The sequence below is a fragment of the Miscanthus floridulus genome, chromosome 9 (assembly GCF_019320115.1).
Source record: "Miscanthus floridulus cultivar M001 chromosome 9, ASM1932011v1, whole genome shotgun sequence".
NCBI lineage: Eukaryota > Viridiplantae > Streptophyta > Magnoliopsida > Poales > Poaceae > Miscanthus > Miscanthus floridulus.
In genome coordinates this window covers 50,253,480-50,397,658 of record NC_089588.1, presented here as the reverse complement: position 1 = coordinate 50,397,658, position 144,179 = coordinate 50,253,480, and the positions used below count along the sequence as shown (strand labels likewise).

The 144,179-nt window shown below is 44.0% G+C and overlaps 2 protein-coding genes, 1 non-coding gene and 3 pseudogenes across 5 annotated transcripts; 2 read left to right on the top strand and 4 right to left on the bottom strand.

Annotated features, from left to right (window-relative positions):
- Positions 1-9,173: 9,173 nt before the first annotated feature.
- Positions 9,174-9,280, bottom strand: LOC136484444 (small nucleolar RNA R71). The gene has a single exon (XR_010765964.1). It is a non-coding gene; the product is annotated as a small nucleolar RNA R71 (small nucleolar RNA).
- A 19,393-nt stretch (positions 9,281-28,673) lies between these two features.
- LOC136479856 (uncharacterized) lies at positions 28,674-92,682 on the bottom strand (annotated as a pseudogene).
- Positions 50,625-52,922, top strand: LOC136483853 (uncharacterized; annotated as a pseudogene).
- Positions 92,683-98,006: 5,324 nt separating the features above from the next.
- On the top strand, positions 98,007-99,493 carry LOC136481898 (pentatricopeptide repeat-containing protein At4g21065-like; annotated as a pseudogene).
- Positions 99,494-99,642: 149 nt separating this feature from the next.
- On the bottom strand, positions 99,643-104,376 carry LOC136481899 (uncharacterized). Of its 3 annotated transcripts, XM_066479180.1 has the most exons (10): positions 104,274-104,376; positions 103,950-104,201; positions 102,016-102,125; positions 101,526-101,594; positions 100,772-100,887; positions 100,618-100,672; positions 100,414-100,534; positions 100,280-100,327; positions 100,086-100,180; positions 99,644-99,997 (listed from the first exon to the last, which is right to left on the bottom strand). In XM_066479180.1, exons 2-10 carry the CDS (start codon positions 104,080-104,082, stop codon positions 99,899-99,901), a joined length of 846 nt encoding a protein of 281 aa, XP_066335277.1. In that variant the 5' UTR covers positions 104,083-104,201; positions 104,274-104,376; the 3' UTR covers positions 99,644-99,898. The 3 variants fall into 3 exon arrangements, with proteins under 3 accessions (XP_066335278.1, XP_066335277.1, XP_066335279.1); XM_066479181.1 differs by having other exon boundaries at positions 99,643-99,997; positions 103,950-104,350; XM_066479182.1 differs by lacking the exons at positions 103,950-104,201; positions 104,274-104,376 and adding an exon at positions 102,296-102,421.
- A 10,348-nt stretch (positions 104,377-114,724) lies between these two features.
- Positions 114,725-123,055, bottom strand: LOC136481897 (protein LOWER TEMPERATURE 1-like). The gene is made up of 6 exons (XM_066479179.1): positions 122,870-123,055; positions 122,714-122,759; positions 120,647-120,770; positions 116,106-116,185; positions 115,599-115,699; positions 114,725-114,959 (listed from the first exon to the last, which is right to left on the bottom strand). Exons 1-6 carry the CDS (start codon positions 123,038-123,040, stop codon positions 114,921-114,923), a joined length of 561 nt encoding a protein of 186 aa, XP_066335276.1. The 5' UTR covers positions 123,041-123,055; the 3' UTR covers positions 114,725-114,920.
- Positions 123,056-144,179: the final 21,124 nt, after the last annotated feature.

The following is a 144,179-nucleotide window of genomic DNA, read 5'->3' as shown; positions in this document are numbered from 1 at the left end:
TTCACCTCTTAGTCTGGAGTTGAGTAGTGAGTCTGGTTTGAGGAATGTAATCCATCTTAGCTACTTTTTGGATTTTGATCAAATGGTCTTAATTGGATTAAATTGGCTTCCTACAGTATGGCTCGTGCCAAGATGACGCCCCGTAAGTCCACCAGACCCAAAGGAGTTCCTCGTCACCAACTTGCCCCTAGAAATGATGGTGCTAGCAGTAGCAGTACTAGGCCTGATCCCCAGGTAGAGATACTGAGGGTTTCTATAGAGTTAGCACAATCTACTAGAGATAGGGCTTTGGATGTTATGCAAATAGGAGAATTACAGGGTCAATTGAGGCATCTCACCACCGTGCATAGGAACTACGAACGTATGTTGGTTCGTACGGTGGAGGGAAGAAATGAAGCTTGGCAGAGGGAAAATGTAGCTAGAGCTAGAACTCATGAGCTAGAATTCTATGTAGAAGATTTAGAAGAACATAATACTTATCTACATGAGGAAGTTCATAGGCTTAGCAATCTACTAAATCCGAATCATGAGCCTCAAGCTGATGCCATGGACCCCGGTGTCATCCTTGCCGATGATGACGAATCGAAAGAGGAAGAAGAAGATCCTGAAGAATTAGTAATGATTGATGAAAGTGATGAAGAAGGCGGTAATAATTCCGGAATGGATACCGAGCCTGAAGTTTGAGGAAATTGAGGAAAAGAGTAGAGTTGTATAATAGTAGCTCTAGTTAAGTTATGTAGTTCTATTTTCATACTCGTGGGTTTGTTTGTACATTAGTAAACTCTATGTAATGTGTCTAGAGTAAGCTTTGGTACAATTCAATAAAGGCTTGTGAATATAGTTTGGTTTGTTATGAGCAGATGCGTCGTACGTGGGGTTCGTATATTCCTGGAACTTCACAAGATGAGGACGGAATTCCAGATCTGCCACCAGTTCCAACAAATTTAGCTGAAGTTATAACCGCACTTGTCAATGTGACGGCTGAAAATTCTCGTTTGCTTTATGAGATGTCTCAGAGTAATCAGAATCAGATGTACAGAAACCGTGGACGCCACCATAATAGACAGGAGGCTACATATGTCGATTTCACAGACACAAGACCCCCGGTGTTCACCAAGGCAGATGAACCATTGGAGGCTAATGACTGGCTTCGAACCATGGAGCAGAAATTTGACCTTATTCCATGCACGGAGTATCAGAAACCTGTGTTTGCCGCCCAGCAACTTAGAGGAGCAGCAAGTGCTTGGTGGGCAAACTTAGTGGCTATGCAACCAGCTGGCATTCCAATAACTTAGGCTGAGTTCCGTGCTGCCTTCAAAGCCCATTATATCCCTGAAGGAGTAATGGCTATGAAGCTAGATGAATTCCTTGCTTTGAAGCAAGGAGATCAAACTATGATGCAGTATGTGGGAAGATTTAATCATCTATCCCAATATGCATCCGAACATGTCAATACTGATGCCAAGAAGAAGAGGTGGTTTATGAGAGGCTTGAATACCAAGTTGCACACTATGATGACCACTTGTACCAATGTCACTTACCATGAGGCCGTAAATATTGCAATTGCCTTAGAGTCAAAATATCGGCAGCATAAGGAGCTCAAAAAGAAAAAGAGTGTGCCATCTGGATCTTTTGGGGGAAATCAGAAGAGGCAGAGGGTGATTTATCATCCAGTACATCATAATCGTCCTCCTTATCGTCCGCCGCAGTTCCAAGCTGGGCAACAGTCAAATGTCCGTCCTGCTATCACCTAACCGAATTCATAGTCAACCAATGCTCCTGGTGGCAATGCTCCAACATTCTAGGGTCACAACTATCCATGTTATAATTATGGAAGGACTGGTCATTTCTCCAGGGAATGTCCATATCCTAGGCAAGCTAATCAAAATTATCAGAAGATCCCTGCCAATCAACAACAGGGTTAGGCACCAAACAAGAACCCCAATCAGAATGTTCAGAAGGGCAAAGATGAGAGGAAAACAGGACGGGTGTTCTATATTCAAGCTGGAGAAATTCCGGAAGGAGAGCTGGTGATGATGGGTATGTTTCCTGTTGCCAATCACCCTGCAGTTATACTTTTTGATTCTGGCGCATTGCATTCATTCATCAATAGAACATTTGTCATGAAGTATGAAATTTCAATTGGGGCAACAAAGGAAAGTTTCTTTATACAGTCACCCGGGAGACGTCTGTGTACTAAGGAAATGGTATACCAGGTACCCGTAAACCTGGGTGGGCATATTTTTTCCACTACCATGATTATCCTTAAGGATCAGGATATAGGTGTAATCTTGGGAATAAATTGGATGTATCAGCATAAGGCTGTTATAGATGCTTTGAATAGGACATTAAGGGTGAGTTTGCCTGATAGTACTTCTCAACTTCTTATCCAACTTCCAACCCTAAGAAGATCAGTGGGCAAGATTTATGCAACTGCGGTCAAAGAGATTAGAGATATTCCGGTAGTGTGTGAATTTCCGGATGTGTTTCCTGAAGATTTACCCGGTCTACCACCTGATAGGGATGTACAGTTTAACATAGAGCTGCAACCTGGAACAACTTTGATTTCTCAGAGAGCTTATAGGATGCCACCTAAGGAATTGGCCGAGTTGAAGACTCAGTTACAAGAATTGATTGAGAAAGGGTTTATCCAACCTAGTTCCTCACCTTGGGGATGTCCGGCAATTTTTGTGAAAAAGAAAGATGAGACCCTAAGGTTATGTGTTGACTATCGTCCATTGAATGAAGTGACCATCAAGAATAAGTATCCACTACCTCGGATAGATTTGCTTTTTGATCAATTGGCCGGAGCCAAAGTTTTCTCCAAGATAGATTTGAGATCAGGATATCACAAAATCAAGATAAAGCCTGAAGATATATTCCCAAAACGGCATTTACCACAAGATATGGATTATATGAATACTTGGTAATGTCTTTTGGTTTGACAAATGCTCCAGCTCATTTCATGCATCTAATGAACTTAGTATTCATGCCTGAGCTAGACAAGTTTGTAGTGGTGTTTATTGATGACATTTTAGTATATTCCAAGAATAAGAAAGAACATGCGGAACATCTCAGAATTGTTCTGACCCGCTTGAGAGAACATCAACTATATGCCAAGTTCAGCAAGTGTGATTTTGGCTTAAGGAAGTGCAATTTCTTGGACATGTCTTGTCAGCCGAAGGAGTTGTAGTTGATCCAGCAAAGTGAAAGATGTGCTTGATTGGAAACCACCAGCCACAGTTCATCAAGTTCGGAGTTTTCTAGGATTGGCGGGGTATTACCATCGGTTTATTCCAGATTTCTCAAAAATATCAAAGTCCATAACTGAATTGTTAAAGAACCAAGTTAAGTTTGTCTGGTCATCAGATTGTGAGGAGGCTTTCCAGACTTTGAAAAGGCTGTTGACTACTGCACCAGTCTTAGCTCAACCTAATATTGAGAAGCCGTTTGATGTTTATTGTGATGCTTCAGGTATTGGTATTGGATGTGTGTTGATGCAAGAAGGCTGAGTCATTGCCTATGCATCCAGGCAACTAAAGCAACATGAAGAACACTATCCGACTCATGATCTGGAGTTAGCAGTTGTGGTTCATGCTCTAAAGATTTGGCGGCATTACCTGCTTGGTAATACGTGTCATATGTATATAGACCACAAGAGCCTAAAGTATATCTTCACTCAGTCAGAGTTGAACATGCGACAAAGAAGATGGTTAGAACTGATTAAGGATTATGATTTGGAAGTACATTATCACCCTGGTAAAGCAAATGTAGTTGCAGATGCCCTCAGTCGCAAAAGTTATTGCAATTGTCTAACAGTGAGAACAATGGGTTTGAATTTATGTCAAGAAATGGAAAAGTTGAATGTAGAAGTAATTCAACAAGGAAGTTTGACCAACATAATTGTTGAAGCCACTATTTGAGATCAAGTTATTGCTGCTCAGAAGGAAAACAAGGGTATAGCCCATATCAAGGAAAGAGTCAAGAATGGAAAGGCAGAATGCTTTAGCATAGATGATGAAGATGTGTTATGGTTCAAGGATCACCTGGTGGTACCAAAAGTTCCTGAGTTGCGGCAGTCAATTCTAGATGAGGCACATGCTACTAGGTTATCAATCCATCCGGGAAGTAACAAGATGTACCATGACTTGAAGCAAAGATTCTAGTGGACTAAAATGAAAATAGAGATTGCTAGATATATAGCAAAGTGTGATACTTGTCAAAAGGTGAAAGCTATACATTTGAGGTCTACTGGTGAGTTACAACCATTACCTATTCCATCTTGGAAGTGGGAAGATATAAGTATGGACTTTATTGTTGGTCTACCCAAGACATCAAAGGGATTTGACTCAGTATGGGTTATTGTAGATCGACTCATAAAGTTAGCGCATTTTCTTCTAGTCAAGACAATATATCCTATGATTCAATATGCCAAAATATACTTAGCAAGAATCATTAGTCTCCATGGAGTACCCAAGACCATTGTGTCAGATAGGGGTACACAGTTTGTCTCCAACTTTTGGAAACAATTGCATTCTTCGTTGGGTACCAAACTTCTATACAGTACAGCTTATCATCCGCAGACTGATGGACAAACTGAAAGAGTTAATCAAGTACTTGAAGATATGTTACGGTGTTGTGTTCTTAACTATTCCAATAAGTGGGATGAATGCTTACCTTTGGTTGAGTTCTCATACAACAATAGTTATTAGGAAAGCATTAGAATGGCTCCATTTGAAGCACTCTATGGTCGTAGATGCAGAACATCATTGAGTTGGTCTAAACCTAGAGAAAGAAGATTCTTTGGGGTTGACCTTATGAAAGAAACAAAAGACAAGGTTAGGCAAATACAGAATAATTTGAAGATAGCTCAGTCCCGCCAAAAGAGTTATGCGGATAGAAGGCGGAGACCATTGGTATTTACCAAAGGAGATTTTGTATATCTAAAAGTATCACCAATGAAGGGAGTCACCCGTTTTGGTGTTAAAGGAAAGTTGGCACCTCGATATATTGGACCATATCAAATTTTGGAAAGGTATGGAAAAGTGGCATATCGCTTGAAGTTACCTGAACATCTTGCAGCTGTGCATGATGTGTTCCATGTTTCCCAATTGAAGAAGTGTCTCCGAGTGCCTGAATAGAATGTTGAAGTTGAAGGAGTGGAACTAGAACCGGATTTAACTTATTCCGAATATCCTATCCGAGTGTTAGATCAGAAAGATCGTGTTACTCGAAGACGGACAATCAAGTTCTATAAAATACAATGGAATCAACATTCAGAAGAGAAAGCTACTTGGGAATCAGAAGATTACTTGTTTGAAAAGTTTCCAGAGTTTCTAGCGTCAATATAAAATAGAGTAATGTTAGTTGAGTTAGGTTGTATTTTGTAAAAGGAACCTCAGCTGTTTTATGGATAGATTTTGTAAGTGTTCTCACGACACATTTCCTTTTCCATTACTTACTCTATGGCTTTGAATCTCGGGGCGAGATTTCTTTTAGGGGGAAGGATTGTAACACCTCGGGTGTTTAAATATTAAAATCTGACATGTCATCATATGCATTGCAAAGCATTTGGCATTTGGTGAAAACTTTGAGATGCATATACTAAAACAAGTTTATATTTCTGTGATATGTGTTGCATTGTATTGTTTGACTCAAGTTCAAAGTTTGTTTGGGTTTTGAATTTTTCGAGAAAACCCCACTTTTCAACATTTAAATCCTACCCTGAAAATCCATTTCAAAATCTAAGCATATTTTGGGGTTGAGCCCAAAAGAAAAAGTGTAGATCTTGACAAGTTATACAAAGTTTATTTTTGGAGTTTTTCAAGTTGTTTAGAAAAATTTTGAGTAATTCAAAAAGGCGTAATTCGTTAAATTTCCCTATTCAAATTCAAAAGTTCATTTCAAAATCTAGACCGAATTAGGAGATGGTTATAAAAGCAAAGTTGTAGAACTTTTGATTTTGAACAACTTTTGTTTTTGGAGATTTTTTGAGTTGTTATGAAAATTTGAGAGTAATTTGTGAATTTTGGCGAATGGCAAACTTGTAAATATTGTGAACAGTGTTCACCGCCGAAGCTACATAGCCGGCGACCGTCTTCGGCGTTCCAGGCGCGCGCGTGGCGGCCTTGGCTTCGTGCTGGTGCGGGAAAGGCATCGCCGTGGCTTCTCCTTGCTTCCTTGGCCGCCCTATAAAGCACCGACGCCGTCGTCGTTGTTCTTCCTTTGCCCTCTGATTTTCCCGACGTTGCTGATCATCTCCGGTGAGCCCTCATCGTCGAACCAGTGCCTCTGCCATTGCAGCAAAGCATCCATTAGCTCCGCCTTATCCTTATGCGCTCAGCCAACCATCAATTCAGCTTAATTTCGCTGGGAACCGCCACTCGTCGTGTTTCTTCTCCACGGCCGATAGCCCCGCCGTCGAGCCCGCGTCGCCGTGGCCAGCGCGCTACGGTGAGTCTCTGCTCTTGCCGAGTCTTGCTTTGGCTTCGCCGCAATGATGTAGTGCTTTGTGACCCATTGATTTCTCATTTTGACCACCACAGCTACCGGAGCATTGCCGTCGTCGAAGATCGCTCCGCCGTGACCGCTGTCAACGTCGACCCGTATCATCGTAGCTTATCCGGTCTCGTTCTTTGCTCCAACATGTTCGTGGTGAGCTACTGGACCTTCCCATGCCCTCTGTTTCCCTGTTTTCGGCTTCGTTTCGCTGGCGTTGTGTCACCATGCCACCGCAGCCGCCATGGCCGGCGTAGTGCTCGGTCCAGGCAGTAATTGGTCGCGTTTGTGCCACAAACTGGAGCGCCGTGATGTAGTGATCATGTTAGTGCATTCGCCGTCGCCGTTGATCTCGCCGTCGTCGAGATATCGCCGGTCAGCGCCATCATCGCCGTAGTCAAAGCGGGAGGAAGGGGATGACAGGTGGGGTCACCATGTCAGTGACTGTGTAGTTCAAAAATGGATTTTTCTATTTTCATATTTGAATGAATAGTGTCTATTTTTGTTATTTTTTGTGTAGATTTATTTAGAGCTCCAAAAATTATGAAAATTTTTGTGTGACTTCTCTGTGATGTAAAGTATTTAAGAAAAATATGAAATAATGTTTTTTAGTACTTTTTGAATGTGATAAAAATTGCTCAATTTATTAATAAATGGATTTCCATGATTTTTCTAGGCTTATTTACTTGTCCAAAAATTATGAAATTTGTTTTGCCACTTAGTTATCATGTAATGAACATTTACTAAAATTTTGAGCTCAATTATAATAAGTTGATTTATTTCATAATTTTGAATTAAATAATTAATTCATAAAAGCAAATAGTAACCTTTAATGATTTAGGTTTTGTTTGAAATTTTGGATTGAGTGATGACCTTGGGTCATTTGTTGATAATGATCCTTGGCAGTTGATGTATGTGTTATGAAAAAGATTTAGTTTGTTTGACTTGCAACTGTACCGCGAAAGAAAGTTGTATTCAAATTGTTAATTTTTGTATCCATCATCGAGCATCATATTTCGTATTCCGCATCATGTTAAACATGGCATTGTTATTACATGTAGTGAACGAAGGTGAACACGTGGTAGTTAATCAAGTTATTGAGGAGGTTAATCCGTCTGTTGAGGTTGGATCGAATACTTGTGTGACGTCGCAGGAATCAGACTTTTCCGTCAACGAAGGCAAGCCCCGGATGCATACAACCCTACCTTGTGTTTTACAAATTAATTTTGCTTTTGCTTTTCGTTACTGCATTAAGTGATTAGGAGTTAAGTAAGAACCTAATTGGTGCATTACCACCCTTGTTATTCTATATTTACCATATTACCAGTTTTAAACTCGTATATGCCTAGTTTTGCTTAGCTATGCGTAGAACGATGAAAGTCGGGTGACTACCTGCCATCTGCAAGTTTTAAACGGAACATTGGTTAACTATGTTAGCATGTGATATGGGAATGTAGAGTAATAAATCTAGACCGGGCGGACTCGGTGTGTGTGAGCCACAAGACATGGAGGCCTTGTGAGCAGGTTCTTTCTGCCTGTGTCGATTAAGGCATGTCCGTTGTTGAATTGCATGAGGTGAGAATTTGTAGTACTAACCACATACTCCGGTAAGCCTGAACTTGGCAATTCTATTACGAGAATGGCTACTCGCGCACTGGGAGTGGAGAGATGGCGGGAATAGCGTGTACCCACGTGGCCATGGGCTGGAATGGTGGAGTACTGTATTCTCGGGTGGCGTGGACCCGTTCTTGTTTTAGAGGATCCAAGGGTAGGTTGGTATATGTAGGTCGGGGACCTGCATATGTCATGTGGTCTAGAATCCCTAGCTGGGTTGTTTAATCGGTTCGAATCGTCATTGCTCCTTGATTATGGAGATTCAACTCACTGTTCATCATCGTAGTATTAATAACCAAAACTTGAATAAAATTTGTGAAGGTGTTGGATATGAAGTTTCATGATCTCAGTGTGGATCGTGTCAGCTTTGTATAAAATTCTTAAGAAGTTTTCTTTATAAAGAATGTTGTTAAAAGAGCTTTTATGTAAAAGAACTTTGATCATTGTTAAAGCCATACCTTGAATCCCTGAGCCTGCATTCCTAGTTATCAGTTAATATTTCGGATAAGTCTTGTTGAGTACTTTTGTACTTAGGGTTCGTTGACCCCTTGTTGCGGGTGAGCCTCATGAGCAGATCTGTTTTGGATCATGCTGCATGACTATCGTTCGTTCTGACCATGAGAAGTAAATGTGTGATCCTTGGGCAGGATGGTTATTTTGTGTGTTATGTATATATTAATTATGCCACTCCACTACTACTATGGTTTGTAATAATTATCGAACTTAGTTTGTAAGGTTTGAATCAACTGGTCTGTAAACTATGTTATTGTAAGACTTCCGTTGTTTTTACTCTGGTTTTGATAAAAGAATAAATGTTGTAATACTGCAATGACTCTGTAACGTGATCCTGCTCGGAAATCATGGATGATTCGGGGTTCCCTGAGGACACCCGACAGTCTTTTTAAGTTCATGGAAACATATGCATAGATGTCAAAGGTCATCGGACAGTGACAGGTGCATGTGGGCCCTATAACTTAGGAGGTTCTGCCACAAGAAATATCACATGGGATAACTACTCCACTGCCTTCCTAGCAAAGTTCTTTCCCACAGGTAAGACCAATGCTCTACGTGGGAGAATTTCGAGTTTTCAACAACAACATGATGAATCTATCATAGAGACATGGGAACACTTCCAAGATTATATTTTAGAATATCCTCATCATGGGACGGAGAACATGGATGCTACTGCTGGAGGTGCTTTCCAATCACTCATAATCCTAGGTGTAACAGCTCTCGTAGAGAAGATGGCCTCCAACCAAGGTTTGAATAAAGAACGTCTTTAGACCCACAAGAGATGCAGAGGTATGCATCAACTCAAGGAGGTAGACATGCTGTCTGCCACGATGGACCTGCTCATGAAGAAGCTCGAAGATCGAGCTAATGAGAAGCAAGAAGTCATGCACATTCATGATTCTCGCACGACATGTGAAGAATGTGGAAACACTGGGCATTCAGGGAACAACTACCCTGAAATCCATGAGGATGTGAACTTCATCAACAATAACTACTTCTATCCTCAATAGAATCAAGGATGGAATCAGCAACACAGGCCGAACTACCAAGGTAACTATCAAGGTAATAATAATTTCAATAATCAACCACCCTTGAGAGAGTTAATTTCTGGCCAAGCTAAAATAATGGAGGGCTTATCTAGAAAGTTAGCTTCTAATGATAGAATCCTAGAAAATATAAATAATAGAATGGATAGCTTCTCCTCTGCCATTAAAAACTAGCATAGCTTTAATAAAATCATAGAATCACAAATAGCTCAGCTGGCGGCTGCTGTTTCTCCAACCAACAAAGATAAGATTCTAGGACAACCGAAAGATTTAGAAACTACAAATCTTGTCAATATTCACAATGCAGTATACTACTGCATACAACCATCATCTAGAGAATGGATAGATTATTCATTGTCTAAAAAGAAGGGCGATTCAGGAAGACCTGTCATCCCCATCGCCATTGTACCTCGCATCTTCCAAGAAGCTATTTGTGACTTCGGTGCAAGTGTCAACATTATGCCTAAGGTAATATATGATAAAATTAATTTAGATACTTTATTGTACACAAACATGTGTCTATAGCTTGTAGATCAGCCACTCTGCTACCCCAAGGAAATTCTTGAAGACACCATTGTTCAAGTGGGACAATCATACATACCCACAGACTTTGTGGTTTTGGAAATATGTGGAGATGTAAGGGCACCCATTATCTTGGGCCGACCTTTCCTAAGCACCGCAAAAGTCATCATCTACGCGGACAGTGCCAAGATCTGCTTCACAATCAAGGATAAAAAGGAGAAGTTTTCTTTCAAGAATCGTATTCTACAATCTCATAGACATCCACAAATGTCGTACCTACCCGAAGAAACAATAGTGACCAAGAAGAAAAACAATCGGAGAATAAGGAAGAACAAGGCCAGGTAGTCACCAAAAGAATCAGTCAACATGATCAACATGCTCCAATCGACCACCTCCTTGCTCCACCATACCTTACCAAGAAGGAAGATCTAGGCGTACCCACGATCGAGTGCACCATTGGACAAATAATCTTCCACAACACCTTTTGTGACATTCGATCGGGTGTTAATATAACGTCCAAGGTAACGTATGAATACTTATTCGGTGATGAACCTTTGTTCCCAACATATATGCAATTGTAGATGGCAGACAATCAATTCGATTTTTGGAGGGAATATCAAAAGATGTCATAGTGACAATACATGATCACTATGCCCTACCGACTTCATGGTTCTGGACATGGGAGAAGAAGAAGACAATACACCCATCATCCTTGGAAGACCGGTCCTCAACACGACCAACGCTATCATCTACGTCGGATCTAGACAAGTCCACTTCCAATTCCCTAGAGAAAAGGTACACTGTTATTTTAATAGTTACACCACTTATGAGCAGCCAAAGAAGACCCACTCCAGGAGGAGGCGCCGATCATCGCAATGTCGGAAGAATCAATGCCCAAGGAATGGATGGGAAGAAGATGAAGAAGTTGTGAAAGATGAACCTACTCCGCCTAAATCAAGTCCACAAACCAAGCAAGTATGGAAAGAAAAGGTGACATCATCAGAGTCACCATCGCAAGAGGTGTTACCATCAAGGTCTCCATCTCTGGGACAGACAGATGCACCAAAGAATAAACAAGACTGGAGAAAAGTCAAGTTCGGAGGACTTAAAAATCCAAACCCTCACCGGGAAGTAACATCGGTAGTTATCCATATTTAATTTTCTGCATTGCATGAATTATTTTTTTACTTTAACATATTTCCTTTTCTACACTTGCATTACATTTAGAAAAGAAAATAAAAATTTCATGGTTGCTTTATAAATTCTAAGCCCCAAGTGAATAATTCTACAGTGTATAAAAAACCTCAAGAATATTTACCATGATGGCATAAAAATAAAAAAATACCATGCATACATTATATTTGGAAAATTCAAAAATACTAGATAGACATCCTGCTAAAGTCTGTCAATTCAAAAATCTTTCTAAAACCTCAAGAATGACTAATCTCTGAACGGTTGACCACTAACCCCTTATCTTAATCCGTTCCATGAGTTTTGGTGTTCTTGTTGGTATTTTGCAGGATGATGCATAAAGATCAAGAGCAAGTTCACTCAGTCGTTTTCATCTTGTTCCACTCCTAGACGAGAAGGACATCCGCTAGCAAAATCTGCTCTGAGAAGGATTACCCAACTTCAACATCCGACCACAACAACAACTAGCTTGGGGGAAGGGCATCGCCCGTGTATCTAGCTAAGTATTTCTTTCCATTTAATAAGTGTTCTTTATTAGCTAAAAAAGAAGCATAACAAACTAAAAAAATAAAAAATTATCTTTATAGTAGTTTTTTATTAGTAAAGTGTGATCTTAGAAATAAAACAAAATAAAAAGTATGTGTGTCTAGGTTGATTTTGTTTTAAGAGCTGAATAAATAAAAGGACTCTAAAGATAATCTCTTATAATGGAAATGATGAATAGTTGCTTTGTTGTAATTTCTTTCAAGTACCTAGTTTTCAGCCTTGAATTCTCTCGAGTTTTGGATAAGATTGCTTTAATATAACAATTTACTCTAAAATTGAAACTCGTGGGTAGCATATGCTTGATCTAAGTCTAGATAATTATCGGATATGATATGAAAAGGTCTGAGCTGCTATTTATCTTGTTCCAAGTGATACTAAAGTTCTGGAGATTTATCTTTTGAAAAACATAAAAATGTTACATGATGAGCTCCTATATGACAAAGCTTGAATTCCTACCAAAGCCTTATATGATATTTAGACTAGTAAAACTTCTACATATATGCTTCTTGTTTTGCATTGAGTTTAGTCAAGCTTTGTTGACCCTTATGAGAGGTTTGTCATGCTCTTAAAATGAAGATCGCGTACACACCACCCACATATGCACTACTCCTACACTGGGGGTAGGCACAAAAACATGCCATTCTATCTAGATCCACCCAAAAATGTTTTACTTCACTAGGAGAGAACACCAAAAATATGTTTGATAGGATATCCACCAAATAAATGCTAAAAGTTCCTATTGCTATCTCTCCAAAGTTTTGTTATAGAAAAGAAGCATTGGGCTACGCAAAAGTTATTCAAGAAAAAAAAGAGTTGAGAAAAAATGGACAAGTGTTCGAGATATTTAAAACAATAGGTACTCAGAAGCCCACCTAAAAAAGGGAGAAAAGAAAAAAAAGAGATGAATAAGATAGCCAATGTTCTCTTCCAAAGTTGTTTCTAAATTCCAACCGAGAGATATGTTTTCAAGGAGCATAGTAGAATTAGGTTAGCCACCATATATATTCACCATACATATCAATACATATGCACACCACATATATCCACCATATATATTCACCATACATATCTATAACCATGCACATCTTGATTTGATTGTATGACTTAACTCTTTTTGGATCTGAGGTTTGACTTTACAATATATGTATTACAAGTATGCTCTTTCATACTATTTCCACTCCTATGAGCTCCACATAAGCCTTAGCTGTAGGAAGAGAAAGGCATAACATCATCATTGCCTTGGTGAGAATCCACAAATACCACATATATTGAGAGACTTGAGAGTGTCATACAATACAAGCTCTGAGTTTTATTTTGAAAATCTATAAAAACTCTAAAATAATCATTGAGCAAAGAACTTGAGACATAGTGCTTCACTTGATCGTTCTATCTTTCAATTGCTTAAGACACAAGTGAAGGCTAAGAAGCTCCATGGTTGAAGGTAATACGGGTAAGTTTTAAAGTCAGATTAGTTTGTTCTAATCTAGAGGAGAATTCTTGTTTGAATGCATGTGTACTTTTGAGGAGTGAAAACATCGAAGCAACTCCTGATCCATTGCTGAGTTTAGCATTGCTCAGTGACGAGCAAAGGTTAAGCTTGGCGGAGTTTGTTGACGGTAGTTAACAACTATTATAAACCATCAATATAACATGTATAAGGGCATGAATATATTCACCAACATAGGTTTAGGGGTTTCAACTAACAAATTCCATGACTTTTGGTGAATCTATATTTTCTATAGGATTTATCCAGAAAACCAGCAAGGTGGACCTAGATGTCAGAATTAGTAGCGCTTAATCATCGCATAAACAGCTCTAGAAGGTTCCAAAGGACACCACACCGAAGCAGAGGGCGAGGGGCCGCTAGGTAGGACTTGCAGGCCGGCTGGTCTAGGGCCCCACCTATTAGCCTTCATCTTGTTATGTCAGTTCTCCACCACCTCCTAGATTGCATCTACGCCGTTTATTCAAGTCAATTTTATCCGAGGGCTCAGGATTGATGCTCCGTCCTATATATATCAGCCCCTGCCACCCCATATCATCAAGAGAATTAAACCCTAATCATACTCGGAGCTCCACCATATTCTAGGGCATAGCTAGCTAGGCTAGGTTTAGAGGGAGGCATGGTATAGTCTTTGTACCCCCTCTTTTTTGTATCTCTTATTACTTTTATATGTTTGCTACAATTGTTATGACATTGTTCTTCATATTAATCATGTTCCTAGTTATCATGTTTATCGTTTACTTATTATATGCTTAGTATAGCTAGATTATCATTATATTCAAACATAAGTTCATATAGCGCTCACTCTAATGTACACGGGTGTTCACGGTAGTTAACATTCATCACAAACCGTTAATATAACTTACATAAATAACTGAAATGAATCACCAACATAGACTTAGGGGTTTTAATTGATAAATTCCATGAATTTTGGTAAATCTATGTTTCCAGTAGGATTTAATCAGAAAACCACCAAGGAGGACCCTACAATGGTATAATATCTGCGCTCTTGTGGATTACTCTGTGTGCATTAATTTATAACAACAATGGGGTGAGTGGTCGACATTGTATATGCATGGTGCTTATATGTTGTTTACCTGCACATGCACCCTATATTCCAGGCCATGTGGTAGATCGTGGATGTCACACTCCCATTGAGTCCTTTGTAGTCCACTCCCTGAATATAGGGCAAGTAGGATCCAGTTATGAAGGAAGACAAGCTCTGTTCTTAATCGTCCTTAGTAATATCCCTTATGTGTAGATATGAAGTTGATCTTAGCCATGACTACTAGGTGTAATTGCATTAATCAACATATGCTTTGACTTGTAATTAAGAATAACTTAGGAATTATTCCTCTAATATTCTACTTAGCCATGCTAATACCATAGAAAGGAGTACTCTGAGTGATCAATGATTAGTTATTATTTATCATTCATATATATTTATCTCTTAACTTACCCCTATTGTGAGTAGAAGTTAGTTATGGTTAATCTCTCCATCATACATATGAGTTATCAAACTATTCCAACTGCCCGTTCTTCCCTATGGTAAAAATATAAATAACAATACCTGAAATACTCCTGGGTAAAGTGCTATAATGGTATATTATCTGTGCGCTTGCAGATTCTTTTTATTTATATATATTCTTTCTAGTCACATGCAATATTAAAGTACTTCTTAGTGTCATTCTAGAAGTGGCACAAGGTAGTACCAACAAGCATTTCTGGCACCATCGCAAGGGATGACAACTTAGTAAAAGATGCTAAGGAATGTCAACAACATAGGGTGACTACTTAAAACAAGTGACACGTTAATAAATACCAACATCCATCTAGATCCACCCAAAAATATTTTACTCCTACACTGGGGGTGAACACAAAAATATGTTTGATAGGTTTTCCATCTATTGAATAAATGCTCCAAGTTGTTGCTGCTATCTCTCAAAAGTTTTATACAGAGAAGAGGCATGGGCTATGCAAAAGTTATTCATAAAAAAAGAAAAGTTGAGAAAAATGGACAAATATCTGAGATATCTAAAACAATGGGTACTTAGATGCTCGCCTAAAAAAAGAGAGAGAAAAAGAGATGAATAAGATAGCCCATGTTTTCTTGTAAATATTTTTAAGTTTCAAAAGAGATAAGTTTTCAAGGAGCATAGTAGAATTAGGTTAGCCACCATATATATATCCAACAAATATTCCACACACATGCACATCTTGATTTGATTGTATGACTCAACTCTCTTTGAAACCAAGGATTGACTTTACAATATATGCATTGCAAGTATGCTCTTTCATGCTATTTCCACTCCTATAAGCTCCACATAAGCTTTAGTTGTAGGAAAGGGAAGGCATAATATCATTTTTGCCTTCATGAGGATCCACAAATACCACATATATTAAGAGACTTGAGAGTGTCATACAATGGAAACTCTGAGATTTATTTTGAAAACTTAAAAAAAACTCTAGAATAATGGTTGAACAAAGAACTTGAGACATAGTGCTTGACTTTATCATTCTGTCTTTCTATTGCTCAAGTCCCAAGTGAAGGCTGAGAAGCTCTATGGTTGGTTTGAAAGTCAGATCAATTTATTCTAATCTAGAGGAGAATTTTTGTTTGAACGCATGTGTACTTTTGAGGAGTGAAAACATCGTAGCAACTCCTGATCCATTGCTAAGTTTGGCATTGCTCAGGGACGAGCAAAGGTTAAGCTTGGGGAGTTTGTTGATGGTAGTTAACACCCATCATAAACCATCAAGAAAGCCTATATAAATGCATGAAAATGATCACCAACATAGGTTTAGAGGTTTAAACTGATAAATTCCATGAGTTTTGGTGAATCTATGTTTTCAGCAGGGTTTATTTAGAAAACCGTCAAGGTGGACCCAATCATCAGAATTAATTATAATTATCCACAATGAAAATAACTCTAGAAGAATCTGGAAGGCACTAGAAGGCATCCCACCAAAGAGCTTAGCTCAGTACTCGAGTGGGTTAAGTGGTTGACATTCTGTAAGCGTGGTTCTTAAATATTGTTTACCTGCGGATGCACCCTACATTCTGGGCCATGTGGTAGATCACGAGTGTGACACTCTCGTTGAGTCCTTTGTAGTCCACTCCCCATTGGTAGGACAAGTAGAACCTAGTTGCGAAGGGAATCAAGCTCTATTCTTGATCTTCCTTAGTAATGTTCCTTATGCCTAGATGCAGAGTTAATTATGCTATAAATGAAAGTATTTATACTAGGGTGTACAAAAGACTTAGTAAATAAGAAATGACTTAGGAATCTTTTCTCTTAATTAATCTCTTGCCTAGCCATACTATATTTATGAATATCTATTTCTATCTCTAGATTATTATCAATACCTTACACTTATCATTTATTTATCATTTGGCTTACCCCTGTTAGAGCACATGTTTAGTTGATGGTTCCATCATAAGTATACATGTTTATCAAGATCTCTAGCCACCGCTCCTCCCTATGGTAAAATATAAATAACAATACCTGGTATACTCTCGGGTAAAATGCTACAATGGTATATTATCTGTGTGCTTGCGGATTACTTCAACATATATAATCTTTACTGAATTTACAAGTGTTATTATAAGTACCAATAAACATTTCTGGCATCATTGCTAGGGATGAAAACTTAGTAAAAGTGATGTTAAGAAATGTCAACACAAGGGGGCCTTGACAAATTTCAAGGCGTACATCCATGGTGCTACGTGTGCCGCCACCGGGCATGCCCTGGTGGTTGTCTGCTCTCTATACCCGGCGGTGAAGCTGGAGATTGTTGACACCAGCTTCACCAACAGGATGAATGCTAATGATGCCGACAAGCTCGCGGAGGAGGCGACGGAGTCAGCCTTGAAGCTCGTTGAAGACCTAGACCTGTTCAGCGAGAAGGAGCAACAGAACCACAACAACTAGGAGAAAATTTGTTGTAAACTTTACCTTTTTGCTGAGCAGGCATGTACAAAAACATTATGCTTTTGTGTTCTATGTCATGTCACCAGTCCTAACTAGCCTATACTGCATAGTGTAGAGTGGCCGGCACCCGTTTACACATAAGAGTACAAGTGTCGCTGAGGAGCCACCGCTGACTGTCCATAATGCAGATCGTGGCTCATGCACATGTAGGAATGAAGTTGAGGATAGGGCTACCTCTAGATAACGTGAGTAAGAATGTGGCTGGTCGATGAGTTGATGGAGAATATCTTTAATATATTATGCATGGAGAATTGGCGGAGTATCTTAAGGATGGAGAAATAAGTGGAGTATCGTGGAGAAATTAATTGTGGAGAACTGACTAGAGAAATAATAATTGGAGAAACATGGCGAAAACTTAGAGAACATAATTAGCAAAAATGGCAAAAACTTTATTGAATCATCATATGTGGAGAGGTACATATCTTTATTCGGACTGATTCATGGATAGAAATGCCTAAGGAGCTCGATGTGCCAGGAGTTGGGGATGTCCACCCCTTCCGAGTCACACAGGCGGTAACGCCCTGGTCGGATGACTTCTTTGATGATGTAGGGACCCTCTCAAAGAAACAAAAGCTTGTGCATACCATCGGTCTTCTATTTCTTGTGGAATACTAGGTCGCCGACCACAAAGGATCGCTCCTGGATATTGTGGTTGTAGTACCTCCGCGAGCCTTCTAAATACTTGGCCGTGTGAACACACATAACCAGGCGCTCTTCTTCTAGTTGATCAACATCTTCTTGCTAGGCCAGAGCCCACTTTTCTTTGTCAAAATTTTCCACCCTAGGTGCTCGAAAGGCAATATTGGCCAGTAGAATAGCCTTCGAGCCATAAACCAGGCAATAAGGTGAGACATCGGTGTTACAGTTGGTCTGGGTCCAAAGTCCCTAGACTAGAGCCGGCAATTCTTGAGCCATCTGTCCGAATGCTTCTCCACCTTTTCATACAATCTCTTTTTGAGGGCATCTAATATCATGTCGTTTGCCCGTTCGACCTAGCTATTGGCTCTAGGGTGGGCGACTGAGACGTATTTGATGGAGATGCATCGATCTTCACAGAAATCCTAGAAGTCATTCCTAGTGAAGGTAGATCCCAAGTCGATGATAATGCTGTTCAACAGGCTAAACTGATGTATAATGTCATCAAACAGCTCGGCTGCCTTCTTTATAGTGGCTGTGACGAGGGGCTTATTCTTGATCCACATGGAGAACTTGTCATTGGTGATGTAAACTTATCTAAAGCCTCCTAGAGCTACCTTAAAAGGCCCAATCATGTTCAGTCCCCAGCATTAGAAAGGCCAAGAGGCGGGGATGGTCTGAAGGGCTTGCACTGGAACATGGATTTGTTTAGCAAAGAATTGGCAACCCTCACACCACTGAATGAGAGCTTCCACATCTGCTACGGCGGATGGCCAATAGAACCTAGCTCAGAAAGCCTTGCCGGCAAGGTTTCTAGAGGCAATATGGTTCCCACATGAACCAGCATGTATCTCAATCAACAAATTTTCTCCTTCTTCCTGGGAGATGCATTTTTGCAGCAACTCTTCATTATCATTCTTGCGCATCAGCTTCCCATCCACCAGGACGTAGTTCTTGCTACAACGAATAAGGCATTCCATCTCAGTCTCTTAGTGGTCGGCACCGTGGCGGTGGTGAGATATCTGATGAACTGATCCCTCCGGTTAGTGCTAGGTGTGTGAACTATCATGACTAACTACTCAACTGGCGGTGTTTCCACAACATCCTAACCTAGCTTAATAGAAGGTGTCATTAGGTCTTGGATGAAAACTCCCGCTAGAACTTTGGCCCATGTCGATCCTAGCTTAGATAGATGATTGGCTGCCTAGTTCGCATCCCGAACATCGTGATGGAACTTGATGCCATAGAACTTGCCTTCAAGTTTCCTTATTTTGGCATAGTACACGTCCATCTTCTTGCTGGTGCAAGAGCAGTCTTTATTGACTTGGTTGATGACTAGGGTGAAGTCACCATATACCATGAGGCGCATGATGCCGAGCTCTGCGGTGATGTGGAGACCGTGGAGCGTCGCCTCGTACTCAGCGACATTATTGGAGGCCATGAAGTGAATCTATAAGACATAGTGAAGCTCATCCCTAGAAGGAGTAAGAAATAACATGCCTGCCCTAGCACCTTCAATATTAAGAGTACCATCGAAGTACATCTTCTAGTTTTCGAGGCGATCAGCTGGGATAGGCTCTTGAATTTTGGTCCACTCGGCGATAAAATGTGCAAGCACCTACAACTTGATAGTAGGTCAACTTCTGAACTCAATGGAGTGTGTGCCAAGCTCGAGCCATTTAATGATGCAGCCATTGGCTTCCTTGTTGCAAAGAATATCACCAAGTGGAAACTTAGTGATCATAGCTATCTTGTAAGTTTCAAAATAACGGCGGAGCTTGCGGGATGTAATCAGGACCGCATACAATAACTTCTGGACTTGAGATACTAAGTCTTAGACTCGTTCAAGACTTCACTGATGAAATAAATAGGTCACTGGACATTGTATGCGTGCCCAACCTCCTCACGCTCAATGAAAATAGTTGTACTAACAACCTAAGAGGTTGCCGCAATGTATATCAATAAAGTCTCACTGGATTGTGGCGCAGTCATGATTGGGGGAGAAGTCAGGAATAGCTTGAGCTCAGTGAAGGCTTATCGGCTTCCACCTTCCACTCGAAGCATTCATTAGCTTTGAGTAGCTTAAAGAAGGGGAGACCTTTCTTGCCCAATCTTGATATGAAGCGACTTAAAGCCGCCATACACCCCATAAGCTTCTGGACATCTTTTACATAGGTCAGCTGCTTCATATTGGTGATGGCTGAGTCTTTCTCGGGATTTGCCTTGATGCCTCGGGCATTGAGGATGTAGCCCAAGAGGATACCAGATGGAACACCGAATATGCACTTAGTGGGATTTAGTTTCCACCAGAATTTTTTGAGGGCTTTGAATGTTTCCTTGAGGTCAGCAATGAGGTTATTGGCAGTCTTAGACTTAACCTACACATCATTAATGTAGGCCTCAACATTGTGCCTTAGTTGCTTAGCAAGGTAGCATTGAATGGCTCTCTGATATGTTGCACTAGCATTTTTTAGTCCTAAAGACATGGTGGTGTAACAGTAAGCACTGAACGGTGTGATGAATGACGTCTTAATCTAGTCTTCCCCCTTTAAGGAGATTTGATGATAACCAGAATAACAATCGAGAAATGAAAGGAGTTCACAACCGATGGTAGAATCTACAACCTTGTCTATACAAGGTAGATCGAAGGGGTCCTTAGGGCAGTGTTTCTGGAGATCGGTGTAATCAACACACATTCTCCATTCTTTATTCTTCTTTTGAACGAGGACTAGGTTTGCCAGCCACTCATGATGATATACCTCATTGGTAAATCCAACTGCTAAAAGCCGATTTAATTCTACCCTAATAGCCTCCTTCTTGTCCTACACAAATCATCAGAGCTTCTGCTTGATCGGCTTGGCGGTCAGTGAGACATGTAAGGAGTGCTTGATCAACTCCCTTGGTACCCCAGGCATGTCTGCATGTTTTCATGCAAACACGTCTGCATTGGCACGCAGGAAGCTGATGAGCATGCCTTCCTATTTGGGGTCTAGATGGGCCCCGATCTTGATGGTCTTGCTTGGGTCGCTGAGGCCAAGGCACACCTCCTTGGTTTCCTTGGCCTTGGTAGCTTCTTCGTGCTCCTCGAGAGTCGAGATTTCCTACGTAGCTTTAGGCACCTTCTTGGAATCAGTGAGATAGGCCTCCATGCATGCGGAGAGGTCAATTGCCTCGGCGAGCATGAGGCTTTCCCTCTCATAGGCATAGGCAATGATGAGGTTGGCGAGCAAGGTAAGGACTCCTCCAGGCACTGGCATCTTGAGCACTAGGTATGAATAATGCAGTATGGCCATGAACATAGTGAGAGCTAGTTGGCCAAGGATGGCATGGTAGGCGGTGTCAAAGTCAGCCACCAGAAAGTTGACGTACTCAGTACAGAACATCTCCACGGTGCTGAACTAGACTGGTAGCATGATCTCGCCTAAGGGCTAGGATGCCCTGCCTGGTACAATCCCAAAGAATGGAGAGTCGATGGGCATGAGGTCTTCCTTGGAGAGGCCCAACTCAGCTAAGGCGCTGGCGAAGAGGATGTTCAGGGTGCTCCCTCCATCGATGAGGACCTTCCTAAAATGCACCTTCCAAATGATGGTGTCTAGCACAAGCAGGAAGCGTCTAGAGTAAGGAATCTTCGCCCACTGGTTGGCCCAGCTGAAGGTGATGGGTTGCTTCGACTAGGGGAGGTATCTAGGGTTGGCGATGGTGTTGTTGCCCTTGATGGCTAAGACCTGCCGAGCGGTGAGCTTCTAGTCGCGCCTATTCTTTGAGGTTGCTCGTCCTCTGAAGATTGTGTGGATGGTCTTGCTGGGGTCTTGGAAAGCATTGCCCGCATCACTGGGGGGCTTGCAACCCTTCCCACCATCGTCATCATGGTCATCCCGCTTCTTGTTCTGCTCATCACGAAAGGCCTTGGCTAAGCTAATGCACTCCTTCATAGTATACTTCATGCCCTTATAGATCAGACACAGGTCATCGAGGAGCTTTACATATTATGCGCTGTAGCTGCGCTTAGTGCGAGGCTGCTCGATGGAGGCGATGAAATTTTCTGGTTGGCGATGTTGGAACTACCTACCTTTGAGCTCTCCTATCCATTGCGACGGTCGTGGCCATCATAGCGGCGTTCGCGGTCATCGTAGCAGTGGTCACGGTCGTCATTGCGCCATTCTTTGTGGTGGTCATCATTATGATGCGCTGGGCAATCCGGCTGAGGGACCCAGGTGATATCATCTTTGTGGCACTGGTCGGCCTCCTTAGCATCATCATACCAGTTAGCCATTTAGAACATCTCACCGATCATCACTGGTGGCTTCCTGTTGAACTTCCTATGGAGCTCGTCGTGGTGATACAACCCACGAATGAAGGTGGAGATAACATCATATTCGAGGATGTGAGGGATGCAATTCCTCACTTCTAAGAAACGCCTGATGTAGCTCCAAAGGAGTTCACCCATCTTTTGATATGCTCTCACCAGGTCATGCTTTGTACCTAGTCGCTTGCATGTAGCCATGTAGTTCCCAATGAACATTCTCTTGAGATCATCCCAAGATCTAATGGTGTCTGACCCTAAACTCGTGAGCTAGTTCATTGCGGTGGGCTTAAGCATGACTGGCAAATAATTTGCCATCACATTGGTGTCTACTCCACCAGTTCACATAGCAATGGCGTAACTAGTGAGCCACTATTCGGGGTTGGCTTGGCCATCATACTATTTGACCCTAGAGATCTTGAAACTGGCGGGCCACTGGACAGCCTGCAACCTTGCCGTGAAAGCTTGTGGGCCATCGATATCACCGACGATAGTAGTGTTGCCAGCAACTGGTTGAGCGATGTTGCCGGTGACTCATTGAGCGATGATGCCAATGGTAGGCTGAGCGGTGTTGCCTACGGTAGGTGCGGCGGCATTACCAAAGTTGGCCGGCTCAATCGGCTGAAGAGTGGCTTCAGGGTTTCCCCATTTGGCATTGTACTCCTATCAGCGAGAAATCTCTTCTTCATGGCATGAGTTGCACTACCTCTTGATGCAACAACAAACATCATGGAGGTTGTTGAGATGCCTATGAACATTGCCAGCAGGTTGGGTGACCTCCTGGTTGGCGTTAGGGTTGGCATACTATGGCAGTTGGTTGGGATTGATGAGGAGATTGCCTCTTGACCCCCTTTGGAGATAGGGCCACTGCCTTGAAAATAGCTTCCTCCTCGATGATTGGAATGGTCCCGCTACAGACCAAAAAATTGGTTTGACACTGTGGAGAAAGATGGAGCTTGATTTACGTGAAATTCGTTGACTTGGACCACCGCTGCTTTAAGCATCGCTGTGGCCTTGGCAATTTCTGGCATCTATTGGATCCGGGCTAGCTCATTCATGGCCACAGCAAGGTTGGCGCTCGGTGTTGGTTGGACATCGTGTCCGTCAACTTGGAAGAACTCTTCAGCAAGATTGCAAGCGACATGGTGACCTCCTTGCTAATCGGTTGCACCACCGCCGCTGGCTGTGGCGGCGGTAGCATTTGCATCTTCTGTTCGGCGTCTGGCATGGTTAGCATTCCTTCCCTCCCAAGTGGCATGCTGGGAGTTGGTCTCACTATCCCAGGTGATGCTGTCATAGCTAATCATGAAGAGATCCCCGAGGAAATGTCGGGGGATGATGGAGGTGTTGATGACGGTCTCAGTGATGGTTTTGGCGACGGTCTTGGTGGAGCCTTCTAATTCTGCACCTAGATCTTCCTCTAAGGTGGGGAGTAGGGAATCTTTGCCAAGATGACAAATCTACACCTTATTGATGGTTGGTGCAAATTGATCGGCCTTTGGTAGATCCGGTTCGGTGAGCGGGAAGATGCGACCAATCTGGTCGGCGTAACGATCTCGCATGGCCTCCTAATAAATAGTGGCCGCATTGACTAGCCCAAAAGGGTGGGCCACCATGGCATTCTCAGCTAGAGCTTTTCGATCAGCCTTAGGCAGATCAGATCTAGAGAGTGGTCGACGCTGTACTATACGCCCTTTTGGAGTCACCGTGATGGTTAGACCTGCATCTTGCCACCTTGGATATTGTGGCCAAGCAGAGTGCTTAGCGCTCACCGCCCGGAGGTGTTGGAGCAGTGGAAACTCATCATCCTAGGGAGACTGATCTAAGACCAACTCCGTGAGTGACAAGCACTCGATTAAGCCCTTGTTGACCCGATCTATAGATGCGAGCTTTCAGCAAGGAAGGTGACCCCAGAACAGGTTCTGGGATTGGATTTGCTAACACAGGTGGTGGTATGATCGACGCAGGATTACCCTGCATTGGCTCGATGATCTCCCCGTCACCGTTGGCATTGATGACCCAGGAGACGGATCCAACCTAAAGGATTGGTCGGGCTTAGGGGAGAATAGAGAGCTTGGAAGACACACCATCTGGTTCGCCATGGGATCAGCACGCACACCCCTACCTAGCATGCCAACTATCGACAAAATATCATTGGTAGTCCACCAAGAGGTATGCCCACGATGGTAGATTGTACGAAGGGGTGCACATGAATAGGAATGAGATGGCAAATAGAAACACGAGTTTAGATAGGTTCAGGCCATCAGCACGACATAAAACCCTAGTCTTGTGTCCTATTCATTTGTAGTGGCTATCGTAATGATTGAATGTGTTTTGAGGGGGTCCCATACCTGCCTTATATAACCTGGGGGTAAAGTTACATACCTATTAGGTCTAAGTTTAATCGGGTAAGAGATAATCTTTACAAGGAATCTAACATTTAGCATATCCTAGGAGATCCTATGCTATCTTCAGGATATCGCCAGGGTGCCTTGCGGCGTGTGCCGAGCAGTGACATGAGCCACAAGTCTTCATCATGTGGGCTGGACCGTTCCATGTGGTGCGGCCCATGTCTTGCGCCGTGGGTACCCGAGGTTGGACCCCCACAATGGTGTATCAGTTGGAATGCCAAGGGAACACCCAAAGGACAAACCATCCCCTATTTATAAGCCTCCCAAAAAAACTAGCTATTGTGCTATTCTGATTCTGCTATTTTTGGGGTCACCAAAAATCTCTGGTGACCCCCGTAGAAGCAGCACTAGAGGATCCTGTATGAAGATCCAATAGTTGAAATTTCATTTGAAGATCTACCCTTGGCCGCTTTCTCTAGTGTGGCTATTGAGGGCACCACCAGGCAATTTTAGTGGCTCCTTAGAGCCTCGATCTCAGTCAACTAGCCATTGGAGATTCCAACAGCTATAAGTGTTAAGCTCTAGTGTTCTCCTGTAAGGGTCACCGGATAAATTCGGTGAGCCCTCGATCCTCTCGGGTGGCTACAACATGAGTTCTAGGGTGGTCACTAGAAAACTCTGATGGCCACCCATTGGAACTCTAGTGCCTAAGTTCAAATATCCCATGCACGAATTCTCATGCCAGTTCTTCCAGTGAACCACCCCAATTTCGGTGGCAATACCCTAGGTCAGTTTAAACCTATTTGTTCATGCTATATTCCCGTGACCTCCCTAGTGGGGGCACCGAACATTTTCGATTAGTGTAAATGTGCAATGAAGCTATACTATGTCCCATTTCTCATGAACTTTTCAAATTCGATAATGATTCTATTAGGATGTCCATCCTCAACTCGTGTCTGGCCATGGCCACTCCTTATCCCATCCCGTGACCCCCCTCCCATCCCCCGCGCCCACTCGCTGCCTCTCCGCCCACCCGCTCCCCCGCGCCCACTCGCTACCGCTCCGCCGCCTGCTCTTCGGGCCTACTAGCGCCCCTAGGATGGATGTCGTGCCCGTGCGCTCGCCCACGCTCCCTCCCTCCCTCCCTCACCCCTTCGCGACCTCCATTGCGGCTCCCCAGCGACCCTGCTCCCCCTCCCCCCACTGGAGACGAGGACGACGGCGATGACTCTGATGATGTAGGTCGGTCTTTCTCTAGATCTGAGCCCTCCTCCTCCTCCTCTGGATCTGAGCTCTGGGTCCTATTCCATCCTTCCTCCAGCGAGCTTGAAGGTGATGGGCCAGGGGCTGGAGCAGCCTGCACCTCGAACCCATCCCCTTTGCTGTTTTGTACGCCTTTTTAGTGTTTCTCCATGTTGTGATTTTTTGGACATTACAACAGATGATTTTTTGAATGTTGCAATAGGGTGATTTATGTGTTGCAGAAAGGGAATTCTAATGTTTGGATTGTTGCAGTAGGGGATATTAATTGTTGAAATTATCTTTTTCAAATGTTGCAGCAATAAAAGGTGATTATTGAGTTGTTTCCATTTCCATGTTTCATGGTTGATTTTGCGATGTTGCATTACATAATTTTTGAATGTTGCAGTATATAATTTTGGATGTTGTAGTACATAATTTTTTATGTTGCACTACATGGTTTTGCGATGTTGTAGTTTTTATATTCCGATGTTGCACAACATAGTTTACATATTTTTTTGCGATGTTGCACTTTTGAAGTGTTTCATGCTCTTGGGACAGGGGCACGGTGGGGAACGCACACAGGGGTGTGGTGGACGCAATTCTATTCTGATCCTATTCTATTCGCGTTTGCGGGGTGGGCGGGTTGGGGAACGGGAGCAGCGTTCGGACGCATCTCGCACGCCGGACGTCAGGGTGCTAGGAATTATGTTTCAAATTTGCTAACTCCAATGTGTATTCCAATATGAACACATTCACCTTAGGCACTGAGTTAGCTTTTCAAAAACATTTTTAAAGCATTTTCACTTGCTTCTTCACAACGTCACTAGGTCCAATGCATATGCAAAGTTAGTTCAAACCTAGTGTCACTAGATAGCCGTTTTCGCTTTAGAGTTCCCCTGATATTCACGACTACTAGCGGTTTCATTATGGGGCAACTCATGATCTTCATATTGATCTATTGTCCACCTCTGCATCTATTCTTTCTTAGCTAAATGGGTGGAAGATCCATCTAATTTGGTTATATCATGGACTCAAAAAATGGATCTGAATGTGACTAAAATGCACGATCTTCATAGGTATCATCTAAAAGGTGGAATAGAGATTTTTGAGCCATTTACTACAAGAGAATGGTTTCTTTACTTTGATAAATGGATTCTATATCAAACTAGAGCTATAGCATTAAAGAAGAAAATACATTCGACCGGTGAAATAAAACCCATAGCTTATACCTTCATCTCCGGGCTTATTTTCATCTCCCTCTTCTTCTCTAAGTGTGAGCTTTGCTCCATATGACTTGATCAACACATCTACCATCTCCTAGCCTTACTCACCATCTTCACCTAGACCCTAGCTCAATCACAACTCATTGAGAGTATTAGTCCACTAGATGTTACTCAATTACCAAAACAAACTCGGTCCTCGTCGCGCACTCAACGGCAATGCCATCCCCTCGCTCACCGCTCCTCCAAACACCATCGCCGAGACACCCATTGCTTTAGGTCTTTCTTTCTTTCTAAGCTTGAAGGATATAAGAGGTTCCCCAAGCTCCAACCCAAACCCTAACCTCGTGGGCGCACATTATTTTTTTCCTCGACACCGACATGTCTCTCCTCCACTCCTGTGTGGACGAATGTCTGCATGTTGCTACTGTTGGTGGCACACATGTATAAAGTAAAGATTTTGCTGTGCTAGTGCGGCCTCCTATATCGTGGAGCAACTTTAAAAGACTCTCTATATCCTTTCTTATTACTAAAAATAGAGATTTTGATGAAAAAATACCCTCCAACAACTTCTTCATTTGGTTATCTAAATATAGCTATCTTTTATTCTGAATTTCTCGCTAGCCAAAGATAGAAATCGAGAATGACTCTTTAGAGTGCATGCAAGATATAGAAAAACTGTTGGACAGTAAAAAAATATATAAAACGATTTTTTATGTAAATAGTTCTGCAAATGATGATTGAGGGAGTGAATTTTAGAAAGACTCTTAGGAGATGCTCTTAGAGTCCAACAATGTGGATGGCTAGGCGTGGCCGTGTACCAATGGCAGAGGAGACAAGCACGCGGCTCAGCCGTAGCGAATCAAAGCCCAATCCCGGCCACCATCTTCATCACCGATCGACATCAAAACTGAATCCCAGCCACCATCTTCATCACCGATCGATGACCTCGCCGACCTCCTCCGCTCCTCGTCCACTGAGATTGTGCTCCGATCACCTCCACACGGTGAGGCCCCTTTTCCTTGTGCCTACAAATGTGTGATTGGGCTTAGATGACGTGCTTGTTCATGAGCTGTTACACTAAATTGTTCTAATTTTAATCAGTTTTCAGCGGTGAAAAATTCGTTAAGATGTCACTGCTGAAAACTGACTACTCATACTATAAATTCATCCAGTTTGAAGGATTTTTCTTTCTCGAAGATGAAAACTGATGAATCCATTTTGGATCAATTCTCAGACAAATTTGGTCAAAGATTGAAACATTTTCGAATACATTGTTAAGATTGAGCTGATTTGTGCCTCATTTGACCCATCAACCAGCTCGCCACGTTGGCCGTGTCAACGGCTGATATAGTTGACACATTTGTATAGTGTAAAAAATCCATCAAACACCCAGACTAGTACTCCACTCATTGACTCATAAAGAATCTATATGCTGTATTCACGCATATCTGATCATCACAACAGCACTGTTTCCAGCAACACAAGCACATGTTCAACGACAATATATGCATTTTCTACCTGAAAGCGTCTTCCTGGAAACAGAATAGTTCGAGTTGGATCAATATATCAGGCGATTACTGTAACAGCAATGTGAAGTAGTTTCTTGAAACCATTAAATAAAATAAAATAAAATAAATATACAAAAGGATAATCCATGCTAAGTGATAACAACCTGAGTGACAACTGACAACTGGGAATTCTCTAACTGAACCTCCCAGATCGTGCACATGCATCTTTCTGCAGTTAATATCTGTTGGTATTTGACATTGCTTGACATGTTATAGAGCATGGGAAGACTAACGATTTTGTTGCCTCAAAGTCTTCAACAGCAATGAGTCTCAAACTCTCAATAAATTATATTTTATGATGTAACACAAACATATATTCACAAAGAAAGCATCAGCTGACAATATCTGCAGCTTCCTAACTGCTTGCTACAGGTTTGTTAACCCAGAAGTTTGCATGATTATTAAACGATAAGAATGATTTTTTAAATTACCAAACTAAACATCAATTTTCACATTAAGATGTTTTGGCTTTTTTCTGTTGTTCAACAATTTCCTCAACTTAGAAACAGAAACCAATATAAAAACTTAGAAAAATAGGCTCAAGATTACCATTGAACATGAGCTATGCTTTGTGCAAGGAGGGAACCATATCCAGTACATGTATTGCATGTCACCAAGCCACGTGATCCACATGCTATACAAGGTAACATTCCTTTACCATTGCACATTCCACATCTGTGACAAAAATGTATAAAAAAAGGGTGTACCCAATGCAGAGAGCTCTGGCTCTGTGTGAGGTCTGGGGAAGGGTGTCAGTGGCAAGCCTTACCCTCGCCTGTGCAATGCGAGAAGACCGCGACTCGAACCCAGGACCTTCCAGTCACAGCGGTAAGACTCTACCACTTGCACCAAGCCCGCCCTTCTGACAAAAATGTATATAGAAGCATAATGAACTTATGTGACAAGTAATATGGGTTTATGTACTATGCTGAGATAAAATAAGCATAATAACAAATTTTAGTTCATCGTAAGAACATCTAATCCAATATCAGGTTATTTTTTGTATTATACTCAATATGGATGACCAAATACAGATAAGTTAGCACCCTTCAATAAATTATTGAAACAATGACATGTCGATCAAAACAAAAAAGCAACAATACCACATTAATAAATTCAATCTTTTATAAGCTTAAATAAAACAAAAGGACACAAACACTGCATTTATGATACATGCAGACACTAAATGGGCTTCGTCAAGGGATCTATATTCAAGGACTTGAGGTGAACTACAAACTTGTCATGGGTCCAAACAGGCCTGGTAGTGGTGGGCCCAATGGGCCACAGCCAACCTAGGCCAAGCCGAGTGCACATGGGGGGTGTCGGCCTCCCTTTGGATGGCTAGCACCAACTCCCAAGGAGGAGTGCACATCCAATTAGACTTTGAACAAGATACAAAAGAATAAACTTAGATTAGAAAAGATAGAGCTTGTTTAGAAAAAAGGAGAGTCCAAATCTATAAGGATTCTACACTAGTTTGCTTAGGGAACAAGTCATATGGAGTATAAATATAGGGGACACGTGATCATGTGGATCAAGCAAGAAATAGAGGATTATTATTCCTCAAGCTCGATGGCATCCTAGCACCCATGCGCCTGCCCTCTAACCTGCTCCTACGCTGCATGAGCCCTAGGTCACTGGCCTCCCCTTGTGCACGGGAGCACAGGCCGCTCATCACATTCCTATCCTCCATCCTCCTAACTCCTTAGGCCTTGTTTAGATTGAAACTTTTTTCAACTTGATAAATAGTACCACTTTTGTCTTATTTGGCAAATATTGTCCAATCGTGGACCAACTAGGCTCAAAAGATTCATCTCGTGATTTCCAACTAAACTGTGTAATTAGTTATTTTTTTACCTATATTTAATACTCCATGCAAGCGACTAAAAATTGATGTGATGAAGAGAGAGTGAAAAAACTTAGAACTTTGATGGGATCTAAACAAGGCCTTACCCAACAATCTACACATCCTACCACCTACCAATATAGACCTATCACATCTAGTATCCTCAGAAGACCTATCACATCTCGTATCCTCAGACCAGGTATCCATGGACGGTAACAACACAACCGACCTATCACATCTAGTATCCTCAGAAGACCTATCACATCTCGTATCCTCAGACCAGGTATCCATGGACGGTAACAACACAACCGCTTTGAATGCCGCCGACATTAAGGCACTACTTGAGAAAACTCATCATCGACTCCAACAAATACTTCAATGAGCTTCAAAGCTGCTAGGACAATGTCGACACGCGTCTCGTCTCCATCGTGCAAGGCGGCACTAAGTCCACCAAAGACGCTGCCGCTTCTGCGGCCAAGGAGTGCGAACGCGCCACCAAGGTCCGAGGATCTCGAGCCTGGCAAAGAGCGTTACGGAAGACTTCGACCTTGCCTTCTTCTAGGAGAAGGCAAACAACTCATCATCTTCTGGCCTCCCAAATATAACCCAGGAGGTGACAAACAATCTGTTCGCCACGCCACCACCAACGAATAAGGCATCTGGGTCGGACTTCCTGGTGCTACAGCCACGCTGCCACAGGCTAACCTTCCCCACCTACGACAGCAAGGATAAGTCGCTGCAGTCTCTTAACCGCTGTGAGAAATTCTTTAGGGGACAATGGATCTCCGAAAACAAAAAGGTATGGTACATGTGCCTAGCTCAGGACAAGGTGATCTATCACTGGGGCAACTTCGCTTGTGGTGTTAACGAGCACTTCGGTCCCCCAACGCGGCGCAACCCCCTCGGCAAGCTAGCAGTGTTGTGCAAGATAAGCCCATTGATGACTACACTGAGAGCTTCCTCGCATACGTGGCACGTGCGGGACCCCTCAGCGAGCTTGTAGTCAACATCTACACAGCAGGACTGATGGAACTGCTGAAGATGGACGTTGAGCTACAGAACCCTAAGGACAAAGAGACATCCATGTCCCTCGCTAGAGCATATGAGCGACACGGTTGGTTATGGCTGACTGTCACAGGTGACACAGCGGAACACTGAGCAGGAGAACATCGGTGGAGGCGTCTTCCTAATAGCTTGGCATATTTTCATTATTTACGTTTTTACTCAGTGTCTGTAACGTGGGCCCAGGGCCAGAGTCTTTCCGGCATACATATGCCTAGACATTGTAAGCGAACATCTTATCGAACAAGTAAAGTAAAACCAAAGTTCAAAAAAGCGCTAAGCGCTAAGCGAGCGGTGACCCGCCGCTTAGAGCTTAAGCGGGCTTAAGCGTACAAAGCGTCGCTTAAGCGTTTTGTACTGTAGCAAAGCAGATTCATGTAATAGGCTATGAACTTGAGAAGTATAAATAAAAACATACCTTATTTGATCTTATTCCTAGACTTGTAGAGCTGAGCAATTGTTGGACTTGTACAGGTACAGCTACAGATGAAAGCGGGAACGGAAAATTCCCGTACTGACCGACACCGAATACCGGAATTCCTGACCGGATATCATTTTCTCGGGAAAAAAATGGATTCGGGAAGAAATCCGGGAAAATTCGGCGAATCCGGGATCGAAATCGGTTAGAGTGATTTTCCGACCGAATTAGCGGATCCCGTATTTGTTCAGGAAAACTCCCGCGGGAAATTCCCATTTTTAAGGCCTCCCAAGTCTCAAGTCTGCAAACGGCCCAACCCACCCCGCTGGCCCGCCCAAACCCCACGCCGCGTGGCCCACTCATCCGTCGTCCAGGCAAACGGTCTGCTTTATAGCTCACATGCGCACCCACCGGTGATTCACTTGGCGAGGTGGGACTAAATGCACCAGCTAGCGGCTGGCCTCTGTGCATCAGAAGAGAGGAGGCAAGGAGCTGACGAGTCATGCATGCGGCCCATCATTCCATGCTTGGCCCAGGAATTCACGCATGGAGCAGCAAGGTTTGGCCCTTTGTTCATTTTTCTTTTCCATTTTCTTTTTTTGGTAGTTCTGTAGTTTTATTTGCATAAATATTCTGACGAGCTCACTGTTTGCTATTGTTTGCATATGGATTATGCATGGTTGCTATTGTTGCATTGAGCTCACTGTTTCAAGTGGTTACATATATCGATGTTTATGTTTTGTATGACCGCTTCCCGATCATAATCGACATGTTCCCGTTCGAAATATTCTGTTCCCGATATCCCATAATACTGGATTTGTTTTCCTGTCCGGCCTTCCCGTTCCCGTTCCCATTGCCGGCCAAAAAATATAGGAGCGGGAATGGTTAAGACATTTTCCCGACCATTTTCATCCCTAGGTACAGGTCAACAATTGTTGGTTTCATGTTGTAATGTTCCTAACAGTCACAGATATGGAAAACATCAAATGTTGATTAGGTTCATAAAACAAAAAATATACCTCATGATTAAATATTTATAAACAGATAAGGCAAATGGTAATGGCAAGAACACTACTACTTAGTTCATAAGAACATAACATTGCATCTGAAGTTCATAAACCATAGTTTCAGGTCCTACTTAGTTCCAAATTAAAAGATACATCATTGCAACCCACTCATGAGCATGACAGTACAACACAACTGATAAATTGATAAGGGAAGGGAGAACTAGAGTGGAGAATGGAGAAGCAGAGGAGAGAGGAGCAGATAGTGAAGAAGTCAAGCAGAGGCAGAGGAGCTCACCTTGCCGAGCATGGGGAAGAGAATCGAGAGGACGACACCGGGAGATGGGGGTGGCTCGAGCTCGACCTTGGGGAAGAGACGTCGGACATGGGGAAGGGACCGAAGAGCTCGACCTCCTCCAGCAGTGGCTCGAATCAGCAGTCGGCGAGCGTCGAGCGTCGGTCTGGCGTCGGCGGGCGTCCCGCGTCGGTCTGTGGGCGCCGGTCGGCGGACGGCGGTGGGAAGTCTCTTCTGCTTTTATCCCCTCCTCTCTCGTGCCCTAAATCGGGTTCTGCACGGCGCGCGCCCGATTGGAACTTTCGCACGACGCGCGCATGCATCTCCCGTGTTGCTTTCCCACACTGCCTTTCTTGCCCAATCGCTGGCTCGCTGAGCGGACGTGGAGCAGGGCTTCCACGGCGCCTTTCTCTACCTTAGCAGCTTCCGTGCATGTCTGCGTCTGCTGAAGCACCGGCGCCGCTTAGGGGCCGCTTATGGCCCGAAGCAAAGTGGCAGCCTCCTGTGTAGCGCTTAAGCAGCCGCTTAATACCGCTTTTCGGAACTTTGAGTAAAACACGAACACGCTAAGGCAGGGGCTTTCCTCGTCGGTGTCTTCTCCCTCGATCTGTGCCTCTCGTAGTGCTCACATCAATGGCTTGACATCGGCGGCCACGGGTGTTACAGTGGTATCAAAGACGGTCTATCCTCGGCCACATTTCTCAATTTCGCTCAACTTCGATCATCGATTCGTAATTCTGTTCGGCGGGTTGATCTCAATCCTGCATCCTTGCGGTGTGGGCTAGAGGTCCCGTAGGTCCTTCCTTTGGTTGAATCGGGTCAGCTAGCGGCGTCAGATTCGTCTATCCCAAGATCCACCAACTTACCATCCACCTACCCCACCTCCACCATAGCTACCTGGATCCGGTGCAGTTCCTGCACTACATCAGTGTGGTGGCACTGCAACGGGTTCTCTTCGTTAACAATCGACTTCAAGTAGGCGCAATCACCAGCAGCTCGTCGGCAATTCCATCCTCTAAGGCACGATTCTCGACTGGAGGACTACATCAACAAATTTGGTTCGGTGGAGTGAATCGTTTATGAGAATTTTTCAAACCTCACACTCAATTTCATTCTAGCATGCTTGAATCAGTGGTGAGGGTTGCAAGGCAATTGTTCTCATGTAAAATTCTGTAGCAAACTGGTTCAATTGCGGTGCGGTGGCGTTCGGAAGGGGAAGTATCCATCGACTTGGGTTGCGGGGCACTTGTTCCCATGTAAAATTCCTCGATCGAGCCTCACTTCTAGGCTGCGGTGATTAGTTGTGTGGAGCAGACAATAGGGGAGGTGTGATCTAAACCTGTTGCTTCACCAGTTTCAGTCACGGCTCCGTCTAAGGCTTCCAATCCTAAACCATCGAAGCAGGCACAAAATTCTATTGGATCAGATGACTAAGAGCATTGATGATGACCAGTCCAAATGGGACCAGGTGATGGACCATTTTGATCTCTTGTTCAATCGTATGATTGATATGGGTATTGTCCAGTAGGAGATGAAAACTCAAATTGAGTTGAACGCCGCTAAAGTTGACAAATGCTATGTAGATCAATAGTTCATTGCTCAGCAAGTCAGAGCTAATGGGCAAGCAGTGGTTCAACTGACATTGCGGCAATTTGAAGAGGAGAACAGATCTATCAGTCATAGTTCATCTTCCCTAGTGTACGAAGATGAAGAAGAACATTTCCAGAACATGTTTGCCAAGGACAAGGGGATTAAGAAACCTGAGCATTCCAAGTCTCACATGTCCAAAATTGAGCCTGACAAGGGAGAAGGGGTACCTCATCATGCTCTACCTAAAATGCTCTTTCCCAAGTTTGATGGCAGTCATCCAAAGATATGGATGGTCCAAAATTGATGCAATTATTTTTCTATCTATAATGTGCCTGAGAGACTTTGGGTGTCTTCTGCCACAATGCATCTAGAGGGCAATGATGCCAAGTGGTACCAGGCCTATAAATAGACACATACTAAGATCTCTTGGCTAACCTTTTGCTTGGTTGTGGAATAGCAATTTGGAGCTGATGATTATAGAAATGCTCTCACTGAATTGATAGATCTCAGGCAGTCAGGCACTGTGGAGGATTATACTACCAAGTTTGAGCAATTGCAGTTTGATATCACTATGCATAGCTATCACTATGATGACCTTTTCTTCACCTCCCATTATGTCAGTGGACTAAAAGATGAAATCAGGGCAGTGGTTGAGGCCCAGGTACCAACAACTGTACATAGAGCTGCTATTATAGCAAGAATTCAGCAAAAGATGCTTGATAGAGGGAAATACAAGTACCAGAAGGCTCCTATACTTACCAAACAAAACACACAACATAGAACTGAGACCAAGCCAAACCTAGCTTCTGGTACTCTATGGAGGGATAGGTAGCTGAGGGACTACAGGAAGGCCAATGGGTTGTGCTACACCTGTGGGGAGAAATTTGAACCAGGACATAATGAGGTCTGCTCCAAGAGAACCAAACCACACAACAATGCTCTTGTGGTCAACGACTTGGATAGAGAACTCAGTGATGATGTTCTCAATAAATTAGCTATTGAGGATGCTTTACTAGACCAATTTTGTCAATTGTCCCTCAATGCATTGACGAGCAGTGATACAAGCAACAGTATTAAACTGAAAACCAGGGTCAAGAATAAGATTATGCTTACTTTATTAGATAGTGGCAGTACTCATAGCTTTGTAAGTGCCTAGTTCACCCAACTAGCTGGCCTGCCAACTGTTCCTATGTCACCTCGCGGAGTGAAACTTGCAAATGGTGAGTGGATAGTGGCTGATAAAATGGTCAAGCAATTAGAATGGTATTGTCAGGGTCACACACTAGTTGCTGATATGATAGCACTGGATATGCACCCCTATGACGCTATCCTAGGTTCTGATTGGTTGCAGCACCATAGTCCAATGCATTGTGATTGGAAACTTAAAACTCTTGAATTCAAGGTGAATGGACGGCCAGTGAAATTGCAAGGCATCAATCCACCACCTCTGTAGCTGACATCCATATCTGCAACTAAAGTCTACAATTCCACAAAAGGCAATGATGTTTGGGCCTTTGTTTTAGTGGACCAAATCCTAGAGCACCAGAACCACTCTACCACTTCCACTATCATTCCATCACCTATACAACATGTGTTGACACAGTATGCTAATGTCTTTTCTGACCCATAGACATTACCACCACAAAGGAGTTATGATCACTCCATTCCTTTGCTCCCTGGTTCCATTCCTATGAATTCAAAACCCTACTATTACTCTCCCCACTATAAATCAGAGATAGAGCGGTAGGTTCAACAGTTACTACAAGGTGGATTAATTTGCCATAGCCACAACCCATTTGCTTCTCCAGTCCTCCTAGTCAAGAAGAAAGATGGGACATGGAGGTTTTGTGTGGATTACAGGAAACTCAATGCACTAACTATAAAGAATAGATTCCCAATGCCTATAATTGATGAGATATTGGATGAATTGGCTGGTTCCAAATTCTTCACAAAATTGGATATGAGGTCTGGTTACCATCAGGTCAGAATGCTCCCAAAGGATGAGCACAATACAACATTTAAGACACATCATGGCCACTACCAGTTTAAAGTGATGCCTTTTGGTCTCACTAATGCACTAGCCACTTTCTAGTGTATCATGAATCAGATACTTCAGCCTTTTCTTAGGAAGTTTGTGTTAGTCTTTCTAGATGATATATTGATATATAGCAACACTTTAGAAGATCATGCTAGTCATCTTGAGGAAGTGTTGGCCACCCTTAGACAACATCAGTTGTACTTGAAATCTTCTAAGTGTACTTTTGCTCAAGATAGTTTGGAATATTTGGGCCACATAATTTCTTCTAAAGGTGTGGCCATAGACCAAAAGAAGATAACTGCTATGCTACATTGGCTAGTTGTAGGGTCGAGATGGCGACAAGAGGGGGGTGAACAGTCGTTACTAAAACTTAATCGCGTCGGCTAACCGAAACAAGTGCAGAATTAAACTATCGGTCTAGCCAAGACTATACCCCTCTATCTATGTTCTCTAGCACCTTGCAAAGATCCTAATTAAGCAACAAAGGTGCCGAGCTAACTAGAGCTCACCTAACCAATTCTAGAAGTAAGGTCACACAAACCTATGCCACTAGTACTTCAAGCAACAAGGGAGCTCCTACACATGCTAGTAAGCAAAAGCACAAAGCCACCTAATGCTCACTAACAATGCTCAATAATAAGGCAACCAATGCCAAATTATAGAGCGCAAATACTTAGCTACACAAACTAAGCAATGTGACTAACAAGGTTACACAAACCAAATTAGCCACGCAAGGGAGCTACTTCTATGCTACACAAGCAAGAAGGTAACTAGTGAGCTACACAAGCTAACTAATTACAAGAGCAACTACTCAAGCACAATGTATATAAAAGTAATCACAAGCTTGTGTAAGGGGATTACAAACTAACAGGAAGAACAAGGTTGACACGGTGATTTTCTCCCGAGGTTCACGTGCTTGCCAACACGCTATGTCCCCGTTGTGTCGACCGCTCACTTAGTGGTTCGGCGGCTAATTGGCATCACCCGCCAAGCCCACACATCGGGCACCGCAAGAACCTACCCTAAAAGTGAGGGTAGCTCAATGACACGCTCAACTAGAGTTGCTCTTCGTGGCTCCCGTGGGGCGAGCATGATGCCCCTCACAAAGCTCTTCTCTAGAGCACCGCACAAGCTTCTTGTGGGCTTCGACGGAGACCACCACCAAGCCATCTAGGAGGTGGCAACCTCCAAGAGTAACAAGCACCATCGGCTTACAACTCAATCACCTAGTGCCACTCGATGCAGCCTCATGATGCAATCGCACTAGAATCGCTCTCTCACACAATCGGATGATCACTATCAAGCATATGTGAGATGAAAGACTCCCAAGCACTCTCAAGCTTGGACACAAAGTCCCCCGAGGTGCTCTGCAATAGCCATGGCCGAGACCACCTTCTATTTATAGCCCCACGGGCTAAACTAGCAGTTACCCCTTCACTGGGCAAAACTCAGGACGACCGAATGCTCCAATCATATCGACCAGATGCAGGACCTCAGCGTCCGATCAAAGGATGCTTGCCACGTGTCGCCTCCGTTCAACCTTAGTCACGTGATCTCAATGGTCAAGTGATGACTGGACACAGCTGCTCAAAGTGATCGGATGCAGCAACCCAGTGTCCGGTCGTTTCCAGTAAGGTACCAGTCGCGACTGGACGCGTCTAGTCGATCACGATCGAACGCAGCATCAGTGTCCGGTCCTTCTCCACCTTCTCAGCATTGCCTATGTCATTATTTGTCAGCCTGACCGAATGCACCCTGCCAGTGTCTGGTCACTTTCAGCGCCAGCGTTCGGTTGAAGACCGACGCCTGCACACTCTCTGCCGCCACTGACTAGACGTAGGACCCTAGCGTCCGGTCATTGCATGACTAGCGTCCGATGCACTCTGTGAAATCCTATCTTTTCTATATAGGGCATCGGTGGCACCGTCGGACTATCTACCATGTGTATGTGTGTTAGCATTTTCACAATCATTTTCCAAAGGATTAGCCACTCAACTTGCCACACCACTCAATCCTAGCGATGATGCAAAGTTAGATCACTCGAGTGGCACTAGATGACCGATATGCAAACAAGTTTGCCCCTCTTGATAGTACAACCATCTATCCTAAACCCGGTCATAAACTTGTCTACACACCTATGACCGATGAAATGAAATGCCCTAGGTTATACCTTTGCCTTGCGCACTCCATTCCATCTCCTCCAATGTCGATGCAACACATGCACCAACATGATCGACAATGATATGATCCACTTCATATCATCATGTGATTATATTGGTTCATCGATCTTGACTTCACTTGCTTTTCACCATTGCCTTTGTCCATCGGCGCCAAGTCTTGCTCAAGCTTCACCGCCACACGGTCCATCGCTCCAAAGCCTCTGACTTGCCCTTCACGCTTGCAACCGGTCCATCAAGCCAAGTCTTGTCTTGATATTCTCCACTTTGATCACATGACTCAATGTCATGTCTCATGTGCAATAAGCTCCTTTAACATCACATGTGTGAGCTTTGCGACATCTCCAAACCATTTCACCTTCACGGCATATGTTTCTCACACACATGTACTTGTGGACTAATCACCTATGTATCTCACATAAACATAATTAGTCCATCTAAGGTTGTCACTCAATTACCAAAACCACACAAGGACCTTTCAATCTCCCCCTTTTTGGTAATTGATGACAACTCTACAAAGATATGGAAACTAAGCTCTTTTGGATTCATGTTGCTTGCCTAAGCAATTTTACCATGTGTAAATGATTTTGGACAACTACCACAAACCCGAAATGGTAGTATTAGCTCCCCCTACATATGTGCTAGAGTGTTTGTTTTGAAGCTCACGCATATGCATAGATTGAAATTGTGGGAGAGTAATTACTACTAAATGATGCTATGGTGTATAAAGTAAACCTTTGAAGCGTGATACCAATCGGAGTTGTGCCTTTAAGTTCATCCTTAGCACCATGGTTAGCTAGATATCACGTGGAAATGAAATCACTAGATACCTCGTGAGGTCAACATTAAAAGCAAGGTACTAGCATTACTTGAAGAACATACCAAGTGTCTAGCTATCATCCTATGCATGCTAGTTTTCATTTCATCAAACAAATTCAACAACTAGCATACACCACACAAGCATGCATATTGAATTTAAGAACTTATGCAATGCAAGCAAGCACATGAATATGCACATATCAAATGCAATCAATCAAAGTTTATGAGCTTGCTCCCCCTATCTGTGTGCTTCTCTTGTCCAAGAATTTTGATCCATCTCTTTTCTTCAATGTTGCTCCCTCTTTGTCCATGTCCATGTCCAACCTCTACTTCTTTGTTTCAATCTCTCCCAAAGCTTTCATATCTTATCTCTCCCCCTTGTACAATCTCAATATTAAAGCTTTCATATCTTTGTACAATCTCTCCCCCTTTGTCATCAATTTCCATAAAAGGTGTGCTTCTCATTGATGCAAAGGTATGCATTTGGGGTAGATGGTTGAGACTTGAATCTTGCATTTTTTATGGACATCACTTAATTGTTGGAATGACACCACTTGTAGATACCACTTGTAACTTGTATCTTGTATAGGGCTTCTTGAGATACCACACATAGGATCTTTGACCTTGATATCAATTTGTGTGACACCTCCCCTATGTGATAGCATGGGTCATCCATTTGATACACTTGAGCTCTTGTAGGTGAGGGATGCATTCTTCATTTGATGATCACTTAAAGTTGAGGATCACTTGTGGAACCATCGTCTTGCATGATTGATACCATATGTAGATGTGATACCGCTTGAAAGAATCTTCTAGTATAGAACCACTTGTTGGATTTATCAATAAAAACCATTTCTTAAACATTTGCTATCTTCATGAGTACCACTTATAGGATATCACTTATGAGTTGATCTAGACATCACTTATAGATTCTTGATGAAATACTTGAGTCTAGATACCACTTGTAACAAACAAACTAGATATCCATTTGTATTGTTGTCTTGTGCTTGTACTCTTATCACTATCATGAGCTTCTATGGTTGACTTGAACTAATATTGATTTGCCTAAGCTATCAAGTTCAGTTTGAACCAATGACAAGCTTCTTCACACCTCTTGCAAGGGTTATCTTGCCAATGTTGTATTTGTCACTTGTTGGCAATCCAAATTAAATCAAGTAATTGGGTTTACTAGCTCATGAACAAATTCATATACTAACCACTAGAACAAATAATCATTCAAGCAATAGTGGTAGACTATGAATGTAAATATTTCATTTGTTATGCATGATCCTATGAAGCATATACTATATGCACTAACCACATACTAGTAAGGGATGAAATGATCATGCACATTACAATAATACCTTTGCTATGTTGGAGTAGAGGATAGTCATATAGATTCTAATTCATTACTCCAATAGCAATGTGAAGTCCAATTATAAGCTTGGTGAAGACCAATAGATACCATTTTGAATTTCACTCTTCACCCATATGAAATGAATACCACTTATGATCAAGTGCACTTTCTTGTTGTGGTGAGCCTTCTTCTCAAGCTTGGTAGGACACTTAGAGGCAAAGTGTCCAGTACTTCCACACTTGAAGCACTTGATGTGAGCATAGACTTTCTTCTCATCTTCATTCTTGCTCATCATCTTGGCATCTTGAATTTGCATTGGATGCCTTGCCTTTCCATCCCTTCTTGTTTTCTTCTTCATCATCATCAAGTCACCACCATCTTCATGGTTGATCTTGATTTGAACTTGAGGTGTCTTTTTTTGCTCAACTTGTGGCTTTGGTTGAGGCTCTTCTAGTTGCTTCACCAATTACTTGGTTGGGCACATTGAGGTAAGATGACCCCATGTGCGGCACTTGAAGCACTTCACATGCTTTAGCCTCTCTTCTTCCTTCATCTTCTTGATCTTCTCAATGTTAGGGCAACCATTTGCAAGGTGTCCCGCTTCATGACACCGGTAGCACATGGTATGAGAGAGCTTTCTTTGTTGTAGCTTCTTCATCTTTCTTTATCTCTTTCTTTCGCTCTTTGTCATCTTCTTCTTGAAGACAAGGCCACACTTGTCACCATAGTTTCTTTGAGTCTTCAACATGTGCTCAAAGGTGACTTCTGAGTTGTAGCACCTCTCTAACTTGTTGCTTAATTTCTCCACTTCATTTTTGAGCTCATTGTTTTCCTTCAAAAAGTTAGTCTCACAAGACATAGAAGTAGAATAAGCATCTACTTGTGAAGAACATGGCATTTCTAATAAATCATCACAAGAGGTGGATACAAGCTTCTTGCCTACATCACAAGGGTTAGCAACATTTTGCAATTTATCATTTGATCCATATGATGAGCTCTCATTATTTTTAAGTTTCTTTGTAAACATTTTAATGAGAGAAGCATGTTGTTCTAATAATTCATCATGAGATGCAAGTAGTGTCTCATGATTCAATTTTAGCTCATCATGTGAAGATTTAAAAGCATCAAGTAATTTCTAATGTTCTTCACAAGAGTTCTTTAGAAATGAGTTTTCATTTTCTAATTTCATTATTTTAGCTTTCTCATTTTCTAAAGACATGGTCATGCTAGCAAGTCTACTAACGAGCTCATCATATGAATCAACATGATCAACCACATTATCATTTGATACCTTGGTGTCACATTGTGATATGAAGCAATGTGGTGATGTAGGAGAGCTTGTAGTAGCAATGTCATCCGAGCATGATCCATCATCATAACCATCAAGTGTGCATAGGGTAGCATCATCATTTGCAACACTTGTAGCATCATCAATCTTGTCAAGTGAACTTGTAGTAGATCGATCATCATCATCACTTGACCATGAGGTAGAGCAATCTTCTACAATCACCAAGTTGTGGTCATGCTCAACATCCTCATGCGCCACTTTCTTGGGCTCATCCTCCTTGAACTTGCCATCATCCCATGTGGAGGAATCACCGAAGGTGCGCTTGATGGACTCCCATATCTCATGAGCGGTTTATGTGTAGTTTACTTGTTTCATCAAATCAAAACTCAATGCATCCATTAGAAAACAATAAGCATGTGCATCAAGTTCATAGAGAACTCTTTGAGCTTTGGTGAGATTTCTATGGTCCAAGACATGGGTGAGACCACTAGTGACAATCCACCAAAACTTAGGTCCCTTTGCACGAAAATGATCAAGCATGTGATTTTTCCAAAGTGCAAAGTTTGTACCATCAAAAATGTGTGTCTCACAAACATCTAGCTCACTAGACGCCATCCTCTCGGGTCGGTGAAGACCAAAAATGAGAGACCTAGCTTTGATACCACTTGTAGGGTCGAGATAGCGACTAGAGGGGGGTGAATAGTCGTTACTAAAACTTAATCGCGTCGGCTAACCGAAATAAGTGCAGAATTAAACTATCGGTCTAGCCAAGACTACACCCCTCTATCTATGTTCTCTAGCACCTTGCAAAGATCCTAATTAAGCAACAAAGGTGCCGAGCTAACTAGAGCTCACCTAACCAATTCTAGAAGCAAGGTCACAAAAATCTATACCACTAGTACTTCAAGCAACAAGGGAGCTCCTACACATGCTAGTAAGCAAAAGCACAAAGCCACCTAATGCTCACTAACAATGCTCAATAACAAGGCAACCAATGCCAAATTATAGAGCGCAAATACTTAGCTACATAAACTAAGCAATGTGACTAACAAGGTTACATAAACCAAATTAGACACGCAAGGGAGCTACTTCTATGCTACACAAGCAAGAAGGTAACTAGTGAGCTACACAAGCTAACTAATTACAAGATCAACTACTCAAGCACATTGTATATAAAAGTAATCACAAGCTTGTGTAAGGGGATTGCAAACCAATAGGAAGAACAAGGTTGACACGGTGATTTTCTCTCGAGGTTCACGTGCTTGCCAACACGCTACGTCCCCGTTGTGTCGATCGCTCACTTGGTGGTTCAGCGGCTAATTGGCATCACCCGCCAAGCCCACACATTAGGCACCACAAGAACCTACCCTGAAAGTGAGGGTAGCTCAATGACATGCTCAACTAGAGTTGCTCTTCGTGGCTCCCGCGGGGTGAGCACAATGCGCCTCACAAAGCTCTTCTCCAGAGCACAGCACAAGCTTCTTGCAGGCTTTGATGGAGACCACCACCAAGCCGTCTAGGAGGTGGCAACCTCCAAGAGTAACAAGCACCACTAGCTTACAACTCAATCACCTAGTGCCACTCGATGCAACCTCACGATGCAATCGCACTAGAATCGCTCTCTAACACAATTGGATGATCACTATCAAGCATATGTGAGATGGAAGGCTCCCAAGCACTCTCAAGCATGGACACAAAATCCCCCGAGGTGCTCCGCAATAGCCATGGCCGAGACCACCTTCTATTTATAGCCCCACAGGCTAAACTAGCCGTTACCCCTTCACTGGGCAAAACTCGGGATGACCGAATGCAGGACCTCAGCGTCCGATCAACGGATGCACGCCACATGTCGCCTCTGTTCAACCTTAGTCGTGTGATCTCAACAGTCAAGTGATGACCGAACATAGCTGCTCAAAGTGACCAGACGCCGCAACCCCAGCGTCCGGTCGTTTCCAGCAAGATACCAGTTGTGACCGGACATGTCCGGTCGATCACGATCGGACACAGCATCAGCATCTGGTCCTTCTCCACCTTCTCTGCATCACCTATGTCACTGTTCGTTAGCCTGACCAGACGCACCCTGCCAGCGTCCGGTCACTTTCAGCGCTAGCGTCCGGTCAAAGATCATCGCCTGCACGCTCTCTGCCACCACTGACCGGACATAGGACCCCAGCGTCTGGTCAATGCATGACTAGCGTTCGGTGCACTCTGTGAAACCCTATCTTTTCTGTATTGGGCACCGGGGGCACCGTTGGACTGTCCACACTCTACGGGCGGACACTCCGCTGGTGGAGTTTCAAACCTTTCTCGCCTCCATTTCATCACCGACTTGATCCACATCAACTCCAACTTCATCTCCTTTGTAAATGTGCCAACACCACCATGTGTATGTGTGTTAGCATTTTCACAATCATTTTCCAAAGGATTAGCCACTCAACTTGCCACGCCACTCAATCCTAGCGATGATGCAAAGTTAGATCACTCAAGTGGCATTAGATGACCGATATGCAAACAAGTTTACCCCTCTTAATAGTACGGCCATCTATCCTAAACCCAGTCATAAACTTCTCTACACACCTATGACCGTTGAATTAAAATGCCCTAGGTAATACCTTTGCCTTGCACATTCCATTCCATCTCCTCCAATGTCATTGCAACATATGCACCAACATGATCGACAATGATATGATCCACTTCATATTATCACGTGATCATATTGGTTCATCGATCTTGACTTCACTTGCTTTTCACCGTTGCCTTCATCCATTGGCGCCAAGTCTTGCTCAAGCTTCACCGCCACGCGGTCCATCGCTCCAAAGCCTCCGACTTGCCCTTCACGCTTGCAACTAGTCCATCAAGCCAAGTATTGTCTTGATCTTCTCCACTTTGATCACACGACTCAATGTCATGTCTCATGTGCAATAAGCTCCTTCAACATCACATGTGTGAGCTTTGCAACATCTCCAAACCATTTTCACCTTCATGGCATATGTTGCTCACACACATGTACTTGTGGACTAATCACATGTGTATCTCACATAAACACAATTAGTCCATCTAGGGTTGTCACTCAATTACCAAAACCACACAAGAACCTTTCACCAGTACCTACTACAGTCACTGAGCCAAGAGCTTTTCTAGGACTCACTGGATATTATAGGAGGTTTGTTAAACATTATGGACTACTTACTAAACCTCTTACTCAGTTGCTCAAATATAAGCAGTTGCCTGGTCAGAAACAACTCAGAAGGCCTTTGATGAGGTGAAAATAGCCATGACTAGAACACCTATATTGGGTCTTCCAAATTTCACTTAGCCATTTACTATAGAAACTAATTCTTGTAATGATGGTATTGGAGCTGTTTTGATGCAACAGGAACAGCCCATTGCTTATCTTAGTAAGGCTCTTGGGGAGAAGCACAAATCACTATCCATTTATGAGAAGGGGTTCTTGGCCTTGATTATGGCAGTTGAGAAATAGAGACCATACTTACAAAGGCAAGAATTCACAATTCTCATAGACCACAAGTCTTTAGCCTTTCTCTATGAACAGAACCTACATTCTAAAATGCAAAGAAAAGCTATGACTAGGCTCATGGGTCTCCAATTTAAGATTGTATATAAGAAAGGAAAAGCAAATGTGGCTACAGATGCTTTATCCAGGGTAGCTCACCTCATGGTTGTTCAAGCAGTTTCTACTATTCAGCTAGTTTGGATCCAAGAGGTCTTGAATTCCTACACCATAGATCCCAAAGCTCAACTATTGTTGAAGTAATTAGTTGTATCAAGCCTTGATGGTAATGGGTTCAGTCTCAAGCAGGGTCTCATTAGACACAATGGCAACATTTGGATTAGCCAAAATTCAGCTTTACAAACGAAGATCATTGCTGCTTTTCATTCAAGTGCTTTGGGAGGCCACTCAGGTATGACACCTACCTACTACAAACTAAGGAAGCATTTTGCTTGGAAGGTTATGAACCAGGATGTAGAGAGTTATATCAAGCAATGTTCAGTCTATCAACATGCTAAACATCCATTACAGCATCTAGCAGGCCTGTTGCAACCCTTGCCTGTGCCAGAAGGAGTTTGGAGAGATGTTTCTATGGATTTCATAGAGGGGTTGCCCAAATCTGATGGGTACAATGTCATTTTAGTAGTTGTGGATAGGCTAACTAAGTATGCCCATTTTATTCCTATGAAGCATCCTTACACTGCCAGCACTATTGCTCAGGCATTCTTGGATAATGTGGTGAAGTTGCATGGCTTACCAAATTCTATTGTCAGTGACAGAGACATAGTGTTTGTCAGTCACTTCTGGACACAACTGTTTAAGCTGTACAAAGTCAATTTAACTCTGAGCACATCATATCATACTCAAACGGATGGACAAACTGAAAGAGTAAATCAATGTTTAGAAATGTTTCTCAGATGTTTAGTGCAAGACTCTCCCAAGGCCTTAGAAATCTTGGCTTTCACTAGCAGAATTGTGGTATAATTCCTCCTATCATAGTTCACTAGGTTGCTCACCTTCCAAGGCTCTTTATGGGTATGAACCAAATGTGGGTGCAGTACCTCAAATACCAGAAACTACTTGCCCATCAGTAGCTGAGGTCATTAAGAACAGAGAACTTCATCTACAATCCCTCAAGCAAAATCTGGCATGAGCTCAAAATAGGATGAAGCTGATGGCTGACAGAAAATGCACTGACTATCATTTCAGTGTGGGTGATCAGGTGTTATTGAAATTACAGCCCTACAATCAATCTACAGTGGCCAACTGCCCCTTTCCCAAGCTAGCATACAAGTATTTCGGTCCTTATACAGTACTAGAACAAGTTGGATCAATTGCCTATAAATTGCAATTACCAGAGGGCACTATGATTCATCCTGTCTTCCACATATCATAGCTGAAGCCATTTGTGGTAGACTATACTCCTGTGTTTGATATGCTACTAGTAACTATAGACTTGGAAGCTGCAACAGCTGTCCTGGACAGGATCATTGATAGGCGTCTGGTCAAGAAAGGGAATACAACAATTCCTTAGGTCAAGGTTCTCTGGACCGGTCTACCACCATCCGCCACAACATGGGAGGATTATAATGTTCTACGGCAATGTTTTCCTGATGCTCAAGCTTGGGGACAAGCTTCATCTTTGATGGGGGGAAGTGTCACAGGTGACACAGCGGAACATTGAGCAGGAGAACATCGGTGGAGGCATCTTCCTAATAGCTTGGCATATTTTCATTATTTACTTTTTTACTCAGTGTCTGTAACATGGGCCCAGGGCCAGAGTCTTTCCGGCATACATATGCCTAGACATTGTAAGCGAACATCTTATTGAACAAATAAAGTAAAACATGAACACGCTAAGGTAGGGGCTTTCCTCGCCGGCATCTTCTCCCCTGATCTATGCCTCTTGTAGTGCTCACGTTGACGGCTTGATGCCGGCAGCCATGGGGTTACATTGACTAGACAAGTCGGTGACCATCGGAGCACCAACATGGCCACAGCCCATAATCTACGTCCAGACCAACGCTACCTACCTCACCAACAACTCTAGCTCCAACAATGATTATTACAACCCCGATCACTTCACCACCCCATAGCTTCAAGCGCCTCATATTGGAGATGTCAAAATGACATCGAGTCCTTCTGTGCTTCAACGACGACAAGCAGTTCACCAGAGAGCATAGGTGTAAACACCTATTCGACATTGCCATGAACGATTATGACCTCAATGACATCAAGTCCAACCTAACATCGATGATCAGGAGGCAAGTGTATGCGGTTAGCTCACCATGTACCTGGTAGGCGCCATCCTTCGCAATGGAGCCCACATCTTCATCGTCACCAGCGCCACACATAACATCATTGACACCCATATCTAGGTTTCCAGGACTCGCCAAATGCTGCATCAAGACATCCATCATCATCGACAATGGTAGCCATGTCTCATACCATGGAGCCTCCTTCTATGTGCCGATCCACATCGACAACGAGACTTCAATGTACCACTCCACATCGACAATGAGACACTCCACAAATCCACACCTTCTTGGTGGCTCTTAATGTCAATACATACGTCATCCTTGGTACACCTTAGTTGGCTTCCTCATTTTCATCTTGTGAAAATTTGCAACACTGAGCTTCAAGAAAGATGACTGCACCGTGGCATTCACAGGAGTCCAGAGTAGGCCAACGCCACAAACTGTCCTAAGACATGCAACTAAACCCGCTTTGCCGATGTGGGCAAACATCCATGCAACAATGCCTTTAGCATAGTCTCATCTCGCCTCACCGTATTCACATACATCAGAAAGGCAGTCTAGGAAGTACCGGAGCTTTGCTTCATCACTGACACCAACCACAGCGGCACAACCACCTGAACATGGTCCATTGATAGCAGAGTTATCTTCTTAGATGGTCGCTTCTACCTTTCGGCATGCTCACCACTACTACCAAACCTCCTAGAGTCCCTTCTCGTCGTAGATATGCATGATCGACTTCGCCTTCTAGCAGCCAACCTCCATGCCCTAACGACAACGATAATGCTACCTACCTTGCTAGCAAACATCGTGGTAACGCAAGAGTGGACATAGTTCCTTGCCATTGACCATGTCTTCCTTGGTCCTAATAACAAGAGATGTTGCTTGTCCATCATGTCACCAACCTACAACTACGACAACATCTTCTTTGGCAAGTTCATCAACATCACCACTACCTCTCTTGTATAGCACTACCTTGTGCTTAGGATGCCAGGGTACATCTTTCATGAGCAGGTCCAGGAAGTGTAAGCCATCAACTAACCCCCACCACCGGCAATAATAATGCTACTTGTCAAGATGGGCGTTGCCCGTGAGATCATCAATGCCTTGGGGACATCAATTGTTTGCCACGATATGATGACTCCAACCTCCCATGGCTACATTGGGTCACTTTGCTACTAACTCCTCGACAGGACAATCCACAACCATCTCTCGCCCATGGTGGTAAAGCGATTGTAAGTGCGCTTGGAGACACGATAGATGGCGGCTCCCCTTCCTCCCGATGACACCTCTAGATGGATTATGGATGCACTAGAAGTCAAGGGGGAGTGATGTCACGGGTCAAAATGGGCCCGTTAGTGGTAAGCCGAGCTCTTAAGAAGGGCGGCGACCTCTCCAAGATGGTCAGCCCCTCCTCCCAAAGTGGAATCCATGTCCAATTAGAGCTTGAATAAGATAGGAAACAATAAACTCAAATTAGGAAAGATAGAGCTTCTTTAGGATAAGATGAGTCCAATCCAAATCTATAAGGACTCTACGTCTAGTTTTCTTAGGGAACAAGTCATGGGAGTTTAAATATAGGAGACATGTGTGCATATGGATAAAGCAAGAAGTAGAGGATTGTTCCTCAAGCTCTATGCCATCCTAGCTACCATGCGCCTACCCTCTCCTAGCATCACTGCCACCCCCTGCATCTGCCCTAGAATACAGGCAACCATGGGACGCCATCTATGATACACGGATACTTCACAAAACTCGTGTACCAGTGTCGGATACTGTATCGGATACAGATACTTCACGGATATGTCCGGATACGTATCCCGAATGTATCGGACAATTTAGCAATTTCCAAATAATAGAAAAAACAGATACTCATGGGACACATGTGCGATACCTTCAAACCCTAACACCACTCAATCACTTTGTATTAAAGCCCTCTATTCAGCTGCACCCCCTCTTCTCCCCATTCACGTAGCCGTAGCTGCCTCACGCACGGCAGCCTGCTGCTCACCGCCGCCCAGAGCAGTGTCGCTCGTCACTCCCTTGCTGTCACCGCCACCAGGCCACCCGCCTATGCCTCCTCCTGCTCCTTCCCCTTCCATAGTGAGTCTGACATTCCTCTACTTCCTCCATGTCTGGTCCTTCCCTTCTCAAATCAATCTCCCCATGTGCTAATTCATCTGCTCTATGTTTATTTCCCCTCGTGTCTGATCAAATGGCGACTAGTATGAATGCTTTTGCATCCACTCATAGTGGTGAAAGTGAAGAATTTCCTGTTGCCAACAATCCTGCTATTGCAAATCGAGTCTTGGCTTTTGCTCGTGTGATTCCTACAGACGATGATGACAAGAAGCCCCTATGGAGGTATGTTTAGATTCTTCAGAAAACTAGAAAGGGTCAAGAGGGCAACGCAAAGATGAGATGTAGACTTTGTAACAAGGGTTTCTAAGGAAGTTACTCTAGAGTTAAAGCACATCTGTTAAAGATTTCTAGTTTTGCGGTCACATTTTGTCGAGTGGTGACTATATATATTCTTGAACAACTACAAGCTGAAGTTTCTGCTGCAAATGCTACTGCCGGCAGGAACCTTCCTAGAGATATTCAACTTCCAACTAAGGGCAATGAGAAGATGAGGAAGAGGAGGGGTGTTTCGGCTATTGAGTGCAGCTTCAATCTAGAAGTCCGTAGCCAGCTTGATGAACTGATAGCTAGGATGTTCTACACAGCAGGCCTGCCTTTTAATCTTGCACGTAACCCATATTTCAGGAAGGCTTTCATGTTTGCTGCCAATCATCCAATTGGAGGATATGTCCCTCCAAGCTACAACAAGCTAAGGACAACTCTTCTTGTGCAAGAGAAGACAAATGTTGAGAGATTGTTGCAGCCCATCAAGGCAACATGGAATTCTAAAGGTGTGAGTATTGTATCAGATGGATGGTCAGATGCTTAAAGGCGCCCACTCTTGAATTTCTTGGCTGTGACAAAAGATGGTACAATGTTTCTTAAAGCATTCAACACTGAAGGAATATCCAAGACCAAGGAATATATTTCAGAGAAGATGCTAGCTGTAATTGATGAGGTTGGGGCACAAAATGTTGTGCAAGTGATCACTGATAATGCTGCCAATTGCAGAGCTGCTGGTATCATTGTTGAGCAGAAGTACCCTCAGATTTTCTGGACCCCATGTGTCGTGCATACTCTGAACCTTGGCTTGAAGAACATATGTGCTCCTAGGGACATTGAGGATGTGCTTTATGATGAATTCCAATGGATCAGTGAGATCATTGGAGATGCTAGCAGTATAAAGAATTTCATCATGAATCACTCCATGAGGCTATCCATGTTCAATGAGTATAGCAAGATTAAGTTCCTTGCCATTGCCGAGACAAGATTTGCTTCTGCTGTTGTGATGATGAAGAGGTTTGTGGCTATAAAAGATGTTCTTTCAGTGATGATAGTGAGTGAAAAGTGGACTGCCTACAGGGAGGATAATCCTGGTCTAGCCCAATTTATGAAGGACAAGATTGTGAATGATGTGTGGTGGGATAAGGTGCGCTATTTCCTCAGTTTCACTGATCCTATCTATTCTATGGTGCGGGCAGCTGATACTGACAAGTCATGCCTCCACTTGATATATGAAATGTGGGACACAATGATAGAGAAGGTGAAGAATGTGATATATCGTTATGAAGGGAAAGTGCCACATGAAGAATCCACCTTTTACTCAGCTATGCAAGACATCTTGGTGAGCCGTTGGACAAAAAGCATTACCCCCTTGCACTGCTTGGCACACTCACTAAATCCCAAGTACTACACTGAAGCATGGATCAATGAGGTTCCAAACCGACAAGCTCCCCATAATGATGAGGAGATTTCAGAAATGAGAAATGCTTGTTTCAGGAGGAATTTTTCTGGTGAGGAATTAAAAAGGGTCAAGCAACAATATGCTAATTTCTCTTTGTTTGGACCTGGATTCAATTCATTTGATTCACTTGAGGATAGAACTTATATGGATCCAAAACAATGGTGGGGAATTCATGGTCATTCTGCTCCAGAACTGATGAAGTTGGCATTTAGATTACTTGGCCAGCCAACATCATCTTCTTGTGCTGAGAGAAATTGGAGTACCTATGGGCTGATTCATAGTTCCTTGAGAAACATGTTCTAGTTTGGCCTTTTATTGTTGTTTTTTTAAATCTCAATTGTTTGACACCTGTAGTTCAATTCCTAATTGCAAACTTGCAATTGACTTTGTAGGCTCAATCCTGCACATGCTGAGGATCTAGTTTTCACACACCAGAACTTGCGTCTTCTTTCTAGAAAAAATGAGGAATACAACCATGGTCCATCAACAATGTGGGATATTGGAGCTGATACTTTTGAAGCTGATTTTGAGGGCGGTGCTGATTTCCTTGAGCATGCTGATCTGTCACTTGATGAGCCAGACCTTGAAAGAGTTCTTGAATATCTTGGGGCACTGGATCTGACTGAAGATGTTGGATCAAGTGACTGAAAGACTTCTTGATGATTGCCAATTGGTCATGGCCAGCTGCCGTTCATGCATCATCACTTTATCAATTATCGTTTTATCATTTCATCATGTAGTTATGTGTGTATGTTGAACCTAAGTTTGAATAATGGCTTGATGGCCTGAACGTCATGCCCTGAACAATATTATGTTATGTAATATTTATGGTCTATGCACTAATTTCTAATTTCGGTGGATTTAGGTTTTTTATTTTTTATATATATTGCCGTATCCCCGTATCTGTATTTTAGGAAAATGGCGTATCGGAGTATCGCCGTATCACGTACCGGTATCCGTATCCACGTATCCATGCATCATAGGCCGCCATTGCCTTCCATTCCCTCGTCCTTCTACCTCTGTGCCTACAATCTACGCAACACCTCCTACCAATATAGACCCATCACAAAACCGTATCTGTAGCAAAGGAAGTAGAACAACTAACATTGTATCAGATCCATCTTGGTGAGCAAGTAAACCTCGGCCATGACATGCACCACACCGGGTCATCTGATTTGCTTTATAAAACCCGTGCTCCTGACCAGCATTGCATGTAGGGCATGGTTTCTCTCCACGACCCTCGCAATCTGTCAAAAAAATAAACAACTAATAGCTTTTTAAAAAATGAAAGAGAAATATGAAAAGAGTGACAATAGTTACCATGTTAGAATTAAAATAAGTGTAAATGCATAGCAACAAAATTATGAAGAAGGTACTTGCTAAGGTGCAATGTGAAAAAAGGGGCACTTAGCTAGGTGTCCTAACTTAAAACAATTTTAAGATTAGTATCATGCGTGTGTTCTTACAGCCTGTTGGTGGCAAAAGATAGCACAATAGCAGCAATAGTAAGTAGGTTTATGGCCGAATGCATCCCATGTTAGTTATTATGACTTCGTATGTGAGGATATGAACTGAAAGGTATTTCCATCATAGAAGCATTCAAAATGCAGGATCAAAAGGCTATAAACCTACATAAGCAAATTAAGTTACTACATGAATGTATTTAATTTGTTAAAGGAAAAATTAGGTTTCATGCCACTGTGTTAATTACAGGTGTCGATATTTTCCATTGCTCTTTTGTAATATTAAGACTCATGCCGTTCGTTTATGCCACTACTGTATCAACTTTAGTGGCAAAACTTGTTACAGTCTTGCCACTACAAGTGGTACAATAGTGGTGTAAACATAACAGGTTTTTACACAGTGGTGTCATGAATCCAAATATTACAAAAGCAATGTCAAATATCATAACCGTAATTAACATAGTGGCACAAATCTAATTCCCTCATTAAAGGAAAATCAGAGGGCACTGAAAGCAAAATACATATAGTACCTGAGCATTTTTCAATAATATCTGAATGTGGAATCTTGACCATAACTTCTTCCTCTGGTACAAAAAGTGCAGGAAACTTAGACCTCAAATCTAGTTCCCACAATCCAAGCAAAGGACCTTTTTCTCTTCCATCTATATTCCCACTTTCATAGGGTTCCTTTTTTGTAATAATGTGTCTTTCCTCGATGAAGGTTTCCAAGGTGCCAACATAGACATTGCAGTCCTCAATGGAGGTAATTTTCCATGTGCGGGCAGGGTGACTTCCCCAACAGCATCGATGTCCAATACGGTCAATGAGCAGCTGTCGGATCTCCGCCTCATCCAGTACATCCCTATCAGTAGATCCAACCATTCCATTGTCAGCATAGAACAACAGTAGTGCCAACAAAAAGACAGGATCCCAGGACACAAGGGAAGGGAAAATGATGCGCGGGGAGCAACAGTGCACTTGTTTTTTAATGGGGAAACGATGGTAGTTATTTAATCTATTTAAGCTCAGTGCAAAACTGGTAACTCCTGTTCTTGACACCATTTAACAGTTTTAGCCTTCAGGTACTCCATCAAGCCAACTGATAACGTGAGTTCCCTGGAGTCTTCAATCTTCTTTTATCAACACATCATCCTTCAACTGCATGGCCGATTATTCCTACTCCAGTCACTACTTGCTGTATACTTGAATTTGCTAGAACTCTGGTTGTAGAATTCAATTACTGTCGGTTAATTTAGGTCAGTTATTTTTAAATTCCTTTCAAATATAACAAATTGACCTTTTAGCTTTTGTCATAAGTCCTGGTGCAAGTTGTACATAAATGTGTTAGCTAGCTGTTAAAGGGAGACGTGCAACTAGAACATCTGAACTACTAGTGTTTCCAATATTTCATGTTTTCTAATCATTATGGAATTTACAGGTGTACTGCATGACCCTCATCAAGGACATGTACAACAATGCAGTGACTAGTTTTCAAACAAATGATGGTATCACAGCTTACTTCCCGATTAAAATAGGACTTCATCAAGGGTCGGCCTTAAGCCCATACCTCTTTGCTTTGGCAATGGATAAGGTTACCAGGAACATTCAAGGGGATATTTCTTGGTGTATGTTGTTCGCTGATGATGTAGTGTTAGTGGACGAAAGCCAGGCAGGAGTAAATAGGAAACTAGAGTTGTGGCTGGAGACCCTTGAGTCTAAAGGTTTTAGATTAAGCAGAACTAAAACCGAATATATGAGATGTGACTTTGGCGGAGCTGCACAGGAGGAGGGAGATGTAAGTTTGGAAGGCAGTAGTGCCTAAGAAGGACACATTTCGTTACCTAGGATCGATGTTACAGAGAGATGTAGATATTGATGCGGACGTTAGCCATAGAATCAAAGAGCAGGGTGGATCAAGTGGCGATAAGCTTCTGGCGTTCTTTGTGACAAGAGGGTACCACAAAAGCTAAAAAGTAAGTTTTATAGAACGGCGATTAAACCGGCTATGTTGTATGGAGCAGAATGTAGGCCTACAAAGATTCGTCATGTTCAACAACTGAGTGTTGCAGAAATGTGTATGTTGCGATGGATTTGTGGTCACACAAGAATGGACCGAGTTAGGAACGATGATATACGTGACCACCTAGGGGTAGCACCAATTGAAGAAAAGTTTGTCCAACATCGGTTGAGGTGGTTTGGCCATGTCCAAAGAAGACCTTCAGAGGCATCAGTGCATTGTGGAGTCCTAAGCCAGGAGAGGTAGAGGTAGACCGAAATTGACATGGGGGAGACAATAAAAAGATATTTGAAAGCTTAGAATATACCTAGAGATCTATGTTTGAATAGGAGTGCTTGGAAAGCAGCTATTAATGTGCCTGAACCGTGACTTGCGGCTCTTAGTAGGTTTCAACTCTAGCCTACCTCAACTTGCTTAGGACTGACAAGCTTTGTTGTTGTTGTTGTTGTACTGAGGTGCAGTCAGAGACCTTTTCCTGGGTCCTCTAAGCAGTCGTGAATGAAAAAAAATGATTTTCATAGAAATTTCAGGTTGTCAAGGAATCTTCCATCTCTACGCAAGTTTGTAGCTCCGCATGGATCACATACTTATGGTCTATCGTAAGAATCAAATATTTTTACATCTCTGTCATTAACATCACTATTCAGGTGTTCTCCATTTTTACTAGAGGATGTATCTATTAAGTCTTTACTATTAAGTCTTTACTGCAGCCAATACTAATAGCCCACACATTGTCTCATTTATCATCATTCTTACGAAATGACATGTTTGCAGAGCTCATGGGGAATCCAGTTACATCAAATTGATTTGAAGGATAACAGGATTACAGATATGTTGAGTGATAGTACTATCGGTGCAGAAAGTGATCAACACGTAAATATTTGAAGTTTTGCTGCACGTTGTGATAGGAGGTGGCCTAGCACTCAATGACATAGGGTTTATACTGGTTCAGACAACGTGCCCTACCTCCAGTTTGAGTCGGTTGGTGACTTTATTCCTGAGCCCAGGTGCTCGAAGTTTGTTGTGGGGTTACAAACGGAAGGGAAAAAGATTGGGGGTACAAGAGGTCCGGTCGGACTCTGGTCTGAAGGGCCAAGAGTGATGGGAGCCCTGCTATGTGCTAAGTGTTCGAGCGTGTGCTCGAGTGTTTAAACCTGGTGGTTCTGTTGTTGTATGTTGGAGAACTGAGTCGATCTCTCTCTTGGGAGAGAGCGCATCCCCTTTTATAGATGAAGGGGATAACCTTATAAGTGAGAGGGAGATAGTGTGTATGCTCTGCTAAGTCTTGTTGCCTAAGCCGGTGGGTACGAGAGGATGGTAGGCACCCACAATACTGTTCAATGTCAGATGCACGTGGAAGGTTGCGTCGTCTTCTTCTAATATGGCAGACGTCGGTGCCTGCCATACTGTTGATGCCCAGAGGCATGCAGGGGGTCTTACCATGTTCGCCTGGTACGGTAAATGCCGGTGCCCACAACACTGTTGGCGCCCAGAGGCATGTGGGGGTGCCTTACCGTGTTTGTCTGGTATGGGAGTTGATGGCACCCACAACACTGGAAAAATGTCGGCGCTGAAGGGTCGAGATGGCGACTAGAGGGGGGGTGAATAGTCTTTTCTAAAACTTAATCGCGTCGGCTAACCGATACAAATGCGGAATTAAAACTATCGGTCTAGCCAAGACTATACCCCACTATATATGTTCACTAGCACCTTGCAAAGATAATAATTATGCAACAAAGGTGTCGGGCTAGCTTAGAGCTCTCCTAAACACTTCTAGGAGCAAGGTTACACAAACCTATGCCACTAGTACTTTAAGTGACACGGGAGCTCCTACACATGCTAGTAAGCAAAAGCACAAAGCTAACGATGCTCACTAGCAATGCTCAATAACAAGGCAACCAATGCCTAATTAGAGAGCGCAAATACTTAGCTACACAAACTAAGCAATGTGACTAACAAGGTTACTAAAACCAAATTAGCCACGCAAGGGAGCTACTTCTATGCTACACAAGCAAGAAGGTAATTAGCAAGCTACACAAGCTATCTAATTACAAGAGCAACTACACAAGCTTAATATGTATAAAAGTAATTGCAAGCTTGTGTAATGGGGATGCAAACCAACGGGAAGAACAAAGTTGACACGATGATTTTTCTCCCGAGGTTCACGTGTTTGCCAACACGCTAGTCCCCGTTGTGTCGACCGCTCACTTGGTGGTTCGGCGGCTAATTAGCATCACCCGCTAAGCCCGCACGTCGGGCACCGCAAGAACCTACCCCTTGAGTGAGGGTAGCTCAATGACACGCTTTACTAAAGTTGCTCTTCGCGACTCCCGTGGGGCGAGCACAATGCCCCTCACAAGCACTTCTCCGGAGCGTCGCACAAGCTTCTTGCGCGCTTCGACGGAGACCACCACCAAGCCATCTAGGAGGTGGCAACCTCCAAGAGTAACAAGCACCACCGGCTTGCAACTCGATCACCTAGTGCCACTCATTGCAACCTCACGATGCAATCGCACTAGAATCGCTCACTCACACAATCGAATGATCACTATCAAGTATATGTGTGATGGAGGGCTCCCAAGCACTCACAAGCATGGACACTAAGTCCCTTGAGGTGCTCCACACCAGCCATGGCCGAGGGCCACTTCCATTTATAGCCCCAAGGGCTAAACTAGCCGTTACCCCTTCACTGGGCAACGGTCGGGCCGACCGGACGCTCCGGTCATGTTGACCGGATGCTAGACCTCAGCGTCCGGTCGCTCGGAGACGACCACGTGTCCCGGTTCCAACGGTCACTTGACCTGACCGGACGCAGCAGCACTCAACTGACCGGACGCTGGACCCTCAGTGTCCGGTCGTTTCCAGTAAGCTCCCGAGCATGACCGGACGCGTCTGGTCGAACGCGATTGGACGCAGCCAGTGTCCGGTCACATTCCAGCTTCTGCGTCACCGTACATTAGCATGACCGGACACAGCCTGCCAGCATCCGGTGCATGCAGATCCAGCGTCCGGTCAGTTGACCGACGCCAGCATCTTCTCCATTCTCTTCACCCTTGCTCAAGTGTGCTAACCACAAGAATTTGCATCCGGCGCAATAGAAAATAGGCATTCCATTTTCCCGAAAGCGTCGAATCCCAAACCCATCTCACCCCTACAAACACCACCTCCTTTGTAAATGTGCCAACACCACCAAGTGTACACCACCATGTGTATGTGTGTTAGCATTTTCACAATCATTTCCCAAAGGATGTTAGCCACTCAACTTGCCACATCACTCGATCCTAGCAACAATGCAAAGTTAGATCACTCGAGTGGCACTAGATGACCAATATGCAAACAAGTTTGCCCCTCTTGATAGTACGGCCATCTATCCTAAACCCGGTCATAAACTTCTCTACACACCTATGACCGGTGAAATGAAATGCCCTAGGTTATACCTTTGCCTTGCGCATTCCATTCCATCTCCTCCAATGTTGATGCAACACATGTACCAACACGATCAACAATGATATGATCCACTTCATATCATCATATGATCATATTGGTTCATCGATCTTGACTCTACTTGCTCTTCACCATTGCCATCGTCCATCGGCGCCAAGTCTTGCTCAAGCTTCACCGCCACGCGGTCCATCACTCCAAAGCCTTCAACTTGCCCTTCACGCTTGCAACCGGTCCATCAAGCCAAGTCTTGTCTTGATCTTCTCCACCTTGATCACATGACTCAATGTCATGTCTCATGTGCATTTAAGCTCCTTCATCATCACATGTGTGAGCTTTGCAACATCTCCAAGCCATTTTCACCTTCATGGCATATGTTGCTCACACACATGTACCTGTGGACTAATCACCTGTGTATCTCACATAAACACAATTAGTCCACCTAAGTTGTCACTCAATTACCAAAACCAAACAAGGACCTTTCAGGCGCCTACAACACTACTTGGGAAGGTCGCAGGGTACTGTCATGCAGGTGTATAGGGTACGGTCCTTGGTATTGCGGTTGACTTGGGTGCCCTGCCTTACTTTCTCCATCTGTTTCCTAGTCCTTACCGAGTGGGCGTCCTCGGTCAGCTGGTCCCAGTCGGCTCTGATTGCGCTAGTCGAAGAAGAGCGGTAAGCAGGGGTTTGGCAAATCCCCAGTTGGAGAGGCGGGCTGGAGTCGGAAGCGGGCGCCATTCCTCCTTGGCCAGGCCTTCTGGTCAGAGATTGGTTTGTCCTTTTGGCCTGTCGTTTAGGTGTTTGGGCCAGCCCATGAGTTGCGCGTTGTTCGCAACGTTGTCTGCTGGGCCGAGCCTTCATTGGGGAGCCGGTCCATGAGAGACCCCGGGTTTATGTACCCGACAGGCGCCCCCAAGCCCTCGGGCGATTCAGGTAGAATCGTCTGGGGGATTTTTGTTTTTGACGGTGGGTGCGCACGAGCGCACCCGCTGGTGTAGCCCCTGAGACCCTGGGCGATTTGGGTAGAATCATCTGGGGGTTTCTTTGTGTTGCTAGCAGGGGAAGTTTTGTTTTGTCAGCGGGTGCACCCGAGCGCACCCGCGGGTGTAGCCCCCGAGCCCTCCTAGCGATTCAAGCAGAATCATCTGGGGGGTTTTTTACCCATCGTTTCTTGGAGTGTGGTCCTAGGCATTTTGGTTGCGGCCAAAGGACTGGGCGAGTCAGAATCGTGGTTTTAGGCGTCTGGCGTGCCGTGGGATCGGGCGAGTCAGAGTCGTGGTTTTAGGTGTCTGGCGTGCCCTGGGATCGAGCGAGTCGGAGTCACACATTGGGTGTTTCGTGGTCCTAGGTGCTGGTGCGCCGAGGGATTGAGTGAGTTAGAGTCGCACACCTGGACGTTAGGTGGACACCAGGCGTTCGTGGTCCCGGGCATTGGTGCGTCGAGGGATCGAGCGAGTCAGAGTTGCACAACGGGATAGAGCGAATCAGAGTCGCACACCGGGTGTTTCGCGGTCCCAGGTGCTGGTGCGCTGAGAGATCGGGCTAGTCGGAATCGCGAATTCAGGCGCAGCCGAGGCGTTTTTTAGGTGTCTTGAGCCCCTAAGCCCCATTGGGCTTGGTAGGGGTCAGTTTGAGTTTTGTGCGTTACCCCGTCCTTGGTTTCTCACAACCGGAGGGGCTGAGCTAACGTCGCTTGCCTCGATAGCTTGGGCTCGAGTGATGCGCTCGGTGAGCTCGCTAACGGGTATGATCGAGTGAAATCCGGGTCTGTCATTCATGACGGGGTTGGCATAGCCCTCTTGTGACATTCCACTGCTCCTTAACCTGCAACTCGACAGATGCCTGTGTCATTCCAGAGATCAACGCGGGTGGCCTGCTGGCCTCCGCTCGATGGAGATTCTGTGGGTTTGACAAGGTTTAGGATAGGACGAGAAGGTTGAGATGACCATGTCTGCTTCAGTGCAGACCGGGCGAGGGCTGCTCGGGGCTCATCTATGTTTTCTCCCCTAGCTCTGTTTGATGCAAGGTGGCCTCGAGCACTTCGTGGGCCGGCCTTTGAACCCTGGTCGTTTGTTGCTCATGTTGAATGGGGCAACTGCCGCTTTGTGATGCAACATAGAGCGTTGTGATGCATTTAACCGCATATGCGATGGCTTAGCCCCCGAGCTCCCAGGCGATTTGGGTAGAATCGTCTAGGGTGGGCGCGGGTGCATGGAATGAATGCATGTATGGATGTATGAATGATTACATAAAGAAATAGTGGGGATTGGTAATGTTACCTTGATGACTCGAGTGACAGGGTTTGAAGGGCTCCAATTGGAAATGTCCGATCGGGATCCGTGCTCGTTGTTCATGACAGAGTCGGCATGGCCCACATGGGGCATCCCTTTGCTCCTTACCTATCTCTTGGCATTTTCCTTGATGACTCGAGTGACGGGGTTTGAAGAGCTTCAATCGGAAATGTCTGACCGGGATCTGTACTTGTCGTTCATGACGGAGTCAGCATGGCCCACATGGGGCGTCCCTTTGCTACTTACCTATCTCTCGGCATTTTCCTGAGCCGTTCGATTGACTTAGAAAGCCTGATGGTCTCTCTTGGGTGGAGATCCCATAGTTGGGCCTTTCCAAGTTCCACCTGGGAAGGCGGAGGGCCACCGGCGTGTGGTGGTGCTTTGGTTCTCGCGCCCAATGTGCGGTAGTGGTGGGCCATACCTAGGCCACATCCTGTCTGAGCAGGCGCCGTTCCATCAGGCAGGGTGCGTCCCATCGGTCAAGGCACGTCCCATCATTTCCCATCTGCATTGAATGGGGGAAGGGGGAGGGTTTCTCACCCCAATCCTTTCACCTTTCCTCAACTGCTTCACCTCTTCTTTAAATAGGGGAAGGGAGAAGGAAAGGAGAACTCATAGACCCATTCGTGATTCCAGAGTGCGATGTCGAGTTGGAGGTCCCCCCCACATAGATGAGATGATGCTGGCCGCCTTTGTCGAGAAGGGGCTGGTTCCACCGAAGGAGGTGGCGCGCTAGAGGGTACTGCACGTTGCCGGCTTCATCACCGTCTACGAGGCTTTCGTCGGGATGGAGCTGCACGTGGACTCCTTCCGGTGAGTCATCTTTGGGCGAGCCTTGTCGGAGAGGAAGATGCTCGGGACTACGCCGGTGGGAGGTTTCGCCCTTGCAGCTGCTTAGGTTGGCCAGTTCATAAAGTTTGATGAGATATCTTCCAGTCACGGTGGCCATACTTCGGCGGGCAGCATCCCTGCCCAGGAGCTACCACGACTGCATGAGAAGGTCAGGAGCTCCATGCTCTTCTGCTGAGCATCTATGGGTGCAATGCCCTTGAGGTACCCGTTGCGCTCGCCGAAATCTAGGGAGCGGAACTGGGTGGGGTCCTTATGGCAATGGTTATGTCCGGCGGCCTATGCCGTGGCATCTCCTTTGGTGTCAGTTGATGCCATCGAGCGGCCATAGTAGTATTTGGAGTAGAAGTAGTCAGCAAATGTAATCATTAAGTTCATGGGGGAGCCCCCGTGTGAACAATTTTTGTATCAATGAATACATCAGTTCTGTTTTTGTGATAGAATCACTATCCGTTCCCCTTTTTTGTCCTAGCATAGCTTCATTTTTATCCTTTCTTTTTCACACCTACCCCTTTGTTCTGTAGGCTGCAACTTTTAAGAACCTAGGCATGGCCTGTAACACCCTAGGTGTTAGCCTTGCATAACTTGACTTGCATAGCATGAGCATGATCATCAAGCATTCATAAACAAGCAATTACAATTGAAACAATGGATTGAAACATATGCAACATTTGCTTGTTATTGCATGTTTCCTTGTACATATGTAAATGATCATGAGTGTAAACATGTACTTGGTGGATGTGAGTCCCAAAAACATTTAACAACACATGGGTTAGCAAATAGGACATTGTTCATGAAGGTCACCTTCATGACCAAACACTTAAGTAACATTTCATGTGTTAACCTAGATAGCACTATGTGTGACTAATACATGAAAAGATTGTATGACCTTGCAATTTGCTTAAACATGTTTAGAGTATCATTATGAACAACTTTGACATTCATGGTTAGGGGTAAATAGGTCATTAAGCCATAGTTTGAAGTGTATCATCATTTAAAGGTGACATGTTTTACTAAGTTTGAACTAGGTGTTAGAGACCTTGCATGGAGGTGGTCACTAAAGCAAAGTTGTAGTATTTGGCATGGGGAACAACTTTTATTTTTGGGTCATTGACTGATTTAGCTCCTAACATGCTTAAAATTAGCTCACAAGAATCAGCAAAACTAACATTTCATCACTTAGCGAAATTCTCCTAAGTCTTATCAACTGATAGCCTAACAGGCTGACCTTTGGGATGATAGAACTCGGTTTTGGTTGGGAATTGGCACGAGATCCTTGAATATGAAAAGGAGCTGGTATGTAGGGCTACGACTTTGGTGTAGATTGTATGCACTAATTCATCATGGTTGCGAAGATCAAGCTCCACAAAAACTCGCTGTCAGGCCAAAAACGGGCGCGCTGACAAACTAAATCGACTGGCGTCAGTGGCCGACAGAAGCAAAGCTCGCACGCCACGTGGAGGTCCGCAGCAGTCGTGCGTCGCCGGTGTCCTGCCCCACGCGACAGAGCCAGGCCGAAGCGCACTACATCACCCCCCAGCACCGTCCGCACTGAGTCGCGCCCTCATTTCCAATTTGTGGCTTTCTCCTTCGCCTGTCCACGCCACCGCCACAGCGCCGGGTGTCTGCCACCACCATTGACGGTCACCAGCGTGCCTCGCCACTTCTCCATCACCGCAGCAGCACCACCAGCTCCCCAGCAACCCACCGCGTCCACCAGTGTCCGCTAACCGTGCTCGGTAAGCTCCAGCGCCGTGCGCAAGCTCGCCGGAGCCCCGCCGCCAACTCCGTCATCATGGCCACGCCGTCACAGTCCACCATTCTTGATGCTATTGTGTGCGCTAGGTTCCCCATAGTTCGTAGATACTTGTCCGCACGTTAGGTTGGGCCACCGAAGTCGTCACCAGCGTACCGCCGTCGTCCCGCCTCGCCGTGCCGCCATGGCCGACGCCGTCGCCCTTCGCGCCAGTCATTTGCCCACCTAGCTAGCCCAACATGTGCGCCCGGTCGAGTAGGTCATGCCATGATGATGTCACCGCCAGCGAACTCGCCATCGACGAGCAGTGGCCGCGCAAGCTCACGCAGCGCTGCCTGTTCTATTCTCACTTCGCTGACGTGTGGGTCACTGGTTCGCGGGTTCCACCGGTCAGCGACAGTAGTAATGAGGGATAGTTCATTTAAATCCTGATTTCATGTTGTTTTGTAAATTTTATAAGTGGAGTTGTGTAGATCCAAATTTGTTGGTTCAAATTTTGTTAGGATTTGGATGAAGTGTAGTATTTATGAAAAATATTATATTAGCAAGTTTAGTAGAAATTTTGGAGGATTTAAATGGAAATTTGAAATGTGTTTTTGAATGCATGTAAACTTGTTTATTTTATATCTAGAGTTCCTGTGCTCCAAAAATTATGAAATTTTTGTGGTAAGCTGTTCTTGACATGTATAATCTCTGGTAAAAGTTTGAGGGTCAGTGCATGTATAGATTTGTAGTTATAGATTTTCCTTTTATAATTAAGAGATCCTTGTAGGAATTTTTATAAATTATTTAAGAATCCATTATTCATGAAATTTGTTGGAGGATATCCTAGTACCATATGGATGCTAAGAAAAATAGGAAATCTATTGCTTGATACTTTTCACTAGGGTTTTCTATTTTTGCTATTGTAAGCCTTTCTGTCTTGTCATTTTTATATAGAATGTTTTACTTGGTAAAATGGCATGAAACTTTTACAGTAGTCTGTTGATAGCATTAGTAAGGCACTGTAAATTTTTAAGAATTTATGAAGTACATCTAGGATATGTTGGTTATTTAACCTAAGTGTCTAAATAAAATAATAAAGGCATTTAAAGAAATAGTTTGGGCTTCACCATTACATTTTCTTGAGTGTATTTGGTATGTTTAAACTGTTGGTAGACTTTGTGCTGTCAAACTTTGAATAATTACATGAAGTAGAAGTATTGTTGCTTCATAATGCAAATTGGAATAGTTTCCGGACATATTCTAGAGTTTGATAAGTTGCATGATAGAAATGATGTTTACTGTAAAAATGGTTAATAACAAAGTTGTAGATAACTTCATCATATGTCTTATGTTAAAATTTTAGGACCATAGGTCAAATGGTTTAGGAGTTACAGCTGTTTAAAGTTAGCTTTTCCGAATTACTTGCTCTCTGGAATTTCTGGACAGCACTGATATGATTGTCTGTTTTGACTAAGATAAGTTGTGAATTAGCTTTTGTGAGTTAAATAAGAGTTGTAGGTAATTTTATAATCTTTCCAGAAAGTCTAGGATCACTGCATTTGGATAATTAGAACTCCAGTTATGAGTAAAACAAATAGCTGCTATTTGTGAAATAGTAAATGCATTGTTGAAGTAGTTAATTACATAATCGAGAAGAGATATGCACCTACTCAGTAAACGCGATGCACTTGTTGTTACTTAAACCACATGCTGTTAAGAATATTTACAAGAATGCATTCTTCATGTATCATCACACCACACTTGTTAACATATTTGCATTCGCAATATCTTATGCCATAATCATGCATCTAGGATCGGAGGAAGAAATAACATTGCTGGAATTCGACGAAGTAGAGAAAGGGGACCAGCAGGAGAATCCTCAAGTCATAGCTCCCGAAGGTGAGGAGCAGAATCCTAAAGAGCTTCCAGAGTGTCCTGACCACCGCCCCACTTCCTTTCTGCGAGGCAAGCCCGGAGCATTTTAAGTCTCCCAGTATTTTACAAATAATTACTTAAGTACTTATGATTGATGCATTAGGTTATAGGAGTTGAATGGAACCACTTGATACATATAAATTCCTTGTCCAGAAATACTACCTTTAACCGGTATATGTCTAGGATCGAATATATGCTTAGCCATGCTTAGACCAGTAGAAGTCGGGTGATGTCCTATCACCTGCGAGATATAGGTGGATACCGGAGCACGGTTGGCTATATTTGCTATCGTGGAACAGAACCATGGGGTAAAAGAAAATTGAGGCCGGATGGAGTCTATGCGTAGGATGACTCATGTGATTCCGTCTGTGCCGATCAAGGACCGTACTATTGTTGGAACTTCTGACAAGATTGAACGCATGCCTATCACTTAGCTGGCCGGATAACTCGTTCCGACCGTAAAGCCGAGTAGCTCAACTCAGGCCGGGACCCGTTCTGTTGTGCGCTCCTTGTGGGGGGCGATCAGACTGAGCCTAAGGGCAGGCTAGGCCTAAACGTCCTGGCATCTGGTGTCCCAGATTGTGCGGCATGGTACAGACCCGTGAAATGTGGACCTGAGTTGTACCAAAGGTGACCTAAGGCTGCCTTTGCGCGGTATGCTTGGGTTTGTGTTAGGAATAAATTCCCAACTGGTTGAAATCGATTCGAATCGCCGTCTCTCCCGGATAGTGAGAAACTTGGCTAGCTCCAACATCATAGTAACTATGTTATGGAACATGATGGTTCGAATGAATATGAAATTACAATACCTGCTATGGTTACTATTGTATGCTTTTAAATTGATATACCACATGTTTGGCACAGGATAGTTGCTAATCTAGAGATGGATAGTTATAATTAACTTGATAAAGGAATCATAATTGTACAACTAAGTCAATTGCTTTTATGCAAAATGTTGTCAAGCTATCTCCACTTATACAGCCTTGCATAATCCTTGGAGTCATTTTATTTCTGGTTTATGATGGGTAAGTCTAGCTGAGTACCTTCTCATACTTAGGGTTTTATTTCCCATTGTTGCAGATGGCACTGTGTATCATGGTTATTGCAAGAGTTGCTTCTATCCCGCCGTGGATGAGGAGTAAGCCTTGGGTAGGCTTCTTTATTAATCCCTATCTTTGCTTTTGTGGACCATGATCCTACTTGGCACTGTATCAAACTATGTTGGAGACTTTATTTTCAAACTTAATTGCTTCCGCTTTATCTATCAAACTCGGTTTGTAATAACTTTTTATTCGTACTCTGATGATGAAAATGTATCTGTGAACTTTATGTAATATGTGGCATGTATGTTGAATCCTATACGATCTTGGTTGTTGTAAATCGTTTATCGAGACCCGTCATGGTACTCGACGGACTACCGGGTTTATATGGGTTCAAGTATGATAGTGCGACCGCTTGCGGGCTGCCATTGTACTTGTACTCTTATAAATTGGTTGGTTCTGCGACATGGCCCACGGGGCTTGGCTGCTCGTAACTATAGGTCGTGGTGGGGTGCGTTCGGTTGGGAGTAAGAACAAAGTTACATAGGGTAATCAAAGCAATGGAATACGCTTTCGTTCAGGGACAAGGTTATTACCATGTGATAGTAAAAAAGAGAGATAGTATTTAGTATTGTACCCTCATGGAGCCCTCAAGCGCCTCGGGCTAAAAGTGTTTGGGCTAGGGTGCTTTACAGGAGCAGGTGTTGAATAAAAGCGGTAAGACCGAATTTAGGGGAAAACGACGTAGTTGTTCAATGTTCCAAGCATTGGTTAGAATGTTGTCGTTGTCGTCCTTCAGTCAGTAGGTGCCCGGTCAGATCACCTCGGTCACCATATAGGGTCCTTCCCATGGTGGAGAGAGTTTGTGTTTCTCCTTCATTGATTAGGTCCTCTGGAGTATGAGATCATCGACTTCGAAGATCCTCCCCCTGATCTTCCTTTTGTGGTACCTATGAAGAGTTTGCTGGTAGCGAGCGGAGCAGATGATGGTTGTCTCGTGGGCCTCCTCGAGCAGGTCAACTACATCTTGCTGAGCCTCCGTGGCTCAGTTGTGATCGAAAGCCTTCACTCTTGGGGCGCTGTGGTCGAGGTCAGAGGGCAGCACCGCTTTAGCTCCGTAGGCTAGGAAGAAGGGTGTGAACCCTATGGATTGGTTCGAGGTCATTCTCAAGCTCTAGAGGATCACTGGGACCTCTGCAACCCATCGCCCGGTGTAATTGTTGAGTTGGTCAAAGATGTGTGGCTTAAGTCCTTAGAGGACCGTGCCATTAGCATGCTCGACCTGATCATTAGTACATGGATGTCCAACCGAGGCCCAGTCGATCCTGATGTTGTATACATCACTGAAGTCCAAGAACTTCTTCCTAGTGAAGTTAGTCCTATGGTCAGTGATGATGCAGTTAGGAACGCCAAACCGGTAGATGATGTCGAGAAAGAATTTGACCGCCTCTTTCGATCAGATGTTGGTGATGGGTTTGGCTTCTATCCACTTGGTGAACTTGTCAACCACTACGAGTAGGTGAGTGAAGCCACCCAGGCCCTTTTTGAGGGGTCCTATCATGTTGAGGCCCCAGACCATGAATGGCTAGGTGATGGGGATGGTTTGAAGATCCTGTGCTGCCAAATGAGTTTGTCGAGCGTAGAATTGGCATCCCTCACACCTGTGGACGACCTCCTCTGCATCTCGTAGTGTAGAGGGCTAGTAAAAACCTTGGTGAAAGGCCTTTCTGACCAGTGACCTCAGGGCTGCGTGATGTCCGTAGATCCCGGTATGGACCTCGAGGAGGAGCTGCTTCCCTTGATTGGTAGGGATGCACTTCATGAGCACCCTCGATGGACTCTGTTTGTAGAGTTCATCACTGAGTGCATCGAGTGATCCATCGGACTTTAGTCCTTTTAGGTGGGAGAACCTCCTCGAGGAGGTAGGCAAGTAGCAGCGCTCGCCAGTCGGTTGGATCGAGTGCCAACACGGCGATGTTAGCGGGTGACGTCGCTAACTAGGCACTAGAGTTGGAGCCCCCGAGCATCGGCTTGGCGTCGAGGTCAGAGCCCCGAGCACCATCTTGCTGTTAGGGTGTACCTGGATCAGACCTTCTAGGACGCGGGTGGATGGCTCGTGGAGATCGTTGATGAAGATACCGCTTGGAGACAGATCACGCCTGGCAGCCAATTTCATGAGAAAATCGACGACATCATTGTCCTTTCAGGGGACGTGATGCAGTTAGATCCCCTAGAATTTGTCCTTGAGCTTGCGAGGCTTTTGTAGGACTCCTTCATGACCAGGTCAATGACCAACTTTGAGTCATCGCGGATGTAGAGTCGCGTAGCGCCGAGCTCGATGGCGATGTGCATCCCATTGATGAGGGCCTCGTATTCTGTGGCGTTGTTTGAGGCGGTTGGCATAGCGGAGCCTACTCCCATCTGAGGAGATCAGAACCACCCTAGCCCCCGAGCCGGGCATCATTACGGACCCGTCAAAGTACATTGTCCGGTACTCGTGGGTGATGTCCGGGGTCGGTAGCTGCACCTTCGTCCATTCATCGACAAAATCCATGAGAGCCTAAGATTTAATACCGATACGGGGGATATACCTGATGTCATGGCCCATGAGTTCGAGTGCCCATTTGGAGATCCATCCTGCGGTGTCACGGTTGTGGACGATGTCCCTGAGTAGGTATGAAGTGACGACCACGACTTCGTGGTTAGTGAAGTAGTGCAGGAGCTTTCGGGTCACCATCAGCACGGCGTATAGGAGTTTCTACACCTAGGGGTACTGGACCTTGGGGTCAGTGAGTACCTCCCTAATGAAGTATATGTGCCGCTGGACCTTAAGGTGGTGTCCTGACTCCTCCCTTTCGATGACCAAGGCGGCGCTCAGCACATGGTTGCTTGTCGCGACGTAGAGGAGGAGGGGTTCTCCCCATTCGGGAGCGACGAGGATTGGGGTCGATGTCAAGAATGCTTTGAGGCTCTCTAGAGCCTGCTAAGCTTCCTCAGTCTAGACAAAGGTGTCCGTCTTTTTGAGGAGCTTGTAGAGTGGCATCCCCCATTCGCCGAGCTAGGAGATGAATCGACTCAGGGCAGCCAGACAACCGGTGAGCCTTTGTATGCCCTTGATGTTGCGTATAGGGCCCATGTTGGAGATGGTCGTGATCTTTTTGGGGTTGGCGTCGATGCCATTCTCGGACACAATGTATCCTAGCACCTTCCCCTTTGGAACCCCAAAAACACATTTCTCGGGATTCAACCTGATGTTGAACCTTCAGAGGTTCACGAACATTGCGGCCAAGTTTGCGATCAGGTCGCAAGCTTGAGCCATTTTGACCACTATGTCATGAACATAGATGGCGATTGTTGGTTTCGGCCGCTTGGCTTGATTAGGCTGATCGAGCGGGCCGATTTGGTCAGCGAAGCCTTGCTGCATGCACCTTTGGTAGGTGGCGCTAGCGTTCTTTAGGCCAAAAGGCATAGTTACGTAGCAGTATAAACCATATGGGGTGATGAATGAGGTTGCGAGCTGATCGAACTCTTTCATCGTGATCTGGTGATAGCCCGAGTAGGCATCCAGAAAGAAGAGGATCTCACAACCCGAGGTGGAGTCGACTATCTGGTCTATGCACGGCAAAGGAAAGTGATCCTTTGGACACACTTTGTTGATGCTAGTATAATCAATGCACATTCTCAATTTCCCAGTTTTCTTTTTAACAAGAACAGGATTGGTAAGCCAATTGGAGTGGAATACCTCTCAGATGAATCCAGCTGCTAGGAGTTTGGTGATCTCTTCGCCTATGGCCCTGCTCCTCTCATTGTCGAAGCGACGTAGGCGTTGCTTGGCAAGCTTCGAGCCTAGGATGAGGCGTAGTGCGTGCTCGGTGATGTCCCGTAGTATGCTCGGCATGTTAGATGGCTTCCATGCGAAGACATCGCGATTAGCGCACAGGAAGTCAACGAGCTCACATTCCTATTTGGCCGGGAGCTAGGTCCTGATCCGCACCATCTTGGTTGGGTCAGTGGGGTTGATCCCCACTGCCTTGGTTTCCTCAAGTGGATGGAAGGCCGTCGAGGAGGTTGGTTTATTGCAGTCTAGGACTGCTGGGGTCGACGACTCCTCGAGCCGTGGGAGCTCGGACGAGTTGATGACTGCGGTGCCGAGCTTGAAATGCTCGTGGTCACACGTGAAGGCGTGTGATAAGGCGCTGCTCATGGTGATGACACCGTTCGGTCCTGGCATCTTTAGCTTGAGGTAGGCATAGTTAGGGATTGCCATGAATTTGGCGTAGCATGGCTGCCCCAAGATGGCATGGTAGGACCCTAGGAAGTCCACCACTTCGAAGGTGACGACCTTCGAGTGAAAGTTGGCTTGATTGCCAAACATGACGGGCAGGTCGATCTGCCCGAGCAGGTATGCCTGCGCTCTCGAGATCACCCCATGGAAGGGAGAGCCCGCTGGGCGGAGTTCTAATCGGGGGATGCTCATGGCGTCGAGGTTGTCGACGTAGAGGATGTTGAGGCCGTTGCCTCTGTCCATCAGCACCTTGGTGGGGCACTTCTTGCGGACGATGGGGTCGACGACGAGTAGGTAGCATCCTAGTCTCACGACATGGGAGGGATGGTCCCTCTGATCGAAGGTGATTGGAGATTCCGACCATCTAAAGAAGGAGGAGACGACCGTCTTGGCGGCGCATGCCTCCCTATAGCGTACCTTGTGCTGGTGCTTGGAGCAGATGGCCTCGGATCCATCGAAGATCATGATGCATTCCTCGGGGTCAGGGAAGTTGTCCCCATCCTTGCCTGTCACGCCTCCTTTCTTGGCTGCCGCCTCTTTGTTGTCTCCTTCTTTTGGCCCGCCCGCCTATCGTAGGAAATATTTGAGGAGCTCGCAGTCCTTGTAGAGGTGTTTGACAGGGTAGGCGTGGTTGGTGCATGGGCTATCCATGAGTTTGTTGAAGTGGTCAGGCATGCCCTGCTAGGGCTGCTTGCCCACGTGATCAGCTACGGCAACCAATGCGGTGTTGTTCAATCGGTGCCGATCCTTTTTGTTCTTCTTGCCCCTCTAAGTGGAGGGGCCCTCTTCTTAGTCCCCGCGCTTAGTCTTGCCTTTGTCCATGGCCTCCATTGAAGACCGCTCTGACCGCCTCCTCACCAGAGGCGTGGTTAGTGGTGACGTTGAGTCAGGTCAGCGGATGGTATGGGGCTTTAGGCAGCCAAGCTTGTGGATCAGGGACTCGCAGGTCATCTCAGGAGAGGAATGCGATGATGATGTTCGCGTCGATGACATCAGGGAGGGAGTTGCATCATTGGGAGAACCTCAGGATGTAATCCCACAGGGACTCACTAGGGCTCCTGCTGGACAGCTCTTGAGGTCCTAGGAGTTACCAAGGTGGACATACGTCCCCTAGAAATTTCTAACGAAGACTCTCTTGAGGCCCAGCCCAAGTCGCGGATGCTGTCGTGCGAGAGGCATTCAAGCCAAGCCCGAACATGTTCCCCCACATAGATAGGGAGATATAGAATGATGAAAAGGTCATTATCCACCCCTCCGTGAAAGGACCTAGGATGCCGCCTAGAGGGGGGTGAATAGGCATTTCTAAAAATTACCACCTTTAAATGCGGAAATAATTAGAAAAGGGAGTTTCCAAAATGGAAACTCCAAATTAAGAGTAATCCCACCCCTCACAAGTTAGTGATGAGGACATCGCCAAGATGGAGTCGAGGATGACTCCAATTCGAGAAGGGGAGGATGATGAGGACATCGCCACGCTGGACACACCGATGCCATGGTCTTCCCCAAGTTGCAATTCGTTCCCAACTCAGCTGCCACATCGCCCACGGATTCAGCAGACACGTCGTCACTGTTTCGGTCATAACTTTCTCATACGACATCGAAATGGGCCGTTCTTGGATGCGTTGGAAAGGGGACGACGACGCCATCGTTTTGGATCTAGTTCCAGCTCCAGAAGGTCCATGGATCATTCTGTGTGACCACGGCAAGGTGCTGTGTCACCTATTTGGGCCAACTTGGCCATGTATCATGTCGGGCCTTAAGCCCAAGTTGTGGGCGCCCAACCCCTGGCCGTCCCCAACCCTAGGTCGAGTCTTAGACTATAAACACAGCCACCGCCGCTGCTACACAATTGGGTTTTGTTTAGAGTTTAGTTTTCCATCGAGAAACTGAATCATTCATTGTAACTGTGGTGACAAATCCTTTTACAATGATCCAGGGCCCCCGTTCTTGATCTCCTCCACTGTGTCGATTAGTCCTTTGGAACTGAGTTCTTGAATCCTCTATTGATATTCGTGTCATTCATATTTGCAATTTCAGATTGCGTGTTTTACCTTCTTGCTTGTGCTCTTCGATTCGTTTGCAGGAAAAGCCTTCTTGGTGAGGTCAATCAAGTTGTGCTTGATTGATAACCAACGGAGCAGTGGTGTAACGGTTGCAGGGTTCGAATCGCGTCTGATTTGAAGCCGGATCACTAACGTCGAGATCTCCACAAATTGAACTTACCGGCTACCTCTCGGAAGATCGGGCCTATACTCATCAGTTAGCCACAGAGTAAACAAGGTATAAAGAATATATCTAGAAGCTATAACCCTGCAACATAAAGTTAGATCAGAGATCAAATAATATTCAGCCCTGAGCTCTAATACCTGAACGTGTTCGGTACGAATACCGGACTGTGTCCGGTATACACGATTTCTGCAGATCAGCCCCAAACTTGCTCCTTTCGATTTCTATCTTCAAACCAAACTACAGGCACCTACTAGAGATGACAATATACACAGAGAACCTGCACAAGAGCTAGAGCAACACAAATATCGAATGAAATGCGAATTGAGACATGATATTTATTTTACCTAAGTTCAGTACTCGTTTGAGTCCTACTCTCCGTTGAGGGGGCTACAGGGCGACCCAAGCAAGGTCAGCCCTAGAGGATACAACGAAGGTCACTATAGCCAGAGTCTTTTCCAACTCCTTTTCCTCCCTTCCACTAGTTGATTTCCGAGGCGGTAGAATCGACCGTTACAAACTTTCCAAGGCACACCACAATCTCTCGGGTGCACTCTGGCGATGCCTAACCGTCTAGGACTGAAGAGTCCAAGAGTAACAAATGCAAATCATGAGATTGACAATATGCACAAGTGCTCAAGTGGTTGGATTTCTCTCTTTTTGAATTTCACTCAACCCACAATTTGATTTGGCAAATTAGATCAATCACTCACTAAGAGAGGGTTGGGAGAGTAGGCAAGGCTCAAAAATGTGTGTGGCACCCAACAGAATCAGCAGCCTCCAAAGGTGGAGGCTTGGGGGTATTTATAGCCCCCTTGGAAAAACTAGCCGTTTTATAGCCGTTGCTATACCGGACACGTTCGGTATGACTTACACTGCCCCAACGGTAACTAAGTTACAGTGACACTATGAGGTGTCGGAACTCCTGACTTACATCAGAACTCCCGACCCTCAGCATATTTGAAAACCATGTAACTGAGTTAAAGTATGTGAGGTGTCGAAACTCCCAACTCATGCCGAAACTTTCGACCGTCGGAACTTCCGACCATCGGAACATCTAACCCTCAAGGCTTTTGAAAACTAGCCATTGGCCTATGGTTGTCCATACCGGACAAGTCCGGTATGACCAGGATAGTGAACCATCTAAGTCAGTTAAGCGCGAGATGTCGAAACTCCCAACCATTGCCAGAACTCCCGACCGTCGGAACTTCTGACGCACGTCAGAACTCCCGGCGAACTAACCCAAGAACAACAAGAATTTTATCATGGCTAGGCATATACCAGACACGTTCAGTATTGCCAGACCAGCAAAACATAGGTTAGCTCTTTTGTCTCTCAAACACTCAAAACTCACATGGGTTGGCTTGAGCACTTATGAAACATTATCTATCAACATGATGCATCCCTCTTAATAGTACGGCATTCCTATTAACTCAATTATAAAGAGTATAACGAATTTAAACCTTTTGAATTGATCTCTTTCAACCGAAGCTATGTATTCCACTCTTCATCAAGTGAGGGTGCCAACATGTTGATATTGATCTTTTCACTTGAGCATAGACATCTTGAGCACATGACTTGATTCCATTTATCAAATTTGAATAATCCCAAATGTATCAAGTCACTTCCATCAAACACTCCAATAGTGATTTGATCCTCCACATAAACATGGCCATCATGGCTTGATTAGTACCTCAACTAAATGCAAGTACTTCCTTCTTCACCCTAGCTAGGTTCTTCGGCCACCAAGCCATCGCTTGCCCTTCACCCTTGCTTAGTACCTCAAAGCCTTTCCTTGCTATCTTCACCATCTCAAGCCATCAAGTCACATCTTATGTTGAATCATCTATTCATGTATTGTTATCTTTTTTATTTCAATTTAGCAAGCTTCAAATATGAGACCATTCCATATGCAGTCCCTTATGTCTCATTAATTAATTCTTACAAGCTTGCTTTCACATAGTACATGGAAATCCCACAATAAATAAGCATTTGCATGAATTCCATTCGTATTGATGTCTTGTGCTTGAACTAGATTGTTTATACAACAACACATCATTTTGGCTTTTATTAAGTACCTCTGAGATAACCTATTACCTGTCCACACTTAGCAAATGGGTTAGATCTTTAATCATGTTGTCATTCAATCATTCAAAACCCACTAAAGGGCTAGATGCACTTTCAATCTCCCCCTTTTTGGTGATTGACGACAACTTGATTAAAGCTTACAAAAGAATATAAACATTTAAGCTTTTGGGTTCAATGATTTATGAGAGGCTCCCCCTTAATATGTGCTTATGATTAGAATTCACAAAATGACCTCAAATGTCAATTGCACATACTAAAACATATAGGAGACTCCCCCTAAATCATTGCATCCGTGGGGTGCATGTGTGTGTGACAAAGTAAACCCATGATGCATATGACAAGATATATCACACAAGAATAAATATAAAGGCATCACATCAAATATTTTCATTCTAGCATGCATAGTCCTTATGAAATAAATATAACACATGTATGTCACACATAGCACTCATTATAAATTTTCTCAAGTCCACAAGCCACTAATATATAAATAAAGATCATGTCTCAAGAGATACATAGATAAAGCATAAGTAAGTCTCATCTCAAACTCAAGATACATCAATGAAGCTCAGAAACTTAAAAATCAAGAAACTATAGTCTGTGGTACATATCTTTAGGTACAAAAATAAGCAACAAATGAAACTATCCTGAAGCTTTAATCAGTCTCTCTCCCCCTTTGTCATCTATCACCACAAAGGTCCATCAATGATATACCAAGCACAAAGGGGCTGCAAGCTATCTCTGAAAGCTGTGATCACTCATCATCCTCTCCATCTCTACCAACATCCTCATCATCTGAGCATGTAGCACCGACTGGATGAGAACCACCCGCACCAGACGGGTCATAGAAACTACCCATGAGGTCACTCCACCAGTCTAAAGCATACTTGTCTATAGAACTAGGACATGGCTAAGAGTGAGTAGGCACCCAAGCCTATAGTGGTAAAGTGTCAGGGTGCTCTAGAGCCTGCTGCTGCTACTGCTGTCACTGAAGGAACTCAGCAAACTCTACGTTGTACCTGCCCTGCTGCTGCTCCTTAGTCTCAGACTCACTAGCTGCCTCATCTGATAATGGAGACCTAGGAGGATCAAGCTCAAGTCTATAAGCGATCTGCTTCAAAGTCCGAGTATCCTTCCTCCTAGCCCCCCTCTCCTTCTACTAACATGTCCATATGTCCTTGCACATCCCAAAGATAGCACTGAACATCTTGCGAATGGGAGAAGGAGGGCTGTGGTGACGTGAAGAAGAATGTGAAGGAGCATGTGGTAGAGGGGAAGCTCGTCCTGCTGCTGCACCACCTATAGGTGCATCTACCTCTGGTGCTGCTGCTGCTCCTCCTAGTCCTATAGGAGGTACCCCAACCTCAGGTAAGTCTACAACAATCTTCAGGGCCTTATGTACCTTATCATACTCAAAGGTATGCCCTATGACCTACTCAATCATGTGCATGATGTAGGGAGCAAAACCATAGCCCTTGAGGGGCCTCTCACCGACACGCCTGATCTCGCACCACATGAAGTCAAAGACACTGAAAGGTCGTGCATCAAGTGTCATCCTATGGAGCAGGTTCCTAGAATAATCTACAATGTTTCCCTTATCTCCACCCTTGCGATCAATGGTTTTCCTGAACATCCTGTCTAGGCATCTATAAGTTGGGTGAAGACCTAGAACCTTCCCCACTGCTCCTCTCTCACCCCCTGGTGGGTACATATAGGCAAGCTGCTCAGGAGGCAACACCTGCTCTGTGTGGATCCTATCTTTCTGAAGATCATCATCTGAGAAGCCAAGTAGTGCTACAAAAGCATCATAATCAACACTGTACCACTAGCCCTCAAGCATCCAGTGCATACACCTCTCATCCTCCTCAACATGCAGGGTGGCATAGAACTGAGCTACCACCTCTATGTTCCAGTCATGCTGGAACTCCATAATCTCATAAACCCCTGTATGCTCACAAATGGCAATAGCATGATCAATGGAGGCCTTCTATAAATCTCTAACGTACTGCCAGTTAATCCACTAAGACCTGGCAATCACTGGGTTCTTGGTGAGGATCACACTAGTGTAGAAGTCCATATGAAAGGCTGTCTAAAATCGATGATCAAACTGGATCCTAGACAAGACACTTGGATCAACTCGCCTCTCATCTCTGGCTCTTCTGGTCATGCCTTTCCCTCAATAGTCAACTCTAGAAACATAAGAGGGTACACTAGGTGCATGTGGCTCAAGTAAACCATAGTGCATACCCTGACTAGGTTGGTGCTGAGCTAGAGGTGCTGCCTGCTCCTCCTCAATCTCTTGCTCATCATCTGAGCTACCACCATCTGAATCTCTGTCAGTGCTCTTCTTCTTTCTGGTACTAGGCTCCACTCTATACTCCTCTGTATCTATGTTAGAGGAAGAACTATTGTCGCCCTCTTTGTACTGTGGATCACCCCTAGTACCCCTAGAGAGTCCCCTGCTGCTACCCTGCTCCTGCTGACTGTATCTGGGATGCATTTCCTATCTTGCCTTCTTGTATTTCTCTAAGGCTGGATCATGCCTATACTTGGACCTAGGTTCCTGTCTTCCGCTCATAGCTGTTGTCCTATATCCAAAGATTTACAAGGAATTTTAGATACATGCCCAAACGAGCTTATTTTAGTTGAAATATAGAAATAAGAATAATTATCCTATGCTTTGTAATCACCTCAACCAAACTTGGTCAAAAGGTTTACAAAACATAATAAACAATTAAACTTAGTCCTAAGAATCAACCACTAAGAAGATTGAAACAAGGAAGCAAAATCTGCTCTGCTGTCCCATACTGGACACGTCCGATATGAGCGAACAGCAACCCTAACCAGGGTCCTTAGCTCAATCTTCAACCAATCCAATCCAAACTCTGGGCATTGCTTCTAGATAGGTAATGTAGCATCTCTACCAAAGGGATTTCAATATCATGCCCAAACCACTTAGATCGGGTGAGGTCCGGGATTAGGGTACCTTGAGATAGAGAATGAACATGCGATTGGAAATCCAAGTCTCGGAGCCTTCGATCTTGATGCAAATCTCCTCTGATCCAATCTCCCTCACTCCCTTTTCATGGTGGAAACTCAAAATCACCAATGAAGGTCGAGGAGAGGTGGCTGGGTTGGCTGGAAGGAGGAAAAACTAACTTGAACGAAGGGGTACCGTCTGTTTTATAAACCCGCTCATACCGGACGTGTCCGGTATTTGTGGGCTAGCTATTCTCTTTCCAAATTTAATTCATTTAATTCCAATCGCCTTCTCTATCATTTCTTGATCGAAAAACATGTATGTTCTTGATCCAAATAAGGTGTAAATACATTTCTTATCCAAATGCCATGAGTGTCACTTCTCTTTTCCAAATATTTGGCATATAGATTTTGATTACTTGAGAGAGAGATAATGTGAGACATAGTAGATTGTGGACTTAAGAAAGTCATGTCATGTGTGATTAGCCAATCAAACAATTAAGGAGAGCTATAATCATCACATGACAAGGCTAGGTCACAAAGACCAAGATTCAAATAGTTTTTCAAATTCACACTTCCTACTCATGCTAGTTAGGGGTTTTGAAAAACATCTCTCCTATGTCACACAAATGCACATTCTAACATATAAAGGGCCTTATATGCACTTACAATGCATGTATGTAAATACATACCTTTGCCTTGAGCCCACAAGAATACCACTAAGAAGATACATAGCATGATAATCTTTATGTTGACCTTAATTGCCAAATAATCATGCTAGATACATTATCATCCAAAGGACTACAAAGAATGATAGATAAATTTGTTAGTCCACAAAGTGCAAAATAGAAACTAAGCTCCCCCTATATAAGTGCTTTAAGTAATTTGAATGACTTTTATCTGGCACTTTATTCTATTAAGAATTTGGGAGTCAATTTTCTATTTTGAACCACAACCAAATAATTTTCCATATTTAAATTTGAGTTCAAGAGATGCTCACAATTCACTTAGTTTTGGTAAACCACAAGCCACTGAGTAAATTGAGGATATATGAAAAAATATGGATCAAAGACTCAGTTGTATTCTATTAGTGTTCTGGTTCCTGCAATACCGGACACGTCCGGTAGGTATACCGGACATGTCCGGAATACATAGAACAGAAACATTTTCTCTCTGTCCCTAGCTATACCGAACACGTCCGATAGTAATACCAGACATGTCTGGTAGGTGCAGGACAGACACAATTAATTTGCTGCTTGTGATTCCTCGTTTAGCTCTAGTATTTATTGTACACTAGCATCTCAACAAATATATTACTCTACTAGAGAGCTATTAAAAGCACCATATGGCAAACATGATATTATCAAGTAAAACTAATTAGCCACATTCAAATTTTCACAAATATGCCTATTTGTGAACTATTGAACACAAAATGAACAAAGTGGTTATACTATAAGGTTTAGGTACTTGTTACCAATGGTGAGGATGAAATATATGATATATTCATTGAATTATCTTCGGGTCAACCATATAAGAGATTATGATAAGAATTGGTTGATAGATTGAGTGAATATTATCAAATTTCTTGCTCAACCACCCCGAGTCCTTCATCTCATCACCAAGTACCTACATTATTAACCTAAGCACACTTTGGTACCCAACTCTTATTGGGTCCTTTTGAGTTAGTCAACAAGTGCTTAGGCCCCCAAATAGCTTTAGTACTAGATTGTGGTGAACGCTTCACCTTGCTAGTGCTAACTCCATTTGTGGTCTTCCTAAGCATATCAATATAAACAAATGTGTTTGGCTTAGGAGCATTACCATTTGGGCATTCATAGCTTAAGTGCCCCTTTCTTTTACAAGCATAGCAAATGCGGCCTTTGTTTGCTCTATGCTTGTTTTGCTTGTATGGACATTTATCAACCTTGTGGCCCATTTCATTGCATCCATAGCATCTTCTTATTGCAACTTGGGCTTCCTTTCTTGCCTCTTTGTACATTGGGCATTTGTTGGTAGGATACCCCAATTTCTTGCTCATGAGACAAGCGCTTTGTCCATCACTTTTCTTTGGGTTAGCCAACTTGTTTGAGTCCTTTTGTTCGGACGCTTCACACATGTCGGCCCAACTCTTGTGTGGACACATAGCCCACTCATGTCCATATAATCCACAACAATAGCATAATCTTTTTCCATGATTCTTGCTCTTGGTTGTGTTGGCCTTACTTGAAATGTGATTCTTTTGTTGGGTTTTAGAGGAAGCAAAGTTTGAACCCTTCTCAAGCTTCTTCACCATGTTATCATGGTTATCTTAAGAAGGTTGTGCTTTCTCCTTACCCTTCAACCAAATCACATCTTTCTTTAATCTTTTCACCTCTTCTTTGAGCTCTATGTTTTCTATGAGATTTAGCTCAATCGAAGTTTGGCTTGCTTGAGGACCACACTCATTAGTACAAGAAATATTTAATTGAGATGGTGTACTAGTGAGTGAATGTGTGAGAGGTTGAAAAATTTTACCGATGTGATCACAACCTCATGAGCCACCTCAAGCATGATGCTTGATTCTACTACTTCATCATGAGAGCACTTTAGATGAACATAGTTTGCTTGTAGCACATTATACTTGCTTGATAGTTCATCTAGCCTTGCCTTGAGCTCAAAGTTTTTCTTCTCCAGTTGTGAAATACTAGAAGAGGAGTTAGTAACTAAAGCATGCTCAATTGATAATTTTTCATACCTTTCACTTAGAGCCTTTAGTTCTTCCATCTTAGAGATGAGAAACAATTCTTACTTTTGAAGTGATTGCTCTTGCTTCTCAATCTCTTCTTCAAGCTCATCATTCTTTTCAACTATCTTCATGATGATGAACTTGTCCTTGCGGTTGAGATGATCAAGGTTGTAGTTGTCTTCAACTTCAACATCACCCTTATCTTGATCATCCACTTGTGCTTTCTCCTTCTCTTGATCTTTCTTTTTACTCTTCTTCTTGCTTTTCTTGACCATGAGACACAAGTGATGAGTATCATGAGATACTGAGGTTGACTCATCACTTGGTTGCCACTGGGCTTGAGCATCATTGCAAACAGCTGCTTGCTGCTCTGCTGCCTCGGCCATATCGGACACATCCGGTAGGCATACCAGACACATTCGGTATGTGTAGGCAGACAGCAAGTCATGCACTGCTTACACTTCTTGCTCTGACTCGGTGCTCTTGAGGTCTTGTGAGGCTTTTTCGCTGCATGAAGACACAATGGACATACTTTCCAATGACTTGATCTCAAGTGCATCATCACATTTAGATTTTCCATATAAATCAAAAAGTCTAGTCCAAATGAGATGAGCACTCTCCGGAGGTGGTTGTCCATTGAAGATTGCCTCATCTTGAACTTCTGCACTCAATGTACTCAAAATAATATTAATAGCTTGAGCATTGAGTTGCACACATATCACTTCCTCTTTTAACAAATTTTTGTAGTTGCTCCAATCAACTATAGAAAGAGGTATGCTTGCATCCACAATATGCTCAACAAGAGAATATCTCTAAAAGCATTGTGTACATGTATTGACCAAGGTGGAAAGTTTGAACCATCATTTTGGAGAAGCACCAGCTCCAACTCGATAGGCGTCGACGTCCTTTTCTCATGGTGGTGAAGCTTTAGGTGAGAACCTTGCTCTGATACCAATTGAAAGGACCTAAGATGTCGCCTAGAGGGGGGTGAATAGGAGTTTCTGAAAATTAACACCTTTAAATGCGGAAACAATTAGAAAAGGGAGTTTCCAAAATGGAAACTCCAAATTAAGAGTAATACCACCCCTCACAAGTTAGCCACAGAGTAAACAAGGTATAAAGAATATATCTAGAAGCTACAACCTTGCAACACAAAGTTAGAATAGAGATCAAATAATATTCAGCCCTGAGCTCTAATACCGGACGTGTCTGGTATACACGATTTTTGCAGATCAGCCCCGAACTTGCTCCTTTTGATTTCTATCTTCAAACCAAACTATAGGCACCTACTAGAGATGATAATATACACAGAGAACCTACACAAGAGCTAGAGCAACATAAATATCGAATGAAATGTGAATTGAGACATGATATTTGGTTTACTGAAGTTCGAACTCGTTTGAGTCCTACTCTCCGTTGAGGGGGCTGTGGGCGACCCAGCGAAGGTCAACCCTAGAGGATACCATGAAGGTCTCTCTAGCCGGAGTCTTTTCTAACTCCTTTTCCTCCTTCCACTGGTTGATTCCGAGGCGGTGGAATCGACCGTTACAAACTTTCCAAGGCACACCACAATCTCTCGGGTGCTCTCCAGCGACGCCTAACCATCTAGGACCAAAGAGTCCAAGAGTAACAAATGCGAATCATGAGATTGACAATATGCACAAGTGCTCAAGTGGTTGGATTTCTCCCTTTTTGAATTTCACTCAACCCACAATTTGATTTGGCAAATTTGATCAATCACTCACTAAGAGAGGGTTGGGAGAGTAGGCAAGGCTCAAAAACGTGTGTGGCAACCAGCAGAATCAGCAGCCTCCAAAGGTGGATACTTGGGGGTATTTATAGCCCCCTTGGAAAAACTAGCCGTTTTATAGTCGTTGCATAACAGACAATGGTAACTAAGTTATAGTGACAATATGAGGCGTTGGAACTCCCGATGAATGCCGGAACTCCTGACCCTTAGCATATTTGAAAACCATGTAACTGAGTTAAAGTATGTGAGGTGTTGGAACTCCCAACTCATGCCGGAACTTCTGACAGTCGGAACTCCCAACTCACGTCGGAACTCCCGACCCTCAAGGCTTTTGAAAACTAGACGTTAGAACTCCTGACCATTGTCGGAACTCCTGACAAACCAACCTGAGAACAACAAGAATTTTATTGTGGCTGGGCATATACCGGACATGTCTGGTATCAATACCGAACACGTCTGGTATTGCCAGACCAGCAAAACACAGGTTAGCTCTTTTGTCTCTCAAACACTCAAAACTCACATGGGTTGGCTTGAGCACTTATGAAACATTATCTATCAACATGATGCATCCCTCTTAATAGTACGTCATTCCTATTAACTCAATTATAAAGAGTATAATGAATTTAAACCTTTTGAATTGATCTCTTTTAACCGAAGCCATGTATTCCACTCTTCATCAAGTGAGGGTGCCAACATATTGATATTGATCTTTTCACTTGAGCATAGCCATCTTGAGCACGTGACTTGATTCCATTCATCAAATTTGAATAATCTCAAATGTATCAAGTCACTTCCATCAAACACTCCAATAGTGATTTGATCCTCTACATAAACACGGCCATCATAGCTTGATTAGTACCTCAACTAAATGCAAGTACTTCCTTCTTCACCCTAGCTAGGTTCTTCGGCCACCAAGCCGTCGCTTGCCCTTCACCCTTGCTTAGTACCTCGAAGCCTTTCCTTGCTATCTTCACCATCTCAAGCCACCAAGTCACATCTTGTGTTGAATCATCCATTCATGTATTGTTATCTTTTTCATTTCAATTTAGCAAGCTTCAAATATGAGACCATTCCATATGCAATCCCTTATGTCTCATTAATTAATTCTTACAAGCTTGCTTTCACATAGTACATGGAAATCCCACAATAAATAAGCCTTTGCATGAATTCCATTTGTATTGTTGTCTTATGCTTGAACTAGATTGTTTATGCAACAACACATCATTTTGGCTTTTATTAAGTACCCGTGAGATAACCTATTACCTGTCCACACTTAACAAATGGGTTAGACCTTTAATCACGTTGTCATTCAATCATCCAAAACCCACTAAAGGGCTAGATGCACTTTCACTTCGGCTTAGCAGGCGAGCCAGAAATGTTCGAGCCAAATATTGGGGTTCGTCTTTCTGGTGTACTTGGCGATGTTAGTGTGCGGTCAGAAGCGCTATGGGAACGGCACTCTATGGATACACTAGCCAAAGTCCCATGGTCCCAGGCCCTCCAGGCTAGGACTCCGGTCGTCTAGCCGGCAACCATGCCTAGGGCGCGTTTCACCGCTCCACTTGATGTTCCAGTTGGGGCCAGCGTCGCCTGCCTTCGCCGCTGCTCGAAGGACATCATCATTAAACATGGCCTGATGTTAGTTGTTGATGATGTTGCGAGCATCTTGGTGCGGACTGAGTTGTTCACGTACCAGCGATTGGTGTGGAGCAGGCGCCAAGTCAGACCGCGGCGCAGCCGCAGCCTCCCAAGCCGCCCTTGGCGGCTGTAATGGTGAGCGGATGGAGTGATCCATCTGGTGCTTCTCCACTAGTGGGGTGTAACACCCCTGGTGTTTAGCTTGCACATTGCACTGCATTTCATGAACATGAGCATCATGCATCCCTTCGTGAACTTATATCACATGAAACATGATCTCGAAACATTGCAACATGTTGTATATTTCATGTGTGTTGTCTCTTTTATGAAATGTAAAGTGTGCAACACTTGAGTGCAACATGTGCCACTCACTTAGTGAAACAAGATTAGTTAATACTATGCAACAAGATCATGAAACATGTGAAACATGACTATGAAACATTTGCAACATTTCTTGTGTTTTTCATTGTTTCGTACATACCTTGATTGATTCTTGTGTGACCAATGCATGGTGTGGCTAGAAATGCTTGTAAGTAACTTAGTTACACATAGAATGTCTTTTGGAACATTGTTCATGTTGGTCACTTTGACTAATTAGGTTTCCAAGTCATGGTTGACCAAATTTGACCCCTGAACCCTTTTGTTTGACTGTGTTAAAAAGTGTGGCTTAGGATGTTTGCATGTCTGAGCAACCTAAAGCAAAGATGTAGAGAATTATGTAAGGAACAAAAGTTATTTTATGGCCATCTCATGAAAATGTGCACAACATGCTCAAACATGGCCCACAAGTCAGCTTGATGGTGGATTCAACATTGAAAAATTGTTTAAGTGTTGGAACTGCTTTTCAGTTTCATGAGCTGATGTTTGGAGCACTGTATCTCACTAACCAAGCCAAACTAGCTCGAGCTCCAATTAGCAAACTTGTAGTACTCACGTAGGTCTCCAACTTTATTAACTACAACTTACCCTAGATCGCCACGGATTGAGAGACCCATTGTCAACAAGTTTCGCTGTCAGTCGGCTCGTTGGTTACTGAAACGAAAAATTCAGACGCTACAGTGCTCGGGCGATTCAGAACTCGGTGGCCGCGTGTACGCCACGCGTCGACGGCTGGCTGACCGCGCTGGCCATGCGCCGTGCGCATTGTGGCGTCGCAGCCGTGTCTTGAAGCCACCCCGCGCCTGTCGATGCACTCACCCGCTCCAGTTCGCCTTTCTTCACCTCCACCGCGCGCTACGCCAAGCAAGCAGCCGCTCCTGCTTTGTCGTCGCCTAGCTCTCGCACCACCGCAAAAACACGTCGGATAGCTCGTTTGGAGCTCCGCCGTGTTCGCCTCTCCGCCCTCCACCGTGTAGCTGAGCCACTCGAGCTTAGGTAAGGTCGTTGTGACCATTTCCACCACCGCCGCCATGGCTGAGCATCGCCGGAGATGGCGCTCATCATGGCCAACGCACCACTGCACCATTCCTCCATCCCTAGTCCTCGTCTCGTCTTCCCCCTTGCTTGTAGCAGCTCCTGTGAAGACCTTACCGACCAAGCCAGTCTCGTCTTCCCTAGTCGGCGTGCTTAGGGGCCGCTAGAGTCTAGGCTTAGGGGGGTCAATCCACGTGGGGGAACTTGGGGAGCATGCCGGTGCCGTTGAATTTGCCAGAGCAGCCGCCGTTGGCGAGCCACGCCGTCGCGTGCGCCTCCTCTATTTTCGCGGTCACTGACCGGTGGGGTCAGCTGACACCCGGGTCCCGGATGTCAGTGGCTGTAGTTCTTAGGGCTAGTTCAAAAATGCAGTTTTGAATGCTGATTTGATATTTTTGTATCTCCTGTTATGTAGATCCAAATTGGATGGTTCCAATTTTGTTAGACTCACAGTTAGGTCTAGTATTTAAGAAAAATATGTCTTGAACACTTTATGTAGAAATTTTGGATGAATTAAATAGGAACTTGAAAAGTGTTTTTGAATGCATGCAAACTTGTTTAAATCATATCTTGAGTTTCCTTGATCCAAAAATTGTGAAATTTTGTGGGTAAGCTAGTCTTCCTTAGTAGAAGCTCTAGTTAAAATTTGAGAGTCATTGCATGTGTAGTTTTTGAGTTATAGATTTTCCTTTTATCATTGGTAGATACTTGTGTGAATTTTTGTAAATTATCTATGAATCCTATGGCCATGAAACTTGGTAGGTAGTATCTTGGTACCTTATAGATGCTAGGAAAAATATGAAATCTATTGGTTGACACTTTTCACTAGGGTTTCCTAATTATGCCATTTTAAGTCATTCTGCCTTACCATTTTTGTGTAGGTTGTTATACTTACTCAAATGGTGTGAAATTTTTATGATAGTCTACTTAGAGCATGTAGTGTCTACTGTAATTTTTGTAGAATTAATGGGGCAGTGTTCATATATGTTTACTATTTCCCCTAATTAATTAAAGAAATTAAGAAATGTATTAAAAGAAATGTTTTGGTGATGGACACCCTACTTTCTGGTGTTCTTGTGATATGTGTGACATGTGAGTAGATTTAGTGTTGTCCAATTATATGTTTACCTCATGAGTTACTAAGTATTTCATTTGCATTATGTCCCTCTGGAAGATCTGGGGACTTTAGAAAGCTCCCCATGATATTTTGGTTTTCTGTGATTGTAATGAATACAAGAGTTGTAGATAATCTATGTATCTAGCTCCTGTCAAAATTTGAGGGCATTTGGCCTAGTAGTTTTGAAACTACAGCTGTTTAAAGTTAGGTTCCAGTCTTTGCTTATTCTCTACCTTGTGAGGACAGAGTTCTGTTGATTTACGAGTTCGACCTGGTAAACGTTCGAATCATGCTTTGAGGTCTGAAAATGTATTGTAGACAATTTTATAATCTTTCTAGATTGTCTTGTTGCATGTCATTTGGAATTATAAATCTCTAGTTATGGCTAGTTTACTGTACCGCTACATAGTCTCCATTTGGTTGTAATACAAATGCTTGAGTGTATGATTGTGCAATGTTCTCATTGATTGTTTAGGGGTTAGCCTAACTTGAGAATATGCTTAGGTGCAGGTGCTAGGTCATTAACGGAAGATGAGCAATTATACCTTAGGTTGTATAAACGTGGTAAGTGAAAGTGATTTGAATAGGGCTTAAGTTGGAATATGCAAACTACAGCGAACATGTGCATTCCCCGAGCATCCCCGACATTCGTACATGTGCATCCATGATATTTATCTTGCGCATTCATGCAATAGGTGTGCCGGAGGGAGTGACGTTGCTGGAGTTTGAGGGATCCAACCAGGAGGAGGAACCCGAGGTGCAGGAAGCCGACGAAGCAGTCGCCGCGGAGGAATTGCCCGAGTGCCCTGACCACCAGCCTTCCTCGTTCCTGAAAGGCAAGCCCCGGAGCATAGTAAGCCTCCCATGTTTTTACAAATACATTGAGTATCTTTTATTGTTGATGATGCATTAAGTATAGGAATTGGTTGGAACCAATTGCCGCATTATATATCCTTCCTTGTCCAGATATCGCACTGGAATCCTATTTAAGTTCAGGAACGGTTAAATGCTTAGCCATGCTTAGTGCGGTAGAAGTCAGGTGATTTCCTGTCACCTGCGAGCTTTAGGATGAGGTGGATCACGGTTGGCTATATTTGCTATCGTGGAAAAGAACCATGTGAATAATGATTTAAGACCGGGCGGGGTCTTGTGTAGGTTTGAACATAGTGACTCCGTCTGAGTCGTTTAAGGACCGATACGCTGTACGTCCTCATGTCATGTTGAACGCAGCCTAACACTTAGCTAGCCGGATAAGTCGTTCCGACCGCGAAGCCTAGTAGCTCGACTCAGGCCGAGGACGCGAGCAGTGGCGACATTCTGGAGGTAGTAAGGATGTGCGGAGAGCCATTGGCATAAGTCCAAGGCGGGTTAGAGTCCCGAACAACCTTGGCAGAGTGGTTCTATGAGAATGTCGATCTGTTCGGACTCGCGACTCCTGAATCGTACCAAAGGTGACTTGTTGCGACCCTGATGGGGGAAGCAGGGTTTGTGTTTAGGAATACCCCTCCAGCTGGATAGGAATCGATTCGAATCGCCGTCTCTCCCGGATAGTGAGAACTTGACTGAGCAGCGGCAACATAGATTCAATTAATTTAACGATATGGTTAAATGGATGATGATAAGGTTGCCACAATGAATACCTGATATGGTTATTAATGTTTGCACCCTAATAAAATGATTGCTTAGTACAGATGCTAATATAGATGACAAGTTAATGGCTAAAAAGTCACTGCTAGTTCAGGTTAAGTGTTGATCATTATTACTTATGCTTTTCTACAAAAAGAAAGTGTCAGTCAGCTCCACTACATTAAGCTATGCATAATCCTTGGTGTCATTTATTTGGTTTTCAACAGGTAAGTCTAGTTGAGTACATTCCCGTACTCAGGGTTTATTCCCTCTTGTTGCAGATGACCTTCTATATCAGGGATTCTGCAAGTACTATCTCCACCCGGTGGGTGATGAAGACTAGATCATGGGCATGATCTCTTTTCTCTTATCTGAATGCTTTTGTGGTCTGTGATCAGCAAACCAGTATGTTTATTTGAACTCTGTGTGTGAGTTAAACTATTTGCTTCCGCATGTTTACAAGACTTGTTTTGTAATAACAATGACTCTGTGATGATGTAACCTATTTGCGAACGTATGCAAAATGTTGTAACATATGATATGTTATGTTGAATTACTGTGATCTTGGTTGTATGCAAGTTGGTTTGAAATCCTTCGAGATTTCGGTTGACTACCGGGTTTATATGGGCTCAAGTTCGAGAATTTGATCGTTTCGGTGATTGTTTTTGTACTTGTGCTCTTATAAATTGGTCGGTTCTGTGACATGGGGAGAGAGGACACGAGTCAGAGTCACGATGCGGAGCTTTCCGCCTGTTGAACGATGGCGGCTTCCACCAGCGCCTGGAGGTTCCGGTAGACCGCCCGCTCTTGGGGGTCGACGGGCTCGGGGACGCCACGCAGAAGCATTACTGCAGTGGCGATGTTCTGGCTAGCCCGAGCAAACTATGGGGGTCGTTCCCCTCGTTCATGATGTTGCGCTAGACCTGGCGAGCGTGACCCTAGGGGCGCTCACAGGGGTCATGTGCATGTGGCACAACATGCTACACCGAGCGCACCGGCGCAAGCGACGGCTGGTTCTGCCGCCGTTGTCATATTCCTCGGTGTGCCCTTATGCGAACGCAAGGACCCCCGCACGTGGGTCCAGAGGGGTGTGAGTCTACACAGACTCTACAACCATCGGTGGCTGTCCCAAAGCATCCACCATAGTGCACTCCCGAGATGGATGGTGACTAGGTGCCACGTCACCGATGTTGGAGACGTCGCTCTCAACCTCATCATCCAGGAGTTCATGGAAAGTGGTGGGAGCATAGCTCGCCATTCCCACGAACTCGGATGTGAGACAGGGTGGTGCCAGCGTTCTTCAGAGCCCATGAGCGCACGCGTCCACGGGGGACGCGAGGCCGTAGGGGAACCGGTCGTACGATGTTTGCGGTGCAGACAATACGGTCCCTCCGGATAATCGGCGGGAGATAGTAAATAGAGAGTAAATAACAGTATGCACATTACTCATAGCGGGGTTTGAGCAGAGAATTTACTCGGAATAAAGCGTAGGTGCCTTGTTGTTGAAATCGTCGTGCGTCCTGGAGCCAATGGAGGGCGCCCCTCCAACGGGCGCCGGAACAGGTGCCTCCTCGCGGAGGTGTAGTACATCGAGCCGGTCGACGACGAAGTCTAGGCTTCCAAAGAGGAAGGCCTGGGATGGCTCGAAGATGGGTGGAACCCACATCCCAACAAGTGGGAGTGTGGGAAACTCTAGTGAGCCGAAGCGAGTCATATCGCTTGAGCCCGCCATGGCAAAGGTGGCGGAAAAGTGGGCCATCCGATGACCAAAAGTGTGAACGTGCAGCGTCTTCCCCATGGACGGCACCAACTGTCGGTGCAGAAAGTGACCAACATGTAAATATTTGTAGTTTTGTTGTATGTTGTGATCGAAGGTGGCCTAGCACTCAATAACACAGGGTTTATATTGGTTCAGGCAACGTGCCCTACGTCCAGTTTGAGTCGGTTGATGACTTTATTCCTGAGCCCAGGTGCTCGAAGTTTGCTGTGGGGTTACAAACAGAAGGGAGAAAGATGGGGGGTATAAGAGGTACGGTCGGATTCTGGTCTAAAGGGCCGAGAGTGACGGGAGCCCCGCTATGTGCTAAGTGTTCGAGTGTGTACTCGAGTGTTTGAAAATGGTGGTTCTGTTGTTGTATGTTGGAGAACTGAGTCGATCTCTCTCTTGAGAGAGAGAGCATCCCCTTTTATAGATGAAGGAGGTGGCCTTGCAAGTGAGAGGGAGAGAGTGCGTATGTTGCTAAGTCTTGTTGCCCACGTCGGTGGGTACGAGAGGATGGTAGACGCCCATAATACTGTTTAATGTCAGATGCACGTGGGAGGTTGCGTCTTCTTCTTTTGATATGGCAGATGTCGGTGCCTGCCATACTGTTGATGCCCAAAGACATGTAGGGGGTCTTACCATGTTCGCCTGGTATGGTAAATGCCAGCTTCCACAACACTGTTGACACCCAGAGGCATGTGGGGGGTGCCTTACCGTGTTTGTCTGGTATGGGAGTTGATGGCGCCCACAACACTTTAGGGAAAATGTCGGCGCCTACAACACTGCTTGGGAAGGTCACAGGGTACTGTCCTATAGGTGTACAGGGTATGGTCCTTGGTATTACGGTTGACTTGGGTGTCCTGCCTTACTTTCTCCGTCTGTGTCCTCGTCCTTACCGAGCGGGCGTCCCCGGTCGGCTGGTCCTAGTCAGCTCTGATTGCGCTAGTCGAAGAAGAGCTGTAAGTAGGGGTTTGGCGCATCCCTGGTCGGAGACGCGGGTCGAAGTCAGAGAGTGGTGTTTGGCCAGGCCTTCTGGTCGGAGAGGCGGGTTGGAGTCGGAAGCGGGCGTTGTTCCTCCTCGGCCAGGACTTCTGGTCGGAGATTGGTTTGTCCTTCTGGCCTGTCGTTTAGGTGTTTGGGTTAGCCCATGAGTTGCACGTTGTTCGCAACATTGTCTACTGGGCCGAGCCTTCGTTGAGGAGCCATTCCATGAGGGACCCCGGGTTTATGAACCCGACAAGTACCAATTATGAAAAATGAAAAATTGAAGTTAAGCAACTCATTTATAGCTTGGTACTTCTGAGCTGCGCACAGGTTGCAACCAAAAGGTAGAAAGAACATACGACGAACATGCATTTCGACTGAAAAAAAGCTGACCTCCCGACTCTCTCAGAAGGTTGGTAACTGCCACCGTATGGATATGGCCCTTGAGGAACAATCGCCAACCCTTCTGCAGCTGCAACCCAACACCAACAGTTTCGACAACTCCTTCATCAGTTGGGGAAAATGGAAGAAGAAAAAGGAAGACTATGTGGCGGCTGGTGGGGGAGAAACAGAGCACCCCCGGCGGCGAATTACCATTTGGATGCGGAGACGATGGGGCATGAGATGGGGACGGGGAGAGCACGGCGCTGTGGATGGATGGCGGGTAAGCGTAGGCGTAGTCGCCATGGGGAGGCGGGGCCTAGGGCGTGTAGAAGCCGGCGGCGGTGGCGGACCTGACCTCATCGGCACTCACCTCGGACCCTTCCTAGCCCCCGCCACCGCCGCGTAGCACCGAAGAGCTGCTCCAGCCCAGGAACTGGTACTGCTGCTGGTCCGTTGCGGCTGCAGAAATGAGGTCCCCATAGATGAGTCAGAGGATGGGACGGGCCTGACGAGATGGGATCGGGAGCAGACGATTTGAACGCTCCGTCGGCGTTCACGACAGCAGCGGCGAATGGAGCGGAACCTAGCTGGCGGGGCAGAGGAGAGGAGGGGGCGGCGCTGCTCCTCGCCGTCGCGCTCCTCCGCTGCACCCATGGATTGAGGGACTGTGGTTGATCGCGGGAGGTCAGGACGGGGGCCGACGCTTAGGTAGCGTTTGGTTGGGAGTCAAGATGGAGTGGGACGGTCCTGTCTCTGATTTATGGGACGGGATGGCTCCATTTTCTGTTTGGTTGATGAGGGACGGGATCGACCCATTTTGTGTTTGGTTCAGAAACATAAAAAGTGGGATGAGCTACCGACAAGTGGGACCTATTTGTAAGTTTTTTTTCTTTTTTTCTTTTTTCTTCTCTTCTCCTTATCTCTTCCTCTCTCTCTCTCTCTCTCTCTCTCTCTCTCTCTCTCTCTCTCTCTCTCTCTCCTTATCTCTTCCTCCTGACGCCTGCTCCATAGCTTGGTCACGCGTCGCCCCTCGTTTCTTCCCCGACAAGCACGGCCGTGGCCCGCCTGGGGACTCCTCCGCCGACGAGGCCAGCTAGCCGCCCGCCCCGTGCCTCTTCCGTCCTCCGCCTCGAGCTCGGCCGCCCACCGCCATGGGCCTCATCTGCCCCGAGCTCGGCAGCGAGCCACTGAGCGCTTCCTCCGCCGGCGAGCTCAGCCACACGGCACAAGGTCGGATCCCACCCGCGCGCTCGCAGGGTTGGCCCACGCGGTGGTGCCGAACCTCACTCTTCCTCCCCCTGCTCCGCCGGGCCTACGCGCGCCGCCGCCTCTTCCTCACCCGCACGGCATGGCTAGCGGCAGAGATGAACCGCGCGGCATGGCCGGTGCCGGAGCTCACCCACATGTGCCACCTCTTGCTGCCCGCGCTCGTCTTCCCCGTCGTGGCTCATCCCAGGGAGGACGACTCTGTCCGTCCTAAAAACAGGGACGGGAGTCACGACATCAACTAAGAATATTCCCAGATAAAATGAAGGTAGGACAGCCTCACCTCTCAACCAAACAGCTCCATGATCATCCCACTCCCATCCTATCCCATCCCATCCCATCCCACCAACCAAACACTTTTACCGAGTCCAAAGGCTCCGCTGCAGCGCAAGTGTAACGCGCGCCATCCGCCGAGTGGAGTGGGTGTTAAATGCGGAAGCAGCGATGGCGTCGATGCGAAGGAAGCCAAGTCCCGAATTGATGAGCCCCCTCTACTTTGGTCCTACCTGGAACAGCTCATTTGTGCTGAGCCTTTCTAGGAAAGTGGCTATCTGCGTAGCCGAAGTCGTCGTGGATCTGAATGGTTACTATTATAATGTATTAGAGGTTACATGTAGCATATCTTTAAGCTGCACAAGGCAATACTGATTGGTTTTTTGCGTAAGCGGGTACAGGAGCAATGGTGCACTGTGTACGCAGGATTTGGTCAAATATTGGGATACAGACTAGGCTTGCTTTAAGGACGCTGTTACGTATAGGCATGTGTGGATAACCAAACATGGAAAAACTGCATTGTAGAGGCCCGGATAAGGAGTTATGCAGGAAAACAAACCAAGCCCGTGTTTAGTTGGTGAAAAGTTAGAAATTTGGCTACTGTAGCACTTTCATTTTTATTTGACAATTAGTGTTCAATCATGGACTAATTAGGCTCAAAACGTTCGTCTCGCAATTTCCAACCAAACTGTACAATTAGTTTTTTTTCGTCTATATTTAATACTCCATGCACGTATCGCAAGATTTGATGTAATGGATACTGTAGCACTTTTTTAGAAAACTTTTCACGAACTAAACAAGGGCAGACCCTATGTGTTTGGTGATCCTGATTTTTCCAGTGAAGATTGTCTATCCTGAGTATATGCATTTCCTTAGAACTGATGATGGTGTCTCTAGAGTTGATGATGTCTTAGATTAGTTGGTGAATAGAAATATGCATTATGAACTAGTTTTTTAATTACCTTCGGGCTAATAGTTCCATAATTTTCTAATTAAAAGGATATTAGTCTCTTCATATTTGGAGCAAATGCACATGTACATTGGTTAATGCAACATAAGAGAGTTTGCTAGTGATTAAGCCAATAGCCAAGCGAGTTTACCGTAGTCTCTGCTTGTTTTACAAGACAAAATACAAAGCTACTTAAAAAAATCTTACGCTACCAAAGCGGCTATAATAGAATCACACAAAGCACCCATATCCGAGTCATCTATTGGACCACATTCAGCATTTGTTGTATCTGTAGTCTGAGCACCATCTTCATGGTAGTTCTCAAAAGCATGCGTCATGTATGGCACTATCTCTAAAGAAGTTGTGGAGAGTCATTGCAACAATTATAATTTTTATTGTTTATCTATTGAATGGCTAACCAAGCTATTCAACCATATTTTTCGATCGAATAAGATGCCTGACGAGTGGAGGAGAAGTATATTGGTACCGATCTATAAGAATAAAGGAGAAATTCAAAGTTGTACTAATTACAGGGGAATTAAGTTGATAAGCCATACTATGAAGCTATGGGAGAGAGTTATCGAGCATCGCTTGAGAACAATAACGCGGGTCTCTATGAACCAATTTGGTTTCATGCCCGGAAGGTCAACCATGGAAGCCATTTTCTTAATAAGACAAGTTATAGAGCGGTATTGGGAGAAGAAGAAGGATCTACACATGATTTTTATTGACTTAGAGAAGGCTTATGATAAAATACTAATGAATGTTATATGATGGGCTTTGGACAAACATAAAGTCCCAACAAAGTACGTCGGGCTCATTAAGGACATGTACAACAATGTTGTGACTAGTGTTCGAACGAGTAATGGAGACACGGATGACTTCCCGATTATGATAGGACTATATCAAGGGTCAGCTTTGAGCCCTTATCTATTTGCCTTAGAGATGGATGAGGTCACAAGGAACATACAAGGGGACATCCCTTGGTGTATGCTTTTCGCAGACGATGTTGTGCTAGTTGATAAAAGCCAAACAAAAGTGAATCAAAATTGGAGTTATGGCGGGAGACTTTGGAGTCCAAAGGTTTTAGACTCAGTAGAACTAAAACTGAGTATATGAGATTTGACTTCGGCACTAGTACTCGGGAGGAGGAAGATATTAGTTTGGAAGGTCAAGTAGTGCCTAGGAAGGATACCTTTCGATATTTATGATCAATGCTACCGAGAGACGGAGATATTGATGAAGATGTTAGCTATAGAATCAAAGCTGGGTGGATAAAGTGGCGCCAAGCATCTGGTGTCCTATATGACAAAAGGGTACCACAGAAGCTAAAAGGCAAGTTTTATAGGACGGCGATTAGACCTGCTATGTTGTATGGTGCAGAATGTTGGCCTACGAAAAGACGACATGTTCAATAGATAAGTATCGCGGAAATGCGTATGTTGCGTTGGATTTACGGTCATATAAGAAGGGGTCGAGTTCGGAACAATGATATGCGTGATAGATTAGGGGTAGCACCAATTGAAGAAAAGCTTATCCAACACCGGTTGAGATGGTTTGGACATGTCCAACGAAGACCTCCAGAGGCACCGATGTGTAGTGGAATCCTAAGCTAGGATAGTAACGTGGAGAGAGACAGAGGAAGACCGAAGTTGACTTGGGTAGAGGCAAAAAAAAAGGAGACCTGAAAGGATGGAATATACCCAAAGACTTAGCCTTAGATAGGAGTGCTTGAAAAACAGCTATTCATGTGCCTGAACCTTGATTGTTTCTGCTGGGTTTCAACTCTAACATACCTCAACTTATTTGAAACTTAAAGGCTTTGTTGTTGTTGTTGTATCTATTGGATAACTAGGCAAGTCTAAGGGAATACGTCACTTCTTCTTCAGAACTCCGAAAGAACGCTCGATCACATCCTAGATGGACGAATGTGCATGGTTGAACACCTCCTTTGCTCCCATCGGGTGACGACCGTTGTCATCACTATATATGATACCTTTGACCTTTTTGTAAGGTGCAAGAAATCCCTTTCAGTAAGAATATATAGAATCAACTCCATATTACTTCTCTAGAAAAAATGAAGTATTAGTGTACTGTTTGATAGCATGCAAGTGTGTTATAGAAAATTTATGCACGTAAGTATGGTACCTTCGTGTGGATGTGGAAATTATTCCTTGTATGTCACCAAGGTATCCAATAGTACGTGGGTATCATGAACTAATCCAAGCCAACCACTCATCACTAATGTAAATCTCGTATCAATGTCCCAAATAGTCATGACATTTTCCGAAGCATATCCATGTCAACCGAAGTATTTTGGTTGCTCACTTAAAGGCACAGTTATAGGTATATGGGTTCCACCAATTGCACTAAATGCAATCTTTGAAATAAATGTGCCCAAAAATGGAGTTCTTGAAGCCTAGAATACACCTCATTGAATTGAGAATCTTTAGGTTCTATGATGTCAACAACCATTCTACTAATACTCTCTACGACCTCAGTAAAGTTTATACTAAAAATTTCTAGGGAATGTCCAAACTTACTTTTGACTTGTCTAGAAGATTAAGGACCACCCCATGTCGACACAAACATTCCTAAGGCTTCCTTTGTACAGGCTTCTCTACTTGGTTTCAACCCATAATCATTAAAGTTTCATGCAATCGTCCTAAAACAGTGCTCCTCATTCAGAACATATCATAGCAGTCCCTCTATTTTGTAGTTGAGTCTCAACCCATTGAATTCCACTCCCTACGCGGCGGTGGCCGCTCGCCCACGCACCTACGTGGCCGCCACGGCGGCTCGCCCACGCGCCTGTAGGAGCATGACAAGCGACCAGCGGTAGCGTGCGCTTTGGTCAGCAGGGCAAGGCCAACATCGGGCAGTTGGGAAAGAAGATGTCGTGGAGAAGAAGGTGGGGAAGGAAGGAGGAAATAGATGACTAGTGGGGTCCACACGTCAGTGACATATAGAGAAATGTGGAAAGGCAGTTCTGTCCATACAAAAATACTATGACGTTGTGTATGCCTGTAGGTGGGCCGAAGTCCTTTCCAAGCATACACCATAGTGTATTTCAAAGAATCAATGGTAAGATTTAGAATAGGTGAATAGTAAGACCTTTGAGAATTATAATTGTAGAATCCAAATGATCCTTTTAATTAAATGGGTTCTACAATCTAATCCACTATAGTTCCACACATGAAAATGAAAAAACATAAGTTATTTGAAGACAACATTTATAATAGTAAATCCTAAGATTGGTACTACCTCGTCTTAAAAAAACAATTATAGCTAAAGTTTCTAAATTTTAATTATATATATATATAATATTAATATTCATAACGAAGTATACTATAAAAATATACATCTCATAATAAATCTAATAATACTTTGATATCATAAGTACTTACATTTTTTATAAGTACATAGTTTGTGAGATCTAAGACACCACCTCCGATTGCCATTTTGCCTTCCCCGCTCGGTACCTGCCATCTATCGAACATCGAAGGTACAGGATCCAAACATGCCTTCGGCGCCGCTCGTCGCGGCTGCCGTCGGCGCGCGCGTGAGCCTCCGCCCGAACCTCTCCCTCCTCGCCGACCGCTCCGCCACACCTCGCGCCCTAGCCCGCGTGCACACGGCCATGATCGTCTCCGGCCGCCTCGTCGAGGACGCTTTCGCCGCGTCCCGGCTCCTGACCGCCTACGCGGCCCTCTCCCCAAATCCCGCTGCCGCCGCACTCGCGCTCCTCTCCTCCCTCCCCTGCGCGCCCAACTCCGCGTGCTCGCCTCCTCCCCGGACCCGGCCGCCGCCTTCCCCTTCTTCTCCCGCCTACGTGTCACTGATGCCCTCGCGCCCGGCCGGCACACCTTCCCCTTCCTCCTAAAGGCCGCCGCGCGCCTTCCGCTCCCGCTCCCCGTCACCGAACAGCTCCATGCGCTCGCCGTCAGGCACGGGGTCCACCTCGACGCCTACGTCGGCAATGGCCTCGTTCGGGTCTACTCTGTGGTGGGCCGCCTCCGGGCCGCGCGCAGGGTATTCGACGAGGTGCCCGAGCGGAACGCGGGCGTGTACACTACCATGGTCTCCACGTACGCGCAGAACGGGCGGCACGAGGACGCGATGGCGGCGTTCGATGAGATGGTCCGCGTGGGCTTCCAGCCCTGCGGCGCCACGCTGGCATCTGTGCTGTCGGCGTGCGCGCGGTCAGCGTTGGGCGGGCTCGAGATGGGCCGTCACGTGCACGACCTAATGGTGGCACGGGGCATGGCAGTTGGCACCATCCTCGGCACGGCGTTGATCGATATGTACGTCAAAAATGGCGCAATCAAGGAGGCGTCTGCAGTTCTGGACGGGCTGCCAGAACGGCGCGTGCCGGGTGCATGGAACGCTCTCATCTCGGGGCTGGCACACCACGGGCACAGCGGGCGCGCGCTCAACCTTTTCAGGTGGATGCAGCAGGAGTGTGTGCCACCGAACGCAACCACACTCGTCGGGGCGCTCTCGGCATGCTCCCACCCAGGGCTGCTGGACGAGGCCCGCAGACTGTTCAGGTCCATGGAGAAGGACTTTGGGATCGCTCCAGGAATCCAGCACTACGGATGCATGGTGGACCTCCTTGGTCGTGCCGGCCTCTTGTCGGAGGCAGAGGATATGATACGGGGAATGTCATGCGAGGCGGACACCGTGATATGGGGAGCACTCCTGACAGCCTGCAAGAACCACGGTGGCATTGAGATTGCGGAGCGGGCAGCGGTGGAGATGCTGAAACTGGATCCCAGTAACCACGGAGTGTATGTGGTACTGTCCAACTTGTATGCCGAAGCTGGTAGGTGGCAGGACGTGGACAAGCTGAGGAAGGAGATGAAGGGAGCACGGCTCTCTAAGATCCCTGGGACAAGTGCAGTTGATGGTGATGGGTCACTGGAGCAACCAGAGTCACTGCCACCGCAAGGGAATATGCTTGTCTAGTTGCCCGGTTGGGGCTTTGTGCTCATGAAGTGAAGTTCTGCTGCAAGTTTGTGACAATGGCCATTCTCCAGAAAAGATGATGCAGCTAGGAGAATAATGGATGGATCAAATGCATCTAAGGGATCAATATTAGATAGCTGACAAGTGTGTAGACAAATACGGAGCATTGCAACACTTCTGAGAATATGCATATCATCATCATTAGCACCGAATGACAGCAATACTAATTCGGCATGGTAAATATGCAGATGAGTTGTCTACAGAGTACAGACGCCCAAATTCAGCATGATACCAGTACATCATCACTCTACTTTGTTGCTAAAAAATTTCTCCCAGAAATCAGAGAAAGGGAGGTCCTATATAGTTGAACCATCAACTCAGTTCTGTTCTCCAGCGAATTCGGTATTTTGGTTACTAGCAAAGCAGGCTATATGATGGCATGTCGTCGATGTGGATGACATCGTCCAGCATAAGCTCCCTCTCCAGCTGGGCTCTTGTCGACTTCAGCACCTCCTGGTAGTGGCATCACAAACATGAGATCAGTAGAAGATTTGCACTTTGAGTTGAAACATAGGATGAAATGTGCATACGCAGAACGTACATTGAAGTCCATGTAAGACGCATTCTTGTCCAGCCACTGCTTGTCCATCACAACAAATGCGACGCAGTAGAGCAGATCAAATGCCCACTCATCCTCTGGGACAAGGAAATCAAGGGCAAGTTGTTAGATACTGATGGTATTTTCACATGTCAGAGCAAAAAAAACAAAGAAAAAGTCAACTGTAACAGTCCTACCTGAGAGCATTTGGATAAAAATGGCTCGCACAAATGTTCTTGGCTTAGCTGTTGTTAACATTAACATTGTGTTCAGAAAACCACCTTTTATAATCATACCCAGGTGGCATTGGAGAGTTTGGGTCAGTCCTTACTTGACTGGAGATCGAGCATCTGCATGATCATGAATGTAATATTTACACCAGCAACTGCAAATGGGTACTCCCATGTGGCTCTGTTACCACACTGTTTCTTTAGAAGTCTCTGAAATGAGGCCTGTGGAAGTAAAATATGATTGTTATTCACCAGCAAGACTAGAGGACTTTCAAATAATGAAACAACCAGTACATAGTGCTTACGGAGAATGTCTTGGCAAAGAACAAAAGATTCTCCAGAGATATGAATCCTGCACCTCTGTCACATGTATTCAAACGTCACTTGATTTGGTACTAAAAGCTGTATGCACTTCCAAGGTACTCTGAGAACTTTTGGTTCGGATCAGTCATTGTCTACCTAAAGTCAGTTGATGGGTCTCTTCCTTGCCAACCCATGTCCTTCCACTGTTCAGATATCAAACCTTGAAGTTCTTGATCAGGGTATGTTGCATGCCAAAGAGCTTTCAGTGCTTCCTGTCATTGTTAGTATATTTGCTTACCAGGGTTCAGTTGATTGAGATAGCGAAATAAACAGAGACATAACTACCCAGGTGCAAAAACTACTGACAAGCTGAGAAGTCAGCCGTAAACATTTTGGAAAAGAAATGTGTACTTGCTGATTTCTACTATATGCATAATTTTCATGATTTAGTACTGCATAATTATATTTTTATGCTGTACCACATAAATATCCATGTATAGAAACTAATGCCAAACTGATTATGCAGTACTAAACATTTTGCGTAACTTTTTAGTTCCTAATTGCCATCATATATGTATGACTCAATACCACAAAATTATGCCGCCAAGTGCATAGACTGATTTAATGATCTCAGTTTTTAGAAGTAGCATTGTTAAAGTATTCAAGCTGAAAGTGATGCATATATAGAAGTACCGACGTGAGCAGCTGTCCAGTCCAGGAAAGCACAAGATTCCCAGTGGCAAAGAAAAGTAAGTACTTATACTTGATTTTAAATCTTGAAAAATAATACAATTCTTTTTGGAGCAACTGTTCTATGCAATTCAGTACTTCCCACATTATATTGACAAGAGCAAGTGCAGAGCTAATCAATTGAATGAAACATTTACTGTACTTATGGCAGAAATCTCACCTGGTGATCTCGTCTAGATGGATCAAAGTAAACCTTCATGCGATGCTTCAATCTCTGAAGCCTTTCTTCCTGCAAATTACCAGCAATTGGAATAGAATAACAAGTGGTTTCAGTCTCATTAAGCAGCTTGCCTGTTAAAGTCGTTAGCTTTACTACTTTTAACCCAATATGTGACATGGATCAGAAACACTGCAATTAAGGATATCCCCCCCCCCCCCCCCCCCCCCCCAAAAAAAAAAAAAAAAAAAACTTGATGCATACGAAAAGACATTCTCCAGAATTTTTTTTAGCAGGACCACCTATTTTGCTATGTCTATCCTTCAGAGTTTAAATTGTACATTGAAATTACACAGAACCACCAAATGCTCATTTGATTGTAATAAACTAATAATAGCTTAAAGGAAAAGCCCTTGGAAGTCCTTTTGAGTGGTCACTTGCCACCATAGAAACTCTTGCATATCATTCTAATAATGAACTGTTAGTCTATTACCTGCACTGGTGTGAGGTTCATGCATATTCTTTCATATGTGCCTTTTCGCTTGATGCACACACATGAGAGGCCTCTCCCTATCCATCTCGGTGATCCACATGACGCTTCATCTGCACAAGGACAATCACATTACATCACATGATCAGTGAACATGAAACATGTATTTCTCATAAAACCAGCTGTACATATGTCCCAAACTTGAAATCATCTATATATGTACTGTACTAAAAGTAAAAACCAAAAAAAAAGGTGAGCTGAGACAGAGGAGGAATATCAGAACTGGCAATTTTGGCCCACAGTGCTAGCTGCCCCAGCATCCCAGAGCCAAAAATTCCTCAGGGCCAGGGATCTCAGAGCTATTGACACTAGCCTTGTAAGCCATCTTAAATACTAGCTTGGACTCTTTGTATTATACTGAAATGGATCTATCATGATAGGATGAAGACAGAGCAAGTGTTTTTGAATCCTACCAAACTGATACCACCCCTAACATGAGGTCACAGTACATGACAATGTTCTTAATCTGAGGCAAACAGCCCCAAGAGTTTCTCACCAACCACTGTTTTCATTGCCCAACAAATCTGCCACCTATCAGCGCCCAGATTTCCTACCAAATCGGATGCCTCCCACCGGTGAGAGACGTGTGAGCCCAACAAAGCCATGTCCAGAAGCCAAAGCAACTGTTGGCTTGTCTTGCTGTTGTTGAGCTGATAGTTCAGAATTATTTCTCAAAATAGTGGTTGATGTGGCTTGGTCATGTGTATCTTTGAGGCAGAAAGGCGCCATCATTTAGTACCAAAATGAGCAGGGAAAGGGTGAGGACGGCAACAGATGAATCTTGCAACTCTGAGCACAACTGAAAATGCTGGTAGAGTACCGTGTGACCGTGGCAAACATTAAACACTATGGAAACGATAGATTAACCAGAAACTCTGAACATTTTATTTCAGGGACTGAAGTGATAAAAAACTAAAAATTTTAAAAACAATGCTAGGATTCACTACAATACAAATTGTAAAAAAGAAGAGAAAAAATGAGGAAAACTACAAGCAAGACTGACACTGCAGCCGTACGAGTTTTTCTTTTTAATATTCTTATGCGATCAACGCGGTCTGTCAGTCTTTCAAACATGGAGACAAAGTTTCACATCTTACCGTGGGAACTAATGGCCGACTAAAACTTCAAACAAAACTGGGTACAAATATTTTGGCCCCAGAATATGCTTTTTTAGCCTCTGGAAAAGGAGAGAGGATAAGAACCATGATTAGTTCCTCTCTCTAGGTTTATCCTGCCTCTCCTCTCCTAGGCCGCTAAATGGTGGCAAAAGCGACACCAAGTACAGGATTGAGAGGCACATGCAGTGCTGACTTTTTTTACATGGAAAATGGCAGCGTCCTGCTATCATTACAGCCGGTTCGGTTGGCTGGTTCGTATCGTTGCTAGTTCTTAAAGAAGTACTGTTGGTTGGTTTGTGTGAGAGAAAAATACTATTCCAGCTAAAAATTTACTATCGTTTACGACCGGCCACAGCCAAACGGGTAGGTGCTAACATCAATACGCCGCAAAATGACATTGCCCAAAAGATGAAAAGAACGCCAAATGCAGCAAAAGTCGTGAAAAGAAAAGGACCGGCCTCGGCCCCTGCGAGGATTACAACAGCTCCTGAAAAGAGTGCAAGAAAAGAAGTGATGAATGAACTCTGCAGGAACAGAGGAATATCATTGAAAACTCATCAGCACGGCGAGGCCCACCGCAGAGGAGAATATTCGCCGCTTCAAGAACACCAGTAAAAATAAATAAAGGTACCATAAATGTAAGAAAGCTGCTATTAGATGAATTACGCAAACGGAAGAAGACATCACGCATTGCGAAGGGGAGACAAATCACAAGGAAGGGAAGGGGATTAGTCTGGACTCAGGAGACGTTCTACTCACCGGAAGATCCAGGCAGAGAGGAGCCGGCGCCGAGGGCGCACCGCGGCAGCGACGTCCTGACGGCCAGACATCCGTGGTGGTGCTTCGGGTCCCTCTCCGCCGCTGGCGCTGGAGCCGCTGCCGTAGCCTCCATTCTCCGCCTTGTAGTAGCAGCTAACGGTTGCTTGCCGCTGCACGTAACCCGGCGCCGGCGGCCGGCCGGCCACCTCCGCGCGGTGGGCGGACGGCTTCTTCTTCTTCTCGCGCGCGGTGCTGAGGAAGATGGGAGGACCGCGTGAGAATAATGCGGAGGAAAAGCGAGAGAGGGAGAGGTGCTGGACGGACGCGGGGCGGGCGGCGGCGGCGGCGGTCGTCGGCTCGTCGCGTGGTTGGGTTGGGTGGCGCTGTTCCGGGGAGGAAGCACGTCGCGTTGTGCCTTGTCGCCACGCCCCGGTGGCACAAGAGCTCCAATTTAAATGTCCGGCTTATAGGTTTTTTTTTCTTTTCAAAAAAGTTTTTTTATTGGGGTCCCCTCTCTGATTGTACGTCTCTCTCTCCCTACCTTATCTGTTCTCACACAAGATTACGGTTATATATATACTTATTTCCTTATTATTATGTTTAGGTTCTGGTGGTGGGACCAGGGTCCGTGTAGGCCACTGGATTTAAGGGTACAGTACATTTCAAGTCACCTTATATGTAAAATATAATAGGAAAAACAAAAAAAAGGACGCATATAAACCTTCTTATTATCGTACCTTCTGTCATCAAGACATGCAAAAGAGAATCACTATGACAAAAATCCATTTTTAGTTGTTGGGATATCGAAAATCTCAAAGCTTCTTCGATGTGGGGGAGCTAGAGAACTTTGCTGGCAACAAAGTTCGAAACACATGAAGAGTTAGATAGCACATGAGGGTTTTATTTTCTTCTCTCTCCTCATCTATTATGATAGAAAACGTATTTATATAGGGAGCTAATGGGTCACTTTATTTACAATTATTACAAAATGCCCTAGACCTACCAACTATATTCTTAGGATATTCGAGGTTACAACCGGAATTACATTGCCCCGTGACATTACTCATCCACGCACTCGCCTGGAAACCCTTGGTGTTGGGTCCTTTGTTGGCTTTTGTCTTCAACGCAAAGAGCATTCATTTGCGAAGGCTGAAGTGGTCCTCAGTACTATGAGGATGCCGCTCTTTGTAATACTTTCGAAGTGCGAAAATTCTAGAAAAGGCTATAAAGACAGTTATCAGGCAAAGGGGATGATGACCCACACCCACTATTAGGCTAACTCCCAACAATAATGATGGTTTTAAAGTATTTTTATAGTTGGTTTTTGATAGTATCTATCAATTTGTAGAAATCATGTAACATGACCATTGGTCGAAAAAACACATATTGTGATATATGAAACGCCTATAAAGAATGTTTATTAAAGTCTAAGACTAGCCTATAGAAATGATAATTACATGGGAGTCTCTTAATAAATCGCCTATAGAAATGATTATTATGGTGGATCTCTTTGTGAACCAGTAAAGGAACTACCATAGTCAGTTTCCATCTGAGCCCGACAATGATATGTGCGAAGGCCGAAAAGAAAATATGGTTGAGTTATAGCTCATTTGAAAAAACTATATTCATGACATATCACCAACTAACATGTACGAAACACAATTTACAACATATGTATTGGTAACATTCTAATTACATCCACTAAGTATATATTTCGACATGAGTTACACAGATTCTAACATGTGACATGTTTCCATTATCTCCATGCATGTCCCTCTCAGCCTCATATGAAAGCAATTAGTTATACTGTAGCACCACATTGTCACATCATGGACTAATTAGGCTTAAAAAATCCGTCTCTCAAATTAGTCGCAATATGTATAATTAGTTATTTTTTAGTCTATATTTAATACTCTATGCATTTGTCCTAACATCGATGGGATATGGACTAAATTTTAGAGAGAGAAACTAAACAAGGCATTAGCAAATTACACAATTGGTTGAGAGAAGAGCAGGAAAAGATATTTGCACATTCAACTCTATTTATGGACCAACTATGAAAGTAGTGCAATTAACTTCAGCTGCTCAATCCTCGAGCTTGATTTCTGTGAAATTCTGGATACGCATGTGTACGCTCATTGGTCAATTCGATAAGGACCAACTGAAACTATACCCAAAAATAAATTGCACAGTCATATGAATTTTGGTTTTTAGTTTCAGATAACCGAATGGATCTCTGGAACGATTCTAACCTAAAATGTTGTGCTAATTTATACAATCTTTGATCACGTCAAATTATTCCCAGTGAAATCAGGGCTAAACAAACGAGCCGTGATACTAGCAGTTTCCTAAAACGTGGGTCCAAATTAGGTGGTGTTTGGTTGCCCCTCCTAAATTTTAGTCGTTGTCCTATCGAATATTTGAATATATGCATAGAGTATTAAATATAAACTAATTACAAAACTAATTACATAGTTTGCGACTAATTTACGAGAGGAATCTTTTAAGCCTAATTAGTCCATGATTTGACAATGTGGTGCTACAGTACATATGCTAATGACGGATTAATTAGGCTTAAAAAAAATCGTCTCATAGAGTACTAAGGGATTATATAATTTATTTTTTTATTAGTATCCGAATATTCCATACAACATTCTTTCAACATATCTCCTAAATTTTAGTCATCCGATGCTAACACCAACTTAGCCTAACTGGAGTCAAAGCTGTGTGTTCCCTGTTGCACTCGATCACAAGCAAGTCTGCGCGCAACAGAGGGGACAAACATTATTGTGCCCAGCTGCGGCTACACGGCAGTGTCGCCGATCACCGGATGGCTGGCTGGCTAGCTGCACCGCGTAAACGAGACAAAATAATGGTCCGCGCATGCCAGCCTGCCTGCCTGCCTGCCTGCCTGAGGCCATAGCTAGCGCGGCCATACGCATGATGATGCATGTACCGTCTGTATCGGAATCGAACTGACTCCTCCGGGCGTTGCGTGCGCGTAGGCGTAGTACGCTACGTCCAACAGCTGCGCATGCATGCGTGGTGCTTGGCCGACATGATTGCCTCTGCCCAGTCTGCAGTACCCTTCACAAGCAATCGGTCCGTGCTACGCGACGTACAACAGGTACATCAGATTTTGGAATGAAAACGGTTAGGACATTATATTTGTTTTCATATTTCTGTCTGAATTCAGATTCAAATACGGATAGTGTCAACTGGATAGGATACGATTAGATATCGACATTATAAATATGTGATTTGAGTATTTGGATATGGATACGGTATCGGATGTTGGATATCCGGACTCAGATACGAACAGATCTCAACCCCTCTAAACGGATTCGGTTTCAAATATGGTCAGAAAATATCCGTACCATTTTCATCCCTAATCAGATGCATTCCATGGTCGTCGGCACCAAGCCGGCACGTAGACTGGAGTATGTTTGTATAGGGTGGTGATATGTAATAATGTGACCTAGCTTATTCCTCCCTTCGTCTAAGATGCACCTACGAAATTTGTGTGTGTCAAATATATTTAACTTTGACTAAATTTATAGTAAATAGATTAATATTTATGTCTCCAACTAGATTTACTTCAAAATTTACTTTCTTCATCCCAAATTATAAGACAGTTTGGTACTTTTATACACATTACTTTAATTACAGTATGTATTTAGGCATACACTATAGCTGAATGCATAGCAAAAGCTATAAATCTACAAAAGCCAAAAACGTCTTATAATTTAGAATGAAGGGGTATTTTATAATTAATTTAATAGTATACTCATTGTGTATCATAAATGTAGTATTTTTTATATAACTTTGATCAAACTTTAAATCGTTTGAATCCTTGAAAAGTGAGAATTGCATCCTTTTACGGCGGAGGGAGTGCCCACTCTCCATCTCAAAAAGATTCAATGTTAGAACAACGATCAACCAAACTATACCAAGTTTTGATTAAGTTTATATAAAAAAAAGATTTTAATGCTTATCATATTAATGGCTATTATTTGATTTATTATGAAATATATTTTTTATAATCTATATTTAGAGTCTTAACCATTGATATTATTTTAACTCAATCAAACTTAAGTTAACTAAACTCACAGTTGCATTGTTTTTGGGACAAGGTAGTACTATCTTACTGCGTGTCAGACTGTCTCCAACGGCCTAGCCATTACGGCATCCAAACCCAAATATGCGTCGTCCATGTTGCTTTAGGTGAAAAAATGACGGTCCAACGGAGTACCCAAACCAAAGACCCAATTTGCGTCGGAGTCGAGTGGGAACCCAAATATGCCTTTGTCTCTCTCCTCGACCCAATTCTCTGCCGCGCCAGCACAACCGTTTCGCGGGAGGGAAAAGAAGAGGAAAGTGCTCGAGCTCGGCGTTCGCTCGAGGCAGAGGCGCTCCTCCTCGTGGCGGCACGCGAGCTCGGCCTCGGTGACTTTGGGGGGCGGGGTGGCGACGCGGGACGCCTTGCATGTGGCGGCCTTGGATGGCGTCGACGAGGAAGTGGCCTTGGATGGCTCCGACGCGGAAGCGGTGATGGCGGCAACCTCCGCCTCAGCGAGGCGACAGTTCTCAGCCTTGCACGCCGCGGCCTCGGCGCGCTTCTCAGCGTCCTCCTCCTGGCGGCGCGTGGCGCGGGACTTGGGGCCCTTGGCCTCGACCCAGTACTACTCCTCCTTGGCATGCTCCTAGCGGTCATGGCCGAGCGGCACTCGCGGGCCGCCTCTACCTTGGAGTTCATGCCCATCTTCTTTGGCATCGCGGGCCCCTCCCTCGTGCGGCGACTGGCGGCGTGGCATGGGGCTGGTGTGACGGCTGGATGGGCCAAAGCAAGTGCAATCTAGACTTTGCTATGTGATTCAGGGGGAATGGAGGTCGGCGAGGTGCCTTGGCTGGAGAAATTGGCCGGCGGTGGGGACTGTGGAGGAGTCAGGCTGGGGCACGTGTTCAAGAAGCTCCTTCTGTACGCGTGCTGGTCGTGACTTGTGAGGATGACGGAATCTGTCGGGCGTCCAGCTCCATGCTCGGGGGGCTCTTCTTTTGCCTTCGCTGATAGAAAAGGGAAGTTTTGGGTGCCTGACCCTTTCGCTGTGCGTGACCCAAACCATGGAATGGGTTTCGTGTTTAGGTAAGTCCTGTTGGAGATAGTCTCATGCACTTGCTAGGGGCGACACCATGCAATGGTACGTATTCGGTACTGCTCCTCCCATCTATTAAAGGATGCAATTATGGGTCCTCACTTTTATCCAAAAGAATGTAATACTAGGTGTATAGGGAGTCCACATGGTGAGTCTCATTGTAAAATAAATCCACTAATGGAAGGCATAGCGCCCAAACGTCCGGACGAGATGTCGAGTCCAGACGCAGACGCCACGCCCTACGTCCTGCATCCCACCTAGCACCCTATGCCCGCATGGGGGAAACCCACCTGGGTTAACCCACGGTTGTGTCCCAGCAGCAGCGACAGATGGCTGTGGCAGGACGCTGTCCGATAGTCACCGATCGCGCCATGCAACACCCCGATCTACTTTTGAAACATCTAGATGAAACATTTGCAACATACGTCTGAAACAGATGAAACACTTGAAAATGCGATTGAAACATGCGTGTATAGGCATAGCAATATATACAGCATCCATATCTACTTTTACAACATCTAGATGAAACACTTGCAACATAAGTATGAAACATATGAAACAAACATGCGGGTAGAGCCATAGTAACATATGCAACATCCACATGGACACACTTGAACACATACGTCTGAAACATCTGAACACTTAAAATATACACTTGCAATATACGTATATTGTCATTGCAACATATGCGATATCCCAGATTTACTTTTGAAACATTCAGATGAAACACTTGAAACGACGCATGAAACATGACATCGCTGGCGACCACGACCTACTTGTGAGGAACTGCAGCAGCCAACAAGCTCGGGTCAGCGGGACATCGAGAGCTGCCCAGCGTACATCCAGGCGCAGGCCTCCCCTTCCTGCCGCGGTGTCTTCGCGGGCGGCCATGGTGCACGCCATGGCCGCAATGGCGCAAGGTGGATGGGGGCGCGACGCGGGGCACGGAGGAGCGCCGGATGGGGGCTGGGTGCGGCGCACCGTACCCACGCTGGAGAAGGCCGTTGGGCTAGAGAAGGCGAGCTGAAAAAGGCCGCCGGGCTGGAGAAGGTGCGAGGTGGATGGGGCAGCTAGAGAAGGCGAGCGGCGCAGTGGATGCGCCAGCGAGGGCGCGTGGCAGTGGCCGGCGAGGTGCCTCTCTGGCAGCTCGGCCTCGGCGCTTGCGCTCAAAGTCAGAGGCGGAATCTTGTGTCACGGCCTTAGGGGCTCGGGACGGCCGGTTGCTCCGGATGAGCGGATGAGGAGCGTGATTTTTTTTGTTCTTAGGAGATGGAGCCCGGTCGTGTTGGAGCCGCATCTGGACGCGGGTCACGGGACGGATAGCATTTTCGATCCACTAACGCTCGTTTCTTGTCCCAAACTTCCCGCTTCTCTCTCGCCCTCTCTACTTGGACGCTGGATCTCGCATGGGAGGACCACACCCATCAGTTAGTAAGTTTAGAAACAAGTTTAGCTAGATGATATATACTCCTATATAAGTTTAGGTAAACTCGAGAGGCGGAGCTCCAGCTATCAACAAGTTAAGGCAACAAGAAACAACCCCTCCCCACAATCCCTTCCACATTCCCAGGCCCATGGCTGTAGCAGCCTTTTGAGCGTTAGCAATCGAGCGGATGGACACCGATAACAGAAAGTAAATAGGAGAAGAAAACCTCACAAACGTTAGTAAGTCCATGCCGCCTCTCTTGGTCTCTCTCGTGTGCTCACTCCCCACCGTCTTCTCGAGTGTACAGCTCTACCGGCGCTGATCCTTACCGTCTCGTCGAGTGTTGTACTAGTGCACTGAAGCTGGGAGTGGAAAGCGGCGAAAGGGGCAAAGATTCAGAGAGGAGTTTTGTAGCTTGGGTGCGCCACACCTGGCAGCGAGCCGGTAAGATCATCTTCTCATTTAGGCCTTGTTTAGATGCCAAAAAATTTGACAAAATGCATTGTAGCGGTTTTCGTTGTTATTTGGCAATTAGTGTCCAATCATAGTCTAATTAGGCTTAAAAGATTCGTCTCGTGGATTTCGTCTAAACTGTGTAATTAGTTTTATTTTTTATTTATATTTAATGCTTCATGCATGCGTCCAAAGATTCGATGTGACGGGGAATCTTGAAAAATTTGGCAAAATTTTGGGAACTAAACTGGCCCTAAGTTACGTTTGCCATGCCCCTTTTGCCCACCTAAATTTTAAGCGTGCTCCACTACTGGGTAATACCACACATGTACATGCGAAGTGTGGGAACAAAAAGGATGTGAATCGAACAGTCTAGTTTCCATGTTTATATTCATATTTTAGGTAAATTTTGCTCACGTATGGACACCGTTCAATGGTGTTGTTGACAGCAAAATATAGACAAAACAGATTGGCCCCACAGCAGAAACATGTAACAAGGTCTTAGGACTTTGTCAAAATTAAATGCATAATGTGGATTCTATCATTGTGTTTCTCTCGCTAAGACAACCCAGTCCGATTCAGAGTCCGGATGAAGAAAATGTGAATTTGGAAGAACTATCTAGCATAACTGGCTTAGCCGGTTTCGAAAACCGTTAAGCCAAATTTATCGACTTTTGTAGATTGAAGAATGGATCCCACCATTACATTCCTCTTGTCAAGCTAGATTTGTCGCGGCAGGTTTAGGTCCACACGCACCATGCAGGCCAGGGGGGGGGGGGGGGGGGGGGGGGGGGGGGGGGGCATGGGAATGCCACGATGGCAGCATTGCCGCGGGTTCATGTGAGGCAACAGGGAGTTAGTGCCACGTCACGAAGCTCGGCGTGGCCAAAGAGGTTAGTAAAAAAAAACTGAGGTAAAATTTAAAATAAAATACCATTTTAAACTATTAATAAACATAAAAAATCTCATAGGTTCATGTGTAACTCGATAATACATTCAACCACGCAAAGCCTAATTCCCTTTCATATATTTAAACCCCTACACTTTTGATGTGTATATGTGTGGTGAAAATATGACATACTCTCTTCGGCCAACAAATATTGTTATTCTCACTTTTCGAAAAGTCAAACATTGTACAAGAAAATATTAATATTTAGTGTCCGAATGTACTTTGTTCGGAGATCCGGAGTTCAAAACGATCCATGGCGTACTTAGCATCTCTGCAAGACCTGACTCCTGATCCATGGGTAGAAGAACTGTCCCAATACCAACAAGCCAAGGAGGGGCCACCACAGACACTTGTTCAGTTATCAAATCTGCAACTGTAGGGAAGGCAGGCGGGACATATCCAAAACAACCACCTAAAGAAAAAAAATTAGAAAATGAATTAATGCCGCCACCCCTGTATGTATACTACATGCATGGCCACATGTATGCAACGAATCTTGGCGTTATTACAAGATGTAAAAGCTGTGCAGGCATCCTCCAGAGATGTGAGTTGTTGTTAGTGCGTATAGCATTTCCACAAACTAATCGGATGCCAAAAAAACCAGTGTCTGTGTTGGATTCTGTCAAAGCCCAAAACCTGTAGATTGCACTTGCATATGGTACTAGTCTCAGTTTTAGAAGCACTTGTTTACATCTCATTGGCTACAGCCGTGGCACAAAAGGAAAATGAGATGGACCGGTCAATGCCTGCCCATTTGAAACATTTGTTCCAGTCTCAGATGACCAGACAACACCATTTTGTGCTAACAAAACTTGAGAGAAAGGATGGTTCAAGCTGCTGCTGATTTGCCAGAGATTATACAGCAATAATGCTATTTTTTTATTAAGAAGGCAGGAGGTGGAAGACAAAAGAAAACTCTTTTTATGCCTGATTTGTATGGTTTGATCTCCACCGATTCAATAAACATGACGCACTGAACTTGTTACCTGTCAGAGATGGATACAAAGATCCATTCTATATGTGTGTTGTGCTTCCGAGATAATCGAATCCCTTGCAGAAAGCAAGATATTATCCATGGAGGAAAATTCATAGGTGACCCTTCGAGTTGGCGAGAGATGTCATTTAGGTCCCTCGACTATCAAAATGTTATTTATAGATCATGTCAGTTTCAGATTGGTCATGCTCGTATGCATGCAAGCTTGTTTCGATATAGCATGACCGGTCCAAGCCGTCGTGGTGCCCCTCTCCACGGCGATGGGCTTGTTCCAGAAGAGTAGGCGTAGCCCTGTCGTAGACGGCGCAGGCGGAGATGACCCTGTTCCAGAAGGCGTCGGAAACGACGAAGGCCGGTTCGCTTAGAGGAATTCCGGAGGAATTACGAAAGAATCTGGAGGAATCCAGATGATTTTAGGAGAGGAAAACACTGTACAGGGCACGCGAACGGGGCCAAAGTGTAGCCTGCGCGCGATGTCGTTGGCGAGCCAGCCCTTGAAAACGGCCGCGTGTGCCTGAGCTTGGTGTGCGCGGCCGACCGATGCAGCTCCTAATTGGAGGCAACCGCAGCTCGGGAACCCACGGCGGCGTCGGGACCTGGACCGGCTCGTCATTTCCATCGGCAGCGGTGAGGCCGACTAGAGGGAGCGGCAACGGGGCGCGGCGAGGGAGCCGAGGGGGCTCGGGCAGGGGGGCGTCGCGCTGGGGGCGGCAGCGTGATCTGGGGAGTCGCGGCACAGGGGCGGCGGCTGCCGGCATTTTTTCGTGGATGAAGAGAGCTCGAGACAGAGGAGAGAGACAAAGGAGAAGCCTGACAAGTGGGCCCCATATGTTGGATGCACAGTCAGCATGTCAAGTCACCGTATAGAGCGGGTTAGGACCCGTTTGGACCTAAATGATAACAAGTGCTAAGTTCATAACCCAGAAATAACACTTTGATAGTGTAGGGACCTGAATGATACCCCACGTCAAATTTGAGGACTGCCAATGTATTTTCCTCTTATCCATGCAATGTTTTATGATCTTGCTAGGTCATGCAAAGGAATATGACTTTCTTAATGTAGGGGGGGAATATATATAGAACACTAGAAGGAATTTTCTTTTTTTTTCTTCAAAAAATAAGGAATATTCGACTGCAAAAATATTGCACGTCGTTTTTTCATGACCAGAGCAATAAGAAAAGTCACAAAAACACCTTAAAAAAATAGAATGGAGCCATGAGCATAGCCCAAGCTATTTCGAATTATTTCCTCGATTTGTCGGTTCAGATGCTTCAGATAACTATTAGTTGTCTAACCACTAACCAGCACGTTGTCCTTTTGTTTTTAGGTGTCAATTGCAGATTTGCAGTCTCTCCAAATACTGAGGATGCGGCAAGTGGCATTTCAATGTAAAAAGTATGACAACTGTGGTAGACGATATATATATTCATTTCACGATCAGTTTTGCTTTTCTGGTGAGATTGTTCAATCATTTGGAAAACTGGCAGAAATGATCTTTGCAAGATATTGGAGATGACAGCTGACCAAAACATTGGACCATCACCACCATATAGCTGTTCCAGGATATAGTCAAGCAGATATCTAACTGGAACACCGCTGACGTGACTGCTGCCATCTTTAATTTGCAGCACTACGGTCGAAACGAAATAAAAGGGAAAAAAGATAGGCACAAGAATTCGGCAATCAGAATACAGACGTGAATTAACTTAGCAAAAAGAGCAGATGCAAAATGCACCTTAGCATTGAATTCACATACCTGCATTTCTAAATCTACCGGGTATGAGAAAACAGGGAATTCATGAAGGTTGACAGATAACAGCTACTTAACAAATTCTGAGTATAATAAGGTCCGACAAAGTCTCAACCTCTACATATGCCACTACATTGGATTAAATCTAGACAGAACGGCCACTGACAAGTACAGCCTGATAATACTCATTTGGTGGTAACCCTGCCTACAGGGGTTTGGTTGACCAAACAAGGACGAGATTGATGTCAGCCCTGTGACTCCCGTAAGCGAGCAATCAGTTCATCCTGCAAAAGCAAAATGCAGTCACACTTTGAATTGGTTCTAGGGTGAAATAATGGCCATAAAATGAATAATATAGGCATGGAGAAAATTAGCTGATTTTTTTCTTCTGCCCCCAGGTTTTCTTAATAGAATACAGAATAACACTGAACTGAATTTGTTTGTTACAAAATATCTTTTCTAACACCACATTTGGTGGCCTTGAAGAATGGGGCGTACCCAGTGCAGAGAGCTCCCGCGCTGTGCGGGGTCTGGGGAAGGGTGTTAGTGGCAAGCCTTACCCTCGCCTGTGCAATGCGAGGAGACCGCGACTCGAACCCGGGACCTTCCGGTCACAGGCGGTAAGACTCTACCGCTTGCACCAGGCCCGCCCTTCATTTGGTGGCCTTGAAGAATAATGAAAATATTAAACACAAAGGCCATAACCTACTGGCACTAATCATATAAAATGAAAATGTAAGAGCATTGGTAACGACTTCAGGGGATGAATATGTATGGAGAATCTATATTTGTTCATTCAGTGTAATTCTTCGGAATACAGTCTACAGATGGAGCACAAAATCAAACGATGCACTACTCATTAGGACGTTAAAAAAAAATGAAAAATCCCTTTCAGAACAAGATTGAGAAATGGTTTCACTTGCCTTTTTCCCTTTGGTCGATCGACCACTTTGTCGTAGAAGTGCACGTAACCTCTCCACTGTAAATGATTGCAGTGTGTGCTGTGAAAAGCCAGAAATTTCTTCTGCAAAATGAAAGTACCTCTAAGATTCAAGAAAAAATAGCTAGTTATGCTGGGGTTGGAGAAAAACAAGAGTACAATAGTTTATTCTCTTATTGTTCAAAAAAGACTTTTATTCTCTTGAAACTCTATTAATGAATATCTAGATTCCAGAACATACACAAATATCACACACAAAAGATAGATCATAATGCTATATGTGTCATAACTGGTTATGTGCTGATTTCGTTATCACTTGAAGTAGAAACTTCCATAAGCTGGCTAGCAACTGGCAAATACATGGCTTTCGTTGAAAACAGGGGAAGCTGCTATTTCTTTATTGGCTCGCTACTCCCTAAGATGCTAAAGATAAAGGAGACAACCTCTGGATGATGAATACAACTAGAGGGTTCAGGCGAAGAAAAATTACCACAGGCTGATGATCCAGAGGAAGTACCCAAGTTAGCCCTCTTTGCTGAATTGTTGACATCCAAACTTCTGGCAGCAGATCTGGTAACATAAAAAGAGAATTTACTTTGAAAGTCAACTTATGCAAAGTTTGACCATCCAGCCAATAAGCAGTTAAGCACCCATAAAGAAGGAAGCTCCACAAAGGTCCTGACAACTAGGTATGTGTAAATCTCAAGTAGGCAAGTAGCTAATTTATATCAGGACATAATCAAGCGACAAGTTATTATCAGCAATCAGCATTTATCAACTTCTGATGACTAATTTATTTTAGTAGATTGCTGAAGTGAAATTGATATTTATAGCATAAGAAACTACAAATAGCACCAACTAATTTGTAAAGAAGAATCCACATGTTTCTGTATGCCATTTCCATTAACTTGCTTTTATGTTCAAGGAGATAACCCCTCAGACTAAATGTTTAGGCCATCTATGTTCATTTATCGCCACCATCCCAATAAGCGCCCATCAATCTAAGAAATGCCTCCAATTGTTTTTGTCAAATGTCTACAATAGTCAAACATAGAAGAACTATCTTCTGACATGAATTTTAATTTTCTACTAAACCCAGCCTTCCCATCTTGACCCACCTTGTCCGGATTGAAGGCACAGCTCGTTTAACATTAATGCACTGCTTCTAATCATGAAACATTGCCAATGAGAACATACTGCAATTGTAGTACTGGAAATAGAACAGAATGAAGCACTCTATATTTGGTAGTGCCAGCAAGCCTATGCATGAAAATATTGTGTAAACCAATCCAAGGTGTTTGGCCTTGCCCCTATGAGGTCATAATGATTCATTTGGTAGTTCCATAATGATTTATTTGAACCTGTATTTAATCACTTCTTCCAATGGAATCATACCCCAACTTGCTTGGGACTGAAAGGCTATGTTGTTGTTGTCAAAGTTCCAAAAAGCGGTATTAAGCGGCTGCTTAAGCGCGCTGAAGCGCTACGCGGGAGGCTGCCGCTTCGCTTCGGGCCATAAGCGGCCCCTAAGCGGCGCCGGCGCTTCAGCAGACATGGACGCGCGTGGAAGCCGCTGAGGCGGAGAAAGGCACCGCGGAAGCCCTGCTCCGCGGCCACTCAGCGAGCCAGCGACCGGGCGGGAAAGGCAGCGCGGGAAAGCAGCGCAGGAGATGGATGCGCGCGCCGTGCGGAACCCGATTCGGGGCGCGGGAGAGGAGGGGATAAAAGCAGAAGAGACTTCCCGCCGCCGCCCGCCGACCGACGCCCGCAGACCGACGCGGGACACCCGCCGACGCCAGACCGACGCTCGACGCCCGCCGACTGCTGATTCGAGCCGCCGCTGGAGGAGGTCGAGCTCGTCGGTCTCTTCCCCAAGTCCGACGTCTCTTCCCCAAGGTCGAGCTTGAGCCGCCCCCATCTCCGGTGTCGTCCTCTCGATTCTCTTCCCCACGCTCGGCAAGGTGAGCTCCTCTGCCTCTGCTTGACTTCTTCACTATGTCCCTTCCCTTATCAATTTATCAGTTGTGTTGTACTGTCATGCTCATGAGTGGGCTGCAATGATGTATCTTTTAATTTGGAACTAAGTAGGACCTGAAACTATGGTTTATGAACTTCAGATGCAATGTTATGTTCTTATGAACTAAGTAGTAGTGTTCTTGCCATTACTATTCACCTTATCTGTTTATAAATATTTAATCATGAGGTATATTTTTTGTTTTATGAACCTAATCAACATTTGATGTTTCCCATATCTGTGACTGTTAGGAACATTACAACATGAAACCAACAATTGCTGAGCTGTACCTGTACAAGTCCAACAATTGCTCAGCTCTACAAGTCTAGGAATAAGATCAAATAAGGTATGTTTTTATTTATACTTCTCAAGTTCACAGCCTATTACATGAATCTGATTTGCTACAGTACAAAACGCTTAAGCGACGCTTTGTACGCTTAAGCCCGCTTAAGCTCTAAGCGGCGGGTCACCGCTCGCTTAGGGCTTAGCGCTTTTTTGAACTTTGGTTGTTGTTGATTCCAATGGAATTATACAGAAAAGTAAACATTACTTAGAATTCAGGAGCATCAAACATGGAACAATAAATGGGTGTTGATGAAGGATATGAAAGAATATTAAATATAGGTAACTAAGTAACTTACGACTATCAATATTCATGCCTATGACGAGTAATTCAAGAAAAAATATATCCTTAGGACCAACAGAAGTACTGACAATGCAACAAGATTTTAGCAATTTCATATGCGCAAGGAAATTATATCCATGAATGCTAAAAAAAAAGGAAATTATATCCATGCAACATCATGTATCTGTTAACTACTAACAGAACATACACAAAACTAGGGGCTAATACAGAGTGTTCACCTAAACGGCCGTTTAGACCATTTAAACGGTCTGGTAAACAGAAACGGGATCTTACTGTCTTGTTTAGCATCTATTCGGCCTGTTAAACTGCACAGGCATTTACATGGTCGTAAACGTTGAAAAACGGTTGAAACAGGCGACACAGAACGTACTTAAACGGACCTGGGCGACTAAACGGGCCGTTCAGGATACAGGTCCGAGAGCGGGAGGAAAATTTCCGAAATTTTTGGTCCACCAAAACTCACGCCCAGAACACGCGCCTAATCTTCGCCCAATTCGTTGCATTAGGGTTCCTTATTTCCTATTCAACAGCGAGAATGCCCCCGCCGTCACTCAGTTCCGCGACCGCGCTTGCTGATCGGCCGCCACACTCCATCGATCCTCTCATCCTCCACCCGGTGAAGCCGGGCGCCTCTGTCCTTGCTCTCCAGGAAGGTGTCAAGAAAAGAATCATGCTTGGGTCTGTGCCGAGGCTGGGCGTGAGTGTCCTCATCCCGTGGCCGCGTGCACCTCGAGCTGCGCCAGCGCCGGCGCCGGCGCCGGCCGCGGTGAGCTGCTGACGGCGTGTGGCCTCCTCTAGTCCTCCGACTACTACAAGTTTCTGACCGCGACAGACTCAAAGGTGCTCCTCCAATGTCCACTCTCTAGTACTCCATGTTATATGGATCTGAAATTCTGAGTGGATATGCATGTACATTTTGGTTGTGATTCTCCATGTTGAGTTCCGTGCACACTAGCTTAATGGAAATTGTTGCCTGCCAGCTAGCCACTGTATTGATCGTTCCAGCTCTGACGCATCATTTTTGTCTACCATTTAATATAGTACACTAACTGGTTGAGTAAGTGTGAGACAAAAATATCTGTCCAATAGTATATAGAGTATCTGTGATCTGTGAGTTCCTGTCCCAACTCATGGTTGTTTATCTTTTTGGTATATGCTAGTTTCATGATTGCACCTACTGCTCACTATTCGCCCAACAAATTTATTTATGATCATGGATTGTTTAAAGGGGCTTCCATGCTCCAACAGGTGCTGATGCTGCACCATGTTTCCATACTTGTGCTGACAGCTTGTTACAACAACAACAACAACAACATAGCCTTTCAGTCCCAAGCAAGTTGCGGTAGGCTAGAGTTGAAACCCACCAAGAGCCACAAGTCACGGTTCATTTTTTGGGTTTCATCTCCATTAAAGTGGCTAAGTTTTTACATTGGCTCGCCGCGCCTAACACAACCCTCCTCCTTTACCAGGGCTTGGGACCTGCTGTGCTGGGACACCAAAGGCGCCCCACCATAGGCGGAGTTTGCTGACAGCTTGTTAATTGTAAAAAAAAACAATCTCTGTTTTCAGTCTTCACTGTGTTACAATGGGCCAGCACGTCATGGGAAAATTGACAGAGATACAAATGAACCAAAATGTGGAGCTGATGATTACATTGGTTCTAGTGAACTTGTCACTTCAGATTGGTAACCAAACTTAAATTTGCTTTTGCAGATTCATACAAAAAAGAATAAACAAGCTGACATGTGACGACCTGATGTGTGGGAGTCACTGAGTGTTGACAACTCAACCGAGAACTTGACAGTTGACACCTTGACAAAAATAGGTCATTTTGCTTATTTACTGATTTGTCTTTGGTCTATGGTCTTGTGCAGCGATAGCCAACGATATTTAGACATTCTGTAATCTGAATATATGTACACATGTGATGCTATGCACTATTGTACTGATTTGAAGACCATGCTAAACAACTGGCACAGTTGTCCATTATGATTTACCATGCTATTGTCTATAATTTGACTCATTTAGTAATTTCTCTCGTTCACCATGTTTTAATTGTCATGTGAATCAGTGAATGTGGAGTGAATGATGTCTTGCTATTGTGCCATAAATTAGAATACTTATTAACTTATGTGCATAGAACATGTATATTTGTTAGAACACTTGATTTTTTACATGCATGTATGTATAATTATATATATTTTTGGAAAATAATATAAAACAGTTTAGACCGTTTAATTCCATTTAAACAGTCTAAACGTTAAACGAAGGGTGACCGGCTGTTTACCGTTTAGCGTTTAGGAAAACATTGCTAATACAACACAAGCACAGAATGTTTGTATCAAGATATTTGCATAATTTTGTTATTTACCTTTTCCCTCTGTTGTTTTCCCCTGGAGTCCTGGAATCCGCATCTTTGCCCTCACTCTTCTGCTTGTTCAACTGGAGATGCCTGATTAAAATATTCGTTGAATCCGTCTTTATAACTTGTCCTTCTAAAATAACAAAGAGATTAACCAGTCAAATAAAAAACTTAAATTGGCACAAACATAACAGTTTGTTGTAGGTAACTAGGTATTGTTACGTATCATTTGTATACAGGATTAGGGCAATAGGCCCAAATATATAGGTACTAACAGCTGTGGTAACATGGAGAAAACCCCTTATATAGTGATGAAATATAAACAGGTTAAACAAGCTAAAGACATATCCAACAGATATCACACAAATTTTGTACGTGTTTGTCATTACCATTAGTAGCAAATGTGGCTCGCCACAAATATATGTAATTTTGAATAGTACTTGGGACCCTACAAGAGTTCAACTTTTTTTCCCTGATAAAGGTTCCATATCTTACGTCTCTTATTAAAAAAAACATGTTTCTATGGATGACAAGTGACTCCATGACAAGAAAATAATAATAAAAAGGTTGGTTGTAAGCATTGTGTCCCTAGACAAGATGCATCACTCAAACTTAAACTCAATGAAATACTAACTTTAGAGGACAGTCTAAAGTCACTGTTTCCTATTACTATACACAATTATAAACACTAGCGACTTACAGTATGTACCAAAGGACCATTAGGCAGAAAACATAAAGCCAAAGGATTCTAGTCCAGTTGGCCAGAGAATCCCGGCAGCACCTCCCAGGTCCTGAGTTTGACTCCCCATGGGAGCGAATTTCAGGCTGGGTTAAAAAAAATCCCCTCGTCTGTCACCACTCAAAGCACAGGTCGTGCGTCCGGCCCACCCCAGCCCATCCCCAGGGTAACGGTTGGTTAAAGGTGCGCTGTGTAAGGGTGGGGCAGGGGTCCGGGGATTTTCTCGGCCGGGGAACTGATAATTTCTTCCTAGTCTAATGCCATGAGGGTGGTCTTTTCCCCGCCGGTCGAGTTTTTTTTAGGTAGAAAACATAAACAATACTAGAAGGCTCTAAACCTACAGAACATATCAAATGAACAACCATAAAGGTGCTTTTCTCAACTAACTCAACTTATTAGATCTACTACGCCCTATCAGTTCTTTAACTGAGACCATATAGTTCCATGTATACTTTCATTGGAACTCTAATTAAAATTAAAGAGAGAAATTTTAGAAGCCCTAGAATATGACCTTCTGCATGAATGAAAGATTCATAGCAATCTTTCCACCATCAGAACAAACGAGCAAAGACTGACCAAAAAATGAATATAGTAGAAGACAAAAGCACCAAGATCATGCATACAAAAATCCAATATATCATGCAAAGTATTACAATGTCAATGAAGAACTTGGATCATGAAGATGCCACTCTTAAGTTTCTGCCATGTAGTAAGCAGGAAAACACCCAACTGGATGAACGGATCATCAATTTTTAAGCATTCAACTAAGACCGCTTCATAAGGAAGTGACAAGAAGCTAAAGCCAACAGCTTTGTTATGTATAGTCCCAAGAGCAAATTAACACTGAAAACATTTCAAACTAGCAGTGCATCCAACAAATTCATACTTTGAAGCGCAAACACTAGGATATCAAGTCACATACATTTTGAGCATATTATGCACAAGATTACCATTTCTAATCCAAATAGCAATCCACTAAACCAAAGAGCAAGTCATTGTAATTAGACAGGTAGCCAGAGAACCCAATGCACATCTTGCATTGAAAAAGAATAACAAAAGCCTTCACCCACCATGGAAAGCAAAACGAGAATTGCTAAGGCTAAAGTTTACTTATTTCTACACTACTAAAGTGCGTAAAACATATTTTAAGGCGAAATTACAATTTCAGTCCAGAAGGCAAACCCTTGTACCCTAGAGCAAAACATTCCATGGATTTGAGCACAGTAAACATTAACACCCCTAGAACTATCAAATTCAAAAAAAAAAAAAAAGCAAGCAAAGGGAAATGAGAAATGTAAGGCGGATTCTCCATAGAATCGTAACGAAAATCCACTGACCTGGGGGATCCGTGCTGTGCTCGCAGACGTAAACCCTGAACCCTCCCTGCGCAGATCACAGCGAGAAAGAACGGGCTCAGAACCCACCTCGCCGCGCCAACGCGCGAAGAAAGTACAAATGTACAATAAGGGGGTTTTCAGTGTGAGGGTCTGTACCAGGTTGGAGGAGACGGAGCCGGAGCCGGAGGAGAAGTTGCCGCGCGACGGCAACCCCGCGAGGAACTTTCCGGCGCCGCCCGCTCCAGGCTTTGCAGGCGCCTGCGAGCTCTTCTTCTCCCCGGCTCCGGCGCCGCCGCCGCCGCCACCGGAACCCTCTTCGGTCGCCATGGGGAATAGGTCTTGTGTTTTTCTTTGCTGTTTTCTCATTTTTCGTTTGCTTTATTAAACTCCTTTTGGTGGGCACCACACGGTTGGAACCTCGCTCCCAATAATTACTTTTTTTTTATCGACTTTATTTTTTTTATTACTTCCTCCATTTAAAAACCATTTCAAAAATTATAAGATGTTCTCGATTCATAGCTTTATATGTATAGATATACAGTAAAAATAATATATTTAGAAAAGTCAAAACGTCTTATAATTTAAAATGGAGAAAATATATTTTATTACATTACAAATGTACTGGGTGCTCAAACTCTACGATTAGAACAATTATAAAGATCTGTTTGAATTTTCTCCTCTAAACTTTAGAGCCAAAGCTCTAAATAAGTGATAAAAAATTAACTCTAAATTTTAGCCCATCTCATATTAGAGCTTTAGAGCTCAAAAGTGAGCTAAAATGCTCTATAGCTAGTTTTGAAGTTTAGAGAATGGGATCAAATAGGGCATAAGAGTCTCTTTGTATCCTTTAAATTGATAGGAATAGAGATTAGTGAAAAAAAAACCAACAACTTTTTTAATTTGATCTCTAAATATTGATTTTCTTTATTTCAGATTTTTGGCTACCTCAAAATAGAGAGCAGAGTTGGCTCTCTAAAATGCCATAAGATACAGAGAACCGGTGAAAAAAAAATATAGAGAGCGGCGGCGATGTCGCTCCTCTCTTGGTTCGTTCAGTGATGAACCGTTGTTTGCTCGTGTGAGCACCATCAGATATTACTGAGATCAGACCATTATAGTCCATGGTGGGAGGCCAGAACTCTGTCGTGTGAGGGGCTACAGCATGTGATGGGCTGGGTTTTTTTTTTTTAAACTATGGGCTGGGTGTTGAGAATGTGGAGTGTAACTCTTATGTCCGCGTAACTGGATCATACAAATACTAGAATGTTCAGTTCTATGTCCTGTTCGTTTGCCTGATAAGTCATAGTTGAAAGTACTAATGTCTGTGTGTTGGGCCATCTGATCTAAGGCACATATGATCGGATCAGATTTGTGAATTAACCATACACGTTCACCCCTATGCGCAAATATATGGCTAGGTAGCCGTTTTATTTGTTTATTTATTGGTTCGTATTTTGACAATGCCAAAAAGAAGAATATAGTAAGCTCTCTATGGAACAAACTAGTGTTCCAACATTTAAGTAGATATACGAAACAACTAACACTTTCCGAGAAGTCGGGTTTTGCGATTCTGTGGCAAAAACCGTGTCCAACAGACCGGCAATACAATCTCCAAAGATCGCCACGCGCTATCCTAGGTTTCTCGATCAGCAGACTTTGCGAGTCAAGCTCGCTCGCCATCCGCTGGCCCAGGTGATTTTCACATGAACCCCTCTCCTGCTCGTATCGTCGGCTTCGCCGTGGAGGTTCTGCTGCTCTCCCGACATCACCACCCATACTCATTCATCGGGTTCTGCCTTGACGTCGCTCATCCTCTCTAGTGTGTCAGAGTTGTTCAAGCAAGTACTCCTCGACTTAGTGTTTGGTTGTCACTTCTAAATTTTAGTCGTTGTTTCATTGAATGTTTAGATACATATATGAAGTATTAAATATAAACTAATTACAAAACTAATTACATAGTTTGCGACTAATTTGCGAGACGAATCTTTTAAGCCTAATGAGTCTATGATTTGACAATGTGCGCTACCGTAAATATATGCTAATGACATGTTAATTAAGCTTAAAAAATTCGTCTTATGAAGTACTGACGGATTATGTTATTTATTTATTTTATTAATATTCGAACACTCTATATAATATTCTTTCGACACATCTTCTAAATTTTAACAACGGGATCCAAACACCACCTTACGTGGCATGACGAGGCCCATGGGGTCGTACATTCTCAATGTTCGCATTGATGGTCGTATGTACGAGTTTAGTGCTGATACGGCTGGAGCCGGTGCCGTCAAGGAGAGGGGTGCAGGGGTGGAGGGCCATGGCCGGTTCATTGACTATGACTACTGTAAACTCACGTGGCTGGCCTGTCCTAGTTCATTCTACTTTGCCTCTAGATATTTCATGCTAGCATGTTCAGATCTGGTTCTTGTAGCCTGTGAATCCATGGTGGGAAAGGAATGGTGATGCATATATGTGTTTGTGTGTTATTGGCTACTTGAGATTTTCTATGGCAAAGCGCACTGTCATGGTCGCTGGCCGTTGGACTATTGGTGGCCAATTGGCCATGACCGGCCGCTATACCATCCTTGCCGTGCCGGTGGCTGCTTGTGGGAATGTCAGGCTTTGTTTTATCGTTGGTGGGATTCTCGAGTAGTGAGAGATAAATGAAGGCTCGAGAATACTTGTTTGTATGCTTGAAAATAAGCTTCGTCTAACTCAATATGGTATAAGATAACTCTTATTTGAAAGTGTGAAGAAGTTTGTCTTTGGATCAAACCGAATTAAATATTTTTGACAAATGATCTAGATTAAACCAAATTTTGGAGAATAATCATCGCCCCATTGATTGACATTGATAATCTCAACCTATCTATATTTTTAACATTTATGGTCATTGATGACAAAGGGGGAGAAAAACAAAGATATAAGTGTTAAGGAGAGAAATAGTGTATTAAGATAGTGAAAAAACAACAAGGGAAAAAATTTGACATAGGGAGAGAGATATTGGAAAAGGAAAGAGATCAATTAAAATTTTGAGCACACAAGTAGGGAGAGCAAGCTCATGAACTTGTATGGTACATTTAAATGTGTATATCATATGTTTGCTTGTATAACACAAGTTTTTAAATATCCATGCTTATGTGGTGTATGCTAGTTATAGATTTAAATGATGAAATAAAAAACTAGCATGCATAGGTTAAGTAACTAGACTCATGCTCATATTATTAAAACTAGACCCTTACTTCTAATGTTGATCTCACGAGGTATTCTAGTTTTTTGTATGTCTAGTTACTAATGGTGTTAAGGATGACATATTGGTGTACTCCGATTGGTATCACGCTTTAAATATCCATCTTTTATACCTTAGCATCATTTGATGGACATTGTCTCTTATGTTTCCTATCTAAGCATATGTGTAAGCTATAATCCAATCTCTTAGCACATATGTAGGGGGAGCAATTGCTACCATACGGGGTTCATGAACCTTGTCTATATCCTTTTACACATGGTAAATATGCTTGGGCAAGCAACATGGATTCAATTAAATTTTAATTCATATCTGTGGCAGAACCTCCTAAATTATAGGACCCACATGCACCTGTCACTGTCCAACGACCTCTGATGACTATGCATATGTTCCTAGTAACTTAAGAAGACTGTCGGGTGTCCTCGGGGAACCCCGAATCATCCACGATTTCCGAGCAGGATCACGTTACAGAGTCATTGCAGTATTATAACATTTATTCAAATATATACATCAGAGTAAAAACAGCGGAAATCTTACAATAACATAATTTACAAAACAGTAGTTTCAAACCTCGCAACTAGGTTCGATGTTTATTACAAAACGAAATAGTGGAGTGGCATTATAATATAATACAAAACACACAAGGAGATTGCCCTGCCCAAGGGCCACACATTTACTTCTCATTGTCATCACAAGGTACAACTGTCATGCAGCACGATCCAAAACAGATCTGCTCATGAGGCTCACCTGCAACAAGGGTCAACGAACCCTGAGTACAAAAGTACTCAACAAGACTTAACCGAAATAAAACTGATAGAACTCAGGAATGCAGGTTCAGGGATTCAAGGTATGGTTTTAGCAATAATCGAAGTTATTTCGCGTAAAAGCTCTTTTAACAAAGTTCTTTATTTCAACAATTTAAACTTCATAAAATCATATACAAAGATGACACGATCCGTAATGAGATCATGAAACTTCATATCCAACACCTTCATCAACCATTCTCAAGTTCTAGTTATTAATACTACGATGATGAACAGTGAGTTGAGTCTCCATAACCGAGGAGCAACGACGATTCGAACCGATTAAACCCAGCTGGGGATTCCAGACCACACGACATATGTAGGTCCCCGACCTACATATACCAACCTACCCTCAGATCCTCTAAAATAAGAACGGGTCCGCGCCACCCGAGAACACAGTACTCCACCATTCCAGCCCATGGCCACGTGGGTACACGCTATTCCCGCCATCTCTCCACTCCCAGTGCGCGAGTAGCCATTCTCATAATAGAATCGTCAAGTTCAGGCTTACCGGAGTATGTGGTTAGTACTACAAATTCTCACCTCATGCAATTCAACAACGGACGTGCCTTAATCGACACAGGCGGAAAGAACCCGCTCATAAGACCTCCATGTCTTGTGGCTCACACACACCGAGTCCGCCCGGTCTAGATTTATTACTCCACATTCCCATATCACATGCTAACATAATTAACTGATGTTCCATTTAAAACTTGCAGGTGGCAGGTAATCACCCGACTTTTATCGTTCTATGCATAGCTAAGCAAAACTAGACATATACGAGTTTAAAAACTGGTAATATGGTAAATATGGAATAACAAGGATGGTAATGCACCAATTAGGCTCTTACTTAACTCCTAATCACTTAATGTAGTAGCGGAAAGCAAAAGCAAAATTAATTTGTAAAACACAAGGTAGGGTTGTATGCATCCGGGGCTTGCCTTCGTTGACGGAAAAGTCCGGCTCCTGCGTCGTTTCACAAGTATTCGATCCGACCTCAACAGACGGATTAACCTCCTCAACAACTTGATTAACTACCGCGTGTTCACCTTCGTTCACTACACGTAATAACAATGCCATGTTTAACATGATGCGGAATTACGAAACATGATGCTCGATGATGGATACAAAAATTAAGAATTTGAATACAACTTTCCTTCGCGGTATAGTTGCAAGTCAAACAGACTAAATCTTTTTCGTAACACATACATCAATTGCCAAGGATCATTATCAACTAATGAGCCAAGGTCATCACTCAATCCAAAATTACAAACAAAACCTAAATCACTAAAGGTTACCATTTGCTTTTATAAATTAATTATTTAATTAAAATTATGAAATAAATCAACTTATTCTAATTGAGCTCAAAATTTTAGTAAATGTTCATTACATGATAACTAAGTGGCAAAACAAATTTCATAATTTTTGGACAAGTAAATAAGCCTAGAAAAATCATGGAAAGTCATTTATTAATTAATTGAGCAATTTTTATCATACCCCAAAAATACTGGAAATCAATATTTCAAATTTTTGTTATATAATATACATCATAGAGAATTCACACAAAAATTTTCATAATTTTTGGAGCTCTAAATAATTCTACACAAAAATAACAAATTACAGCACTATTCATTTAATTCTGAAAAATAGAAAATCCACTTAGAACGTTGAGTCACTGACACCCGGGTCCCACATGTCATCTTCAACCTCCGACGTTGACCATGGCAGCGACGGCTCTGACCGGCGATTTCTCGCTGACGGTGAGATCACCGGCGACGCCCAACGTACCAAAATGATCACCAAGTCTAGGCGCATCGATTTATGGCACTAACGCGACCAATTACGGACTGAACCGAGCACTACGTCGACCATGGCGGCCACGACGGCGCTGCTGCACTACGCCGGCGATGGGAGACCTATAAAGCTTAAACGGATGGCTCAGGAAGCACCAGCAGCTCACCCCGAACGTATTGAAGCAAGGAGCGAGGTCGGAGAAGCAACGGAGAGGCGTGACGACGATCACGGTGATCACGGCGGAGCAAAACGTCGTCGGCGATGGTGTACCGGCGACTGCAGTGGTCAAAATGAACAACCAACTATGGAGTAAGCACCACAGTATCGAGACGAAACAGAATCAGCCAAAACCAGGGACGAAGATGCACCGTGGAGCTCTGGCCGCGGCGAATCGCGCTCGGCGGAGGAGTTGCCGGCAGCGAGGAAGAAGACAATGCAACTCGAGTTCCTGACTTAGACTAGCTGAATTGGTGGGTTGGCTGGATGCACAAGGATACGGCGGAGCTGGAGCACGCCTTGCCGAGATGGCAACGGCGCTAAGTCAACGGCGAGAGCTCGACAGAGCTGCGGCGGTGGCGACGAGAAAAACAGAGGAAGAAGAAAAACGACGACGACGGCGCCTCGGTTCAAATAACACGGCTCAGAAGCACAAGGAAGCTGCGCTGTGGCCTTCACCGCGCCAGCGCGACGCCAAAGACGGCCACGACCGCGCCTGGAAGCAAACCGAAGATCGCCGGCCATGTAGCTTCGGCGGTGGACACTGTTCATCCAAATTACAGAATTGCCATTCGCCAAAATTCACAAATTACTCTCAAATTTTCATAACAACTCAAAAATCTCCAAAAACAAAAGTTGTTCAAAATCAAAAGTTCTACAACTTTGCTTTTATAACTATCTTCTAATTCGGTCTAGATTTTGAAATGATCTTTTAAATTCAAATAGGGGATATTTAACGAATTACGCCTTTTTGAATTACTCAAAATTTTTCTAAACAACTTGAAAAACTCCAAAAATAAACTTTGCTTAACTTGCCAAGCTCTACACTTTTTCTTTTGGGATCAACCCCAAAATATGCTTAGATTTTGAAATGGATTTTTAGGATAGGATTTAAATGCTGAAAATCGGGGTTTTCTCCAAAAATTCAAAAATCCAAACAAACTTTAAATTTAAGTCAAACAATACAATTCAACACATACCACATGAATATAAACTCGTTTTAGTGTATGCATCTCAAAGTTTTCACCAAATTCCAAATGCTTTGCAATGCATATGATGATATGTCAGGTTTTAGTATTTTAAACACTCGAGGTGTTACAATCTTTCCCCCTAAAAGAAATCTCGCCCCGAGATTCAAAGCCATAGAGTAAGTAATGGAAAAGGAAATGTGTCGTGAGAACACATACCAAATCTGTCCATAAAACAGCTGAGGTCCCTATACAAAACACAACTTGTACAACCGAACTCAACTAACATTACTCTATTCTATATTGACGCTAGAAACTCTGGAAACTTTTCTAACAAGTAATCTTCTGATTCCCAAGTAGCTTCCTCTTCTGAATGTTGATTCCATTGTATTTTATAGAACTTGATTGTCCGTCTTCGAGTAACACGGTCTTTCTGATCTAACACTCGGATAGGATATTCGGAATAAGTTAAATCCGGTTCTAGTTCCACTCCTTCAACTTCAACATTCTGTTCAGGCACTCGGAGACACTTCTTCAATTGAGAAACATGGAACACATCATGCACAGCTGTGAGATGTTCAGGTAATTTCAAGCGATATGCCACTTTTCCATACCTCTCCAAAATTTGATATGGTCCAATGTATCGGGGTGCCAACTTTCCTTTAACACCAAAACGGTTAACTCCCTTCATTGGTGATACTTTCAGATATACAAAATCTCCTTTGTTGAATACCAATGGTCTCCGTCGTCTATCCGCATAACTCTTTTGGCGGGACTGAGCCATCTTCAGATTATTCTATATTTGCCTAACCTTGTCTTCTGTTTCTTTCACAAGGTCAACTCCAAAGAATCTTCTCTCTCCTGGCTCAGACCAACTCAATGATGTTCTGCATCTACGACCATAGAGTGCTTCAAATGGAGCCATTCTAATGCTTTCCTGATAACTATTGTTGTATGAGAACTCGGCCAAAGGTAAGCACTCATCCCACTTATTAGAATAGTTAAGGACACAACATCTTAACATGTCTTCAAGTACTTGATTGACTCTTTCAGTCTGCCCATCAGTCTGCGGATGATAAGCTGTACTATATAGAAGTTTGGTACCTAATGAAGCATATAAATGTTTCCAAAAGCTGGAGACAAATTGTGTACCCCTATCTGACACTATAGTCTTGGGTACTCCATGGAGACTCATGATTCTTGCCAAATACATCTTAGCATATTGGATCGTAGGATATATGGTCTTGACTGGAAGAAAATGTGCTGACTTAGTGAGTCGATCTACAATAACCCATACTGAGTCAAATCCCTTTGATGTCTTGGGTAGACCAACAATAAAATCCATACTGATGTCCTCCCACTTCCAAGATGGAATAGGTAATGGTTGTAATTCACCAACAGACCTCAAATGTATAGCTTTCACCTTTTGACAGGTATCACACTTCGCTATATATCTAGCAATCTCTATTTTCATTTTAGTCCACCAGAATCTTTGCTTCAAATCATGGTACATCTTGTTGCTTCCCGGATGGATAGATAACCTAGTAGCATGTGCCTCATTTAGAATTGACTGCCGCAACTCAGGAACTTTTGGTACCACTAGGCGATCCTTGAACCATAACACATCTTCATCATCTATACTAAAACATTCTGCTTTTCCATCCCTGACTCTTTCCTTGATATGGGATATACCCTTGTTTTCCTTTTGAGCAGCAATAACTTGATCTCGAATAGTAGCTTCAACAATTATATTGGTCAAACTTCCTTGTTGAATTACTTCTACATTCAACTTCTCCATTTCTTGGCATAAATTCAAACCCATTGTTCTCACTATCAGACAATTGCAATAGCTTTTGCGACTGAGGGCATCTGCAACCACATTTGCTCTACCCGGGTGATAATGTACTTCCAAATCATAATCCTTAATCAGTTCTAACCATCTTCTTTGTCGCATGTTTAATTCTAACTGAGTGAAGATATACTTTAAGCTTTTGTGATCGGTATAAATATGGCATGTATTACCAAGCAGGTAATGTCGCCAAATCTTTAGAGCATGAACCACAGCTGCTAACTCCAAGTCATGGGTCGGATAGTGTTCTTCATGTTGCTTAAGTTGCCTAGATGCATAGGCAATGACTCGGCCTTCTTGCATCAACACACATCCAATACCAATACCTGAAGCATCATAATAAACATCAAACGGCTTCTCGATATCAGGTTGAGCTAACACTGGTACAGTAGTCAACAGCCTTTTTAAAGTCTGGAAAGCCTCTTCACAATCTGATGACCAGACAAACTTGACTTGGTTCTTCAACAATTCAGTTATAGGTTTTGATACTTTAGAGAATTCTGGAATAAACCGACGGTAATACCCCGCCAATCCAAGAAAACTCCGAACTTGATGAACTGTGGTTGGCGGTTTCCAATCAAGCACATCCCTCACTTTGCTGGGATCAACTGCAACTCCTTCAGCTGACAAGACATGTCCAAGAAATTGCACTTCCTTAAGCCAAAAATCACACTTGCTGAACTTGGCATATAGTTGATGTTCTCTCAAGCGGGTCAGAACAATTCTGAGATGTTCCGCATGTTCTTCCTTATTCTTGGAATACACTAGAATGTCATCAATAAACACCACTACAAACTTGTCTAGCTCAGGCATGAATACTGAGTTCATCAGATACATGAAATGAGCGGGAGCATTTGTCAAACCAAAAGACATCACCAAGTATTCATATAATCCGTATCTTGTGGTAAATGCCGTTTTGGGAATATCTTCAGGCTTTATCTTAATTTGGTGATACCCTGATCTCAAATCTATCTTGGAGAAAACTTTGGCTCCGGCCAACTGATCAAAAAGCAAATCTATCCGAGGTAATGGATACTTATTTTTGATGGTCACTTCATTCAACGGACGATAGTCAACACATAACCTCAGGGTCTCATCTTTCTTTTTCACAAAAATTGCTGGACATCCCCAAGGTGAAGAACTAGGTTGGATAAACCCTTTCTCAATCAATTCTTGTAACTGAGTCTTCAACTCGGCCAATTCCTTAGGTGGCATCCTATAAGCTCTCCGAGAAATCGGAGCTGTTCCAGGTTGTAACTCTATATTGAACTGTACATCCCTATCGGGTGGTAGACCGGGTAAATCTTCAGGAAACACATCTGGAAATTCACACACTACCGAAATATCTCTAATCTCTTTGACAGCAGTCGCACAAATCTTGCCCACTGATCTTCTTAGGGTTGGAAGTTGGATGAGAAGTTGAGAATTACTATCAGGCAAACTTACTCTTAAGGTCCTATTCAAAACATCTATAACAGCCTTATGCTGATACATCCAATTCATTCCCAAGATTACATCTATATCCTGATCCTTAAGGATAATCATGGTAGTGGGAAAAATATGCCCACCCAGGTTTACGGGTACCTGGTATACCATTTCCTTAGTACACAGACGTCCCCCGGGCGACTGTATAAAGAAACTTTCCTTTGTTGCCCCAATTGAAATTTCATACTTCATGACAAATGTTCTATTGATGAATGAATGCGATGCGCCAGAATCAAAAAGTATAACTGCAGGGTGATTGGTGACAGGAAACATACCCATCATCACTGGCTCTCCTTCAGGAATTTCCCCGGCTTGAATATAGAAAACCCTTCCTGTCTTCCTCTCATCTTTGCCCTTCTGAGCATTCTGATTGTGGTTCTTGTTTGGTGCTTGACCTTGTTGTTGATTGGCAGGGGCCTTCTGATAATTTTGATTAGCCTGCCTAGGATATGGACAATCCCTGGAGAAATGACCAGTCCTTCCACAATTGTAACATGGATAGTTGTGACCCTGGGATGTTGGAGCATTGCCACCAGAAGCATTGGTTAACTGTGAACTCGGATAGGTTATAGCAGGACGGACATTTGACTGTTGCCCGGCTTGGAACTGCGGCGGACGATAAGGAGGACGATAATGGTTTACGGGATGATAAATCACTCTCTGCCTCTTCTGGTTTCCACCAAAAGGTCCAGACGGCACATTCTTTTTCTTCTTGAGCTCCTTATGCTGCCGATACTTTGCCTCTGAAGCAATTGCAATATTTACTGCCTCATGATAAGTGATATTCGTACAGGCTGTCATCATTGTCTGTAGTTTGGTATTCAGACCTCTCATGAACCATTTCTTTTTCTTGGCATCCGTATTGACATGTTCAGATGCGTACTGCGACAGATGATTAAATCTTCCCACATACTGCATTACGGTTTGATCTCCTTGCTTCAAAGCAAGGAATTCATCCAGCTTCATAGCCATCACTCCTTCCGGGATATAATGGGCTCTGAAAGCAGTGCAAAATTCTGTCCAAGTTAACGGAATGCCTGCGGGTTGCATGGCCATCAGATTTGCATACCAAGCACCAGCTGCACCCCTAAGTTGCTGGGCAGCAAACACCGGTTTCTGAAACTCTGTGCAGTGAATAAGATCAAATTTCTGCTCCATGGTCCTAAGCCAGTCATCAGCCTCCAGTGGTTCATCTGCCTTGGTGAACACCGGGGGTTTTGTATCTGTGAAATCCACATAGGTAGCCTCATGCCTGTTATAATTGCGGCCATGGTTTCCATGCATCTGATTCTGATTACTTTGAGCCATCTCATGAAGCAAACGAGAATTTTCCACAGTCACATTGACTAATGCAGCGATAGCATCAGCTAGATTGGTTGGCATCGGTGGCGGGTTAGGGATATCATCATCATCTTGTGAAGTTCCAGGAATATGCGATCCCCGCGTACGACGCATCTGCTCATAACAAACCAAACTTTATTCACAAGCCTTTATTGAATTGCACAAAAGCTTACTCCAGACACATTACATAGGGTTTACTACTATAAACACCAGAACCTGTAAGTACCAAAACAAGATACATAACTTAACTATAACTAACTATTATACAACTCTACTCTTTTCCGTGATTACTTCAAACTTCAGGCTCGGTATCCATTCCGGAATTATTACCGCCTTCATCATCACTTTCATTGATCATTACTAATTCTTCAGGATCTTCTTCTTCTTCCTCTTCCGATTCGTTATCATCGGCAAGGATGACACCGGGGTCCATGGCATCAGCTTGAGGCTCATGATTCGGGTTTAGTAGATTGCTAAGCCTATGAACTTCCTCATGTAGATAGGTATTATGTTCTTCTAAATCTTCTACATAGAATTCTAGCTCATGAGTTCTAGCTCTAGCTACATTTTCCCTATGCCAAGCCTCATTTCGTCCCTCCACCGTACGAACTAACATGCTTTCACAGTTCCTGTGTGCGGTGGTGAGACGCCTCAATTGATCCTGTAATTCTCCTAACTGTATAGCATCCAAAGCCCTATCTCTAGTAGCTTGTGCTAATTCTGCAGTAATCCTCTGTATCTCTGTTTGGGGATCAGGCCTAGAACTGCTACTGCTAGCACCATCGTTTCTAGAGGCAAGTTGGTGACGAGGAACTCCTTTGGGTCCAGTGGACTTACGGGGCGTCATCTTGGCACGAGCCATACTGTAGGAAACCAATTTAATCCAAGTAAGACCATTTGATCAAAGTCTAAAGAGCAGCTATGATGGATTACATTACTCAAACCAGTCTCACTACTCAACTCCAGACTAAGAGGTGAAGGAAGTAACGAGTGAATTAATAATGATGCATGAATCGTTCTTACGAACAAAACATCAAAGTTTATAATGCACATAAACAACATTTATTTTTATATAGGGCATAGTAAGATTACTACTCCACCACACAAGACCCTTTTAATCAAATAAGGAATGGTGAGAAAGAAACAAGATAAGTCAGAAGCAATTTGGACCAAATTATCAAGTTAAATTTAGTCATCCAAATCCTTTTGAAGTTTTTGTAAAACAATACAACAAAAACCTTGTAACGATCGCTCTGATACCATTCTGTGGCAGAACCTCCTAAATTATAGGACCCACATGCACCTGTCACTGTCCAACGACCTCTGATGACTATGCATATGTTCCTAGTAACTTAAGAAGACTGTCGGGTGTCCTCGGGGAACCCCGAATCATCCACGATTTCCGAGCAGGATCACGTTACAGAGTCATTGCAGTATTATAACATTTATTCAAATATATACATCAGAGTAAAAACAGCGGAAGTCTTACAATAACATAATTTACAAAACAGTAGTTTCAAACCTCGCAACTAGGTTCGATGTTTATTACAAAACGAAATAGTGGAGTGGCATTATAATATAATACAAAACACACAAGGAGATTGCCCTGCCCAAGGGCCACACATTTACTTCTCATTGTCATCACAAGGTACAACTGTCATGCAGCACGATCCAAAACAGATCTGCTCATGAGGCTCACCTGCAACAAGGGTCAACGAACCCTGAGTACAAAAGTACTCAACAAGACTTAACCGAAATAAAACTGATAGAACTCAGGAATGCAGGTTCAGGGATTCAAGGTATGGTTTTAGCAATAATCGAAGTTATTTCGCGTAAAAGCTCTTTTAACAAAGTTCTTTATTTCAACAATTTAAACTTCATAAAATCATATACAAAGATGACACGATCCGTAATGAGATCATGAAACTTCATATCCAACACCTTCATCAACCATTCTCAAGTTCTAGTTATTAATACTACGATGATGAACAGTGAGTTGAGTCTCCATAACCGAGGAGCAACGACGATTCGAACCGATTAAACCCAGCTGGGGATTCCAGACCACACGACATATGTAGGTCCCCGACCTACATATACCAACCTACCCTCAGATCCTCTAAAATAAGAACGGGTCCGCGCCACCCGAGAACACAGTACTCCACCATTCCAGCCCATGGCCACGTGGGTACACGCTATTCCCGCCATCTCTCCACTCCCAGTGCGCGAGTAGCCATTCTCATAATAGAATCGCCAAGTTCAGGCTTACCGGAGTATGTGGTTAGTACTACAAATTCTCACCTCATGCAATTCAACAACGGACGTGCCTTAATCGACACAGGCGGAAAGAACCCGCTCACAAGACCTCCATGTCTTGTGGCTCACACACACCGAGTCCGCCCGGTCTAGATTTATTACTCCACATTCCCATATCACATGCTAACATAATTAACTGATGTTCCATTTAAAACTTGCAGGTGGCAGGTAATCACCCGACTTTTATCGTTCTATGCATAGCTAAGCAAAACTAGACATATACGAGTTTAAAAACTGGTAATATGGTAAATATGGAATAACAAGGATGGTAATGCACCAATTAGGCTCTTACTTAACTCCTAATCACTTAATGCAGTAGCGGAAAGCAAAAGCAAAATTAATTTGTAAAACACAAGGTAGGGTTGTATGCATCCGGGGCTTGCCTTCGTTGACGGAAAAGTCCGGCTCCTGCGTCGTTTCACAAGTATTCGATCCGACCTCAACAGACGGATTAACCTCCTCAACAACTTGATTAACTACCGCGTGTTCACCTTCGTTCACTACACGTAATAACAATGCCATGTTTAACATGATGCGGAATTACGAAACATGATGCTCGATGATGGATACAAAAATTAAGAATTTGAATACAACTTTCCTTCGCGGTATAGTTGCAAGTCAAACAGACTAAATCTTTTTCGTAACACATACATCAATTGCCAAGGATCATTATCAACTAATGAGCCAAGGTCATCACTCAATCCAAAATTACAAACAAAACCTAAATCACTAAAGGTTACCATTTGCTTTTATGAATTAATTATTTAATTAAAATTATGAAATAAATCAACTTATTCTAATTGAGCTCAAAATTTTAGTAAATGTTCATTACATGATAACTAAGTGGCAAAACAAATTTCATAATTTTTGGACAAGTAAATAAGCCTAGAAAAATCATGGAAAGTCATTTATTAATTAATTGAGCAATTTTTATCATACCCCAAAAATACTGGAAATCAATATTTCAAATTTTTGTTATATAATATACATCATAGAGAATTCACACAAAAATTTTCATAATTTTTGGAGCTCTAAATAATTCTACACAAAAATAACAAATTACAGCACTATTCATTTAATTCTGAAAAATAGAAAATCCACTTAGAACGTTGAGTCACTGACACCCGGGTCCCACATGTCATCTTCAACCTCCGACGTTGACCATGGCAGCGACGGCTCTGACCGGCGATTTCTCGCTGACGGTGAGATCACCGGCGACGCCCAATGTACCAAAATGATCACCAAGTCTAGGCGCATCGATTTATGGCACTAACGCGACCAATTACGGACTGAACCGAGCACTACGTCGACCATGGCGGCCACGACGGCGCTGCTGCACTACGCCGGCGATGGGAGACCTATAAAGCTTAAACGGATGGCTCAGGAAGCACCAGCAGCTCACCCCGAACGTATTGAAGCAAGGAGCGAGGTCGGAGAAGCAACGGAGAGGCGTGACGACGATCACGGTGATCACGGCGGAGCAAAACGTCGTCGGCGATGGTGTACCGGCGACTGCAGTGGTCAAAATGAACAACCAACTATGGAGTAAGCACCACAGTATCGAGACGAAACAGAATCAGCCAAAACCAGGGACGAAGATGCACCGTGGAGCTCTGGCCGCGGCGAATCGCGCTCGGCGGAGGAGTTGCCGGCAGCGAGGAAGAAGACAATGCAACTCGAGTTCCTGACTTAGACTAGCTGAATTGGTGGGTTGGCTGGATGCGCAAGGATACGGCGGAGCTGGAGCACGCCTTGCCGAGATGGCAACGGCGCTAAGTCGACGGCGAGAGCTCGACAGAGCTGCGGCGGTGGCGACGGGAAAAACAGAGGAAGAAGAAAAACGACGACGACGGCGCCTCGGTTCAAATAACACGGCTCAGAAGCACAAGGAAGCTGCGCTGTGGCCTTCACCGCGCCAGCGCGACGCCAAAGACGGCCACGACCGCGCCTGGAAGCAAACCGAAGATCGCCGGCCATGTAGCTTCGGCGGTGGACACTGTTCATCCAAATTACAGAATTGCCATTCGCCAAAATTCACAAATTACTCTCAAATTTTCATAACAACTCAAAAATCTCCAAAAACAAAAGTTGTTCAAAATCAAAAGTTCTACAACTTTGCTTTTATAACTATCTTCTAATTCGGTCTAGATTTTGAAATGATCTTTTAAATTCAAATAGGGGATATTTAACGAATTACGCCTTTTTGAATTACTCAAAATTTTTCTAAACAACTTGAAAAACTCCAAAAATAAACTTTGCTTAACTTGCCAAGCTCTACACTTTTTCTTTTGGGATCAACCCCAAAATATGCTTAGATTTTGAAATGGATTTTTAGGATAGGATTTAAATGCTGAAAATCGGGGTTTTCTCCAAAAATTCAAAAATCCAAACAAACTTTAAATTTAAGTCAAACAATACAATTCAACACATACCACATGAATATAAACTCGTTTTAGTGTATGCATCTCAAAGTTTTCACCAAATTCCAAATGCTTTGCAATGCATATGATGATATGTCAGGTTTTAGTATTTTAAACACTCGAGGTGTTACAATATCTTTGTGTAAGGGTTGTTATCAATTACCAAAAGGGTGAGATTGAAAGCTCTAGTTTGGTTTTGGTGAATTGATGAAACCATAAGTGCTAACCTAGTTAATCAAAGTGATTATGAGATAGATAGCACTACTCTAAGTGGTGAAGCAAATGAAGATCATGACATGATGATGATGTTGCCATGGTGATGATCAAGTGCTTGGACTTGAAAAAGATGTATAAGAAAAACAAAAGGCTCAAGGCAAAGATATAAGTGATATGAGCCTTTTTGTTTCTATGATCAAGACACTTAGCGAGTGTGATCACAGTTAGGTTTGATAGTCGTACTATGAAAATTGGTGAACCTCGTATCGAAATATGGTTATCAAAGTGCCACTAGATGCTCTAACTCATTGTATTTGTATTTAGGATCTAGTAGAGTGTTAACACCCTTGAAAATATTTGTGAAAATATGCTAACACATGTGCACAAAGTGATAGACTTGATGGTTGACATATTTGAGCAAGGGTGAAGAAGATAGAGTTGAAAAGGAGTTAGTCGTGCTGATCACAGAGTGATCGGACGTGTCCGGTATGGTGACTGGACGTGTCCAGAATTAATGACTAGACTCTAGCTCAGTGGAGTGACCGGACATTGAGAAGTTACTATTCAGCGTCCAATAAACGTGAGTTAGCTCGGTTTAGGTTTGTAGAGAAGCGACCGGACACGTCCGATCGCGTCTAGTGTGAACAAGCACTCTCGGGTTTCAGTGCTATAATTGATAGGACTCTGGGAGCGTCCGGTCCCGTATGACCAGACACGTCCGGTTGGCCCAGAGCGGCTCTGGGAGCTCTCTAGACTCGACTGGACGCTGAGTCTCCTATGTCCAGTCCAGTGTGACCAGACGCGTCCGGTTGGCCCAGAGCGGCTCGGGGAGCTCTCTGAACTCGACCGGACGCTACCCGTCCTGCGTCCGGTCGTCTCATCAGGATTAGAGCCAGCTATTAAGAGAAAATTAGTCCTCTATAGGATCTAGTCTTATAACTAGAAATAGTGAGTGCCCTCTCTATGGCTTGTACCTTAGTGGATCCAAGTTCTACTTGAGCTTGCTTCTGAGACATCTCTGGTAATCAACTTCTGATTTAAGTAAGCATCGTGTTTATATTGTTCTTCAAGTTCACGACTCTTTTGAGTACTTTAATCTATTGATCATAGGTTAAAGTAGTATTTGTAGTGTAAGCATGGTGCTTAGACTCGGTTACTTGTGGATGTACCCTATGTTTGCGGTGCTTAACTCACATTTCCAATCACCAACTTTCATATAAAAACCGCTAAAATAACACCAAGCTTAGACATAGGGATTTAGAACTAATAATTTGCACAAGTTTTGGTGTTTAACCATTTGTAGGAGGACATTCATGGAATACATAGAAACTACATTCAAAATGAGCAATAAGACAAGGCATAACATCACTCATCATGCGCTCATGGGGAGAAGGTTGTTGGCGGGCTTTAACGATCAAATCCGACCACCAACTAAGATACAAAAAGAGAAATTAGCAATCTTAAACACATATGTATTTACTATTAACCAAGTTCGATATGTATTTAGAGAATATTGTTTTGTAGGTCATACACACAAATACATGGAATAATTCACTGAAAGGCGCTTTCTGACGCTGATTTGTGCAAAGGAACAAGGGAGACGCCCATCAACTCAACTCAACCAGGCAAAGCACCAACCGAGGAGTGATCCATGTCCAGCCCACAGCCCACCATGCGAAGGTGGTGGCTAGGTGGCTCAGTCAGGGGGTGGCCGACCCCCTGCCAGCTCCTCTCATCCACCCCTTCGACAGGCGTTGGCATGCGGACATGCTAAGGCGGTGCAGCTCGGTCCTCGTGCCAATTTTAGCTTTTAGTACCACCTAGCTCCTTGTGTAAATAGAGGGGTACCCCCCTTTACAACACCACCCCAAGGAAGAAGAGCACACCTCACTTTTGTTAGAGCAACACTCCAAAAGAGCTTAGGCACTAGTAGTTAGCAAGAGTTGTAAGGAAGAGATGTGACGGAGAGCTTGGGGGAAGCGCTAGACTTATCGGTGTCTCCCCAACTTGTACCTCGACTACCATCTTACTTCAACGGGTTCTCCTGCTAAGTGAGTGTTCATGTTTTCTATGGTATAAAGTCTTTTTCATTAGTTAAGCTTTACTCTCACTTGTTTGTGGGTTCATCATCCACTCTCATAGCAGATACTCTAGTAGAGGGCCCTAATAAAGACGGATAACCCTATCAGAATGCTAGAGTAGTAGTCGACAGCATAGACATGGTGTCAAGGCAAGAGGCTACCTTCATTTGCCTCGTACTCTATGGTTGAGGGGTAGGCGGCAGGTGGTGACAACCCTATCCGTCCCTTGTAATCCCTCATGTCTAGGTACGACGTAGAGCTATAGGCCAGTATCGCTTGGTAGACCAAGCGTAAGTCGGTGCTCGAATTAAGCGAGTGAAAGTAGAGTCTACCTTCTCATAGACCTAAAAGCCTTAGGAATCCATCTCTACCCTTTCCATCTTTACCCTTGTGTTGTCCTTGGATGAATTAGCTAGAAGAAGTACCTCTGTTCCCCATGGAAAATATGATACCCTAAATACTTACAGGTGAAAGCTACAACAGTAATTCCGTGCACTTACGGAATCTTTCTATTTGCATTAAGAAATACCAACAAGCTTTCTAGCGCCACTGCCGGGGAACAGTTGCCTTATTTTCTTTGAACCTAGTTCATCCTCGTATTTGTATCTTTTCTTTTTTCTTATTAAAAACACAAAAATAATTTCACCATGAAAACCACTCCTATCAAATACCAGTCCGCTTCATAGGGTGAGTTCTCTGAGCCACCACCAAAACCGGACGCTGGCTGATAAAACCGACCGAACGCTACTCTGGCGCATCCGGTGCTAAGGACGTGGCGCTCGGAGGTTTGGTCTATGTGTTAACTGGATGCTGGGTGAGTCCAGTCAGGGGTGACCAGACGTGTCCAATCACGACTGGAACCTTACTAAAAGTGACCGGATGCTGGGGTCCTATGTCCGATCCTACACTGTAGAGCATCTAGTCACAACTTAAGTGCACCAATGAACGTTGAAGATCAGGTGATAAATGTTTGAAGCCGATGACATATGGCAAGCATCAAGCGATCGAATGCTAGGGTCCTGCATCCGGTCGATCTGACCGGTGCATCCGGTCGCTTTGATTTTCAGTGGACCGAGGAGCCAACGACTCTATTTTGTGGGGGCTTCTATTTAAGCCCCATGGCCAGCTCAAGCTCACCCTCTTGTCCATTTGCATTGACATAGCAACCTTGTGAGCTTAGCCAAAGCCCTCCCACTCATCTCCATCATTGATTCATCATCTTTGTGAGATTGGAAGTGAATCCAAGTGCATTACTTTAGTGTTTCCATCTATAGAGACTTGGTGTTCGTGTTTCGCTATAGGATTCACTTGTTACTTTTGGTGGTTGCCGACACCTAGATGGCTTGGAGCAATGAGGATCATCGAGCAGAGGTTGGTGATGATCTTCGGCTTGGATCATGGTGATTGTGAGGGGATCTTGACCTTTCCCCAGCGGAGAGCCAAAAGGTACTCTAGTAGATTGCTCATGGCTTGTGTGATCCTCATCTTGTGTTGGTTGTGTGGCACCCTATTGAGGGTTTGGCGTGTGATACCAATTAGCGCATGAACCTCCAAGTGAGTGAATCGCCACAACGATGTTCTTTTGTGATGGAACACACTCAAAGGGAGACCTTTCGGGTCCTATGTTCGGTCGATCTGACCGGCGCATCTAGTCACCTCGATTTTTAGTGGATTGAGGAGCCAATGGCTCTATTTTATGGGGGCTTCTATTTAAGCCCCATGGCCAGCTCAAGCTCACCCTCTTAGCCATTTGCATTGACATAGCAACCTTGTGAGCTTAACCAAAGCCCTCCCACTCATCTCCATCATTGATTCATCATCTTTGTGAGATTGGGAGTGAATCCAAGTGCATTGCTTGAGTGTTTGCATCTAGAGGCACTTGGTGTTCGTGTTTCACTGTGAGATTCGCTTGTTACTCTTGGTGGTTGCCACCACCTAGATGACTTGGAGCAGTGAGAATCATCGAGTGGAGGTTGGTGATTGTCTTTGGCTCCGATCATGGTGATTGTGAGGGGTTCTTAACCTTTCCCTAGTGGAGAGCCAAAAGGTACTCTAGTAGATTGCTCGTGGCTTGTGTGATCCTCATCTTGTGTTGGTTGTGCAGCACACTATTGAGGGTTTGGCGTGTGATGCCAATTAACGCGTGAACCTCCAAGTGAGTGAATCGCCACAATGAGGACTAGGTTGCTTGCAAGCAAGTGAACCTCAGTAAAAAAATCATTGTATCAACATTTGATTCTGAGGTGATTGGTCTTCATTGATATTCATTCTTGTGATTGATTGGTTCATTCCTCGACTCAGCGGTATAACCATTTTGCTCTCTCTCTTTACATTACCGCAAACTAGTTGTCAAGCTCTTTAGTGTAGCTAGTCATGGGAGCTTGTTAGTTTGGTTAGTGTGGATCTTTAGTTAGCCTTTGAGAGCATACTAACTTAGTGTAGTGACATAGCCATTGTGTGGATAGAAACTATATAAACTAGAATTGTGGTAGGTGGCTTGCATTTTTAGTAGGCTAGCGCAACATTCGCTTCGCCTCATATTTGTCTCACTAGTTTGCTAAGTGTTGTTGTAGAGATTTTTATAGGCTATTCACCCCCCTCTAGCCATTAGGACCTTTCAAATGGTATCAGAGCCGAGGTCATCATGATTTGAGGCTTAACAACCTTTGGTGTAAAAATAGCTCAAATCAACAACACCAAGAAGCCACCCCAATTTGATGGCACAAATTATCC

Coding starts and splice junctions, on each gene's coding strand:
- LOC136481899 (XM_066479180.1), bottom strand. CDS start 104,082: ATGGAGGCTACGGCAGCGGCTCCAGCGCCAGCGGCGGAGAGGGACCCG. Junction 101,595..102,015: donor TGAACCTCACACCAGTGCAG/GTAATAGACTAA, acceptor GGTAATTTGCAG/GAAGAAAGGCTTCAGAGATT. Junction 100,181..100,279: donor TTTTATCCAAATGCTCTCAG/GTAGGACTGTTA, acceptor TCCTTGTCCCAG/AGGATGAGTGGGCATTTGAT.
- LOC136481897 (XM_066479179.1), bottom strand. CDS start 123,040: ATGGCGACCGAAGAGGGTTCCGGTGGCGGCGGCGGCGGCGCCGGAGCC. Junction 116,186..120,646: donor GAAAACAACAGAGGGAAAAG/GTAAATAACAAA, acceptor TTATGTTACCAG/ATCTGCTGCCAGAAGTTTGG. Junction 114,960..115,598: donor GATCGACCAAAGGGAAAAAG/GCAAGTGAAACC, acceptor TTGCTTTTGCAG/GATGAACTGATTGCTCGCTT.